General features: G+C 32.5%; 1 protein-coding gene and 1 long non-coding RNA gene across 6 annotated transcripts; one reads left to right on the top strand and one right to left on the bottom strand.

Moving 5' to 3' along the window:
• Positions 1 to 43434: 43434 nt before the first annotated feature.
• Positions 43435 to 103592, top strand: LOC143071392 (protein madd-4-like). Of its 5 annotated transcripts, none has more exons than XM_076245650.1 (18): positions 43435 to 43451; positions 66016 to 66291; positions 75817 to 75996; positions 79922 to 80155; positions 83411 to 83558; positions 86840 to 86969; positions 88229 to 88439; positions 89056 to 89206; positions 89989 to 90018; positions 92958 to 93069; positions 94337 to 94467; positions 94827 to 94931; positions 95875 to 96004; positions 98028 to 98238; positions 98732 to 99535; positions 100276 to 100464; positions 101031 to 101178; positions 102449 to 103592. In XM_076245650.1, exons 2-18 carry the CDS (start codon positions 66250 to 66252, stop codon positions 102547 to 102549), a joined length of 3057 nt encoding a protein of 1018 aa, XP_076101765.1. In that variant the 5' UTR covers positions 43435 to 43451; positions 66016 to 66249; the 3' UTR covers positions 102550 to 103592. The 5 variants fall into 5 exon arrangements, with proteins under 5 accessions (XP_076101765.1, XP_076101764.1, XP_076101767.1 ...); XM_076245649.1 differs by lacking the exon at positions 43435 to 43451 and adding an exon at positions 60510 to 60661; XM_076245651.1 differs by lacking the exon at positions 43435 to 43451 and adding an exon at positions 60598 to 60615.
• A 10265-nt stretch (positions 103593 to 113857) lies between these two features.
• LOC143071393 (uncharacterized) lies at positions 113858 to 120967 on the bottom strand. The gene is made up of 4 exons (XR_012976892.1): positions 120236 to 120967; positions 119500 to 119590; positions 118034 to 118057; positions 113858 to 115823 (listed from the first exon to the last, which is right to left on the bottom strand). It is a non-coding gene; the product is annotated as an uncharacterized LOC143071393 (long non-coding RNA).
• Between the last annotated feature and the right edge of the window lie 23212 nt (positions 120968 to 144179).

The raw sequence follows: 144179 nt of genomic DNA on the forward strand, positions 1-144179 counted from the left end.
CCTCCATTTATAAACCATGGTTATTAATGAAAAGTATCAATGTTTCTTATCAAAATATTATAACAAAATGTTTGGGAAATTGGGTTCTATGATGATTGCTATGGAAACAAAAATGTGTCAATTTTGCCATTTTACCTCTAAAATGTGGCCATGTTATTAAAATAATCCTCAAAAAGTAATAATTATTGAATGACTATGATGTGCAAGCTATTGGCAATTTAATAACCATAAATTTCTCCAAAGGTCAAAGGTAATTTGACCTTGTGTATATTAATTGAATTTTGAAATGAAATGTAATAAAAAGAGCCATACTAAAAATGGAGAAATGTTCAGGACGTTTTGAGCCACTTTTTATTAACATATGAAAAATAAAGAGTCAAGGTCATGTCAAAAGTGCTTAGCAACCACCCTTATTATACAAAAAAGTACCTAGCGACCATACATGCTTTCATTCTATATGACTATATGACAATATGAACTATTACATAGACCTAACCTTAAAGGTCTAGGGATGTCGTCATATTAGTTGTAAATAATCATTTATTTATAGTGTTGCCTAGCAACCATTTATTCATATTAGGAAAATGCCTAGTTACCATCTATTTATATTGAAAAAGTGCATAGCAACCATTCAATTATTTAGAAAAACTGCACAGCAACAGTATATTGTAAGTTTCATTGGGACAAAAATCAGAAAAAAATAATATTAAGAACACATGGCTATTCCAGAAAAGTAAATTATATAGCAAATTGAATTTCATAGTTTAAACATATTTTATTGTTCAAAACAAATGGATTAGACACAAGTTTTTCAACTTAGTTCCGTCTTCTTCATAATATACATGAATATACATTATATTTATATAGCACATTACATAAATTTTCTAATAAGCATGAAGGCATGAAAAAATAATTAAATAAATCACAACTATTGTTATTATAATATTTTTTTAATATTTGTTTATATTTAATTTCATGAGACTGATGACACATATATACACAAAGGAGAAGGTCCGGTAAGGACCGATTTTGGCCTCAAATTTCAGGTTCATCTGACGAAAGATTTTGACCACTTTTTAAACACTTAAGTGTCTATTTTATTTGAATTAATTAGTTTATGTGAAAGATTTTAACAGATTTAGTCATTAAAAACGATCCGATTCAAGCTCAAATATGAAAAATCTACCTAATATGCCGAAAAATGTCACTTTTCAGATGGTTTTTGGTAAAAATGAAAGTGGCCGCATCCGTATACATCCTCAACCTTTATATATGTTATGTATTATCATAAAATACAACTTACATTTCAATATTAAGGATGAACACGAATGCGGCCACTTTCGTTTTACACGAAAACCGTCTAAAATTTAACTAAAATGCTAGAATTATGAGGATTTCAGTAATTTAGCATGACTTAATGGTGCTAGTACCGGATATATGTTCATTGTATTGTCAAAAACAGCCAATAGTTATGTAGCAGAAGCATTGTACTGTCCAATAAATAACGAAAGGTTTACATTTTAACAATTTTGTAAAACTGCTATATTTTGGGGCCTAAAAGGGGTCTTACTGAACCTACTCCTTTAAAAGATGTCGGCTAATGAGACAACTGTCCAGAAATCAATCATATGTTATTTTAAGACATGTCTTTTGAACCTACAAGAAGAGAAAAAGAATATAACTGCTAAGAGATCGACCAGTTTAATTCTTTTGGTTGGGGTTGGCCTTTCGAGCAAAGTAATGCGACAAATATTAATTTTCACTCGTTATAAGACTTGATTATTTATTTCATATTTTTTCGTCGATTTATTTTTTCATTGCGTACACACCGTTTTTGTATTTAAAATAGTTTATGTATGATGTGTATTTAAATGTACAGAAATAGATGTGTATTTAAATGTACAGAAATATTTTTTTAGCAAGTTTTGGGCAATATTATTTATCTTCAGATCAAAACACTATCACATTCATTTCATTAAACATCCATTATCCCCAACACAAGATATAAAATGGTCTTTCCTAACTAATAGAACTACCCTGCATCTTCCCATTGCTATGTTTATATGTCAACAGTGGAAGATTAAAGCAAAAACATATTTTAAAAAATACGTATTGTGTTTAGCAAAAGTTATTTTAATAGAGTCTCAGAGCTAAATGAGATTTACTCATAACAATGGGCTAGTCGTCGTTAACTTACAAACAACCTCTCCTTTGAAATTAGTTATCGAACAGACTAGGCTAATCAGGACCCCTTTTTGGTCCCAAAATATATAACAAATATGTTTAAAAAGTTAACTCTAACGCTATTTATAAAAAAAGCAGAAAGCGTGTGTTAGATAAATATGAGTCGTCTTTGACAACACAGTGAAACACGCGTCAGGAAATTGAGTCATTATTTCATACAAAAATACTGAAATTTTAGCAATTGTGCTAATTGTAAGACTTTTTTTTTCTTCAATGGAAGTGGTAGCACTTACCTATAAAAAATATTGTACATGTGCATAAGTTTTCTGCAAAATCCCTGGAATTAAATTCTTGTGAGTCGTACTGCTAGTTAACACAGCTGAAAAGAGTCAACAATTTAACCCACGTGATATTTTCGGTATTGCTTTGAAAAGTTATCTGTTTCAACAGAAATATACCGCTGTTCAAAAGTCATGTATAAATTGATAGAAAAGGTAATTCGGGTAACATACTAAAATCGAGGTAAAAACATCAGCAATAAGAGGAACAACGAAACAACAGAACACTGAAGTACAACAACAAAAACACTACAAGACGGAGACGCCTTTCATCTTGCTGTTTTCACATTCTTGTAAATATAAGGATATATGAGGAATACACCAAAGGGATAGAAACCAATAAACACAAAAGATCAAAAGTCATCAACTGCATGTTAAGCTTTAAAACGTTCAGAATCTAAAATGTAATGAATAAATTACACACACACACACACAACACAAAATCAAAGATCTACCATTAACACCAAATTCTTTAGATAACAACCATAGGATATCATTTCTGTCAAAAACGTTATCCCTGTCAACAGATTCGATTAACAACTTCATTTGAACAAACAGGTGAAAAAGGGGCGGAATAAATAAAAATATCATTCAAAGCTCAAAAGGCGAAAGAATAACAAATAATCAGCAACACGAACCTCACCAAACAAACGGTATGACATTAGGTTATTCGGAAGGGTAAGTAAACAATCAAGTCAATTAATGGCATTTATCATGTTGTTCATGGTATGTACAAACTCGGTGGTAAACCCTCTAAGGTGATTTAACAATCGAGGAAAAGGAGGGCTGGATTATGATTTCGACAAATGGAACAAATCCGGGGAAATATACATACTATGGGAAAGAAAATGTCTCCTTTTTGAATAATTTAAACCAAAGAAAATATGTATCAACATTTTTAAGAGAGGGATGAACATAGGAATTAGTTGTTATTGGTAACGATAAAGTTATGTTGGGAAACAATATTGTCGAAAAAGAATAATTTGTGTATGATAGACTGAACACAATTGTTAATTTAACTTATTTTTATTTAAGTCGAAGTCTTGACACATAAACCATATCCAACCTGTCCCAGTAATTCTTCAGCATGATGGATAGAACCATCTGGATCCGGAAGTGTGTGTCCTGGATCAATATGTAATCCCTGGCATGTATAACCTACCATAACAAAACATGATTAATTTAAAAAAGTAGAAATAACATGAACGATACCAAATTTACCAAAACGGACTAAACGTAATTCGAATAACCAATAAGGACTCGCAGTTGTCCATGACTATATTCAGCAAATACAATTGATCTACTAATACAAGTTGGTTGACCACTAAACAATAAGCTGACAGTGATTTCAAACAGACTGGATCATTTTTTTAGCTGGAAGTCCTTGCGTCAAATCTGATGTTTGACAATATCGTTAAATAGCTAAAATAATGGTAGAAAACTATAAATATGGATGTTTATATAATTTGTACGTACCAGTTGAGCACCCACATTTATATAAATGCATAGTATGTCCTGCTAGATGACATGGTTGCGATTCGTTTTGGTAATGGAAACACGTGTCACCATGGAAATCAGTCACACAACAATGTGTATTTGGGCAATCGTTGTTTGTCTTGCAATCATGTTTCAAGTTGAGAAATACGGCCTGAAAAAGGTACTTTCAACTATACTTTACATGTTATGAATGGACGCAAATACAATAAGTTTAGATATGGAATTGACAGTTTTTGTTCAAATACATAAATGTCTATTATATTTCAAATATTGATGAAAAACGGAATGACAAAAATACAATGGCCATTTCTTGCCAAGCTGATAAGAAAAACCAATACACTGCAAGTACGAATTATAATTAAACTTTACAACTCTAACTAATTGTACAGAAAAACTTCAATAATACACATATCAGACCGTTTTTTGTCGGCGTCTTTTAAACGTATATCCCAACATTTAGTCACGTTATTCTTATGAATTGTACGGTTTTCGTTTTATCTCTTCCGTCTAATTGTTAAAACTCTGCTTACATAACTATAGCAGTGACTGGAGAAAAGAATCGAGGTTTCCTTGACTAACAAAAGGACATAATTATAAAAATGTACCTGACAAGCTACAAAGACTACCAACAAGACTATTGCTTCCCTCATTGTTATTCAGCTGATGGCAACTTCCGTATGTAGTTCTGTCCAACAATCTTTCACTGATATACATAAGACTTGGGTCAATTCCGTCATAGGTACAATATACAACGTACTGAGTTTGTCACCCATATATAATCATGTAAAGTAATAGAAAGATAAGAGCACTTAAATTGACCCCTTCCTATCTGACTGATAACACATCTTATACATTATAAATATGTGCAATAATAAACATACTTGTATGCCAGATATTACAATTCATGCATTTTTGTTATTTTACTTTTTGTAAGTCTGAAATCGGGAATAAGTTATAACTGAAGCAAATTTGTATGAAGTACGAAAATTTATTTGACACCGCCACGAATAGGAATTGAGACGTTTGGTGACTGTTAACAAGGTCGGTAATAATATCCCTCATTAATTGTTTCATTACGTAGGATACACGTTGGTAAACAGCTATAAAAGATACGTAATTTGTATCAAGGACATTATAAGAACAGTTTAACGTGAATAATTGTTTATGCTGTTCAATAATAGTGTTTTGTACAAATTGTAAATGAGGATAACGGTGTCTTTTCCGACAGGGCGTTTTGTAATCAATAGGATTTTAAACATTCTTATATTTCCCTGAAATATTTTTGCAAAATGTGGAACATTATCTAAAAAAAATCTTTTCTATATACATACAGTAAAATAAAATAAATATCAAAAATGTTTGTTGTTTTATTTATTCATAATTGAGTAATTGTATTATAAGGGCATGTGTAGTATACGTCTATGACACAGTTTTAACCAAGACATGTAACATAAAACAAATCTTCCATGAGATACGAAATAGTATGCATACAAACCTTCCATGAGGTACGAAATTGTATACTTCTAAATATTTCATGATGTACGAAATGGTATACATATAATTCTTCCATGAGGTACGAAATAGTATACATACAAACCTTCCATGAGGTACGAAATGGCATACATATAAATCTTCCATAAGATACAAATTGGCATACATATAAATCTTCCATGAGATACGAAATCGCACATCAATGAAACAGATATAAATTGCCTATGATGTACGAAATGGTATGTATATAAATTTTCCATGAGTTACGAAATGGCATACATGTAAATCTTCCATGAGGTACGAAATGGTCAAGATACGAAATGATCAGGGTACAAAATGGTTTTTGTGAGATTACGAAATCGGGATACGAAATGGTAAGGGTATGAATTGACTATAATTCCTTTGATATTGCCAAAGGATATCGCATTCTAGATGCAAATTTTAAATGTTGAAACATGACACCAAAAAAATACAGCATCTTCTACATATATTATCCCAAGATTACTTTATTTGGCCTTTGAAACGTTTTTGGATTTGAGCGTAACTGATGAGTCTTTTGTAAACGAAATGCGCGTCTGGCTTAAAAACCAAATTTTGTGTTGACATGAGTTAACATTGATATGATCAAATTAACTGTTTGCAATTTTTTTTTTACTTTTGAAATACTATGGCTTTTTCTACCCAAGGAATAGATTGCCTTAGTTGTATTTAGCAAAACTTTCAAAAATTTGGTCCTCGATGCTCTTCAACTTCATACTAAATTTGGCCTTTTTTTCAGTTATTTGGTTTCGAGCTACACTGATGTTTCTTTATTAGACGAAACGAGATCTGGCGCAAATATAAAATTTCAATCCTGGTATCTATGATGAGTTTATTAATCTCCTTATTTCTAAACATAGTAAACAGAAAAAAACAGTTCACCTACAAAGAGGACATGAACGAGGAAAGAAAGACGAAAAACAATGTAAACTGTGATCACTGCTACAGTTTAGTGGTCATCTATCTATATCTATACATATATTTCGTTACATAAGGTTTTGTAAATTCTGCTAACTAGTATCTCTGGTATAAATCATCACTTCTTCGAGACCTTTGGGAACATGATACCGACGCTGTGTATATTGAATTAATTGCAAACATAGAGAAACAAAACAACTAAAACATATACCAAGACTGTAACCATATTTACTATTTAATCCTCAGGTTATCTTTAATATGACCTACAGTGAAGATACGACTCTCTGTTACTGTTCAAAATCATAATTCGAGAGCTGCTCTGATAACGTCTTTAAGCTTGTGGCAGTTCTACCTTAGATCAATTTTAAACATTTTTACTCAAGAACTGATTCTTCCATTTCAACCTTTATAGCATCTTGCACAGTTTCGGAAAGTTCTACCTTAGGAATTCTTCTGACAGTTATGCTCGTAAAAAGTTCTATAAACAATTAAAGATCAATTAGACTGTTCAAATGGGAAGTTATAACTGATGTGCTCAATGGACAATTACAAAATGACCTTAAGGAGAATAGCAAACCCCACATTAGGTCAACTTATCAGTCGGAATCTTAGTTCTTATATGAACACATCAAATTTATCAAAAGAAAATTTAAGAAATATATGTTATAGATCTTGTTAGTGAAGAAATATGGAACGCCGGAACTGTCTTATAGTGTAAATATTTAATGTGTTCTGTCGCTTTGTCTTTACGTCCTGTCGTTTCTTCTTTATGTTATGTGCTAATGTCTGTATTTCATGACACGGCATCTCTGGGTTATGTCAAACTAGTTATTTGTTTGGTCAAACAGTAATATGATTTGTCATTGCTATAGTTTGTTGTGTACAATAGGCATTACATCATGCTTTAACTACTATATATTATGTGAATACTTCGGAACTTTATGATCAACCACCTTTACATTCTCTCATATTTTATCTATGTTGTGTCTAATCTTCTTTTACGTAAGTCAGTTAAAAATTGCGTCCTGTCTCAAATGTGATTGTTATACCGAATGTTCTTAAGGTTTTGTTTGATACACCTTTGTACTATGTAAACCTCATGATATTATAGTCTTTTGGCGTTATGTTGTGTTTATACATATGTATCTCAAGTGAAAAACACAACACATCATGGTATAGTTCCTATGCGTTTTGTCGAACAATTGATACTCTCTGTGAGCATTCATTACGTCATGTGCAAATGCCTTTTACATTATGTGGAAAACATTTATACGTTTTGTGCAAACCTCGTTTACCTTATGTGCAAACATCGTTCCCCCTATGTGCAAACATCGTTTACCCTATGTGCAAACATAGTTTACCTTATGTGCAAACACCTATTAAGTTATGTATAATAACTACATCATTATGTGCAAACACTATTACGTTATGTGCAAATACCACTTACATTATGTGCAAACACCGATAACGCTATGTGCAAATGCCTATTACATTATGTACACAAATCTATTACGTTAGGTGCAAACACCTATATTACGTTATGTCCAAACACCAATTACGTTATGTGCAAACACCTATTACGTTCTGGTAAACGCTTTTTTGACACAGATTAAAACAAAACGCATCTGTGATGTACACTTTGAAAATTAAGAAAATTATAAGTTTTAGCTTTCTAAAAAGCTCTGAACTACTTCGCTGTATTTTTTTTCAAGGTAATATCCATTGGATGCTGAATGTGAACTGAAGGTAATATATGTACATTGGGTTGTTGATATAGTATTGGAGATGTAGTATTTTTATATATTGATTGATATAAAAATTTAGTTTTTTGTTCTACTAAAGTACTTAAAGTGTGTGCCAATTATTGGTACCTGTAATTCAGTGGTTGTCGTTTGTTTTTGTGTAACATATTTGTTTTTCGTTCATTTTTTTTATTTAAATAAGGCCGTTTGCTTTCTCGTTTCAATTGTTTTACATTGTCATATCGGTGCCTTTTATAGCAGACTATGCGGTATGGGCTATGCTCATTGTTGAAGGCCGTACGGTGACCTATAGTTGTTAATGTCTGTGTCATTTTGGTCTCTTGTGGACAGTTGCTCCTTGGCAATCATACCACATCTTCTTTTTTGTATGTCAGATTTTTTAAGGTTCATGAATTTTTATTATTCATAATGGATCTTAGAGTAAGGACACGTCTTTACAATCAAGCAGCTCTTATTCAGAACAGACACTGCCCTTTAGTGGCATTTTGAAAAACAAACCAAAACCAGTTACACAGAAACATTTTCAATATTTATGCGATTTACATGTATTATTATTGTCGCCTTTAATTTTTCCGTATATCTTGTCCATCCGTTTTATCTGGTACGCTTCCGTTAGATGTCCGTTTTATACCGTACTCGTACGTTGGATGTACGTTCGACATCCGTTCTGTCAGGTACGTTTCCGTTTCTCGTACGTTGCATATCCGGTGTGTGTCCGTTATGCATTCGTTACGCGTCCGTTTTATTCGGTCAGTGCATCAACGGACTCCCAACCGATAACAATTTTGCCAACGGACAACTTTTATTTCCATACGTTAGGCGTCCGTGCTATCCGGTAAGGTGTGACCGAGGATTAACCTTCTTTTTGAGATTGTAACCGATCTATACACATGATAATAATAAATACGCAGACATTGTCGAGTGCAAAATTACATTCCTTATCACTTGTTCTTAATTCATTTCAAATGGATACTCCTAAAAATATATTTTTTTGAATTTGAATTAATAATATGAAAATGTCGTTAAACTCGTTAGAAACATAAATAAAGTTAAAAACTTTTATATATATGTTCCAGACCATATGAGTATTTGGACCGTACGCGTACGGTCCGACCATACGCGTACGGTCGGACCGTATGAGTATACGCGTATGGTCCAGTACGAGCTGACGACCATATATGTTTTTAGATCATATGGTTTAAATTTTAAAAAATTAACATTAATCACAATCTTTATTTTCAGATTTACTAATTTAATATTATTACAATTACACGGATAAAATGAACAAATGATCAATTGAAATTAAATATTTGTTTAATTGTATATCTTGATCCTAATTTTGGTACTCTCAACCAATGTTACACTTACTTCCACAAGTAACGTACTAATATTTTTTACATTTACATTTTTGCAGTTCGTGTATGTTCCTTAGCAAAAATATTTTTTGGTAAAGTTGCTAAATATTCTAAAACAATTGTCCTCCCACATTATATTTACTTCCGATATTTTCAATTTTAGTGATCATAATTCAATTATTTTTATTTACTGAGTGATCGACATGTTAAATACAAGAGATTAACAGATTCCATTAGCTTGAATTCTTTAAATCATTAAAATATGTAGTTGTTTTTTTCAATTACAATTAAACTTTTTTTATATCTATTTGAGAGTTAAGTTATATTGATCTGTTATATGGATCTCATTAACTTTGACAACTTCTTAATATTAGTCAGACCGTACGCGTACGGTCCGACCGTATGAGTATTTTGAAAAAGTACGCATACGGTCCAGACCGTACGCGTACGGTCCAAATACTCATACGGTCTGGAACATATATACACACGTACAGAAAAAGTGTGTTACCGCATGCGGAAGAATATCTCAAGAACGTTTGTGATCTACCATGCAGAGTAATCTGTCTTTGCTCCCTCTCTCTGCGTTGGATATTGAATGTTTTGCTGGAAAATATGAATGCCCACTCAAATTCAATCTATCAGAAAAATCGAATTATTACAGAAGAGTGTCCACCATACACTTGCACAGCACTATAATGAATATAGTGCAATAGAATGATACACAAATGGATAAAAATTATATATACATGTAACTGTAATTTACAAATATTAAAATAATGTATAACAAATAAAAAAGAGTTTTGTATCACTTCTACGATGAGGTTGAATTTATCATCCACGCACAGAAAGAATGCATATCTGTACTTTAACATCACTTTCAGGTGAAGAGATGGGATTTGGTTTTCTGAGACAAGTGCTTGTGACCGTCCACAAGAACTTGCGGTCATCCGATGTTCAGTACTTCAGTACTTTGATTAATATCTTTAACATAAAGATGTTCTCAAAAATTAATAAAACATAACAAGGGTTTATATTTTTTACAAATGTCTTATTATCCTTATTTTATCTTGATTCATTTTCAGAACTCAAATCGTATCAATGACATACTGCACATTTAAAGATTTTTGAAAACTGGGAGTTAGCGTATTATGACAGATATTTGACATATATTTTGGACATAGCTGACGTTACAAATATTAATTAAATTTTATTTAAATAAGAAAGGTAATTATTTTTTTAATCAATATGTAACTATACCGTTGGATAAGGCAAACAGTTCTCTGGTCATTTAAAGATTATGTATTATCACCAATGTCAAAGTGACCTCTCTATTATATATGGCACATTTACTTATGCAACATTTTGCCCTTATTTCGGACAGCAACCATAGAAGGTAATTTCTAATAAAATAGTGACAAAGAAAGCCACGTTGGCATAACATCAATTAAATGATTGCTATATAAGTAGAAATTCTGCTTTGAGACGTCAAAGTTTGAATTTTGAAACTAATAGGTGTCAGTCGATCCCGGCCTGCCTCTACATCGGCAACTACGCCCGGCCTGCCTTTACAGCGGCATCAATGCCATACCATCCTAGGCATTGTTCCCAGTTAGTTCCCCCACCAAGATGTTCACAGTTAGTTCCCCACAACATGTAAAGATTCCAAGACCAACTCTCACAGAGTCATTCTTCTGTTGAGAGTTTGGGTCATTAAAGAACAACTAACTATGCAGACCAAAATACTACAACATAACATCTACAATACAAATATCAACAAATAATTGTATAATAGTTAGTTGGCATTTGTTTCATGGTGCTTTTAACGGATGAACAAGAGTGTTCCTAAATTCCAACAATACAAAACATGACAAGTCAACTTTCTTAATTTGTAATCAGTAGCAGGAAAATTACAGAAGAATTTAAGCCTACCCTTTCGTGTTAAAGTCTGTCACAGATTTCTTTTCGTTATATTGATTATTTTTTAAAGAATTTTGACTAAATATGTTACGTCGATTTCAAGGCGAACAAGATTGCATCAATTCAAGATTGTTTCCGCACTATGAGGATAATTTGGATTGCATCATATGAACTTCATGCCTCGTTAGCTATCAATAAAAAAAAACCTCTCGCTTTAACAGTAGCCGAGAAAAGGGGACCGATATAGCTAAAATGGCAATATTTAACGGAAACTGTCAAAATATATTTTAGGATGATAACATTTAGTAGAATATATTTGTATGAAATTTTATATTTTTTAAAATAAGATTTCTCAGAATAATGATGTGCAGCCAATCCCTTTTATGAACATTTGGCTTAATTGTGTATTTAGCTATATTTATCGAACCATACGCGTTCATAACTAAACGCATCGAAGCTTACCGTTTATACCGTACATTGTATATCCCGCAATAATTAGGTCTTTCCACCTTTCCGTGGAAAGACCTATTGATTTTGTTCTGATTATTAGGTCTTTCCACCTTTCCGTGGAAAGACCTATAGGTTTTGTTCTGATTATTAGGTCTTTCCACCTTTCCGTGGAAAGACCTATTGATTTTGTTCTGATTATTATTAGGTCGTTCCACCTTTTCGTGGAAAGACCTATAGGTTTTGTTCTGATTATTAGGTCTTTCCACCTTTCCGTGGAAAGACCTATAGGTTTTGTTCTGATTATTATTAGGTCTTTCCACCTTTCCGTGGAAAGACCTATAGGTTTTGTTCTGATTATTATTATTAGGTCTTTCCACTTTTCCGTGGAAAGACCTATAGGTTTTGTTCTGATTATTAGGTCTTTCCACTTTTCTGTGGAAAGACCTATTGTTTTTCTTCTGATTATTTTTTTTTTCTTCCGCCAAATTTTGTTCTTGCGATAAACATTTGTTTCGCAATATGTCGCTTAGATATTTGGTATATGATATCGAACAGTTTATGCGCTTTTGAAATTTACCCTGCGTAACCGAATACTTTTCTTTGTAGGAGTAATCCCCCAAACACTGTTTTCCTTGTGTCCACAACTCCTTCGCAACTGTAAAAGATTACGACAAATTTATTTTATAAAATTGCTCGTTATATCCTTCGCATGATTTGTCCAATTTCAACCGAAGCAATATGAACGCTCCATATGAGAGTTATTTCCCTTTTTGTATTTGAAATTTTAGAATGTATTTTAAACTGGAACACCATAAGTGATAGAGACCTAGGATCTTTTGATTTGAGGTCCTTGGTCCAAAAAAATGAAAATTAGGTCAAGGTCAAAGGTCAAGGTCATATTCTAATTTTTGAATTTGTCTTATTTTCACTCATTTTCATTAACCTTATAAGATATCGACAAATTATTTTGTATAAATTGTTAGTTGCGACATGATGTAACTAAATAATTTTAGTTGAAAGGGTGCGTAAACAATGAATGGTAGTTTTAGCCTCTATCATATCTTAAATTATGTTTAAAGTGATATAACTTATTAACCATACATATTAGAGACTAGGGTCTTTTGATTTAAAATCCTCAGTTTGTGACCTTGAAATTGAGGTCAAGGTCATAGGTTAATTTGACGTTCTAGATTTTGGCCTTTGCTTTAAATTCATATCTATACATCATAAAGCCATATGAACTGACATTTTAGACTGATTTTTTATATCTTAATATCAAAATAGATATGAACTGGTGGAAAGACCTTCAATTGTTCTCTGAACAATTGGTTTTTAATTATTATTTTTCTTCTTCCGCCGAAAATTTTTTCTTGCGTAGTTTTGTTGTTTCAAAAGATGTCGCTTAGATATTTGGAATATGATATCGTATAGTTTATACGCTTTAAAAAATGACAACCGCGAAACAAAATACTTAACCTTGTAAGAGTTATCTCCCCAAACACTGTTTTTCTTGTGGCCACTACTCCTTCGCAACCGTAAAAGATTACGACAAATTTATTTTACCAAATTGCTCGTTACTTCTTCAGGATTAGGAGTTTAGTTTTGACCGGAGCTATCGGGAGACTTCATATGAGAGTTATTCCCCCTTATGTATTTTATATAAGTGATTTGCATTTCTAACTGGTAATCCATAAGTGGTAGTTGTTGTTTCAAAAGATGTCGCTTAGATATTTTGAATATGATATCGTTTAGTTTATACGCTTTAGAACTGACAACCGCGTAACTAAATACTTTGCGTTGTAAGAGTTATCTCTCCAAACACTGTTTTTCTTGTGGCCACTACTTCTTTGCAACCGTAAAAGTTTACGACAAATTTATTTTACCAAATTGCTCGTTACATCTTCAGGATTCGGAGTTTAGTTTTGACCAAAGCTATCCGGAGACTCCATATGAGAGTTATTCCCCCTTATGTATTTGATATAAGTGATTTGCATTTCTAACTGGTAAACCATAAGTGATAGAGACCTAGGGTCTTTTAATTTGAGATCCTAGGTCCAAAAAAAAAATAAAATTAGGTCAAGGTCAAAGGTCAAAGTCATATTCTAAATTTTTATTTTGGCTTATTTTTACTGATTTTCAAAACCTTATAACATATCAACATCTTATTTTCACTAAATTGTTAGTTGCGACATGCTGTTACTTATAAATTTTGGGTTGAAAGGGTGCGTAAACAATAAATAGGAGTTTTCGCCCATCTTATATTTAGAATTATGAGTAAAGTGATATAACTCATTAACCATACATAATAAAGACCTAGGGTCTTTTGATTTGAGATTCTTGGTTTATGACCTTGAAATTAAGGTCAAGATCAGAGGTAATTTGCACGTTCTAGATTTTGGCCTTTGCTTTAAATTCATATTTATACATTATAAAGCCATAGGAACTGACATTTTAGATTGATTTTAATATTTTGATAATAAAATAGATCTTTACTTGTGGAAAGACCTTCTTGGTTTTTAATATTCATTGAATCTATGACTCTCCTTTCGGAAAATAGGTTGATGTTTCTAATTAATTTATACGACGATATTCGTTGAAATATTGAACCAGAGATAAATTCATATCAACAACTATGGAATAATGTATTGATTATAAATGTACTTATTTAAACGTGTCGGTAAACGTGAAAGGAGTAGGTCCAGTAAGACCCCTTTTTGGCCCCAAAATATAGCAGTTTTACAAAATTGTTCAAATGTAATTTTATAGTTATTTATTGGACAGGAGAATGCTTCTGCTACATAAATATGGGCTGTTTTTTACAATACAATGAAAATATATCGGGTACTAGCACCACAAAGTCATGCTAATTTACTGAAATCTTCACATTTCTAGCATTTTAGTTGAATTTTAGACGGTTTTCATGTAAAACGAAAGTGGCCGCATTCGTGTTCATCCTTAATATTAAAATGTAAGTTGTATTTTATGATAATACATAACATATATAAAGGTTGAGGATGAACACGGATGCGGCCACTTTCATTTTTGACAAAAACCATCTGAAAAGTGACATTTTTCGGCATATTTGGTAGATTTTTCATATTTCAGCTTGAATCGGTGCGTTTTTTATGATTAAATCAGTTAAAATCTTTCACAAAAACTAATTGATTCAAATAAAATAGACACTCAAGTGTTTAAAAAGTGGTCAAAATCTTTCGTCAGATGAACCTGAAATTTGAGGCCAAAATCGGTCCTTACCGGACCTTCTCCTTTATTTGTACGAGCTTTAGAAACAGGACGAAAAGCGAGGCTTGCCAAATTTTCTCCTGTTTCGCAGCCAGAACTAATACATTTTATATTTCTGACAATGTAAATATATTGTTTACAATTTACACCTGGTATTTGAGCATAAGTTGTTTAAATCTTAACCGCTGTCTCTGAATTTTACAATTATTGAAACGCGGACTCGAAGAAAACCCAAAAAAGAAATATCCATATTACCGATTGATCAACATGGAAGCGGGTAACAGGAAAATTATTTGTACATGTGCAAACAAAGCAAAAAAAAATGTTGTTTACCTGTTATTTGTATACAATAACTATCTTATTGCAGGATAAAAGCGAATTACTTAACTGTAACCATTTTTTTTAAACTAGTGAAAATTTAATTGGGTTAAAAAAATAAATAGATTAGTTGACTATGCAGTATAGGTTTTTTGTTAAAGGCCATAAGAAGATCTATTGTTATTTATTTCTTTGTCATGTGGTCTCTCGTGGAGAATTGTCTCATTGGCATTTATACCACATCTTTTTTTTATAGATAGTCAGTTTTTTTCTGAAATTCAAAGGGAAATTATGTTATAATGACCATTTTAGCAACGAAATTAGTTATTTATTCTTATAGACAACAAAAGAAACCATATGCACATCACTTATAAAAAAAATAATAGAAGAAAACAATTACAATTTACTAGAATATGTATTTTTTGTATCGTTCTTGATGACACGGTTCGAAAAGTTACCGGACCAAATACGGATAAATGAAAGTCATTACCTGGAGTTTCAAGATGCGGGATTTAATTTCTAGTATGGCCAGTGAAGGTGAAACAAGGCTGATAACCCTCAGAAAAAAATGTGTGTATGCGTCATTTTTGTGGATTACAGGATAAGGCAGTTTTTAATATGAAAAAAATAGTTTTTTTGGAGAAATTGCAGCTTTTTGTTACACCCTTCTACCTGTCTGATTTAAAATCGGATCAGACTTTTCCAACATCCCTGTTAGTTTTAAAAACAATTGTCAGATAAGAGGAGCGGGTCACCTGACCACCCCTTTTCAGGACACCCATCCGTCTCAACGCGCCTTGTCAGGGGCGGAGGAAATAATAAGTCTTAGGAAGGTTATTCATAATAATATTCACAACTGTTAAAGGAAATGAACGAAAATAAAATCTTAAACATTTTGTAGGATTCCTTAGCTGCTACATGAATCGTGGGAGACGTCATTACATTTGTAGCATTAATCTAGTACACGTTTCTCGCTAGATGAAAACCCTACTGGGAGGATAATAAAAAAATCATCCTGGTCTCTTGTGAAGAGTTGTCACATTGGCATTCGTACCACATCTTCCTTTTTATATCGTATTGTTCCTTTCGGTTGCACATCTTGAAAACTAGTGTCGTGTCTGTTTATTTTTTACAATTTTCAACAAGTAAAGTGAACAAATGTTCAAAGCATGGATGCATAACGCACACTCTTAAAGTAGAGCAAAATAATTTCCCATAAAACTAGATACATTGTATGTATATACCATTTTTACACCAATCAATATTATTAATATAAAAATCCACAGTTTGATAGAAAGGTCAAACTTTTAATTTTCTTCATTTTCAAAATGCATATCATTGATGCGTTTTGTTTTCATCTGTGTCAAAAAAGCGTTTATCAGAACGTAATAGTGTTTGCACATAATGATGTAGTTGTATACATAACTTAATAGGTATTTGCACATAACGTAATAGGTGTTTGCACATAAGGTAAACGATGTTTGCACACAGGGTGAACGATGTTTGCACATAAGGTAAACGAGGTTTGCACAAAACGTATTAGTTGTTTGCACATAATGTAAAAGGCATTTGCACTTGACGTAATGAATGCTCACAGAGAGTATCAATTGTTCGGCAAAACGCTTATGAATTATACCATGATGTATTGTGTTTTTCACTAGAGATACATATGTATGAACACAACATAACGCCAAAAAACTATAATATCATGAGATTTACATAGAACAAAGGTGTATCAAAACAAAACCTTTAGAACATTTGACATAACAATAACACTTGAGACAAGACGCAATTATTAACTGACTTACGTAAAAGAGGAATAGACACAACATAGATAAAATATGAGAGAATATAAAGGTGGTTGATCATAAAGTTTCGAAGTATTCACAGAATATATAGTAGTTACAGCATAATGTAATGCATATTTTACACAACAAAGTCTAGCAATGATATATCATACAATTGTTTGACCAAACAAATTACTAATTTTACATAATACAGAGATGCCGTGTCAGGAAATAAAGGCATCTGCACATAACATAAAGAAGAAATGACAGGACGTAAAGGCAAATCGAAAAACACATTAAATATTTACACTATAAGACAGTCCCGGCGTTCCATAAAGAAATACTGACTGCTGAGATGATGGTACTCCTAACTCATGGTCAATCAACTTTTTTAGGTTTAATCCAACATTTTCTACATGAGAAAATACCTGTACCAAGTCAGGAATATGACTGTTGCTCTCCATTCGTTTGATGTGATTGAGTTTTTGATTTGCCGTTTGATTAGAGACCCTCCTTTTTTAATTTTCCTCGGAGTTCAGTATTTTTGTGATATTACTTTTTACACGAAACAGTTGAAAGTCAACCAATTTATAAAGTAAATTAATTGGCTTTCAAAACTGTATAAAGCTCATTTCTGAACACTGGAACTTAGAGATTTCCACCTTTTAAATGTGTAGAGATCCAGTCGATACACTATTTCCAAAACTTTTTTATCTGATTTTAAACTGTCGTCATTACATTACGAAATATTTCAGTTATATTTAAGTCCTAAATGTATTGCTGACATTAGAAAACAAATATTATTTTATAAAATATTTATCGTTTTTATCCAGGTTTGTCAAATATCACATAACTGTTGGATATGTCACATCGTGTCTCTCAGTCCAACAGTTGAACGAATTTCATTTAAGTCATGGCAAACATGTTCTTAGTCTTTCTCTTTGTCAGTTTGTTTTGTGTATCTAAATTTGGAACCACATGTGCTGTATATATAGAGCAGAACACTACATACAAAAATAACCGGACACCAACATACAGGAATGACTTTGGTGTATCTTCAGACAGGACCATAAACAACAGGGATGACTATGGCGTATCTTTAGAGCAGAAAACGTCATACATAGATGATGATGTATCTTCAGACCGGACACCAACATACAGGATTGGCTATGGTATATCTTCAGACCGGACCACTACATACAGGAATGACTATGGTGTTTCTTCAGACAGGACCATAAAATACAGAAATGACTATGGCGTATCTTCAGAACAGACCACGGCATACATAGATGATGATGATGATGATGTATCTTCAGACCGGACACCAACATACAGGAATAACTATGGTGTATCTTTAGACAGGACCATAAAATACAGGAATGACTATGGCGTATCTTCAGAGCAGACCACGGCACACATAGATGATGATAATGTATCTTCAGAGCAGACCACAGACCATATATATAACTATGGTATATCATTAGCAACAACTGTAGAAATTAATTCTTCGGAAAAAATTAGTAAGTATTAATGCCAACTTATTGAGCATTTTTTGTTTTATATGTTCACTTAATCTTTTTTACACTGTTTTCTGATGCTTTTGAATAAAGTGGAGTGACTTTTTTCTATTTTATTGTATTTTAAAAGCTAAAGTTGAAAACACTCTAAGCATATGTCATTCAGATAGTTCAAGAGATTAAACTTCTAAACAAATTTAACATGTTTAAAAAGCAGCAGCATTATATTAAGTTCGTTTGCGTCCTGCATGAGACAACCAAGTGTTTTTAAACGATGGTTTCTTATTTCAATGTTGCCTAAAGCAAAGTCATGTCAGACTTCGAAAAAACCCTATAGTTTTACCCAAATTAGCAACTTTAAATACTCCTTCCTTTATTACGGAAAATCATTATCCTCCCTTATACTGACAATTAGTGATGTGGTTTCTTAAAAGATACTGATGATAAAATTGAGAATGGAAATGGGGAATGTATCAAAGAGACAACAACCCGACCATAGAAAAAACAACAGCAGAAGGTCACCAACAGGTCTTCAATGTAACGAGAAATTCCCGCACCCGGAGGCGTCCTTCAGCTGGCCCCTAAACAAATATTTACTTGTTCAGTGATACTGAACGCCATACTAATTTCCAAATTGTACACAAAAAACTAAAATTAAAATAATACAAGACTAACAAAGACCAGAGGCTCCTGACTTGGGACAGGCGCAAAAATTCGGCGGGGTTTAACATGTTTATGAGATCTCAACCCTCAGTCTTTTTTAGACGAAACACACGTCTGGCGTAAATATAAAATTTCAATCCTGGTAACTATGGTAACTTTGATAAGTTTAATCATTGTCACTGTGTCAGTGTTTATGGACTTCCCCTTTAGGAATTTACCTTGGCGTTTGGTATTTTTTTTTTTTTTTATTCTACCTGTTTTAGATTTTGACCTTTGCTGTTTATTCATATTTACACATGATAAAGCCTTGGGAGTCTTGCATTATGTTAATAGACATATGACCTTGAAATGTTCAATCAGAAGTGACCGCTTGTAAAAGGAAATAGCCAATTATAGAAGGGAGTTTCTTAATATTCAATCTGCATTTTTGTATGTTGAACGGGGTCCGGTCGTCGAGTTTCTAATCATGAAACATCTATTCCTCAGTATATCCGATTATGAATGCTGCATGTCAGTTAACTGCTAGTAGTCTGTTGTTATTTATGTATTTTTGTCATTTTGTTTATTTTCTTTGGTTACATCTTCTGACATCAGACTTGGACTTCTCTTGAACTGAATTTTAATGTGCGTATTGTTATGCGTTTACTTTTCTACATTGGCTAGAGGTATAGGGGGAGGTTGAGATCTCACAAACATGTTTAACCCCGCCGCATTTCTGCGCCTGTCCGATGTCAGGAGCCTCTTGCCTTTGTTAGTCTTGTATTATTTTAATTTTAAATTTTGTGTACAATTTGGAAATTAGTATGGCGATCATTACCACTGAAGTAGTATATATTTGTTTAGGGGCCAGTTGAAGGACGCCTCCGGGTGCGGGAATTTCTCGCTACATTGAAGACCTGTTGGTGACCTTCTGCTGTTGGTTTTTTTCTATGGTCGGGTTGTTGTCTCTTTGGCACATTCCCCATTTCCATTCTCAATTTTATTGATTATTCGGGGAGGGGGATTTCATTTTATAAAACCGTAACATATAAAATACATCTATGATTACCTTCATTTAACTGATACAGGTTAGTACTTTTGGTTATAATATTGCCTTTATCTTTAGTCTCTTCAACCAAATTCAACGCTTGACTCAAAATGTCGCCTGTCGTATACCCAATGCATCCATATTGACAACTGCAAACAAAAAGCATGATGTATTTATTCGTAATAAGAATGAACGAAATTGTCAACATTGACCTGTTTCTCAATATTAGCACATGGATTTAATGTGAATACGCAAGACATCAACTTTGGCATCTGTAAAATCTTGTCATAGTTTGAACGACGATTTTAGCCAAAGTAAGGTTACTAGTGGGGTTTCATGGAACAAAAACAGAAATTATTGTCATTAAATATTTTATTCGTTCTTTTTCATTTTATAATGAATTTTAACAAATATATGGTATATCATCGGGTGTAAGCTTGTTATACACTACAAGATACGGCGCATAACTATAATGCAAAGCTCCGATTCCTTGCCTGGCCTAGGCTATACTACTTGGTCCTTTTTTGTTAATAGCTCTTCATATTTTGCTTTGGATTTTCAAATATGTTGTCCTCCATAGAGCATCACCGACGAGACATTGATTGTCGAAATGCGCATCTGGTGCAGAAAATTTGGAACCGTTTATGTTATTATAACATATATTTCTACCTTTAAATGTCGTTCATAAAAGGCAATAGTTTTGAAATTAAGGTTCTTACTCCACAGGTAAAGTTGGCTGAAGGTTAGTTGGGCTATTAGTTTTAGGTCTATTTTTGTCATATACATATAGTTCTTATGTTTTTTTCTAGGAATTTTAACATCCCTGGCTTTCCCTGGCTTGAGTGTTTCTTATAAAAAGCAAGTCGTTAAAACATTTTTTGGACTTGAGCAAACAATATGTGAGCATATACATATGATACTTGCGATTGCAGATTATTTACATATGTGGCAGTCGGACTTGTTATTGAGGTTATTGAAATTGAGTGATCAATACACAACAGTTAATCTTTGGATAGTAATCTCCAATAATGCTAATGAAGACAAATGATAAGATAAATATCGAAAAATGAAATAATAAACAAATAAGAATAATCATATGGTGGTGTAAGATAGTCTAAACTAAATGTAATTCAACATTATATAACCTGTCGTCTACGAGAGCTGTATCATGACCTTTATCTCGGACCTGGGATTTTGTTCTTCTTTCGATAAATATGATTGTGAGTTGTTCGTGTGCAACAAATTATTGACTGTTTGTGTTTTGTGTTTTTTCTGGAAGTGGTAAAAATACAGTTACAACTGTGTTGTTTTCATTTTTTAACATAGTGTTTCCCTTTATCCCGACTTATGAGTTTTGAATGGCTCCGTGGTATCTTCCACATGTTATATTTTTACAACACTCAACTATTTGTTCATGTTTTTGTATCGTTCAAATCTAATAACTTTACTTTTTTGGTGTTAAAAAATGCATTACGTGAACATTTACATGTACATTTCTTCATGCGCTTTTGTTTTACTTATTGTTGAATGCCGTTTGGTGACATATAGTTGTTCCTTTCTGCTTTATTTGGTCTCTTGTGAAGAGTTGTCACATTGGCAATCATACCACATCTTCTTTTTATAAATGACGAAAGAGAGAGAACCAGAATTAGTAACAGTCGCTTGATAGATATTTGTTTATTTTATTTACCGTGTTTTGTGTTTTGTTGCCTTGTATTTGTTTTACATATTTTGAATGTTATCTAAAACGTTGTTTTTTTTAATAAATTTTTAGAATATGGGAACCAGATCAAATGCGAAATTATGGATTGGACAGAAATTGTATTGCCGTCTGCTTTGGGAAGGGCATATTTTGTCCACAAATCAGGTCAGTCGCTTCTATTATGGTTTGATGACTTCAACTTTATTTCAGTGACCATTAGCAAGAACTGTGTTCGCCTCGCACTACATATGTTTCTCAATGGTTTTATAGACACAGCATATTTACAAGACTTTTTTACATACTGTCCGAATGGAACATTTATTCAAAACATATTTTGTGACTCTTCCCTTGCCTACAATATTACTTACATCAAAGACGTTTTTCCACACTTTTCCAATGTACGGATATATTTTACCGATACATTTGGCCACTGTACAGAACATTTCAATGTATTTTTGAAATCAGAAAACTATTTATTAACAAATGCAGACATCTACCATTTCCTAACGAATGAGACAATCTGCTGGAAATATGTTTATTTCACTAATCTATTAAATATTCAATTTTCGTTGAAAGAAATACGCGATAAGAACAACTTTAAAGCAGGTCTTTTATCAAAGCACACATCATATGCAGCGGTGTATATCATACTGAAACACCAAGTATGCAAAGAACAATTTCTTCGTTACATCTATTGGAATGGTTTGCCTGTGAAAGAAAACGACACGTACCTCTTGAGTATTGATAATATCATCACGTTTAATGGGAAAAACAATTGTATTCATGTTTCATGTCCAGCTACATACCGCCAGGTTCGTTTACAATTATCATCTTCAACAGTAGCTTATTTAGAATCCGCAATAGCAGTAGGAGTGACAATTGTAAACGGTTTCATGTTATATGTATTTCTGCAAAAGGAGAATCGAACACCATCCATTTTACTCCTTTCAGCTCTGGCTATATCTGATACGATTACTGCAATCCTGATGACAATTCCAAAATGTATCGCCTATCAGATATATGGTAACGATATTGATTACAGAGAAATGATGCCTCACTGGTACATTTTTGACTTTCCACAATGTTTCATTTATGGCTTACTTTATGACTTGAAGTATACCTTCCATTTTGTATCAGTTCTTTTAACAACACTTTTATGTCTACAGAAAACTGCGGTTCTTCTCTTTCCAATGTGGAGCAAACGGCATTTGAATAATTCTGTGAGCGTAATTTGTTCAGTTTGTATAGTTATCTTTTGTTTTTGTATTTATTCCCCTATTCTGTATTTTACTATGCTAATGGAAGAGATTCAAGGCAGTTGCTGTGTTAAAAAGTCTGAAATTTACATTTACCTTTATACAATAGTTAACGGGTGTTCCATTCTAGCATGTTTAATTGTAGTCGTCTTTACAGTTTACATTATATGCAAGTTAACAATTTTAAGAAGAAATCTTCCATGGACTGATAGCTTGGCTGTTCAGAAAAGAAACCGTACATCAGCATTAACAGTAGTACTCATTTGTATAATATTTGTTTTATCAGAGTCAGTGTTTAATGTTACAGTTTTACTTTTTATACTGGGCCATTTTAACATAGTCAGTGAATGGTCATTATTTTACAAATTCATGCAATATACAGACCTCAGTCTTATTACCGGATTTTCTTTGAACTTTATAATTTATATTGTAATGAGTAGACAACTTCGAAATAAATGGTGGACTACCGTTACAAAAATTGTAAGATGTTGCAAATGTTGGTAACATAGATATATTTAAGATTGTGCGTCAATTTCTTCCTGTAATTCTTGTCTGCTTAAAACTCACAGAGAGAGAGAGAGAGAGAGAGAGAGAGAGAGAGAGAGATTATTGACCTGGAGGGATTTTCGCTTATGTTTACAACTTACATTAGATATCAATTTGTATTATTGTTTCTTTCATTTCATTATATATGACATATTAATGCTCGATAGACGTTAAAAAATTCTTTGGTTTTTAAAAAGTTGAAATTGAAAGTTTTTATTATAGCATTTGCATTATTCACGTGTTTGCTTGTGTATCGACGTATACAATATCACGTATATGTGGAAAAGGTAAATTAAGCCATGTTGGTCACAAGGCTTCTTATTGACGCTCAGATCAAAATATTGAGAAAGCCAAACAAGTACAAAGTTGTCAATGCATAGCACTGAGGACCCAAAACTCCAAAAAGTTGTAAAAAAGTTGAACCCGATACGGCTAAGGTAATGTATGCCTGGGATAAGAAAGTCCTTATTTTTTAAAAATAATTCATACTTTTGCAAACAGTAAATTTATAAAAATGACCATATCATTGATACTCATGTCAACACCGAAGTGCTGACTACTATGCTACTTTCAGCAGTGGCATCGACACAGTGGTGTAATTAGTTATCAAAGGTACCAGGATTGTAATCCAATACGACAGACGCACATTTCGTCTACATAAGACTTATCAGTGACGCTCAGATAAAAAATAGTTAGAAAGCCAAAACAAGTACAAAGTTGAAGAGCATCGTGGACCATGGGATAAGAAAATCCTTTCTTTTTCGATTAATTCATACTTTTGCAAACAGTTAAATACATATTACGACCACAAGCCCACCAAGGTAGGAGTAGGACTTGAACTCGATAATGAAGATGTACATTTTAATGTTACTTATTGAAATTTGAACATAATTCGCGAAAAATTAGTTTGTGTAAACATCACAATTTTTGAAAAACCAACTTTTTCAGCAAGGATGTCAAACGAAAAATTTTACCAGGAAGAGTTCAATATGCTTTTCCATGTGTTACAAATCATCCGCCAACTTTCAATTTGAAAATGCCAAAATTCCATAAAAAATAAAAGTAATTTGATTTTTACTAATTGACGAATTGCGCTTCTGGTGCAGAGTTTTTCATGTTTACAGTTTTTCTTTGTCTAATTTCAAAACAAAACTACGTTAGTTTTTGTCAAAAAAGCAATAATTATGGATTTTGAAGTCTGCAAAATATTTTTTTCTTTACAGAAATAAAATTTGGTAGATCTTAACAAACTGATTATATCGCTGTTTTTGAATTATACACTTAAGTTCTATTCATAAACTAAATGCCTCTTTGATGTGTGTGACTAAATTTGGTTTCAAGTAGTTTCAGATGAGATTATTTTTTATAAAAATGTACGGACGCATGCCAAGATTGACGATGACCCTAGGGACCTTTCCTGGTAATTTTATTTGTTTGCTGTCAGAATTTATTCGTACGGCGCTATTTAAAAAATGGCCACTAAAAACGCAAGCATTCAAAGTGCAAGAAATTCAACCAAATTTAATATCTGTTTTGAAAATTTAATATGTGTAAATTGTTACATGTGACGACTACACAACCTTCTCATTCGCCAACGTTGTATGAATTTATTCCAAATATGTAACTGACTAATTGTGGAGGAACTTGTCTTTATGAATATCATTTACTGTTGATTAAGCATCGTTAGTTCGTATGATTTTAAACTCATTAAATACAGATTACAACATTGTGATTTTATTGAAAATATGTATTTTAATTGGCACTTTAAAGTTTCGTTTGTAACACATCATGTTTGTATCAATATTTATTATTTAGTATATATAGTTAAGATTTCAAATTACCATTGCATAACAGTTGTAGTTCTGTGCTTAATATGACCTTATTGTATTGTTCTCTGTGTTATGTATGGTCGGAGTATATGTTTCTGTGTGTCAGAGAGAGTTGTTCCCCTTTTGCAAGTAATTTGTATTTTTGTTTGTGACGTCATCTTTGTCTAATTAAAATATAGAAAATGGAAGCAGATGTGTTTTTATCTGTCCGTATACATCCATCCTTGCTACCAGAGCTGTTTCCCAATTCTGTAACATCTGCATGCTTTTTGTCGTTATTGTCATTATATTTTATGTAGTTTTGCTAAAGCATTATGTTTGCTTCTGCAATGAAATATACATTCATTTGTGTCTGTGCCACACACTGGCGAATAATTAATTTGCAAACGAGAGACGAAAGATACATAATGGACATTCAAACTCATATGTCGAAACAAACTGACAATACTATGGCCAAAAAAAAAGGAGCAGACAAACAGAAAAACAAAAGAACACAAAATACAACACAGAAAAGACTGAGCAATACGAACCCAACCAAAACCTAGGGGTTATGACATATGTTCCGGAAGGGTAAGCAGAACCTGCGCCACGTGTGGCTTTTGTTAGTACTAATCCGGTAGTAAGTCTTATTTGGTAGGTCACACTTTCGAAAAAATGTCAGTTGTCATCTGTGAAACGGATATTCCATAACGGTGAACCAAATCGTGATGTCGTTCATATAATTTAAGAAGGAGTGATTTCAACTCCACCGTTTGGAACACTTAGTAAAATGGCTTTCTTGTGAGCATCAAACCTCTTTCAAGGAAATCATATGAAATACAAGCCCTGAAATATCAACTTGAAGATGTATACTAGAACTATGTATGCAGGCGCTGCTAGACTGTTGCTTCGTAGAACTGGAAATTTCACAATTGGGAAGCTGAAACAATCCCGTTTGTCGTTAATGTTTTCTTAAACCTACCCTGATTGTGAATTTCTAGAAGTAAGTCAAGATATGAGGCAGGCTCATTGTTGAAGGCCGTATGGTGACATTTAGTTGTTAATGTCATTTTGGTCTCTTGTGGACAGTTGTCTCATTGGCAATCATACAACATCTGGTGTATCCTTTAATTCAAGTTCGATGGGATAGACGCATTTACCATAGTCACCAAATTTTGGATTATTTGGTAAGGGGAAATTATCTACATAGCGGAAAGTAATTTTAAATGATACTGCTAACGTTTTATCCTTCTTCATAATAATTGCTTGTATGAAGCCAGCTTCATGTGAATAGAGGAACAAGACAGAAGAGAATCACAGTTAGTTCCAATTTGAATACCTATTGTTTGTTGAAAAACACGCTCTCCAAAAGGAACAAATATGTTGTCAATCAAAAATTCAAGCATATTGATAATGTCATTTTCAGAAAATTTTCTTTCTAAGAAAAAAGTAATTGATAATTTGACCTCACTGAATCCGTATTCATGTGACCTTCATTTTACCCCATTATCTAGAGATTAGTTACGCACGCACTATTCGTGTTCAGTCGTTAAAAGAAAGTCCACATTGAAAGTGAAACATACGTGATCCGTTTCGTCCACAGATTCGATCTACAAAAAAATAATTCTTATACAGGTTAATTAACCTAGACCAAGAAATCAAACAGACTTAGAAAAGTCCAATTGCACGAGGTGTTCATTTCAGACTTATTGTAATTTAGATATACGTTTTAGTATGTTGTTACAGTATATCAAATATGAGAATTTAAGTCAAATCAGTGAACATGAATTTGAAAGTCAAAACCCCTTTAAACTATTTATTCATTATCACGTGATTGTTAAACGGTAACAAAGGGACATAACCGTTAAAAAAAGGAAAACTAACAATGGTAAAAGATAAATCGTTCCTTTTGTTGTAAACGTTTTAGTTTAGTTTCTCAGGTGAAAACTGAATATCTGAATCTAGGAAAAAGACAGTCATTGTTGTTACAATTTGATATATTTGTAGTAAATATGAAAAAAGAAGATGTGGTATGATTACAAATGAGACAACTCTACACAAAAGACCGAATGCCACAGAAATTAACAACCATGGGTCACCTTACGGCCTCCAACAATGAGAAAATCCCATACCACATCGTCTGCTATAAAAAGGCCCCGAAATTACAAATATCAAAACAATTCAAACGATAAAACTAACGCCCTAATTTATCTTCAATAACATGAACGAAAAAACAAACATGTAACACAACAACGAACGACAACCCCTGGATTACAGGCTACTGACTTGTGACAGGCACACACATACAAAATGTGGCGGGGTTAAACGTGTTAGTGGAATCCCAACCTTCCCTAACCCTGGACAGTGGTGTAACAGTACGACATAAGAACGAACTATTGAAATCAATAGAATTGAAAAAGGCTTAACTCATCAGAAAGTGAAAATAGAAATATATCTAATAAAAAAACAGAGTGCACGTAGCCGGGTACATCCTTACAATAAAAAACAATAGTACAGATCTGTGAGAACTCTCAGTTACTGACAGCTAGTTCAAAGCCAATGACAACTAATAACAAAAATCATGTATCTACGACTAAATTATCAATCTTTACACATCCAACATATAATGGACTTAGTGTAAAGAAGCCATAAACAGTCAGAGAAAAACATTGTGCAATGCCAAGATACAGGTATAGACAGGTAATAGATTGCATTTAAGTATTATCTTGACAACGATTATAAAGAATGAAATTGTGTTTTCCTAAATTGTATAATGTGAAAGTATAACGTGTATTACCGTCATTATCCAAGTAATACAAGCATGCAGCAATTGTGATTTTTATCTTTGGGGATGGTAAAATTAAAAAAAATAATACCTACATAATTAACAAAGTAGGTTCAAAACTAAATATACAGAACACTGTTGAAGAATCGGTTCCAATGTGTTGGAAATGTCGTTTTTAAAACTACATAATTGTATGCAGAGAAAGCCATTTTTTTTTGTTTTAACAGTGCACAAAAATCACTCGGTTAAAAATTAGAACAGCAGGTACACAACTTCATTCGTATTAGGAGACTTTAAACAGCGCAGTGGGACTCTGTCAAGACGTTCTAAGTTGTTCGTGCGATAAACAAAGTAAAGCAGATGAGAACGACACAAGTGACCCCTATTCAGTGGTGGATCCAAGGGCCCCCTATTAGGACGATTCATATTTTAGAATGGGGACATGGTTGGAAATTTGCTGGGTCCTCCCACCTCTAGATATTTGTCATAATAGATGAGTTTATAATTATCAATACAGAAAATATGATTATATAGAGATATATATTCAGATTCTTTCACGGATAAATTGAAACTTTTAATGGCTATTATTCAAAATTAAAACAAAATTAATTTAAAATGTATGTTTAATGCACGTTCGGCTTATCCTTCTGTTGCTATAGCCCCTCCTGATGAAATTGTTTTGTTTCCAGTCTCACAATATCCAACACCAGGCCGTGTTTCAATAGCAATTTGAGACCCCTCGACATGATCTTTGCAAACTAAACCTACAAGAGAATAAAAAAGATTAAAACATATACACTATTACGTGTTTGTTTGAAGTCCTTTGTAACTAACCGACCTCCATCTAGTAGATATTTTTTCACTTAACAATTTTAAAAGTTAATTTCTTTAAATTACATTACATAAGATGAGAGTCTCAAAATGCGAGTCATGCCTTTATAGTATGGCATTGACTCGGAATGACCTATTTCCACTGATTACATCTTCTAAGATATCTGGATAACGGTTTCTGTGCGGTTTTCATAAATACACAATATCTTATTCATTATATATTATTAGCTGCGCTATCGGCTCATATGTAATTAAATGATACGTATCAGGTCACTTACATACCATGTAACTAATAATATATGCATGTTATTTATGAAACAATTGATAAAATTTGTATACCTGGTCCACAACCACAGGTTGTGTATTCTTTGTTACTAAGATGACATTGCGCATGAAGAGCTAAAAAATGATGATTGCAACGATGGCCAAAAGTAGCTGATACACAACATCCATTGGTACAGTCAGCATCTGTTGTGCAGGAATCAAAAAGGAAACCCTAAAAATCAAATCAAAATAAAATGTCTATTCTACCTACCATAATTAATTGTATAACATATCAACTACTATATTAGATAGAATTACAGCATTGCCTTGTAGCAGCATTAGCCTGCTCTTTTTCGAAATCTACAAGGGTGTCTTTAACGTGCAAGAGATATGGCTCTCTCTCCTAATACGGGCCAGCCATTTATCGTCCCCTTCCGACGGACTTTCATCGTTTCTACAAGACCATACTAGTAAATGGTGTCAAGGGAGAGCCTAAATATTCAGTCCCTGAAATGTTCATCCCGGAACGGGAATCGAACCAGGAACCTTTGTTTTAGTAGTCCGATGCACTAACCACTACTAAAAAATTATTCCAATTAATTTAAAAGTACAGTATGCACACACATTAGTGTTTGATTGTTTTGAGCAAATGTTTTCTCTACGATACTCTTCTAAAGGATAGATCATTATTCCAAATTAAATAAGATGGCCGAAACACAGTTACGAAAAATATTGCACGTGTCAGTAAGTCTGACTTGAGAATAAGATTAAAATGAACACACAACTATACTTAAGTTGAATGTCAATTAGGCAAAATTCGACCAAAGATGAAATAACGTAGATATAAGCAATTACAGATGAGCGTAATACTTCATCAAGGAGCAAAACCCATACCATATCATATAGTAAGCAATAAGATGCACGGGCACGATAAAATATAGAAAAATTCGAAAGAATGAAGAAAAAATCTAGAGGACTATTTCAACCAAGTTTAACGACAACTAGCACACATCAACCTACAAAACCACTAAATTATATACATTGATCATTAATTTGGAACAGATGCGTACACATGTATGAGTAAATACTAGTTTGGTTGTCAACGAGTCGGACTATAGCCTCCTGTCATGCGCAAATAAAGGACAGCTGCCGGTGGACTGTAAAAGTGGAGCGAAAGATACCAGATGGACAGTCAAACGCATTGATCGAAAATAAACTGACAACGCCATGGCTAAAAATGAAAAAGATAAACAGACAAATAATAGTACACAAGACAAAACATCCAAAACTAAAGACTAAGCAACACGAATCCCATAAAAAAAACTGGGAATGATCTCAGGTGCTCCGGAAGGGTAAGCAGATCCTGCTCCACATAAGTCCCGCGATGATTCGGCAATCGCCAGCCCAGTAAACAGAATGACGATAAGACTGTACTGGCTTATCAATAGAGATATATTGTTCTATATATATTTTATGTCATAGAATTTCGAAATCCTCTTTTTTTTATTATTACGAATTGAATCCTTCGTGAATCCTTCGTGCATAGCTCTGATTCCTAGTTCAGGTTTGGAACAATCGCTAATAAGAAAGATCAACAAATATCTTATTATGTTGGCAAAATTGAAAATTACAGATTCTGTACGTTTCAGACCAAAACAAAATATCTATGTATGAACGTTTGTTAGGAATAGTTTTTCTGCAATTATATGTATCTGTGGAGAACTCCAAAATAACAATCTAGAAAATGCATTTCGTCACACCAGATGTCTTAAGCCATTTTGTAGCTTCAGAGTTGTGGCTCATAAATATAAATCTCTGTAAATTGAGCCGAACATAATATAGAACTGACAGAATAATTATATTCCATTTCTAAACTGATCGGAGCATGCAGCTTTGAAACTCGTTAGAGTAAACGTGTTCACTGGTAAGAAGCACTTATTTGTATTGTCATTGATACAATAGAGAAATCGTATATATGCCTCCGTAATGTAAGTTGTCTTCCTCAACACATTGTTTAAAATACATGTACTAGTTCATAAGTACTGTGCATTTATTTAATACTATACTATACTATTTTTATCTTCTGAATTCAATCAAGTATTCCATAAAGTGGGTCAGTATTGATAAGACAGTCCAAATTTATTATAGCAAATATGATTCCGTTTTAGGGCTGCGTGCATATATAGTAAAATCGGATTGACCGATTACATAATGCAGCAACGGAGTCATTCTTATGACTGCAGTATTTATAATCGACGTAAATTTCTCTAATAATTATCAAAGGAGCTTTTAATTGAAAAAGTATAAAATTCAGTTACTTGCACTGTGTTGATTTTAGATTAGATAAATAATTAGTTTGGTCATATTTAATGAATATTTCGAGCCCGAGGCGTAGCCGAGGTTTTTAAATGTTCATAAAACATGACCAAATATTGTCTGATCAATTTAGAACATATCTATACTTTCGTGTTGCGTAACTGAATTAGCCGCTTATAGTATTAACTTTGATAAAGGCTCAATTTAAGTGTAAAATAAAGCAAAATAAAAGTAAACCATTTAACGGCCATTTCAACAGATGGAATGAGAGATTAATGACATAGTTTACTGATACCAGAAAAGGACACATCATTATTATTAAAAATGGAGATTTTTTTCTGCTGCAGATACAATTTTATCTTGTATATTTAAAATTTTCTCATTTAGCAAACTGACAATGTTATATAGATAAGCTTTCCTGTTTAATGACAAAACTTCATCAATAAATTTTACTTATTTACAATGTTTTCAAGATCAGATGCATTGATTTCAAGTTCTCGTATAGAAATAAGTTTAAATATTACATGCTTTTATCGACACGCCTGTCCCCTTTTTAGTTCTTATTTTAGGGATGAGGGGGTATATGAATGTACCATTAAATAACATTTACAATGTTGAAATCTCAATTAAAGAACATTTTAAAGTTATATTCTCCTGATTTCATTTTTAGTAATAAGACAAAAAACTGCAGTACTCCTGGGTTTTTTTTTTCTTTTGCTCATTTACCTACGAAATTGTTTTGGAGGATTATATACTTCGTTAGTGCAGTTTTTTAAGAGTTTACTTTTATAATTGATTTACAATGAAAATTCATTCATTTTTCATGTTTAGCATTTTCAAATAGTACATGGTTAGTACATGGAAACCATGTACTAGGAAAAATAGAACGAAACATACTGATTTTTCATTAGACGAGAACGGGTGAAAAAGTATCATACTGAGCTTTCAAATGTGCAGGATTTTCATTTTATTAAGAATTTTCTTTATTTTATAATTTGAGTTACATTTTTATGTCTGTATTGTTATATTTCTACAAATGTTCTTTTTGTTGTTGTTGTTGTTTTGTAGAAAGCAATATTATAATAATCGTGTCAACGTACTGGACATGATCTTATCTCTCACATGCAAAGTTCATTCATCTCACAATTTTTCAACTATATTCTAAAGATTACTATGGGTAGAAGTAAACTGGTTCACAAAATCAGGAATATGGCAGTTGTTAACTTATAGTTCGTTTCTGTGAATGTTGCATTGTTGAATTGTTGTTTGTTTTTTGTTGCACTTCTGTGTTCTGTTATTTCGTTGTTTTCCCCTTATAGTGATGTGTTTCCCTCGGTTTTAGCTTCTAACCCAGATTTGTTTTCTCTCGATGATTTATGACTTAACAGCGGTATACTAGGTCGTGTTCAATATCGTAGAGGCTACGTAGCTGCTATCAATATCTATATAGCATCTATGCTAAATATAGTTACGTTCAATAGTCATAAATCTACGTTGTACTACGTAGCCTCTACGATATTGAACGCAGCCTTGATGTTGCCTTTTATTTACATCATCATCACATCGATTCAGGTTTAGTTTCATTATAGTAAAGTTCTGAAAGAAACATAGTCTCATGACGATAATCTACATATTTGATTTCTGAACGGTTCCTTCAAACCTAATGTTGCAAATAAAATAAGTTTTTTTCTGTCGAAATATATACATGTACACGTATTTTCATTGTTTGGCTTATGAAATCGTCTTACCTTGCAAAGAACAATACAAACAGTTATAAATACAATACAGATCTTCATCTTGTTGCTATTTTAAAGTATGTGACAACTCAAAGTTCTTGTACTCTGTCCTATCGCCTTTTATCTATTGTGAGAAAACACCATTTGGAAAACTTCACTATATAGAACAACCTTTACGTCATAATTGTGAAATAGTATTACGGTCAAGAACACATTTATGTTTTAGTGAATCTATACTATTAAACGAGAAGACCTCATTTTGTGTGTCGCTTCTCTTCTTTCCACAATAGAATAATCAACACACCTCTGTGTCCTATATGTACAGTTCATAGTCGCATTTGTCATCCATTCATATGATTATTGAGATTGAGTTATTTTGGGAGAAAAACGAGAAAAAAAGGCATCCGGATATTGTCCCGTCATTGGACGAAATTTTAAGTCAGATTATACTTTCGGTTTGCGTTTTTCTGTACACTTTGAACATACATATATAAAAAATAAAGTGTATTTTCACAATTCTATCTGCTACGTTTCAAGTTTACTATCCACGGCGGTCACAGAGTTTATTAAATAGAGAGGGTCTGTATATTATATCAATGACCACAATGGATCGATTAGTAAACTTAGAATTGAAAGTAAATACACTGACGTTACGCTCGGTGTTGGTGACGTTTTCTGATTTCATGTACCTCTGACCAATAATCGGCTTAAAATAAGAAAAATACCGAGAAGATCAAATGTTTTTTTGTGTTAAAATCTTCGGAGCACTTAAAACATTATTTTTACGGTGGTTTATTAGTTTTTATTCACTTTTGTCAATAAGCTTTTCAAAAACAAACGAGACAAATCATATGTTTTTGCGTGTAGACGGGTAACATACTAGTATTGTTTTTGAGAGTTCCTCCTAATTTCGGATACCCATAAGTAAATAAAATATAAAAATTGTATACCATTTGGAAGAGGAACGTTAGGGCTTTGTGATGACATATTTGCATGACGTAATCGACACCATTTTCGAATCGAGTAGACCTTGGAAGAATCCATTTCAGCTTGTAGACACTAAAGGAAAAATATAAGCCCTTTGTGGCATAACAGATGAGAATCCATCGATAGCGAGATTGTTTGTCATTAAAGTCTTTATATCAATTATCATTATATAAAACGAACTTGGAAAATGCTTTAAAAACATTGATTCCCGATTTAAAAGAACGAATTCGATGAGAACTTCGACATCATAATCAAAATCAAAGCCCCGAAAAACACTGTCACAACAACGTTAAAAAAAACATGCTCTACTTGAAATTATCAATACCGAGTAAAAATATGTAAAGCATGTTATCTAGTCAGAAAATACTACATGTCCGTTAAACTGGAACATCTGAACTGCATTTATTCATATCGCAGTCTCTTTTTTAGCATTACATAAAATCTAAGTATGTATATGAGTCCCCACAGGGCTCCCGTCACAAAACTTTTAACTAACGTTTAACGTTAGTTATTTCTATGGTTTTTAAAGAAAACGAAGAAAAAAAAGTGATTGTGCATTTCGGAACGGAGAAATGAAGCCACTATGATAAATTCCTAATAAAAAGAAACGGTAGTATGTATTCGTTTAAATTTTTGTCAATTTATTTCGATTACTGATGCGTTGAAAGGGTGTCTACCAAAATGTCACAAAAATGGCATCTTCATTTTTTTCTAAAATACTAAAAAACAAGTTGTTACAAATCTTTAGAAATAAGTGAAAACTGTATAATTAATAAGAAAATTTAAGCGATAATCGGAAATTCTCAAACCGAAGGAGCATTTCAATATAAATAGGATAAAGATTAATGTACAAATTATCAAAATACATTGGTCACATGGTGGTCTACCAAAATGTCACAGCGTCGCTTATTTGACGTTTTTGACGTTCACCGTTTTTTTGCGTTATGACGGTTTTTGAAACGTATTTATTTATATATATATACGAATACACATATTGATGTGTAAACAATCAAATACGGAGATATGTTATACGTACAGCTAATTGGATATTAATATTTCCAAACATAGGTTGAAATTTTTCCGTTTTATGATTAATATTTTAAAAGTATGTATGTATCAAATAAAAATCATCGATACTTTATGTTGCCTTACATAGATATTGATGAAGAAAGTTTGGGACATTAAATCAACAAGTTGGATATTCAGGTTGGCATGTCAAATATTCAACTCAACATGTCTGATATTTTCAAGTTGACTTGTTAGATAATTATACTGACTTGACAGATTTTTAGGTCGACGTATTAGATATTGAAGTCGATATAGTAGATAATTGTGTCACCATACCAAATAATGTGACTTAAATACAACAAAAACCGCAACCCAAGCTTTTTAACGCCATATACTAAATAGTAGAACAAAAAAATACTACTAGAAATAATCTGTATAGTGTCAAAATATATAAATAAGGAGAGGTGGTGTGGTTGTCAATGAGACATATATCCACTAGTAAGACTTAAGTTCTACTGACAAAGACAAATGCAATTATAGGTCACTGCATTGGTACCCAAGTAGAATCTGTAGCCGAATTTGGATATAAACAAATAACAAGTGTAACTGTGAGCTACTGCTCACTGATGATACCCCCGCCGCAAGTGGATAATGTTAATAGTGTAAAAATATGTAAGTGTTCGGTAAACAGAAAGTTGCCGAGTGATGAATCTGAAAACGCATCACACAGTATATCAAGCCTGAAACCAAATTTCAGAAATCCTGGTAGTGTAGTTCCTGAGAAAAATGTGACGAAAAATATTCATGGGACGGACGGACTGACTGACAGACTGACGGACTGACGGACTGGTGGACTGACGGACTGACGGAAGGACAGACAAAGGTAAAACAGTATACCCCTTTTTTTTCAAAGCGGGGGTATAATTAGGAACCATTTTAAAAGTTGTCATAGAAAGGTCCACAGTATGCCGCTGGTGGACTTTTGAAAAATCAAGCAGATATTGCCGTTATACGCGGACAATTTCGGATACGTCCGGCTGTAGAATTGTTAACGATTAACAACACCACGGTCATATGCGTGTAATCGAAGAATTTTTAAATATGTAGAAGAAATTTCTAGAAATAGAAAATCGTTTAAACAAATAAAGGGAATACGGACTATACATCGAGTAGAAACAAAAAATCTACAAACGGTACTAGTTCGAACCGTGTCATACTATTGTTGCGGGTGCTTTGAGCGTGACCATTGTCTGTTTACTGATCTAGTTGGCATTTCGTTGGAAGTCAAAGTAGAGCGAGAGCTAGGATTCCAATTCAGAGGACAAAACATTAGAAGATGACAGTTATGAGACATTCGTTGATATGATAAATACCGGTCAAATTTTTTTCAATTTCTGTGATGATGAGGAAAATTGTCTCTTCCTCCTTAAAGCTACATCGGGGAGTCATAATTATGTTAACAGCAGAAGAAACTGAAGATTAGGGGTCGACTTTCCCTGATGGAACATCTGTAATTAATGGACATTATTTCATACAGAAAAAAACATCACGTTTTACAGTACAGTCTTTTGAAAAATTAAAAAAACAATTGTCTCAAGCGCTTCCGTGTTGTATGTATGTCAAGACAATGTTTTGAAAAGAAATAAGCTCATTTTAGGTTGCACTTTGTAAATACAGCTGTTTCTCAAACCACGCCTCTCAATATTGTATTAATATTGTCCGAAGCAATTATATCTATTACTTTGAAGATTGTTTTTATTATTTTTTTATTTCTCCAATTGATATTAAAAGAAGTGATTTAGAAATGTATGACGCGTTATTTATCTTTTCTCTCACGTTTGATAGCTCTTGCATTAAACAATGAGTATTTTGTTTGTGATATTTTAGAGAAATGCAAAATTAAAAAAAATTACTCTGGAGAAAATCACATACAACTTTACTTAAATTGTATTCTAAGGGACAGAAAATCAAGAATGTGCCATATAAGAACAATTAAATAAGATACCATCAACGACAAAAACAGGTAAATGAGAGAGAGAGAGAAAAAAATCCAGAACAAAGTAAAACATAAAATATAAAATTGAGAATGGAAACGCGGAATATGTCAAAGAGACAAAAACCCGACCAAATTAAAGAGAAGACGGCAGCCAAAGGCCACCAATGCAGCGAGAATATCCTGCACCCGGAGGCGCGCCTTTTATAACCATCCCATTCCCCTAAAAATCAAACTTGACAATCAAATATTGTTATCGTAGAATTTTGACAGACTTTAAAATCTTACAATCATTGAAAATACGCAGAAGTTAATTTGTTAAAGGTTGATATAAAAAGATTATACTCCCTACAGCCATATTTAAAGTTAAAAACAAAAAGAACAAGTATTAAAAAAATCTAAAAATTGTAAGGGTTTCTCCTCTTCAGTGCGATTTTCATAATAAGAAAAATCTTGTTTTTTCGACCGGTAAACATTATTTTAAAACAAATTGTGCATGAATGCATACGCGTGGACTTGAATGTAGCGTAAATCCCACAATTTCTGTTTTTACACCATACGTATTCCTTATATATATTTCCATTTGTCTAGAGGTCCCCTTGCATACACCCGTATCTCCTTTTATTAACAGAAAACCAAGTGTTAAACTTGTGGTTAAGTTGTAAAAATATAAATGGACGTCAATATTACAAAACGTCAATCATATAACATGATTTTGACGTTAACATACGACGTTACCAAAAGTGACACCAACATTGAGCGTAACGTCACTATATTTATATATACTTAATGAATGTTCATAATATACAGATAAGCGCTAAAAATATTCATGTGAACTTTTGATACCTTTTCTGAAATTCTCCAGTCATTAAATCTTTTACAAAATTCATTGATTACAAAAAAAAGAAGATGTGGTATGATTGCCATGTTGAGACAACTCTCCACAAGAGACCAATATGACACAGAAATTAACAACTATATGTCACCGTGCGACCTTCAACAACGAGCAATGCCCATACCGCATACTCAGCTTTAAAAGGCCCCGAACTGACAATGTAAAACAATTCAAACCAGAAAACTAGCGGCCTTATTTATGTACAAAAAATGAACGAAAAACAAATATGTAACACATAAATAAACTACAACCACTGAATTACAGGCTCCTTACTTAAATGTTCATAACATACTAAATGTATGTTCATATTGAAATTGATAGAAAACCAAAAATTGGGAATTTTGGAAATAAAGGACTGGAGGAGGGATAAAAAAAAACCATTTTCCTGTCCACAATAACCTATGACTTATGATACTTTTGCTGAAATTCTCTAGTCATTCAATATTTTACAAAATTCTTCCAACAACACTTTACATTCTTTAAACTACGCTCTAAATGCCCGCGATTTCGCGGGTTTGTTCTAGTACCGTTGAAAGCTGTGTGGCGCTCATACGCTTCCATAGAAAGCAGCAAGAATTGAGAACTTCTTTTTGTAAATTTATTGAGGTGTTAAAGCATTGACCGAAGTACATTTTGTATTCATTCTAAAACTATGCGCACGGTCAATGGTTTTACAACCCTATGAACTTATTTAAAGAAGCTTCAACACTTATAAATACATTTTTTGTTAGGATCTTGAAAACACGATTTCTATCAGGTTTTACTTTTTTTCACTGTGCACTTTACTGTGGAAGCTCATGTCATTTTCAGAATGACGCGAAATTACTAATAGCCAATCAATAGAACATCTTAAAAAGAAACATAAATGTTATGTTATTATTTTGATATGTTTCACTAAGATATGAGTTTGTCCCAGGCCTAAGTTAGATGTGTTTCCTAACGAATAGGGCATCTTGTTTTTCGTATGCGACGTCTCGAACAAACAGATGGAAAATTGGTCCTAGTTAATACCACTCACAGGGGCGCGTATCATAGATGTTTTGGGGCGGGAAAATATGCCAGTCAACTGGTATGCGTTAAACATTGTGTTAATTCAACTCGAAAAAAGTCATTATATAACGCTCACTATCGATCACTGCATTAACCTCGAAAGGCGGAGAGAATCGGAGACGGTAAGGGCTTGAATTATTCGAGTTCGTGTTAATAGCGCTATTAACACAATTATAGAGGCGGATTTAGAGGGGGGCCCCCCCTTTTTGGGAAAAAATTTGGTTGCTTATATAGGGAATCATTGAAGCGTGACTGGAGCGGGCCCCCTCTTAGGTCAGTCAGTGGGCCCCCACTTATGAACATTTCTGGATCCGCCACTGCAATATATACAGCATACCAGTCGACCGGTATATATTTCCGCCGTAAAACATCTATAATACGCCCCTGTGTACCACTCAGATAAAATCAACGATTCCCTTAAGCTGGGGTCAAACATTTACGATTTTTACTGCCATCCTAGTTAGGAGCATTCCCGTTAATTATGTGTTAAAATCTTGTAAATTGTAGGTTGGAAATTAAAACTTTTTTTAAATCTGTGAAAACATTTATTTAATCAGATTTTGTTCAGGAAGCATCCAAATTCAGCCGTTTCCATCCGAACTTGTCCAGGTTATCCCGTTCTCAATCCGTTTCTAATCCGATTTGCATCTTTCCCATGGTTATAAACGACCGAATCTATCCCGACAACGTCCCGATTCTGCAGAATGCGATCCGACAGACACCAGACGGTGACCAGACAGTGAACCGACGCTGACGGAAGATATTCGTAATGCCCGTGTCACACTGTCCCGATTTTTACGCCGATGGCAACACGATTATAGAAATTTTCAAAATCGGGACTGATCGTATCCAGATCGGGCTATTCGTAGTGCCATCTTTAACCATCATAGAACCATCGTCCACTTTTTCTAGCCTTCGGGGACAACTTCGGGATGGGTTCTAAATTTTTTAACATGTTAAAAAATCCCCGAAGTTGCGTCCGATGTTGAGGGTTCGTATCGAGTTCGTACCACCATCCTCACCATCGTAATGTCACCGGGAATGCATCTTTGAACATCGTATTGCATTCGTGTTTCCATCGTTTCCATCGGGCAGTTTTGACATTACGATGTCTACACGAATGAATCACGAAGCTACCCGAAGGTCTTACGATGACAACACGACTTCGTGAAGACCTCGTAATCCCGTCGTGTTGCCATCGAATAAAAGTACGAAGGCGACAAGATGGAACTACGACGGCAATAAATCCAGCTAAATGTAAGTTAATTTTCGCGCTAAAATACATTTAAAGTGCCTTGCGCGATATGCACTGGTCAGTCTAATACGACAGTTAAGAAAGACGTTCACAAAACATGGAGCTCATATCATATGATTCTATGAGAACAAGAAAGGCGACAGTGTTGTTTCTATCAATTCAAATGGAACAAAAAGAGCAGCTATTACAGGCTTAGGATTTACTTTTACAAGTAGAATATTATTTTTTGTCAATTTTTCATATCAAGTAACATAATAAAAATCATAAACGCGCCTCGTACACCAACACTGCAGGTACACGTATATAGGGAAACCAACTTTTTCTTCATTATTCTGATTTTTTATGTATTGTCTGAGTTGTTGACACATGACTGTTTACTCTATAACCATTTTGTTTTCTATATATCATATTTTGCCGCATTTGTTGCTTTTCCCACATCCTTCTTTTTGTCTATATTATTATGATATTCTCCTGGAAAGAGCTCTTTTTGATTAAAAGGGATCAACGAACCCATTACCTTACCTTTAAGATAGATCAGTAAACATGGGCATAATTATGGGTGATTATTCAGACTAGTGCACACATTTTACATTTCAAACAAGGCAATGCCGAGCGTGGCATCTCCTCGTATGTAACATATTGGGGACAAATATGGACACGATATTTGTATATGACACATGCAGAAAATGGTAAATTAAATATGCATATTTGATACATAAACTAGTTTTTTAGAAATCAACCAAATCATTCAGTAACTGAAATATAATTTAAATTCATCGTAAGCTGCACACGACGTCTTTAAGACATCGTATGGCCATTGCGCCATCATCGTAATCCATCGTGTAGCCTTCATAATCCATCGTGTAGCCTTCGTGATCCATCGTGTAGGCTTCGGCTGCTGAGATATGAAGCTTAAATACCCGTCTTCGGTTAACCTTCGTATGTCCATCTTTTGCTATCGTATATAATTTCGGCACCATCGTATAGACTTCGTTATTCATCGTACTTGCTTCGGTCCCTTTTTGGTATTTTAACGAGATCTGGACCAACTTCGTACGAACTTACAATTTTCGCCTTCTGGTGTCCATCGTATATGAAAATCGGGACAGTGTGACGCGGGCATTAGAAAACTGTCGCCATATTTGGAATGATCAGGTACTGTCGGAAGGTAAACGGACAGAAAGTCACAGGACTAAAAGTCACAGGACATAAAGTCACAAATTTGGTAGGACAAAAAGTCACAAATGATATGTTGACAATTGTTTGAATAATAAGAGATATATCTTGAAATATTTACTTTTTAATACATATATTCATATTAAAGTTTAGGAAATGTGTCATTATACTTGAAAAATGAAGATTTATTTATTTTTAATCATGCAAAAGAAAGATTTCTTGGCACCATGAAGCCATTTAAGTGCCAAGCCACTTTGACATCTTGTTTTTTTTAACAATTATTTCATTTACTTTGATATTTTTTTGAGAAATTTTGTTTTCAAAGTAAGTTTTTATACAATAGTTCAAGAGAAATACAAAAATATGTTTGTAGAAATAAGCTTTTTTATTGACAGAAAATGGTCAGAAAAAATGAACTGTGACTTTTTGTCCTGTGATTTTCTGTCCTACATTCCTGTCGGAAAGCAATCCTATGACAGTCTGCTGCACCGCATTGCACACGGCTTTGTCTGGACTCATTTGTATCGTGTACTGTAATTGTCGGGACTCAGACGAGCGGAGGGTATTATTGCCGAATTTCGTATAAATAACGGGACTGTTCCGAAACGGTTTCGTCAGAGACGGTTCTCATTCGGGATGCAATCTGGACAAAAAAACAGCAATGACAAATCTCTCCAGATCACGCCCGTTCCACAGGACACCGTCCAGAAAACACAGAACATTGTTATGATTTTGATCCGATACAGCAGAATCTGTCACGACATAATCACGATTGTAATCCGACTAGAAAAATCGGTAGAGTTTTCCCGAATGTTACGTCTGATCTCAAACGGGAGCAATAATCGGCACTGTGTGAACGCCGCATTAACTCGAATAATTCAGTCGTTATATTCCACTTATCTACGATGGCTACTCGCATGGAAGGAAACTTATGTTTTTTTCCCTAAAAAATATTCTGGTCTCAGATTTGATGAAAAAAAGTTCTGTTCAAGCAGATGACAAAAACAATATTCTGAATCCATATTTTTCCTATACCTTATCATCTTAAATATTGAGAAAAAAAAATTGCTTGATAGCGATGAAAATCTTAATAACTTTAACGCGCTTTGCTCGAGAAAAAAAAACCTGACTTAAACAAAAAAAAACTTACCCCTCCACTGAAAGTTAAATGGTTCATCCCTATGTGTGTAGGCATAACGACGCCCAGCGGCTCAAATACAAGGTGAAATAAACACACCGATCTAGATATACTCTTTAGTATTCACTGTACAGTTAAATATAAATTCTACTGTTATTGCAAGAATGCAAGTAAAAGAATTGTGATACATGACAGTTGGTAAGTAATTTCTGATATTATCTTTATAAATTTTGCCTGGGATGTAACTTAAAGGTTTTCATCCGGTATCATCCCCCGCCGATGCAGATAATGTTTTTATAAACTATTTAAAACCTACTTATTCAGAACACTTTATAAAATTAAAAAAAAAATCTGTATCATATACCCAAGCGCCTGTGATTCAGAACAATTATTGTTTTGGTCTCTTTTGTCTAGCAATACAATAATTCTTCAAAAATTGTGAATTTTTATTGATTGATTTTTGGTGTTTGACCCAACTTTCAATACTATTGGCTATATCGTGGCGGTCAGGTTTTAATATATCATTTCCATTTAAATCGGGAAAAATATTTAGGTTATTATTTTATGCCTAGATGTCATAGTGCTGAATGTACAGTTCATTGGAACTTGGTATCGCCGGGGTTATTTCCTTGAAAGAAAGACACTATCGTTCTGAAAGGATACACGATTCACGAGGGTCACTCATATTATCACTTTTGCAACAATTCTGAGTTATCTCCCATTGGTTATAAAACGGATATTTCATGTGCATATATATGCGATATCCGTATCAATATAGATCAAATATAGATAGCTATGTATTAATGACAATAAATTTTATGAGAATATATATCATTATTAATTTAGATAATTTGGCAAATTGTGTCACAGTTCTTATACTGGATCTTTCCTTGTTTTCTCTAATATAACGAAGGGCCAATAGTAAGACGAAATTATTGCATTTTTTTCATTTAATATATTTGTGACGATACCACTGCTGGTGAACTGTTAATCACAATGGTATCATCAGCTCAGTAGTTAGTGCTTCGGTATTGCTGCTTGTGGACTGTTAGTTCCAATGGTATCGTCAGCTCAGTAGTTAGTGCTTCGGTATTGCTGCTTGTGGACTGTTAGTTTCAATGGTATCATAAGCTCAGTAGTTAGTGCTTCGGTATTGCTGCTTGTGGACTGTTAGTTCCAATGGTATCGTCAGCTCAGTAGTTAGTGCTTCGGTATTGCTGCTTGTGGACTGTTAGTTTCAATGGTATCATAAGCTCAGTAGTTATTACTTCGGTATTGCTGCGTGTGGACTGTTAGTTCCAATGGTATCATCAGCTCAGTAGTTAGTGCTTCGGTATTGCTGCTTGTGGACTGTTAGTTTCAATGGTATCATCAGCTCAGTAGTTATTGCTTCGGTATTGCTGCTTGTGGACTGTTAGTTTCAATGCTGCTTGTGGACTGTTAGTTTCGATGGTTTCATCAGCTCAGTAGTTAGTGCTGCGGTATTGCTGCTTGTGGACTGTTAGTTTCAATGGTATCATCAGCTCAGTAGTTAGTGCTTCGGTATTGCTGCTTGTGGACTGTTAGTTTCAATGGTATCATCAGCTCAGTAGTTAGTGCTTCGGTACTGCTGCTTGTGGACTGTTAGTTTCAATGGTATCATCAGCTCAGTAGTTAGTGCTGCGGTACTGCTGCTTGTGGACTGTTAGTTTCAATGGTATCATCAGCTCAGTAGTTAGTGCTGCGGTATTGCTGCTTGTGGACTGTTAGTTTCAATGGTATCATCAGCTCAGTAGTTAGTGCTGCGGTATTGCTGCTTGTGGACTGTTAGTTTCAATGGTATCATCAATATAATGAATGGCCAATAATAAGACGACATTATTGTATTTTTTTTCATTTACTATTATTGTGACGATACCACTGCTGGTGAATTGTTAGTCACAATGGTATCATCAGCTCAGTAGTTAGTGCTTCGGTATTGCTGCTTGTGGACTGTTAGTTTCAATGGTATTATCAGCTTAGTAATTACGTGTAGTGCTTCATTATTTACATTAATTATAACAAACTTTTCGTAAATTAATTAAAAAATCATTAAAAAACTGAGGTACCAACTCCATCAGTCAAAATTAACATTATATAATTTGGCTATTTTGGTCCCTTTTAATCGTGTGACTCTTTATGTATGTTGGTCTCATATACATCCTAGGCTTTTAAATGTTGTTGTGTATGCATTCCCGATTAAATTAATCAAGGAAAGCGCATCAGATGCAATTTTAATAAAGTGAATCTAATTTCATTTACACATCTGTTCACGTATACTAGCTCAATATCAAGAAATCGGTATCAATCCTTTCAACTGCTGCCTCCCGTCCATTGTTCATTTTCAGCTGACAGGCTAATGTCCAGTTCTGGTAGTTTCTAAATTTCTAGATGATTGAGTAGGACAAAGGAGAGTAATATCTCAACCCATTACGTACATTTTCCCACGGTGGCGTGCTCAGCTTTGAATGCGATAGACCGTTGGTTTGATGTCAAAATCTTTTACTGCTCCTACGTCATAGTAATTGATACTGGTCGGCTCTTTATAGAATAATGTGTCCGGATGAGGTGGCATGCCTTCCTGCAGACTGTTATCTTTTGAACTAGCACCTTAAAAATCAGCTCAGCGTGTCGGTCAAATAAAAAGCAGGACTTATATATTATAATCACATCAACATATTAACTTCCTGATGTTTATGCGATAATTGCCATTTGCATTCAACACGTATCAATCCGTTTAACGCATTATGTAATATTCAAAATATTGATGTTTGCTCGGCTTTAAAATTTATACCCAAGAGGTCACACAGGACAAGTAATGTTAATCATATTTTATCTCCGACCCACGTGCATCTCTCGTATATTTTAATTTATATTGGATAAACAGTAATTGTAATGATAAAGGTTATCTTATTCCAACTGACGACTATTTAACGAATCTTAATGCTATAATTAAATGATGAAGAAAATTGGCAGCGAAAATGGTCTTGTTCGTTATATTTACTGTCAAGATAAATACAGGATTTGTTTGTGGGCACGTGCACTAAATTATAAAAACGCATTACAATGTATGAGCGATCGATGGTCACACGTGTTCTTTCGATCTCACTTTTCAAAATTTAACACGAAAAGAAATAATATTACATAATATTAAAGAAAAGAAAACAACACAATATTTTCATTTGAGTTTCTCGACTGCGAATGATGTGAAAAAGCAAGAATGGATGTTTCTCGACAGCGAATGGTGTTAAAAAACAAGCATGAATGTAGTTAATTAGACGGAAGACTATTATTTCAATGAAATCTTCCCATCTACTCTCAGTTTTCTTTACATTCCCATTCTTCCTAATTGATATAAAAGATGTTTACAATTTTGTCTGCATTTTGATTTAATTAAAGTTTATATCAAGGCAGAACGAGAAGTAAATGATCCAACTGAGCATATGTAAACAAGAAAAGAAAACTGTCACCAAGTACATACTATATACAGCCTTACTCACTGTCAAGTATCAAGTGTAAATTGATATCCACAATTTGTAAAAAATGAAAAAAACAACATTTAAAATTTAATTATCAAAAGCAGCCAACTGGAAAACAGCAAATTCATTTGAAATCGTATCAATAACTTTTAAACATGATATATATACTACAAGTAAGTTAATATAATTCAATTGAAAAGTGAACTAGGTATAGTTTTCCATTAAAAGTAAAAGAAAATTCTATATATCTGGAAGTAAGTAATACGTTACGGTACTTAAAGCTTAAGGTACCTATATTACATGCAACTTTTTATAAAAACTTATTAAATATGTACACCTGTATTGTAACATTTATTATTGATTGATCGACTTCTATAAACGTCAGAACACTGTATTTTTAGTAGTTTGGTATTTGGCACTTACTCTTCATAGTGGGATGTACAGCTGTGATTAGACAAACATAACACATTTTCCAGTTATAAAGTTATATTGTCAGTACTATATCTGTATCCCGTTACTCATTATAAAATTATGCACATTAGACTTTGGTCACTGCCAAATTTATGGACAAAATAGAACATGCACATTTCAGCATATGCTTTCTCGCATTCTTTCTAATTTATATAATTATGTTGCAATTCTCGCCTTTCTAAATGTTGTCACTATAAATAAATAAATAATTGATATCTTTGCTTGTATCAATCTAAGAAGGAACTGTTATGACACCTCTGGTACCTCCAAATTCAAAATGTGCACACTGTTATACAAACAAATGACGATACATGTATAACCATGTATTTTAAATTTTCATGCTAATTCGATTATAATATGTTTTTTTTTTGTTGAGCCTGCGACTTTTGTCGCAGAAAGCTCGACATAGGGATAGTTATCCGGCGGCTACGGCGGCGACGTTAGCTAACTTCTTAAAAGCTTAATATTTTAGAAGGTGGAAGACCTGGATGCTTCATACTTTGTATGTAGATGCCTCATGTTACGAAGTTTCCGTCAGTCACATGCCCAATGTCCTTGATCTCATTTTCATGGTTCAGTGACTACTTGAAAAAAAAGTTAAAGATTTTTTGTAATGTTAAATTCTCTCTTATTATAAGTAATAGGACAACTATATTTGGTATGTGCGTACCTTGCAAGGTGTTTCATCCCCGTCAGACAGTTTACACTTGACCTCGACCTCATTTTATGGATCAGAGAACAAGGTTAAGTTTTGATGGTCAAGTCCATATCTCAGATACTATAAGCAATAGGGCTAGTATATTTGGTGTATGGAAGGACTGTAAGGTGTACATGTCCAACTGGCAGGTGTCATCTGACCTTGACCTCATTTTCATGGTTCAGTGGTCAAAGTTAAGTTTTTGAGTTCTGGTCTTTTTTTCTAATACTACATGTATATGCAATAGGTCAACTATATTTGGTGCATGGAAATATTTTATGATCTGTATGTCAGTCGTGCAGATTTTGATTAACCTTGACCTCATTTTCACGGTTCATTGCTCAGTGTTAAGTTTTTGTGTTTTGGTCTGTTTTTCTTAAACTATAAGCAATAGGTCAACTATAGTTGTTGTATGGAAGAATTGTTAGCTGTACATGTCTGCCTGGCATGGTTCATCTGACCTTGACCTAATTTTCATGGTTCATTGGCCAATGTTTAGTTTTCTTGATTAATGTTAAGCGTATGTGACAGTTGTTATAAAGCTTTATATTTAAGAATATCAACACAATATCAATGATCAGTAAAGAAGGCGAGACATTTCAGCGTGTGCACTCTTGTCTTCCAAAGGTCTGTCGATTTTGAATACTTCAGCCGGCTACCAACAAGTACTGACGATTTCAATTATTGACTTCATAAAAAGCTGCTAGAGGCATACCTTTTCGTACGTTACCTGAAAAAAAATGCCTTATAGGCTATCAGACAAATCTCCGGCTTATTTTTATGTAGAGGTATCTAAGTGAGACTTTTGGGCTATGGTTTGTGATTTGTTGATGATAAAATCCGGCCAGTGTGCGTCGGAACACAAATGTAGCAGTATCAACGTTTAAGTAAGTCAAGAATTCCACTCTCGATGTGACTTTAAGATCAAAAACAGGAATATGTATAGGCATTTTGTGTCGTGATGTAAATCCACGAAACCCCTAATTTTCCATTTAACTAAAAATTCGATGTATGAAGAAACTCGAACAAAACATTTGATGAGATGCAAAGGTTGTCTGTTTTAACTTATTTTACCTTACCCTCATCTCATGAAGTCATCATTGTCAAAACTTCAACCCTTTCATCCCATCCCCACCCAATTGAAATATTGATTCAGCTATTTCTTGCCCCAAACTGCAAACATGTATGATACACTTCCATGTATGCATTTAGTAAATAAATTAATCTCAGCCAACCCCTATCAATATGAAACCCTACGAAACGTTTTAAATGATACGCGTTATTATGCCTAAGCACGACTTTACTTCAGTAAACAAACTGTAACTGAAGACGGCTATAAATATTTTGATAAGCAAACTAGCAGATACCAGATCATTCATAAAATTTCTACTGCATCTTGTGTTTCTGATATTTATCTCATTACATTTGTTGTAAACAATCTTTAAACTTGTCAAATCTGTAGAAATTTATAATGTTAGCCTTGTTATTCTTTACACTGAATTTCAATATTTCAAATTATTCACAGACGGTTAATTTTGCAATTTGTCCGGAGTTTTCAATTATCTGAAAGGTTTATGGTTGGTCCACTTAATAAAAAATTAATTTGTTTAACAAACATTCGACAGAAGTCCTATTTTATTAAGTTTCCATGAACAAAAATGCGTGTCATTATTTTATTTTCTTCAACACCTAATAAAATTGCACTGTATAGAAATTATTATTTGATACTACAAAGTCACAAAGAATGCCATTTGGTTCGTCCCCTAAGGAGCTATGATTATAATATAGTTCAATTTATGCATCAGTTGTACATTATCATGTTTAATTACAAATATGGGGAGTTTTTATTGATAGAGTGTTCGTTTATTGTGTTTAATGACATTTTCCAATAACAAGTCATGTGTGAAAATCTTTTAATCATTGTTAAAGAAACAGTTACATCTTACTGCCGTATTTCAAATTTGCTATGCTTTGTTGCTTTGTCAAATTTCAATTAGAAAATCTCGTTATTTAAATTTACAGTATGGCAAGGGCTTCTAAGCAACATTTGTATTTTATCTTTTATTACAATTTCCATTTCCCTTTTACTGTTCAAAATACTATAAGTTTGTCTATGTATCGTCGCAACTAATTCCTTATTGCTGAGGAAACTATTCTATTTGATAACCACATGATCATAAGTACATCTCCCGTAGCTACTTAACCATGTTGGTAAATAAACACTTATCCTACTACGGTCCACGTGCCGGAAAAATGTCAAGTATATTTAAAACATTTATCTTATTGAAACAAAAAGATTATCTTGTACACATATGAATGAACCTGGTCTCATTGTGGGGTCTTGTGGTGTTATACAGGGGTTGTCTTTAATATGAGTTTATTGTATCTCCGTGTTCTTTTTGTCTGTTTCTTGCATCATATCTAATTGTTGTTTAACTTGTTTGTATTTTCTTTTCATTTGCCATAATGGCGATGAAAGAGATCTTATTTCTTTTTATGTTTGTTTGTAATTTGAAGAAATAATTATTTTATGTTCTTTTTTGCACTAAGTCTTTACAGATACATGTTGTATGACGTAAACTAGACTAAGGATTACACATGTTCTAATTACATAAAGTCTAATGGTCCTTGTTAATTATTATTATTTTTTTTTTTTTTTTTTTTGCAATTTACGTTCTTTTTAATATCCATCTAGGAAAGGGGGTTCAACTTGCTTTGCTTATTATGGAAACGACGAGTTTCGAAACCATGTCCCTTGTTTTAAAATGCTTCATAATCATGATAATACATTAAAAATACGTCGGAGGTAAATGCTGTATATGTGTTTACAACGGCGATTCCAAATGCTAACAACAAAAGTTAAGCATGATATTTATAAAATTATATTTCTATACTCCAGTGTAAGCTAGCATCTCCCTATGCAGCTTATATCAAGTACGCTACTTTATAAACGAGACCCTCTTGTCATCAGTTCAAGTACATTGTCGAAGTTGTATTTTTCTTCTTTTCATGCGGAAATTTCAGTATTAAATATATTAGATTTTAATATGCACAGAAATCTGCTGGGGGCAAATATCTATGTAACCAGCTATTTTAACTGATAAATTGACTCTTACCTTTCAAATAAAAAATCAATTTTAAACCATGAATGAATAATATTTATTTGGTACGGACCAAAATGATTATTTAACCACCTTAGGAATTGAGTAACATTTGATCCAGGTGACAGATATATACAGCTCTTGTAAAATATACAAGATGTTTGAATGATTTTGTATCCGTTAGGGCGTAAGCGGCAAAATACTATTGCAGATGTTTGCTTACCTACACAGCTGTATGTAGCTGAAAAACAGAACCACGTTTACTTTTCAAAGATGTTTAAACTTTATATATTTCGTTTTCATCGTACATAGTCTTGATAATATGAGCTTTTCATCAAGAACCTATAACCATTTTGATTATAAAATTCCTTTGCTTTTGAATCATTCATCATTTCAGTCTCATATAGTCTATGGTAACATTTGTAAACCTTCAACGTTTGAGGGGATTCAGTCTTCTCTTATCTTGTAGTAAGGTTAACTATAAGATAAACATAAGAAATGCACAATGCAAAAGGGGGGAAATGTTTCAGTAGCGCCCTGTACATGTATGACTTTCGAAAAAAACATTGACAATCAAAAAATAATTTCGGATATAAAGTTGAAAGGGGATATGGGTTGGAGGGTTTAAGGCCACTGTCTGCCTGTCTGTCTGTCCGAGAGGTTAACAACCCCTCTATATAGGGTGTTCGTTTTTTTGGTGCGGGATATATATATATATATATATATATATATATATATATATATGTACGCTTCACTGTCTAGTCCTCATTGGTACCCCAAATTCTATGGCTCGTGTAGATAAAAGAGTGTCATGCTCTGAAGCAAATACCCTGTGTGCTCACTCTTTAATGGTTCGGTGTTCCAGAAGAAGCCGAAATACCAACCCTTTAACCTGCCGACTTACTCTAAAACAAAAATCTGATTGTATTTATTGTCAAATTGCTCCCGTTCAAAATAGACATCAAGTATTTTACGACGTAAGGCAAACAATCAAATCAAACGCAAGGAAGGACATGACTCAAGTAATCTACGCGAGTACACTACGCGAGTTATATGTACTATACAGTTTTGGTTGTGTTCATTATTGTTGGTCTAACTTCTATGTATGATCAGAACAACTTTACAACAAAATCTCGTACTAATATGAAGTTCTACACAGTTTATTGACTGGGGCGAAAGGCGTGAAAAGAACGAATTTGGGGGTTATTTGGTTATGTAAATTCAACAAAACTAAAAAAAAAAAAACGTTTATGATGAATAAACCATTAGGCAATACATATATTATTTTTAAACTTAAGATTCAACAGTCTTTCAAAAAATGTTTATAGTAGTCAAGACTTGACGTCATTCAAGTAATATTAGGTAATCTGGTACCTAACACTACAGGGGGATAACTCTGTAAAATCAGCTAAACGTTTTAATTACGTCGTGTTGTTAAGGGAATATTAAGCTTCTCAATGATCAAAATAAGTGTTTGTCAAACTGCTATATAACCAGTGTAATTTTTCTGATAAAACGGTTGGTTCAAATTTTTTGAAATTTTTGTATTTTTGTAAAAGGGTCAAAGTAAATACTTTGTCAAAATTTTAAAAAAATTAAACGAGCCAAATTAATTTTAGTTAAAGTGTTGGGTACCACCTTAACAGCCAAATTATGCTACTTTTAGGACATTTTATCTTTATTAAAATGGGGTAATTGCAATCTGCACAAAATAATTTTAATAAAAACGAAATACACTTCCAGTAAGAATATAAGTCGTTACGACAGTTGTGTTCTATAGCAATTTTAAATATGTGCAAGCTAGAAATTCGACTATGCATGATATAAAAGGAAGATCAGTTTTGCTTGCATCAACGTATACATGCAGACCTTTCAAAGCGTTGCAATGGTTCCTAACTCTATAGAAAACGTGAGGCTCATTCATCTGGGTATTGCTTTCAACGTCTCCATTCCTTATATATATACATGTACGTTGATGTGTGTTTGTGTTATATTTTTTATTGCGCAAATATAACATATGCATACATCCCTCTCAGTTATGCGATTGGCCTTCTCTACCATATGGGGTCGACTGCCGACATTGAGTCGAGAGAACCCCAGTTGATTGCAATAAGAAGAGAATCGACAAGCAGAAAACTTAAATAAATCCGTCTTATACATGTTATAGCTCTTAATAGTTTAAATTGAAAATAGCGAATAAAAAACATTTGTTTCAACTGACGAAGAATAATAAAGAGTTGTTCATCACTTAGAATTGCATGTCAAAATAAATAGAGACGTATCTTTGGTATAACTGGTGAAGTAAAAAAACAGCTAACAGCTTAATTTATAGTGGTGCTAATAAAATTACTGTTAAAGTAAAATTATATAAGCAACGTAAGATGTCAACATGTACGTATACATGATTAACGATGATTTATAGTCAACTTAATCCTTGTAAACGATACAAATGTAGCACACTAACAATGGTAACATAGAAAGCTTGTTGTTACGTTATCGCCATCAAAAACTTCTTCTGAAGTCATATAAGGTATCAAAATCATTGATCAATGTAGTGATTTCCGTAGTTAAAATTAATTAAAAATTAACTCATGAGTGATCTAATTCAATTAACTTTAAAATCCGTTTACGGTATTTTAAGCAGCATGTAAACGTGAAGATATCTTATATTTTGATTGTTCACGCCATTAACGTTGTACCGTCGACATGTCTAGCAGTTGCAGAGTTTCATTTACTTATCATGTTAAGTTGTATGTAGTTTATACAAGAATTATGGTGACCTACGATCTCTTATGTAAGGTTTATTTTCGGAATCTGTCACGATGAGATGACTTGAAAAATATATGTAAAGTAATCCTCACATGTAGTCTTATACAAATTATTTAAACAGTCTAAAATAGTAAGTATTTATATATATTAGAAATATAAGCCATTTTTTCACTGGGGAATAACTTTCAAGATAATACACCTGTGAGAGGAATTGCAAGGTATTTTGAACTAAGGCCAGCTATCTCTTGTAATATTGTTCGGTATGAGTTTTATATTATAGTGGGAATGTATACTATAATAGATCTTTTATATGCCAAACTTGATATATACGTAGATTATATTAATTAAAGACCTGTAAATAGCGCAATAAACCACTTGATAATTCTCAGTTTAACGAATAATATGGCTATAGTTTTTACACAATATAAGATTTAAGTAATAGATTGAAGGGTGTGATCAAGTACACAAAACGTTTGAATATGATAAACCGACTATAGTCCATGGAGTTTTAGTTTCATTTTATAATGCAACTAAAATGTTACAGCTTCAACCTTTTGTTCTTGCGAGCTCGAGTAAACGACGAAGGTACATGTAACATCAACAACAATTGACATGAACAGCTTCAACATTTGTTGTTGCGAGCTCGAGTAAACGACGAAGATTCATGTAAAATCAACAACAGTCGACATAAAACATCGAATTAAGGTAGTAACATACATTTTTACGTTGGATATCACCCTAGTTATGAATTTTATTTGTTGAAATTTGTTTTGATTCGAATCCCGTTAGCGTCGTGTCCGATTTTTTGACTGCTTTATCGCGAGCTAAGCCGTTAAAATCGGATACTAAAAATAGTATTTGGAATAATATCCAATGGTTTAAGCTGTTTAGTCATATGTCGATTGTTTTTCAAGTGTAATATGTTTATAAAATTTAATTTTCACAAAAAGCTATATTAATAACATTAAAAAAACATCCAAAAAAAACAAATTAGTTTGCAAATGTTATCTTTGGAAAATATTTTTAAATACATTGTGGACCATCATATCTGGGAGTCGTTAGATCCCCTGTTTTATATCAATTACCAGTAGGTATATCATTGAGGTTACTAGTATTTTCATAAGCATTCGTTTCTTTAATTAAATAATCAGTACGCACAACGTTGAACAACCATGCGTTCAAAGTAACAAAAGAGAATGTCTTCAAATCTTTGTTAAGACATACCGTTCTTCGTGATTAAACAATGTCATTAACTAAGAAATGAAAACATAAATGTCTGGCGACTGCAAATATAATACCAATAATATTTACGCAAGCAGTTCCGTTGACAGAGGGGTTATATGAATATAAGTATAATTAGATTGTTGAAAACTTTGTAGGGTAAATATATTATGGATTGATTCACGGTTGCGTCACATCCAGTGTCAGATATTTTATGCATATTTCAGATCATAAAAATAGCAAGTGTCTTTGGGTTTTTCGTCGTTGTTGGGTTGTTGGGTTGTTGTTGGATTGACGTATATCACACATGATTTATACTTTATATCAAACCTAAAAGAAATGTTACATGAATCAATAACAAAAGGTGGTAACATTGGACTGCCACTTGCATGGGAATAGCAGTCATTGTGCTGTAAAAAGTTGTATGTGAATGAAAACCACCTCTTTAAAATAACAACCTGTTGTGGGTCTCTTTGAAATGAAGGCAGCATAGCACTCCCAACACGAGGCTTCAGCTGGATGATTTATACATTTTTTTAACAGGAAAACACTTTTTTCATCAAACAGAACTTTTAAACATGGGTTTTATCTCAGGAAAGAAGAAGTTCCAGATTTTTAATGGACAATAAGTGTGGACACAGATCAGTGTCGATAGTATGTTTTTATGTTTCTCTGGTACTATCGTACGGTGTTTATACACACCAACTTGTTCGTTATGTCCGTGTCTGTAGTGACGTTTTGAATTTCAGTGAGCGTAACCTATATGTATTACTGGCAAATTATAAAGTCACTGATTTCGTTACAACAAATTATACCAAAACTGTACTTCTGATAATCATCCATAGTTTTAATTTTGGGTAGCAACATGTATGCACTAGTACTGTTACGGTGTATTTGTGTTCGTTTGTGTCATTTCTAACTTGGTTTAGTAGACAATTATATGCCGTACGGTGTCATATAGTTGGTAATTTATGTATCATTTGGTTTTTTGTGGAGAGTTGTCTCATTGGCAATCATACCACATCTTCTTTTTTATAATTATAGCTATAGACTTTCATGGTTCTGTTTATATCTTCTTGCTAGTACAGTTACATATTACATTGACGAACATATTAGTGGTTCAACAGAGGCATGTTATTGTTTTCAGGCACATTACAAGCAAGCCAGTATATTTTTATTCCAGTGATATCTTTCAACATGTTATATGTATGTTAGTTCTGATACATACTGTAAAACAACGTGACATATTGGTAAACTCCCATAACTCATACACAGTGGACACATATACATGTAACTCAAATCTAATTTTAATCAACGACGAGTACGTCTACACTACCAAGAATTTACACACGTTTTTTCGTACATTTCTACCCTCTACTGTTTGGGAAGACTAAAAACTTATTATGTTTTACTTTCTATTAATTCATTACTGTTCAATATTAATAAACAATAACTGTACAGCTACTATAATTTTATGAATTTAGCATTGATATTTTAAAAATTTGATAATTTGTTTTCTAAAATTGAAAATGTAGTCAAGGACTAAACGAACGTTGTTGAAATATCATTTTGCTGAGGTAATTTCTCTGCTAAAAAACAACTTGTTACTTAAAATTTGTCATTTTGTCATATATAAACAATGTAGGTTGAATATTTTCTTGTCATAAATCTGTCTAACAAACCTGGGAAAATGTTTACATTTCCATTTGACATAATTAAGTAAAAAAACAAGACAATTTATTAAGATATCAATCGGCAATAATCGGTTGAATCCGTTACTCTCCGTCTATCCAGATGAAGGTACGGAATCGGCCGAGTCGTGACGAATAATTAAGATATCAATCGGCAATCATCGGTTGAATCCGCTACTCTCCGTCTATCCAGATGAAGGTACGGAATCGGCCGAGTTGTGACGAATAATTAAGATATCTACATTTAATCTCTTTACAAAAGTTGTCTTCTGTCACCTTAATCTCGTGAAAACGACATTGAATGTAAAATTGTAAAAAGATTGTTTTAAAAGCTTGCAGTCCGATGTAGTATAGTCTAATGTATCGATTGTTCTTGAGGAGAAAAGGCTAGTTGCTTTCTTAAAGTCCATAGAAATAAGGAGATGTTATATGTTTGCTGATATGACAACTATCCACCAATTTTCAAATATAGTGGATTTAAACAAATATTTTAGGCCACCGTACGGCTTTCTATCAATATTCAATACAAGAACAATTTTACACAGGGTTCCAATTAAATATCAAATAACATATCTTCCAATCAGACCTTGCAGCTAGTCAAATTTGCTATAAGAATTATAGAATTGTTTTGTTTTGAGCGCAATTGACCTCTTGACAGTTAGCTCCAACTAGGATCTAAATCATATGTCCAGTAGTCTTTACTCTTGTACTGGTCGCAGTTGAACTCATATAGTTTAAAAAATTATCGGTGGCAATTGAAAAATAACTTGCAGAACTTTGGGACAATTTATGCTTATTTTTAAAGGATTTTTTTTAAATAGCTCACGATTTTATTGATACGCGCCATTCCAATGATTGCACAATAACAATTGAGACCACATATTCAGCTTCTGTATTTTGACCTAATATGGTTTACTTTTATAAATTGTGACTTGGATGGAGAGTTGTCTCATTGGCACTCATATCATATCTTCTTATATCTATCTATTATAAAGCTAACATAATTCTGTTATGTGATACATTGTACGAATCCCTTTTAATATGAACACAATTTGATTAACTTTACCAGTGAAAGTATCATAGTAATAGTTAAATAAAGTTCCTTTTCGTGTATCTTTATCATCCTCCACCCAAGCAGTAAAATATTGCATCTTCTTTTAAAATCACTTTGTTGATAATATTTATTGTTGTAAACTTAGCTACATGTACAGATGTGGATAATGTATCTCCACAGTTTCATCGATTCTAGCTGTTTGACGCTTTAATAAAGTGAATATTACATGTAAGAATAGAAAGATTGCTGTATATTGAAGATAATTGATTACATTAATGGATATCGGAAATTGTTTGACATACAAATTCCATTTTCTTGCACTTGACCTCTTTTGATCAAAGTCATATTGACATGATTAGAGTTTGGTTTCCTTATACAGGTCCCTCCATGGTGTAATTTTCTTAGTTTTACATCAATATACATTTATGCGTTTCTGTGATATTCATTGAATAGATATTTGAAACCGTTGCAACAAGATAATATCAAGAAAATTCTTCTTCTAGTCAACCGCTTTACTGTTCCTTCAAATTATTGTGTTCTTATATAGTATAAGTGGAAAGATGTCTAATATTTGGCTTTTCCCGCTTAAAATTTTGTCTAAGACCTTTCTGAACACCGGTTACAATAATTAAAAATTGGCTTAAATATTCAAGTTTTTTTATGCCCCACCTACGATAGTAGAGGGGCATTATGTTTTCTGGTCTGTGCGTCCGTTCGTCCGTCTGTCCGTCCGTCCGTCCGTTCGTTCGTTCGTCCGTCTGTCCCGCTTCAAGTTAAAGTTTTTGGTCAAGGTAGTTTTTGATGAAGTTGAAGTCCAATCAACTTGAAACTTAGTATACATGTTCCCTTTGATAAGATCATTCTAATTTTAATGCCAAATTAGAGAATTTATTCCAATTTCACGGTCCACTAAACATAGAAAATGATAGTGCGAGTGGGGCATCCGTGTACTGTGGACACATTCTTGTTTTTGAATGCATCCTAACTATGTTTCCCATTATTTATTGTATTTTAATATGATATAGACTCTGTATACAATTTTACATGTCCTCTTATAATCAATATGTTTTAAAACATACGGAAACACTCCCAAGCCCTTGTGTAGTCGAATTCATTCTTCAATTTATTTATATTATGTGCTGCTGTGGAGCCTCTGCTAGCCTGCTACTATATATAAATGCTTCACAAACTGAAATTTATTCACGATTCCTTTAGCTACACGGAATTTCCCGAAATGCTTGGAAATTATTATTATTATTTTTCAATTTATTTATTTAATTATCATTATTATGACTATTATTAATTTTTCAAATAAGATCAACTATACATGTACTAATAAAAACATGTCTTTTCCACGTTAGGAATATATAATTGATTAAGTCAAAATATATCACGAATGTTACTTGCTCAATGTCCAGGAGATAATATTTAAACTATAGAAGGTAATTAACTATCAAATATTCATGAATACTCATAACTAAAACAAATTAGGCATTACATGCGCACAGCTTGGCGGTCATTCTTGCTTAAAGCAGGAAATTTGGGCTTTGAAAAGGTGATACAAATACGTTTCTTTAAAGAGCAAATATCAACATGTACACTAAACAAATAAAACAAGACTAAATACCGATTTCGATTGTGAACACGTAAGCAGACGTCTGGTCCATCAGATTGACGCAATCTACGTTCTAACAAGGACAAGAGACGTTAATTAAGGTTGCCATGTACATGTATCTATATTTTTTTTTCAGAACAGATATCCGGTATTTCAATATTTCTACTATGATTGAAATTAGAGCTAATAGTAAGGAATTAAAAGATACAATATATATTCAAAATAGAAAACCTTGCAAAGTGAATTTTACCCCAAAAAAAACTACTACTACGTGTAATACAATATAAATACTAAATAGGTGTTTTTGATCTCGACACATTTGAAGATGCAGATCTGGTCAGATTATGGAAGTTAAATAAGCATGAGACTCTGTTTATGGATTTTACTTGCTATACACGGTATGTAATGAAAATGAATAAATGAAATCTGAAGGGCCTGTTGCATTAGTTTTTCCTGTGCAAGGCCAACTTTTATACTTTGTCCGACAGGTCCTCATTGTCAGTTTAAGTATCAGCGTTTTAGAAAAAAATCCGGTTAACTTTATTATTTATGATTTTTGTAAATACGTAGAACCCTGGATATGCAAAGAATATACGACACTGCGAATAAGAACCAGTCAATGAATCTTCTTGAACGATTAAGCTGTGCTAGTTGTTGATTCAGTTTGCTTTAGTACCTAGCTCTCTTTTGTATACGTACATTGTTGTATAATATACTAGACAATATATTGTCTACCAGAAGCCAACATACAGACAATTAATTTTCTTATACTATGCCAATTGGGATTCTCAAATTTTATAATAACAAACTAACTAAAATAAATAAATACAAAGCATATTGTATAAGACTCATATTATTAAGAAATGTTTACGATGCCGTACAACTACAATGTATTTGACAAAGGCTTTTATATTTGGCCTTTTCTCAGATATGATAGTTTTAGATGCCGAGTTTATTTATTATCTGTTGATTACAATAAACATTGCATGCGTAACAAAAGCAATTTTTATCTACAAACATCTAAAGATTAATTATTTAAGAAATTATCATAACCATCTGAAAAATTTGTAGCTATGCCAAAATGGTTAAGCACTATAAGATAATTAAACCTTATTTTTTGCGGACGTTAATCTAAGGGTAGCCGGTATACACCCTCTCTTATCGTATACTATCATACCATCTGTAACGACTTCTTCACTATAAGATATACATACCTTCTTGGAGCTATCTCTTACCTGTGGCTCAGGTAATAATTTACTGTGGATTAAAGCGTGAATTCTTTAATAAGTTATGTGAGTACTTTTTTTTTTTAATTTTAATTGTTATTTTACAGCTAAATCAACATGACGAATATAAATAAAAATAAAAATAAATATTTTTGAATAAAATTTCAATATCGAAATGAATAAAAATTTACTATAAAAAGTATATAAAGTTTAAGTAAAAGCGTAAAAATATAATAAAATATTAAATCTGTATCTTGTTTATTATTTTAATTATGAGAAAAAGAAATTCAAATTCACATATTTCCCTTAAGAATTACAATTAGAAAATTGAAAATAGAAAACAAAATTATTTTGAAAATTTGAAGAAAAAAAATCATTTAAAAATGGTCTTTTTTAAACTGGACAAAAATAATTGGTCATTTATTCGCTTTAGAATGAAGGGTCATTCTTGTATTATTCTATTGTCATAATGACCCTATTGTGATGACCGCCTGTAGATTTGTGTGAAAACACTTTAGTACTCGAGATATTTGTTAAAGGGGTTCATCATTAGATGTTAGAATGATATCTATTATACATAGCTACTTGAGACAAATTTGAACCATTAAACATAACAGTTACATTTGTCAGAACATACCATCCATCACTTTGACAATGACGCTACATCATTAAATTAAGTTGAATTAAATTGTTAATTTATCCATTTTTCATACTACATTTTATATCGCCTTTAACCTAATACTTTTTATTAGATATACGTTACAATAGTACCTGCAGTGCACTTCCGGCATAATGCATTATGCATGTGTTGCATTATACTGCTCTAGTGTCACTCTCGAGTTCAATCTCATAATTTCTTACCGTTCCCATACATATAAGATAACATTAATAATGTATGAATTTGTCTCTTAAATTGTAATACTGTTAACTGATACTATGTAGGTATTTGTGTTTTGTGAAATTTGGTCTTGTAGTCTGACGGTACCTGTCTGAAAGCACGTATAGGGGACAACATACGACTAACTCGGGCTATGATATATGAACTAGTCCATAACTCCGAACCAGATATCCCCACCGTTAGAGTTCAGATTCCTGCGGTTGATTTATGGACAAATTATGCATGAATATGTAAATTTGTATGCCCAAATATATATCAAATTTGATCCTATATCCCACACTAATCAATCACGACGAACAGATAATTTACATAGATGGAAAAAATAGCACTTAATAAATTTATTTCGTCCGAAGCGCTTTTCTGGAGTTGCCTTCACCAGGAAGGCTCATTGTAAAAACATTAATATCAGGGATAAATAACGTACTAAAATCGCAAAGAGCTATATTCTCTAAAGAAGATAAGCTAATCCTTCTACTGGGGGAAACTTAGCATTTGAATTTAAGAAATAGTATCATATTTTTATGACTATATAAACTTTGTGCGAATTTTTTAATAGTTAAAAGTTACGGCGGACCGCCGGTACATGTTTATACAGTATTATACATGGAAATAGAAAAAAGGCTATCTTTAATAAAAGTAAAATAATGGCATTTCTTACACTGATAGTATACACACATTTCTATTCAAATCAACTTCCACCAACGAAATAAATGAAAAATTATCTGCCCATGTATACATGCGTTTTGTCAAACAAATTATTTCTTAAGCTATATCACAATTTTGATTACACTACCGTTTCTACTTGAAGAACATTGACGTTTTGAACTTGTTTGATCATTTAGTAATTAAAACATTGCAGTAATTTAAAATTGATGCATTTCCTGGTAATTATTGGTTCTGACGGAAATTAGAACAGGATGTTTAACTGTTAAAGAGGATTGTTTGTGATATAATTGTGTTGCATATTTAAGTGGAAGCTGTCTTAATTCGTCATACAGCTGCATTAACAATGAGAATCACTTTAAAAAAGTCAGTTGGAAGAAAAAGCTGTAAAAGATCTTAAAATGATTCAACATTTATAGTCATTGGTTATTGCGTGTTTCAGCCAGTGACAAGTATTTCATGTATATGCAGGTTGACAATATGATAGACATAATATCTTTCCAGAAGTTGGTCGAGGGTTTGAGATTAATGGAGGCGTGACCCTCATGAGTTCATAGTGAGCGGAAAAGGGTCTTTTAGTTTTAAGAAATTTTGTTTTTATAAGGCACAATATAAGCTTAAGGTGGGTTTAGATCAATTTTAAACATGACTTTTGTATCCATTTATACAATCATAAGAGTAAAATTGACGCATTTTAAAGAAATTCTATCGAACAGCAAAAGTAAAATAACATACGCTGTAAATTTAAATGTATCAAATCAGACAGGGAGAAAAAAAAAACAGAAGTAAAAAATACAGTTACCATTGCGTCAAACAGAAGTCATTTTAAAGTAGACTACTATTGTGCCAAACAGAAGTCATTTTAAAGTAGACTACTATTGTGCCAATTCAGTATGAATGAAAGAAATTGTTGGATTGGAATAATGAAACAGTAGCTCAGCAACAAAACTTAACATAACTTCGTGTTAAATTTGGTTACTATTTCAATTGTCTAATGTAGACTAGTATTGCATGTAGTCTAAACTGGCACCCATGCAGCTTAAAATCAATAGGAAAAATCTTTCTGCCTGTACGTAGTGACTTAGTACGAAAACACTGGCAAAAAATTGTCGTTGATTTAAAATAAGACACCTGCAAATACTATAATCGCTATGAAGTTAATAAACTAAATAAAATCTAAAAAGGATATAAAAGATAAACATTTCTCACGATCAGTAAGCTGTTTTTATACTAAAAGTTCTATTTATTATTTCAACGTCGGAATCTTAACACTATTCTGACTTTTTTTAGTGTTAAGTCAACTTTGCCACTGCTGTAATAAATCCAATAGAATATCTCGTCAAATATACTTTTTTCGTTCGCGTTTAGCAGCTTATTTCATCGGCAACGGAGCTGTAAATTATAGCGCCAAATTCAGTGGCCATTGTATGAATATTTATAATCTAAGCAGTTTTATGTTCTGTGAATAACAGTTATTTTATCCGCAAAGGTGCAAAATCTTCAAACGCTCGTTAACCTCTAAAGATGTAAACTACAATTTGTTAACTGAAATAAAAATAATATCTTTTATCACGCGTGATACAGTTAAACTGATTTAAAGTATAACAAAACTCGTTAGCTAAAATCCTTAAAACGTAACATTGTCATATTTTAAAAACTTGCGTTAATTCAGTATGGTTGCAATTCCACGCATAAATTCAAAATATCAAACGGACATGCGAGGCTGGTACAATTTGTACACAGTTACCATCCGTAACCCTTAAAAATGACTGTTGGTCTGTATATCACACAATTTAGTGCCGTATGCATCCATTTAATCTGATTGTTAATACATGTAAAACAAATAAGTTGAAAACAAATAGTTGCTTTAGTCTTAGCTTTGTGCGCCATGTTGTATGTTTGTATCAATTATAGAATTGTTGCTTTACTTTTTTTCATTAATCCGACTATTGTCACTGATCTCCCGCGCTCATGGAACTATCATCTTCTCTTCTGCATACATGCCGTTTTCATTAACTCTGTGAAGCAGCATGCTTGTAATTATTTACTCCACCCAAGTTCATGTTTCCTTACTTTTAATACTCATCTTAAGTTCATATCGTCTGAGTATTATGACTTATGTAAGACTTGTGAGTGCTGAATCACACGTGGCATGGAATCTATTGTTATGTCAAAGGATATGTGCAGATGTAAAATTCCTTTGATTTTAATTGAAACAACATCAAAGATATATACAACTTACTATAACTGATGGCGTGTACCAGGTTTTGGTGTTATATATTTTGTTAGCTTTGCAAGATTTTTTTCTCGTTTACAGTTTTCAATGATCATATGAGAATCACAATGCCAACCTTTCTGCCTTTATAGAGTGGTTCTTGTTGTCAACTTGTGTTTTAAAAAGCTGTATATTTTATATTTAACAAGTGGTGAGACTTTAATAAAGTATTTGTCTTGTCTTGTCTTGTCTTGCCAGATAGAAATTATCAATGGCAAAGGCATGAAATTGCCACCATTGAAACCCTTTTTCTCGCTGTCGATTGATTACTATAAAATCAATATACACGATAAAGTATTTTGTGTTTTCGTAAAGATAATTCAACAGCTTCTAGTTTCATAAATCGTTTAATGTATAAATTAAATTACGTAAAATAAAGACCAAAAAAAATCTTCTAAAAAAAAAAAATCAATGTTTTATAAGCATAAAATTATATTTGTTTGAAATGCGCGGCGATGAGCTTGGCTTAAAAATAGAAAGTTCGGTTTAAGATCTATGGTTCCACCAGTAATATTAGAACATATACATATATTGTCGCTTTAAATACAGTAGTTTTATAAGTAAAATATGCATGGGTCAGCTCTCTGTGAGGTAACTATTCTGAAGGACTTTATCTGGATGTGCAATATTTGACACCGTTACTTGATTATGCTATCATTTTTTAAGGTGGCTATGCAGATAGGTATAAATATTTCGTTTGAATTCCTATCGTTCCCGAAGACAATCAAGATGTTACATTTCAATATAACATTTAACACATAACAAAAACCATTCGTTTGACTTTAGTGGCCTTTATTTTTTTCACAGTAAATATTTGAAATGGGTGTAACTAGAGGTATCATGTTTCAATTAAGACAATATTATTTGTTTCTGAGTGGTGATACGAGAAACATATAGGGTTGATTTTAATATCAAAATGATCATTTGTCGATTTAAGATCGTTTTTTAAACTAGTCTACAGAGTGAATTTTTTCACTCTTGAGACTATTAAATATTGACATATCGGATATTATTTTAAGCGATTTTGAATTTGATTTTGAGGTTTCATATTTTGATGATTTGACTTTTCTTAATAGAATGACAAACAATTTTATTGAATGCTTTTTAATAGCTCCTAGATCCTGTTACAAGGTTGTCTCTATAAACATGAGTGTTGATTTCAAAACTTGTTGAAATATCACTTACTGGATGAAAGTTTGGAAAAATTGTGATGGATTACAAAGTCAATTGTTCAAACTTAACCTCTGGCCATCGAACCCAACTAGGGGAATGATAACAACAACACTAATCGCTCTCAAAGGCTAGTCCTGCTGTTAGTCAACATTCCAAGTTTGAGATGCATCTAAAACGAGGTTAAAAATTTAACGATATCTTAAAAAGGCAGTTAGCGGATTTATCTCCCCGATAATCACAAACCGTCAAACTTAATGAGGATAGTAATTGATGATTGAAAAATAAGGCTGAATATTTACATCGATATCTACCTTCGCGTTAAATCACGTAACAAAATAATTAACCAAAGGTGCGAAGAGTCATTTATTCCTTTTCAACAACAAACTAACACTATTTTCTTTATATCTTTAGATGGATGATATCCCATTATCTTCACCATTGGGGTTCTCGTCATACTCATAAAAATAACAATGGACCCGCTCCAATGAGCCTGTGGACCAACTCAACTGGAAAAGCAGTCGCTTAAATCAGATTGTTCATAAACTCTGAGACTGACAGTCGTGAAAAGTGCTTGGATAATGTGAACGCTAGGAATTTAGTGATTTTTTTTTCAGTTCAGAGAAATGTGATCCATGGGAGACTGTCATGTATTGGACTAATGTGTTGACTTTAACTACGCTATTCAATGTAAGTAGAAGTCATTAAATTTGACACCTTTTTAAAAATTAATAATAAAGTTTGCATGTGCATTTTTTTTAAATAAATAACTGCATAAATAAGAAATAAGGTAAATATTTGAAGACGTGTTTTAAATTTTATATTAAACTATGCAAAAATGTTTATAAAAAATAATGACATATATTACCCACAAAAAAAATGTGGACTATGAAAGTGTCATGACGTCTGGTAATAGGAATGAGACGACAATAAAACTACTACAAATTGAAAAATAAAATTTTTACAATTGATAATAAAACAGCAATGTTTACTGTACTCGATAGAATTTAATTTTAAATTTAGTGTGAAATGATTTTAAATAAGTATTTGGTATTCTATTAAGTCATTCTATATAAAGAAAAACTGACATGAATACACAAATATTGAATTGTATGCAGTCTACTACTTAAGCCAAAATAAATAAATTTATTGAGATTAAAAGTTTGTTAGATAAGAAATGCCTCCATCTCCCCTGCGTTTTTCTTCTAAATAGGATTAAATCGTCCATTTAAAATTAACCAGTTCTATTTGCACTGCCTAAACGGCGTTATTGAAAATTTTCAAATCGTATCAAGGGTTGAATTTCAATCATTTTAGATGAATATGATTTTGAGTTCAAAATGTCAAAAAGTTGAATTGTTAATCGGACCAAATGTTTTCCATTTCATACTCTATCGTGTATATATGGGTAGATTAGTAACGTAAGAATAAACATTTGAGATTAAATAAATTTTCCAAATTCCAATGTTTATTCATTTTATCAATTTTATCAATTTTATTGGTTTATTTTTATGAAACTGTGAAATAGACACCAGCCTTCTAAACTTCAAATTTAAGTGTACATTTATCAATCCCTAAGATATATTGAACGTTAAGAGATTTGAAAAGTACATTAACTTAATTGAATTTGATATTGGTATTACAAACTATTTATCTTTTTTATTGACAAACGGCATCTTTATTTGTTGTTCAAATATATTTTAAAATTACTTTAAAATGCGTTTTAAGTTTTATTCCTTTTGAATATTTAGTCTTGTTTTTCTTTGTGCTGAGCATATCAGATCAACCAATGAGATTAAACTGCCATAAATTAAAACTGATTACTTTCACTTTTAAATTCTAAGGCTGTCAAATTGCATATTTGTATATTTTTCTTATTTAATGTTTTGTAAAGGTACTGCAGTATCACAGGGAGTTTCTTATTTATTTTTAATTGGTATTTTAACTTTATTTTTATGTTGGTGTAGAATTTCATACGTAAAGATATGATCTGTACATTATTCAAATTAATTGAAGATTCACATAAAATGACCCAAATTATACGATATAAGCCCCCAAATTCGACACTGAATATACATTTAGTTCTCCATTTTTCATGATACTTTAGTCTCCATGATTTATGAGCTATTATGTATTTGTTATGGTTTGCCATAATGCAAATATTTATTTTTCTATCCATCAACATAGTCTTGTGAAATAAAAATAAGCTTATGAGTTCGAAATAAATACGTTTGTGGACTAGTCCCTTCTTTCAAAAATAAAAGCTGTCATTTTCCGATAGTAAACTGATGCTTTACCCTCAGCAGTTTGATCGATGTTATATATTTTGTTCTTAGGGCGCGGTAAAAACCATTGTTCGATCAAAATAACTTGTCTTTTTATAAGAGCAATGTACATGTATGGTGTATTAATTGAGAAAATAAAAAAAAATTATGCGAGCTATAAATACTCAAACGGAAATACAACGCATTTATTGCTGTTCTTCATTCTAAGTTCCGGCAAAAAACTTTTACTAAGAGCGATAGTTTGAAAAAGTAACATTATAATATCTAAGAGCAACCATTATAGAATTATATTTTAAACTTCACATTTGTATTTTTAAAAATAAGGGGACTGTTAAAGGAGCATTTATTTAGTTACGAGATGTATTTTTTATTATTATTATTATTCAATCACCAATGAAATAGTGAAATAATAATTCGCTTTTAACAGTCAGTTTGATTCAATTTTCATTTCAAAATGAGAAAAGAAAACATCGCTGAAGTATTATTCGCTTGCAAGTGAATAATTCGACCTCATTACATCCACTTTCATGTAACATTCGATTCAACACATTAGCTAGCGACAATTTACGCATGAAGTATGCGTGTTCAGTTATTAAAAGGAAAATAATTAAACATTGAAAGTGAAACGAGAGTAAACCATTTGACTGACTGATTCGATCCAAAAAAACTCATTTTTATACAGGTAAAAACAACGATTAACATAATTTATATTTACAACCTTTTCTTAATATGAAATCAAGCAGACCTAGACAAATCCAATTGCACGAGTTCGCTATCTATTTATATCTTTATGTATTTTGTATCGTGTTATATGACTGTCAGCAGTCTTCGGAGGTCAAAGAGACGTTATCTCAACCTCACAAAAATAAAATAAGGCACCTATACGAATAACGTTGAATGCCAATCAAAATGATATGATTTTTATTTATAGAAAGCCAACAAAAATAATTTGGAATAGTAGTTTGGCGTGCGATACTGTTGTTTAATGAACATTGATGCATATTATCGTCATATTAGACTATTTTGAAACTAATGAAGTGGTTTTTTTTAGAAAAAAAGCATCATAAATTTTGATAAACATGTGTGGTTGATTTCAAATTCATCCATATTATCGCAACAATATGTATCATGAATAATTAAACATATTATATGGATAGGAAAAATATGTTCGAGTTTTATCTTATACTATTAAAACGTATATAACATATTTCAACAATTAAATTGTTTCAATTTAAGTAGGAAAGCAAACAATCCCCTTTCCTCGATGCATTTTAGAAAATAGATCAATTAACTTTGTTTACGTTTTCACTAAAACCGAAGCACATGGTTAATTTCGGACACCTGCAGCCATGTGCAAATGGTGTAGCATGTATTGTCTTAATTCCTGCAAATATAGGGAATGTAATTTAATCTCACAAGCAGAAATGAGCACAGACTTTGCCCAATTAAAGATCATAACGATGTACCAAATTAGAATCACTCTTGTGATTTTTACCGTAATAAATTTTTTTTTTTGTCTAGTTGTAAATTATGTTTTAGGTCATTTTATGGTTTTCGTGCAATTTCCAGCAGCACGTTTTGCATGCTTATTTTGATTAAGCAGATGGTGTTTTAGTGTTTGCTTGTGACAACTTGAACATTTTGTTAGGGTGTTAATAAAACTACAAAAAAGTCACGAAATCCATTACACTTATCAAAATGGACATAGAAAACATCTAACCCTATGCACCAATTAACGTGGGATAGTTTGGTTGTTAGATTATATCTAATAACTTTATGTCAAATAAAACATGGGTCAAACAAGAATATAATTAAAAACATATCTGTAAAACACGGAATACGTCTTAGTCAAGCTTGTTGAGAGTAGATTTTCACCTGACAGCTCATACAGAGATTAGTCCCCTGTCTAAGGTGGCAAATACGGGTGATTAATGAACTCTAGAGATGAGAAAATAATACCAAGTTTGGTCATGCTGTTTTACCGATTTGTCTTAATTTGTTCTCATGTTATTCACACCAGAAATCGGGCTGTGATAACCTTTGAGTATACTTCTAAACAATGCACAGTTTGTGTTTGTATTTAATGAACTTGTTTTCAAACAATAAAGCTTCTTTGCACTCTATACATTTATTTTAAACACAAATATTATCATACAGATTCAGGAATGTTAATTTAATTGGTAGATTGTAAGTTAGATATATAGTATAGACCAATGACTTGATAATAAATCTCCAAACATAACGAAAACCAACATCATCGCACAAGTAAAGAAGTTGTTCTGACGAGTTAAGGGAATGTCCCACATACAAAAGATATGTTCCCCTAGAAGATTTTTTTCTGGGCAATTGACAATGACATGGAAGGAACATATGTGAATCCCTCATTGAGCATACCAAAGTGAAAATGTGTTTGCATGTTTTAATTTGAAATTTATCTTCTTCTTAATCAATACAACATTCATTTTGTACCAGGGTTTATACATGTAGCTATCCGTATCAGCTTCTCGATACAATGTGAAGCTTTTGAGTTCGTTCGCTGCTCCCCGTTGTTGAAAAGGTTCACATTCTTTCTCGTGACTGATTTTCATAGATAATCACTGATTTTCTCGCTTGAGCCGGTACGGCGAAAATGAGAAAAGCAACCGAGTTGAGACGGACAATGATAATCTGTGTATCGCTTTTTCACCTATGAGTCTATGATGACGTTGTTTTTTCCTTGACAACGGGCATGTGCGCCTTTAGTTTCTAGCGATAATGCTTCATATAACTTTATTGTGTTGGGAAAGGAAACTCTCAGTCAGTACAAGATGAAAGGAAAATTTCGTTAAATAGCGATATTTACGATTATCAACGTTTAGAAAGCCCGATAATCTAAATATCCTAAAGAATTCCATGCATGTTTAAAAAAGAAAAAAAAATTAGAACACAGATAAACAAATTAGCACACATCTGTGAGACATGCACATGTAACACCAGTGCATGAAAGTTTATACTTGCATTGAAACTCATTAATATATTTATCTCAGTAGCATTTCGTCTCGAAAAACAATTTTGGTAAAGTGACTGTAGTTGACAAGATGTATAGTGGGTATATTTTTGTCGATTTATTTATTAGTCCCTGTGACACCATATTCAATGAAATTGAATCAGCACCAAATAGATTTAGTCAAAAATTGTTCTTCACCAAATTTGGTAAAAGATCCTATTTAGGTTCTTTTTCGTGTGTTTTAGTTTTTGTTTATTTGTTGTCGTATTTTTAAGTTTTGCCAAAAGTATATTGTTTAGGTAAAACATGTTAACTGTCGACCTTACTGTGATGCAATACCCATTTTTGTAATGAGGTTAATATTTTATTATATCAAATCAAATGAATTAAAAGTTTGGGTACACAAATTTAGTTTCCTGAATTTCTCCTGTGTGGCAGTAGAACCAATATGTTAAAACTTACTAAAAATATCAGGCTTATTATTTAGGAAAGATAAACAGCGTACACATACAGTTTTGTATTTGGTCAAAACCAGTCAGAAAGAAAAACGACTATTTGTGTTGTGAGAGTGTATAACGCTATCCCGATTAAGTTCACAAAAAACCTTTGTTTCAACTATTTGAGACCTGTTTCAACGAAAAAACTTTACCACTAGCAAACATTTATTTTTCGTACACTATCTTCCAGTGACTGTCCAAAATTCTTTCTCCTGGGATGGACCCACGTTACGAGTCCTTTCTATTGGGTTATTTGTTAACTTGTCTCCTCCAGATCATGCATGAAATATTAACTTCAAGATATTGACTTCGTATCAATCAATCAAGTATTTGCTACCACACTGATTGAAAATGGGAATGTATTTCATAATTTTTATGCCCCACCTACGATAGTAGAGGGGCATTATGTTTTCTGGTATGTACCTCCGTCCGTCCGTTCGTCCTCCGTGCGTCCGTTCGCTTCAGGTTAAAGTTTTTGGTCAAGGTAGATTTTGATGAAGTTGAAGTCCAATCAACTTATAACTTAGTTCACATGTTTCCCCATGATATGATCTTTCTAATTTTAATGCTAAATTATAGTTTTGACCCCAATTTCATGGTCCACTGAACATAGAAAATGATAGTGCGAAGTTCAGGTTAAAGTTTTTGGTCAAGGTAGTTTTTGATGAAGTTAAAGTTACATCAACTTGAAACTTAGTACACATGTTCCCTATGATATGATCTTTCTAATTTTAATTCCAAATTAAAGTTTTGACCCCTAATTTCACGGTCCACAGAACATAGAAAATGATAGTGCGAGTGGGGCATCCGTGTACTATGGACACATTCTTGTTGTATATGATATTATAACTTTAAAGTCGTAATATCATATACCTTTTACTTTACGTCCTTTGTATATCCTTTTATTTCATGGGATGTTAAGTCTCCACCCCACATATGCTTTCTTTTTGTTATACAATAGGTTTCTGGCCGGAAAATATCAGATAAGAGTACACCATGAGAATAAAGTTATTACAAAGAACATACAGTTTGATTAAATAATAGTTTAAGTGTGGATAATGGGATAAAACCTTACAGTTCGTTCCTCCCTCAAACCACTAGGCTTGTCAATAGAAAGAAAATTTATTAAACCAACTTACAATGCAACACTGACGTACTTACGAAACACGGTAAAATTGGAAAGTAAAAGGCTTTAAATTTTTATATCAAAAGAAAATAGAATAAAGATAGTCATAGAACTTTTTACAGATTAATGAAGCAAAAGAAAGCGTAATTGTTGCTTAAGGAACATTAAGGAAAGTTAATGTTTCGGCCAGTAATAATAATTTACTTTGATTTAAACATGTTTAGTTAAGGGTTTGATGAATCTAGACTGTTTGGCTACTGTAGGATTATACTGGACAATAAAACCTGTTACTGTATACTATAGGATTCATATCCTATTGTATTGTATCAAGCTGTGCAATATACTGTTTTAAATAATATTCATAATAATGGTTATGTATACGTTTAGTCATACTTCCATCGTCCGCCTATGTGAACTACATTTACAATTACTCTAAACATACTTATCGGAAAATAGTCTGAAGGGTGAAGAAAATATGACGGAGAGAAATAAACGTGCTCTTCATTTCTAGCATTCTATCAAAAGCTTTTTAAGCATTTGACGAAAAAAAAAAACTGGCGCTAAAAACAAATGTGTTCTAGATCAGTGAAAATTGACGCAATACTAAACTACTAAACATATATAGATGAATTAACATTGGAAAAAAACACACAAGACTCACAAAGCCCAGAGGTTCCTGACTTAGTCTGTTTTTTGGTAATACAGTTCTGACACTGACGTTGAGTGCTTTATTTATTTTGAGAATAAGTGTGGTATAAAATTATAATCTATAGATTCAAAAGTACTGAATATCTTTTATCTCTTTGTTTATTTTTCCGAGTGTAGAAACCATTAGCATTAATGTAACGCATTTTTATACTTATCTGAGTCTAATGGTCCTAAAAGGTACATACATATAGAAATGACATCGAGTAAGCATAAGTATGTTGATTTAGTTACTTTTTAATTTTTTAAAAGTCATATTGTGTTTATTTGTTGATACGAAGAACGATTTTGATACGATGTCGTGTTAAGATATTTCAACCAGATGTCCTATGGGTTAAAGTATAATAGCTAATTTACCTCGGTATATTTAATACGATTGATATACACAGTAAATAGGTAAAGATTAATGAAATTGCAAAATTAAATGAGGCAAGAAAATAATTTATTATGTATAAGATATTATTATATTTTATATGCTTATGAAGTTTAAAGCAATAAATTTATCACATTAGAAAGTGTCCTGATTTATAAAACAGCAAATACAATATGAAAATACGATATGTTTGACTACGATTACCTTATTGAATGACATCGCAAAAAATGTTGATGAACAATTATATATTAAAAGTAAAATATGTATAAACTAGAACGCTTTCTCCTAAATATATATCTATTTTGTACTCATATTCTAATATTTTATAAGAAAAAGTTTTTTAATACTTTATCCTAGTTTCGTGTATATTTGAATAATACATATAAAGATGTGCTATGATTGCCAATGAGGCAAATATCCAATCAATTCCAAAATGACATGGATTACCCTAGCAGGAGGGTTAACTTAGATTATATAGACAATCGTAGTTAGATATAGCCAGTCTATATTTAGTAAGTTGTCAAAATTAAGGAGTAGACATATTATAAGCACAGCAAAGAATTACATCAACGACTCTATCCTTTGTATAAAAATGTATTTTGCAGTTGTGGTCTTTCCGCCTACAGTTTTATTAGCTAATTTTATTGTGCAACATTTCATATCCTGAATATACATGAACTTTTTATTGTTGGATGTTGAACACTCAACAATTAATCGCGTAGATGTCATACTAAATATCCTCACAAGGAATGAAGCCTTTATTGTATCAATCCATCCTCCCTTTCTTACTGATGGCATACTATTTAATGTGAACGCACGTGTTCACTGATCCTTCCTCTCTGTTGTAGAGGTTATCACAGATCTTTTATATTTGATGTACATAATGTTGTTATGGTTGTGACTCGAGGTTTATATTACCATTATGTATATGTTGTAATTCGGTTGCATATATCTATGTTGGGCAATCGTGTGTTTATTGTATCCTCTTGCTATATTTGGAATTTTCTAGTTTATTCAACCGACACATCTGTTTCACTTTTTAAAAGTCTACATCTGTATAAAGTTGATTCTTTCAATATGTGTCAGTTGTTATTCGTATGACTATCAATAGTAGAAGTATAAATTGAAGGCTACACTAAAGTAAAACAGAGATTCACAATGTTTGTCCGCTCTGATTTCAACCTGTCTGAGATTAAACGAATATTACAAATAATTAATTTAGAATTCTGTTCTTAAAACAGTAGTAGAGAGGAAAACTAATTTAAACCTTGTTACTCTGCCTAATGTCCAAACAAGTCGCCAGCGAAATATTATTTATCATATGACTTAAGAAGAGAACATGCTAAAATATATATCTTTGAAGACAACCTGACCAATAGTCGGTTTAATTTCATTCAAATATTGAACGCCGACATTACTGATATTACTATAGGAGAAGAAAGTAGAAAGCAAATGCAAAACAATAATTTCAAGCAGAAAGCAATACAGACGACTGAGCTGTATATGTAAAATTGAGAATGGAAATTGGGAATGTGTCAAAGAGACAACAACCCGACGATAGAGCAGACAACAGCCGAAGGCCACCAAAGGTCTTCAATGCATCGAGAAACTCCTACAACCGGGGGCGTCCTTCAGCTGGCCCCATAACAAATATGTATACTAGTTCAGTGATAATGGACGTCATACTAAACTCCGAATTATACACAAGAAAATTAAAAAATGATACAAGACTAACAAAGACCAGAGGCTCCGTACATTGGACAGCCGCAAAAAAGCGACGGGTTTAAACATGTTTTTTTTTATATTTCAACCCTCCCCTATACCTCTAGCCAATGTAGAAAAAGTATGTTTGTACTGCGGTCTTTTAAAATCATATTTTACAGTACCGATGACCTCGTCGGTCCACTTAATGGTACCGTTTTCTTAAAATAGAAATGAATTAATGTTCCCCTTAAAGTTATCTTAATAATTACATGTACCGACTGAATGGGGTTACCAGACGGTCATTTCAAATTATAAAGAAATTCATCTTTTTTTAGGCGTAAGTGATGAAGGTTAATTAACACAGGCATTTCGACTGCACTATATGCAGTACGGGTTTCTTTCATTTAAATATGATAGATGCCATATACATTTGCATGCCAAGTGATTAATTCAAAATCCTAGAACTTCCTGCTATTTTAAAATTTTCAACAAAGAAATATTTTTACATGAATTTTAATGAAATCTTTTCATACTTTTAGTTGGTGGTCACAACAACAGCTGGATACTGGTCAGATTGGAGCGAGTGGAGTGTTTGTTCAAGATCTTGTGGTGGCGGAGTAACGTATCGTCTACGACAGTGTCTCTATAGAAACGAATTCAGTTCAACAAGAAAAACCTGTTCTGGAAAGACTATAAAGTACAAAACCTGCAACAACAAGGTAGGCGAGAGACGTAATATTCATTCATTATAGTGTGTTGATAAGTTAATCCCTGGAAGGGAAAGTACAAAAACAAATTCAGTTGTATAAAACAAAATAAAGATAAGAAAACAAGGCTTCTCCTGTTACGAATATTTTGTTTAATGTACATGTAAGTACAAGTGACGCTTAGAATTATATAGATACAATTTCATATTGCAATAAGTTTACACTTCTGCAACGTCTTACCAATTACTAAGTCTAGTAAAAAAATTTTAGGAAACACGATTAACCATGCATATTTTTACTGAAACAACATTTTAACAGAGTAGTAATGTGTTTTACAGAGTGAATAAGTTTAAAACATGTATTTTTGATCATTCAATCTAATCAAACTTAATGAATTTTTTAAAGGATTAGTTAGCGCATAGAACATCGTGTTGTTTAGATCACATGTTTCGTCGATTTGCCTTTAACTCGAGGGAACGTGAATAAGTTTTGTGTCGGTATCTTGAGAATCTCAGAATAAGAGGTTCTTGGACTAACATATGTGTAGGAAGACATGTGTAAATGGCGTTTTTGAAGTACAGATATACATGTATATAACTATAAAAGCTGGAAATGATTATTCGTCGTTTTTATATTTGGCTATGATGTTGTCTTATTTATTGGACTTATGACTTTAATCCCCCCTCCGCTACCAATTTCTCCAAAAAGCTTAAACGAACGAGAAAGAAAAAAAAACACAACGACAATGACAAGAGGAACTACTTTAGTTAAAGTCAAATATCTGTAGAAGTCAACTTCTTTTTCTAATTGCTTACTAGAGTGACTTCATCATTGTGTCATCTAAATCATGTCAAGTGTCAAATCAATTTGAGGTAAAATAACTTAAGAAAAACAAGTACCAATGATCTAACCTAATTGGGCAGTTATAAGGACAAAGAAATAGAAAAAAAGTAGAAAATTGCATCATTTGTCTTCGTGTATGAAATCTTGTGAAGACAATAAAGAGAATGATGGTGTACATCACAATATCTTGTTCATATTTTAGTCCGCTCCTGGGAGGTCCATTTATAACTAAATAAATAAAAACAAATTCTCATAATGGTGCAGTCAAATATTAGTTGTAATATTTTATTCTTGTAATTTTTCACTTAATTTAATAAATACTGTTTAAACTAAATATTTGATTCACGCTTATTATATAACAAAAAAAATAATAAGCATACATGTACGTTATACATTATGGTAACAGGATAGATATATACATGTATTGAATCCAATTTAACAAAGTAATCGGACGTTAAAATCATTCGCAAATGTTATAATCATTTATTTAGATTAAAGTATCAATGTAATAAGAAAATGCATAAAAGAACATCTCGATTGAATAATAGAAATGATGTTTTTTTTTCTTTGGTATTTTAAAGCTTGTGATTTCTGTGTCCCTTTTAAAAAAATTTAAATTTTAACTGGAAGCACAAAAATCACAATATTACACTGGCAGATTCCTGTGCAAATCTGGAGGTTTTGTCAACATCATATCATATTTCAGATCAGTCATTCAAATCATACTGAAATGCTTGAAAAGGGCCCACGACTGCAGTTTAAAAGATTTGACTAACGTATGACATTCTAAACCAAAACCAACATATTTATTTAAAGCATGGTTTTCAAATTCTCTTCCGAAAACAATTAGATTCATTTTGATTTGGAAATCATTCAGTACAAAATCGGGTAACACTTTTATTTTAAAATAAGCAGTTTTTAAGGATTTATAGCATCATAAGTTTTAATAACATCTGTAAATATGTTGACAAATTTTTGGAAAAAATGTATAAAAGCATGTCAGCATTTGCAATTTCTATTTAGTGAAACAAACAGTGTACTAATGTTTAGTAATACTATCTTCATTTTATTAATATTCGTAAAAATGTTAAAGAACTCTTTTTAAAGTTTATATTTGTTGAGCGTCTTAACCATTCTAATTTCATAATGTTTCATCGACTTATCATCGAAAATAGCTTTTGGAATTAGAGTCAGAGGGGTGGCAGGTCGTGTCTCTAAACATGATACATTTACGAGGGTCAAATTCGCAGTCAAACTAGCTTTCATTCATAGTTTTAAAAGTATCATTTCTAACTATTTAACGTTTCGTGCAATATGATAATTCAGCTTTAAAATAATGTATGAACAACATTGTAATGGCGTTGGTCGTCAGCTCTATTTTAATATAATTAATGTTGTTCGTATGATAAGTTATGTTAATTGTTATGTTATACACCATCATAAAGTGTCCGCGTGAAAAATAGTCGATGTTTCGCGAAACACGAAAGTTGTCGTTTATCTTGTGTAAATGTTCGTTTTGACATCAAACGATTTGTATTTATAACCATGATAACAGTCTGTTGTAATTTATTAGTAGAAGCAATGTATAAACCGAAGCACAACATATATCTAAATAAATCTTCATAATTATAATTCCAAAGGAACTTGGCCAGCCAAAAGATCAGTTTCTTTGAGTATAAATACTTAATATTATCTTTTCATATGATTTCTTTTGAAATATCGGATATATTTAAGTATACCATTCGGTCTTATGGCATTATTTACAGAACATCAAACAAGCAAATATTGGCTGCTTACGATTAACAAAGATGTTTCTTATAATTTGTGTTGCTATAAATTGTTTAATAACAATCTTGATTTAATGATCTGCAATTCAGATTTCGTTTTCAAGATCAATGATAATAAATTTTCGAATTTTGAGTGCACATTCCATTTATCAAATAAGCTTAATATCCGCCATACATTTCTTACATTCTTATTTTGAACTTTCTGCTAAAGAGACAATATCACTCATGAAGAATTTTGAGATTATACATGTTTTTACATACATTGAGTTCACTGAAGTACTATAAGCCTTCTATATGTCTTCAGATTAACAACAGGAATTTAACGCCCGTGTAAATAAGCGAATCCTTTTTATCATCATACTTGAAGAACTTGTGTAAACTTATAACTGTGATATGTGAAACGTTAGCGATTATATATGAATACGATGTAAATGCATTTGAAATCGGAAGTTTCTCGCACCACAAAACCTGACTAACTAACTGGTTGCAATGTCTGCATCAAATTAGGTAATACGATAGTCAACGTTTATCATTGAACTTAAAGTTACGGCAGTAACATGACGGGTGCAATAAGTGGAGCAGGATCTGCGTACCTTCCCGAATCACATGATATCACCCCTCTGTTTTATGTTGATATTAGTGTTACTAAGTTCTCTTGATTTTCATAAGTAAGTTGTGTTTTGCATCTTGTTATTTACTTTTTGGTTATTTTCGTTTATTGTCATGTAATGTCAGTTTGTTATCTGTTCACTAATGTGTTATTCATTCTTCTGGTTTATTTTTGTATACATTGTACTTAAAATGAGATTTGTTTCTCTCATCATGGAAGTATTATATTAGTATTATATTAATATAATACTTCAATGCTCTCATATCATATATGATCATGCCATACGAAGTAATTATTTTGAATTTCAACAGGAATCTAATTTTATCTTTTGCGTTCCTTTTAGTACTGGCTTCTTCCTTCTCGTCTTCATAAAAAATACTACATACTTTTTCAAAAGCAATCCCGTATTTATTATTGTATCCTCGAATCTGACATTTACAATTGACGGTTTAAATTAAGCTATTATGTTTAGGTATTTTGTGGTCGTATAGCTACATATGTTGCAATGTACTTACGCATCCTTGGCATTCAAGCGTTAATGCTTTTTCTATTTAATTTCTTGTTAGAAATTTTGAAAAATTGTAAAAGACAGCTTCTTTGTCACTCCCAGAAGATATTCTTTTGGTTAATGAAGTAACAATAATAATAATATCATAGTAACAATACCACTACGAAGTCATTTATTTGTTTATTACAGCCATGTGAAAGAGGTGCTATAAGTTTAAGAAGTTTACAGTGCAGTTCCCATAACGACGAGGCTCTGTACGGTAGAAAGCTGACATGGATTCCTCACCATGACCCTCTCCGACCATGTTCCTTGTACTGCAAGGCTAATGGCACCGATATCGTCCACTTGTTTTCTCCAAAAGTCCTTGATGGTACTCGATGTCGCCCGACCGGGCTCGACATGTGTATCAACGGAGCATGCTGGGTAAATTTGTAATGTAGTAACTACTATAATATGATGCTGCTAGTTTGTAATTACTAAGTATTCTGTGTTAAGATGATCTCATTAATAAACATTTATCACTACATCATTCATGTAATTAATTTGACGTTATTCGCCAGAGAAAACATATACGAACGTTATAAGTTGTGGTTTTTTGTATCAAGATATCTAATAATGTTGAAGAGTTATATATATAATAGGTTTATCATTCAGTTGGAGACTTAAACACGGGGGTGGAATAGAACATAATTAATTAAGTAATATTTTCTGGGGGTAAACACAATATAGTCATCCACCAGTTAACAAATCCTATATTGTGTCAAAGAATCCGGTGCCCTCTGTGTGTTATTGAACTCTTGAAACAACTCTTTTAAGGGTTCATAGTTGACTTGTCGCAAGGTACAAATTCGAAGAGCCCTTATTGACAGTACACATTTTATGTTATTCATTTCAACTGTGACATAACAATGAGAATGGAAATGGGGAATACGTCAAAGAGACAACAATCCGACCAAAGAGCAGATAACAGCCGAAGGCCACCAATGGGTCCTCAATGCAGCGAAAAAATGCCTCCACCAGAGGCGTGCTTCAGCTAGCCCCTAAAATTTGTTTTATACTAGTAGCCCATTTACTGTAACTTGACCTCAAGCAAACAATAATCAGTGAGCCATAATTTAGAATTGATACGACATCAAGTTCTGTCAACCTTTGGGATTCCATATATTCACTTTTTTTAACTTCTAACGTTTCCCGCGTTTGTCTTATTGAGTATTTATGAAGGATGTGTTGAATTTACTTTATATTGCGTTTCCATATCCACAAATTTTTAACAATTCATTTAAAATTTCTGGACTGGCGAATTTTGGTGCATTTGTCATTAAGTTACATGTATAACAAATATCTAAATTGATAAATACAAATATACGATCAGAACTCTCAATTTGAGCGTCATGTATCAGTTTGTAAAATTGCTTCGTATTGTCTTTTTTCATTGTTCAAGATACACATAAATTATGTTTATGTTTCAGACCTAGATATCTTAATTTCTACAAATTCAAATCACGGCTAGAAACCACAGACTCAACATTATTATGTGTATTACAGCAAAATGTGATATCTGGTTTTTGGTTGCATCTCACGAACAAATTGTCTAATTAAGTAACAAATTAGCTTCAACTTTTCACCCTTTATTGTTAATACCAGTTTAATCAAACAAACTGATGGAAATTAAAATTTAGGATAGACGGTAATAATTTCAGTAAGGTATTAAACTTACACAAGTTTGAAATAAATGATATCAAATAGTCATAAAAGTATGTAAATTAACATAAATAAATTATATTCAGATCAAAGATAAACAGACACACAAGAAAATTATATAAAAAATATCCTTGATCGAGATAGATTTCATAAAAAAAAACCTATAGTACGCACCCAAACTAGAAAAAAAAATGTCTATTTACGATGTTATGAAAAATAAATTCCAACATATCGTAGTATACATGTACGTGATCGTACGTTAATCTCCGTCTCTTTTAATTTGCATTAGAAGATTTGACAAGACTGCCAATTAGACAACTATCAAACAGGGTCCAAATGAAATGGATTTAAGCAAATATAGGACACTGAACAACCTTCAACATTGAGCAAAACCAATACCGAATTGTCAACTATGAAAGGCTTCGACATTATAAAATTTGAAATAATTCAAACGAGAAGATAAAAGGACTGATTTATTACAAACGAAAAAAACCCAACTGAATCGCAAGCTCGTGATACTGGACACAGGACAGGCATACTCATAAAATGGCGGGGTCACTTGCTTACATCCCTTTTTTGATTCATTGAATATGTCAACTTAATGGTTAAATCTATTTTAATGTATGTTTTTTCTATACATTGTGGTCATGATGACACGGCATATATGTCCAAGTATTTATACAATGCTAATAAAATGTAGATCCGAATACTATAACATTAGTCATATATATTACATGATGCAGGTGCTTCATAGTTCGCTTTACGTCAACCGACTACTAATATTGCATCATTTATAACGTTGAAAAGTTCAAGGTTAATTGAAAATGAGAGAAATGATTCTGCACATTTTTCTGTAATAAAATTATACGAAAGCAAGTAAAATATACAAACTTATAGTAGTATGGAAGACAATAATTCATTAATTCATAAACGTTTCTGTAGTAAAATAGCTATAGTAATGGTAATTATATGAAGGGTATATAATTATTTAGATAATACTTGGCCACTTGGCAGTTAAATACTATGGAGCTCATCACAAAACCAGAGCCATTCTACTAAAATTCCTGTAAACAAGTGTGTTGAGAACGTAATCAATGTACTATCTATAACGGTATCATCGTAAGAAAAAAACCTGTTTGTTTACGAAATTTCTTTGATATATATTAAAAACTTTTGATACAATATAGAATATGATAGTTTGTTATATCTAAACAGTTTTTTTTATAAAAAGAAATAGTCTTATAGATTGTATTTGATATATAGAAAAGGCGAGAATGTGGTCCGATTTCCAGTAGATAATCATTCAACAAGTCACCAAAGGACGATAGTGTTATCAACTTGAGTTCAACGTACGGCCTTCACTGGTCAGGTGTTTAAGTTTAATCTTTTTAAAATGAATGTTTTAACAGTGTAGTGAAGTGCTTTACTATGTTAAAATATTTATTATTTCAATGTAATAACGAATCTCATCTTAGTATATTTTGCCGAGCAACTTTACATACATTTCATATTTTTGACTGTATACATTACATGATACAAAAAACTACAAGGGTAAATATTTTCGGAATATCTTTTGACATCACGTCAAATATAAATAGTCTGTTAATCTTTATAACAAAAAAATCACAGTAGCATAGATTCGTGGATTTAGACCTGATATACCGAGTTCTTTCAATATTATGGCGTATTTGTAAATATTCACAATGATAGCTTAAAATGATTTGAAAACTTTTGGCAAGTTTTGAGCGTAGTTCCGATAAAAAGAACATTCTTAACTTTAACATAAACTAAATTGGAATTGACTATGTATTGTTTTTCAAAGTTGATACAAATAAGTTGATTTTTTAATTAAAAACGTTCTAAAGGTCCAAATTTAAAACCAAAATGATGATATGAAATTAATACAGAAACATACATTTTAATCATTCGATTGAATAATATATTTTTTTTTAATTTGCATGATTGTAATATTTTCAGACTGTTGGATGTGACCGTGTTCTCAATTCTACTAAGGTTAAAGACAAGTGTGGTGTATGTGAAGGAGATGGGATATGTAGGAGGCGTAGTCGACGATTTGATTGGTTGTCCACAGGCTTTGGTAGATGTTCATCTTCCTGTGGTGTAGGTAATTTTCCTTTTTATTCCTTATCTATGAAATATTTGGAGTTCTGGGGATTTGTGGGATGCGTGTTGTTCAATCTAATCTTTATTGTTTTGGGTATAGTACATTGTTATGTTTGTTGTCTTTGTTGTTCTGGGTATAGTACAATGTTATGTTTGTTGTCTTTTACTCGAATATTGTTTTGATCGAAGTGGTTTTTTCCCCCTCTTGCTCTTTTAAGCTATAAAGATATGTCATATTTGTATTAATTAGTCGTTTATATGTATTTATACTTACATGTAGTGTGAAAGTGAACAACACACAATGCGGATGTGTATCTCAAACTTTTGAAATTAAGGTCAATAGACGCATTAAAACCCAGCATTGCTATATATTCTGCCTTCCGTATGAACGTTTTTGATACCTTTCTCATGAAATGAAAGATTTTTGTCAAACCTTTTAACAGTTGCGTAAGAATATTTAAGACTTAGATACCAACTATTTTACCACTACGCATTTTGTGTTTGAAAAGGAACATTTTGTTGAATTGTTTTGATATTCGAAATCTGTAAAATTAGTAGATTAATTAATAAGTTATAAATAAGAATACTTTATTCTGATCATAGAGATAAATTGGACAAAAGTTTATAAATCAACCATTCTAAATCCCTCAGATAAAAATAAAAAAATATATATAAAAGATAAGGAAAGACATTTTGGTTCATTAAAGCTTCTTTTTTTCAATTTAAATAATTTAACATGATACGATTATGTATTGGTATGCCACGTGTATCTCGTTGGCATCTGATATGCCATATATTATAATATAACCGGTGACTTTCTAATAAAAATTCACAAAACTGCTAACGAGAAAAAATAAACATTTTACAATACACGAAAACGAGTTCAGTAGTACTTATGTGTTTATAATTAATTCAGATTTTTTTTTAAATTATATGATAACAGTTATGCAAGTATTCATCCCATAAAGTTATGTAACAGTATTTGAGTTTCATAATAAAATTCAGTTAATGTATTCGTCTATTTTTAACCATTTTTTTAAAAGATTTTTTTATATGTGCATATATTTGTCTGTCTGTCCATCCGTTTTTCCTTTTTCTTTTCATATCTTAAGTGATATCACGAAAGGAAAGATTCTATCGTTATGAATTTTAAAGTTTCAGGATTAACCTCGTAATTTCTTGCAACTAGCCGAAGTTTTATGACATCTATGACATATTTGTCTATGTAGATGTGCTGAAAAAAAAGGATATGAAAAAATATACATTGGTACATTTGTTTAAAAGAAGTGTCTCCCTTATCTCTCACTCTGTAATTCTTGTCGGGGCAACTCCCTTTTGTGATAGAAGAATTGGTTTATTAAGTAAACTTTTGACGTTCATGATAAAAATATCTTATAACATTAATATTTTTCATAACTATTATCTGACGGTTGTTAGTTTTGAGTTATGCAATTTGGATTTGTTATTTCGTTCTATTTGTCTTTATTTCGTTGAATTAGTCTTTACCTCTTAAAAACATTTATTGTAGGGGATCATGCAGTTATATAGATTTGCACTGCTAATTTTGTGTAGGTCAGTGATTTGTTTATCTGAAAAGTACAAGTTTAAATCCTTTGAGAGAAGAATCATCAACCAAAATCATACGCTCAATAAAGGTCCTTGCAACAGTGTACTCGACATACTCACTAGTCAACAGTCAATTTTAAATCATTGCCAAGCTGATTAAACCTTTTTTCAAAGTAACCATGCAATTTTAATTCAATTCAATGTTTTATTAAAGTCTCATCTCTGAACAAGTACAATCAATCTTTATACATTGTAAAATAACACTAAATAAAATGAGAGCCATTCTATACAGAATAATAAGAGACTATTAAAATGCATAGATATAATACACAATATAAAATGAAATACTATTTACAATATATAAAATTTCTGCGCCTTTTTAAAATCAAATGACAGGTTTTGGCACACACAAGTATCATATTTACATCTGAGAATAAAAACACAAACTTTTGGTAATCATCTAAAGTATTAAAATTATCATTAAAAGTTTCAGCAACATAATATAAATGGTTACTAAAATCGTCATAAAGAGGACATCTTAATAAAACATACGCTTCATCTTCAATAAAAACGTCACATGTATGGCACACTCTGTTTTCTAAAACAAGATTTTCATATCTCCCTGTTTCAAACCTTAGGGGGAGCAACACCACATCTAAATTTGGCGAAACCACTTCTGTGACTGAAGGGTAAAGCTATTTTGCAGTATTCCTCCGGTTCAAAATGTTTTTTGAATGATAATCTTCTTAATGTTATTATACTTAAAAGTAATTGGGCTTAGCGATAACATTAAGTCGAAAAGGTAGACGCAATGCCACATAACAACTTACTGGAACACGGTTTTCTCTAGTAAAAGCTTATAAAAAAAAAGTAAGATCACAAAAATACTGAACTCCGAGGAAAATTCGAAAAGGAAAGTCCCTAATCAAATGGCAAAATCAAAAAGCTCAAACACATCAAACGAATGGATAATATGTAACCGTAGTTTCCGTAGCGCCCATTTGAAAGACATAGATGTATAAATACCTGAAAACGTTAGGGGCTGATTACCAAAACATTAATCAGAAGTGCCAAAACCTGTGAAACTAAAACATACAAATAAAACAACAAACTTTGCTAAATGATAAACTGAAATATAACAGTTCACTTGTTCTTAACTGTGTATATGTAAAACAAAATGGGGGTTATTAGAATAGTTTATTTTTTTCGATGTTTTTTTTTTTTTTTTTTTTTACATTTCTGCCAGCAGCACTCTTTCCATTGACAAATTGATTGATGAACTGTAATAGAAAGAGAGAGAGAAAAGGGTACAGAAAAATAATAAATATAAACATCGGATGTCACAAAAGGAACGAGTATTAATCAGATGAACTTAAAATCAGATATTGATAATCTGAAATAGAAAAAAATAAAAAATAATAGAAGGAAAGCCAAAATACACATCGTACTGAAATGAGCTACCATGATATCATCTGTTATGTGAATTTGACATTTTCATTTTACCACGTTCAAGCCTCAGGCAACACAAATTATTCTAATCTTTTAAATCTGCACTTATCAGATCATATACATAATAAAATTAAAATCAATAAAAATATGAATACATTAAAATACCTTAGCTATAATAATTGTATAGTTGCACATATAAAGATATAAATGAAAATATTTTATAAGTATAATTTGCATACCATCATGATTTGCTAAATGCATTTGCAGGTGTGAAACAAACCCATTTTGTTTGCCGTAACAAGAGAAATAAGAGGGTTGTGTCAAACAAATGGTGCACAAAGAATAAAAGGCCTATACCACAACGAGAAGAATGTTACTTACAGCCCTGCCCACCAAGGTAATTGATAATTTGATTTCTAGGTTTGAAAAAGAGCATGCGTTATTATCAAACTTATCAAAAGCTAACAAAGGTCATTTAGACTGAATAAAAGTTCAACAGCACTTCCAATATAAGTTTATTGGATTGTTGATGCAATACAGTTTTCTATTGTGATTTAAATACTGCTTCCATGGCCTTTCAATACGCGGGAATGAGAAAAATTCGGTGTTCTTGATCACAAAAGGTGATCATAATCAAACTTTTAATGTGTTCTCCTTCATTTTATATGTAACATCATTGAACGTCATCAATGAAAGAATTTAAAAAAAAAAACCAAGAAGTTGTGGTATGATTGCCAATGAGACAACTATCCATCCGAGACCGAATGACTTCGAAGTTAAAATTAGTTTATTTTGTTTATAAAGATAAAAAACCAAGCAAGTTCTAGCATATTAAGTATCACTACCATATACACATGAGTAAGTGTCATATTTTTTACTTAAATTGCTCTTCATGATATTTTTTCAAATTTTATCGTCTAAAATCTATTCTCATATTATAATAATGCCTTTGGGTTTTTCGTATGTTATATCATACGCACTTTTAGAAAATAACTGTAGACTTCCGTCAGTCTGAATCATCAAATGCGTTGTCTCTATGCTCGTAATACACGTATGATCAAAAACACACTGTCATTATACATTTGTACTGATTTTATTGTTTTAATTTCATGTAAAACTGTTTATGAAATACTTCTGTGAAAAAATATATATTACATTTGATTTTTGTAAACATTTGATACCACAAGCTACAAATAATCCCCGTTTATAGGAACCGCGTTCATCAGAAAAATGGGCAACGTATTTAAATTGCCAGATACTAGTTTGCAGGGAGTGTCAATACTCAGATTGAAGCGATCGTCTGGCTTTGAAAAAGGCTTTTCTACCTCAGGAATAGATTACCTTAGCTGTATGTGGCAAAACGTTTAGGAATTTTTGGTCCTCAATGCTCTTCAACTTTATACTCTATTTGGACTTTAAAACATTTCTTGATTCGAGCGTCACTGATGAGTCTTTTTTAGATGAAACGCGCGTCTGGCGTAAATATAAAAATTTAATCCTGGTATCTATAATGAGTTTACCTTCAATATAAGCAACACAGCACCAAGTATTTGCTGGAGGGGCACCAGCATGAACTTTATCAGACAATGCTGTATTTTAATTGAAAATCCGTAGAATAAATATTTCAATATTCAATTCCGTTTGATTTGATTGTAGCATTTTCAATTGGCGTGTTGGCCCTTGGAGTGATTGTTCTACTTCGTGCAGTGGCGGATATTCATGGCGGGCTGTGATATGTATAGAAATGTTTGCTAATGCCACCGAGATAGAAGTTGAGGGAACAATGTGTGGACACCCGAAGCCATCCAACAGAAAGTCATGTAATACCCAAGTCTGTCCAACCTGGTATGCTGGGGAATGGTCATCTGTAAGTCATTAGACACAGGATATAAAATTCAAAGTATCATTAGAATTACAAAAACATGTATTATGTACTGAGGTGATTTTTCAAACGTTCAAGGTGTTTGCCACATTAGATAAGCCATTCTTACAAGAATTTTTTTTTTAAGTATGTTAATATAATAGTCACATGCAGGTGAGAGAAGTCAATATATTCATTCAAAATAGAATTTATAACAGTTTTAAAATGTCAGAGCAGTATGATTTGAATAGTGATTCTGTCTAAAATATATCAACCAAATAAGTGTCTTTTGTTATACAAGTGCTTATCTTAGACAAACCGCATTTAGTCTGATCATTCACATTTTTCATGATAGTTTTGTCACCCCACTCATGTAGTCTGTGCTATACTATATTCGCCCCGTCCATCATTTCGTGGAAATGTTCGTAAACACAGTATATGTTTTGTTCTAACCGTAACTGTCCGTTCTTATGTTATTTTTTGTAATTTTGTTATAGCGATTGTTTTCATGCGGTTAGATACTATCTGATAGTTTATAATTAGGTATTGTTTTGGTTGTTACAACACAATTTTATTGCAAAGCTATTTCTAAAGTATGTTAACAAATACCCTTGACTTTCAGTGTAGTGGAAGTTGTGGGATTGGGTACCAGAGAAGAGAGGTACAATGTCGACATACAGGGGAACAATTCTGTGATTTTTCTTTAGCCCCTTTGGCTTATCGAAACTGTTCAACAAGTATCCCATGTAGACCAAATGCCGGTAACCAAAATGGTGAGAGATTTATCTTAATTTAGAGTGTTCTTTTAATATCTATGAAGAAGATAAAAAAAACAACAGTTTTATGCTTATTTTGGCATGTTTTCTTTGTATCAACTTTATTCTGTATAACAAGTTATATTTTGATTGTATAATCTTTGCTAAATAAATGTAGATTAAAATAAACTTTACGTTATTTTGTGGAACGTTTTCAAATATAGTCACATATACTCCAAGGAATTTTAGAGATAAATCAAACTATGTGATCATTTTTTTGAGAAATTCTGAGGTAATGACAAGGTCTTCAAAAGTTATTGGATTAATTGGTATAGTTTTAACGCCACTTTCAACCTCAAAACCTTTGGTGTTCGTAGGCGAATGATATATTCGTACGGCTACTTAGACCTATACTCCCTTATCACACAATTTTCTTTTTGACATTTATCGGTTTACTATCAATGCTTCATTGGCTCATTTCGTTATGCTATATATATATAGCTAGCAACTGCAAAATTCGTACAAATAATTCTAAACAAAATTCGCTAATTGACTTTTTTCAAACAATAAAACTTGAAGATTAAATTCCTGTATTACACAATAACTGGATATGGTACATTCTTCATTATAAGTATAAAATTGAAAATTGCAAGTGTGTATAGACACAGCTCCACATACAAGTTAGTACTTAATAAGCATTATAATTGCTTTTAGATCATGATATTTGCTATATATTGTTTGTATGCGGATTGTTTTATGAATGCTGTTTGAATATATGCTTTATGATTTTCCTTTTTAAGATGGCTACATGGCAGCTATTCAAGGACCAGGTACGTCTACTGCACACTCGAGATATATATATAACAAACGTACCAAGCAGTTTGCAATGCCCACAAAAAGTTATCAAATGTACCAGGCTTAAAATTTTAATACGCCAGACGCGCGTTTTGTCTACATAAGACTCATCAGTGACGCTCAGATCAAAATGTTAAAAAGCCAAACCTTTTACAACATATAAGCTTTTAAAGGGTTTTTAGTACATATTGCTTGTGGTATATGATTAAATAAACTTGATAAAGGCCCGTCAAATTAAAATTGCATAGTAATGTTATCTTAGTTTTCTTTTGGTTAGGGAAAAAGTAATACTAAGACGTGTATATATGATAAATTATAATAGACGGCGATAAAAAGAAAGTTACCTCAATTATTGCAACATAATGCATCACTTGTAATAGATTTAATCAGCAGTACATCAATGGACCTCTATAATAAGAATGCCTTTATGTTGCCCCTGACAATACAAATTAACATAAAATTACACTAGTGTAGGTAGTCTCGTGCTCATAATCCCATTAAAATAATAGATTAGAAACAGGTACATCACAGAGACCACAGATGTTTATGGCACTCTCTTAAAAGTTCGGATACATTAAATCAGGATGTCTTCTTTCTGTACGGATAATAAAAAACGTCATTTAGTTTGTATCGTCAATTGAAATATGTAATATTTATGAATTGGTATGTTCTGTACATAAGGACTGCTCTATTTTCCCCTAATTCGTTTTATTTCGGTTCCTTTATATTTGTTTCAAATAATCATTATATGTTTCTTTCCGTATTAATCAGACTCAAATAAACTGCATGTTTAATTTTGAAAAAAGTTAAATAACAAAAATACCGAACTTACTTGAAAAATCAAAACGAAAAGTACATAATCTAATGGCAAAGTCAAAAGGTCAAACACATCAAATATAATAAAGTACATAATCTAATGGCAAAGTCAAAACCTAAAACACAAAGTACATAATCTAATGGCAAAGTCAAAACCTAAAACACAAAGTACATAATCTAATGGCAAAGTCAAAACCTAAAACACAAAGTACATAATCTAATGGCAAAGTCAAAACCTAAAACACAAAGTACATAATCTAATGGCAAAGTCAAAACCTAAAACACAAAGTACATAATCTAATGGCAAAGTCAAAACCTAAAACACAAAGTACATAATCTAATGGCAAAGTCAAAAGCTCAAACACATCAAATATAATAAAGTACATAATCTAATGGCAAAGTCAAAACCTAAAACACAAAGTACATAATCTAATGGCAAAGTCAAAAGCTCAAACACATCAAATATAATAAAGTACATAATCTAATGGCAAAGTCAAAACCTAAAACACAAAGTACATAATCTAATGGCAAAGTCAAAACCTAAAACACAAAGTACATAATCTAATGGCAAAGTCAAAACCTAAAACACAAAGTACATAATATAATGGCAAAGTCAAAACCTAAAACACAAAGTACATAATCTAATGGCAAAGTCAAAACCTCAAACACAAAGTACATAATCTAATGGCAAAGTCAAAACCTCAAACACAAAGTACATAATCTAATGGCAAAGTCAAAACCTCAAACACAAAGTACATATTCTAATGGCAAAGTCAAAACCTCAAACACAAAGTACATATTCTAATGGCAAAGTCAAAAGCTCAAACACATCAAATATAATTTTGTCTTTGGTATGTAAGAGTACGTCCATACAATGTGTCTGTAGATCATGTACATATTCATTTCGTTAATGTTTCCATTACGTTTTGTTATTACTGAATGCGGCTGGATTCACATAAAACATGAGATATCGTCAGGAATTTGTTTAGGATATTCTTGAAATAATTGTACTATATGAATCCAGTAAATAAAACCGAACTCAGTCACTTATAAGAGTTCATGTTTTGGTCTAGTATGATGGAGTAATTCACAAGGGTGGTTCATTCTCGAACAATTTACAATCAAGACCGCTTTCGTTACTCTATACGAAATTTTCCTTTCTATGATGACGATTTGCTGTTAAGCATCTTTAATGGGCCTTTGCTACCAGTATATTCGCTTTCCACAAGTTTTTAGTAGAATCTTATCGTACATGCTTTATTGGAGAACTTGAGTATTATTAATTCCAAACTTGATACGTGTGTGCTTTCTTACACTTTTAGTTCCATACTATATATTTTTTTAAATGTATGTTGAAGTACAACTGTTGATGTTGAGTTGATGGTAACACACTTTTAAAATAGTTGTATGATGTACAAACCAGTACTTTTGTATTTCATGGATTTGTTTTATACCAATTTAATATATATACAGTTAAGTCCTATAATCAAATCAATCCCTTCCTGTATGTATGCTAGGTCAATTCCTGATATGTTGTAACAGTTCATGTAACTGTCTCTATATAGTGGTGTCCATTTTCAGAATAGGGGTTGATTTGGCTATCTATTCATCCGCAAATACAAACACCGAAATACTGTTCAGTTGAGGCTTGTATAAAAGACGCTTCAAGATCTCATAGAGATCTGCATACGTTTTGATAAAATGATATATGGTCAATGGAGTGCTGCAAAATTGCTCTATAATAGTGTTTTTCTGACACCAAAACTGAAGGCTTAACTCAGAAATCTTATTGCTTCCCCAATGAAATAATAAAACAAGACATTAATTTTTGTTTATACGTTTTGCATAAAATGTGTGCAAGTTTTAACATTTTAAATGTATTAATGTCTTGAATATAGTTTGTAATCATTTTTCCATCATTAATTCAATAAAAGATCAAGGAATGGTTAATCCGTCCTCAAGATAATCGTCACTGACACATTCGACTGAAACATTGCATGCTATTTCTTTTAAGCTCTCGTAATATTTTACAATAACAACTCATAACGATAAAATGTGTACCATATAATTGTGAATTAATGATTTCTGTTTGTTGTAGATATCAAGTCTGACAAGTCTTTAATAACTGTTAACCAGAATGAGGTTCTATCAGGAGTTAATCTGGCATTAAAAAAGACAAATAATAGCAATGATCAACTAAAGACTCCAAAGTGAGTTGAACATATGCTATGATATTGCAAAAGAAATAGGTCACTAGGGCCAACAGGAACGGGTGCCATAAAACGCAAAACTCAAATGGTTAAGGTCCGTCGGTCAATCATTTTGGAAAACAAAATAAATGAGCTAAACCGTACTTGAAAATGATCATAAGAGTTGGTAAAACGTGTTTTCTAGCTCAAAGATTGGTGGTATTGAAAACTTTTACTGACCCTAGCTCTGTTGTTGTTTGGTTAGCACAAATATAATAGTACAAATGTCATGTAACATGGGGGAAAAATTAATTTGAAAGCTTTAAATATGTTTGTGTAAATTCGTTTTAAAAGCAAAATTGATTTCAGTATTATAATAATTTGTAAAGAAAGATTTAGCGTTGGGATAGAAAACGTAAAAACAGCTATCAAAACATTAAATAGATTAAAATAGAGAATGGAAATGGGGAAATTATCAAAGAAACAACAACCCGACCACAGAGTGAAAAACAGCCGATGACCACAAATTGGACTACAACACATTTATAATATTCCCTAACCAGAGTCGGACTTCAGCTAAACACTCTTAACAAAAGTTAGTTCAAGGAAAATGGACCTCAAACCAAACTCGTAAACATATAAATAAACTAGAATTATAAATAATACAAGACTTGCAAATGAATTTTAGAAGATAGTGTAGAAATCTGCAACATGATGCCGTTCTCAAATGAATCATATTCTAACTCAACTAACCACGTGCCAATGATTTAATCATTGATTTGTGAATGAAAGAATACATTCTGTCGAAAACATTCTATGCAGAAATATAAACACTTTTTGCTTCATTCATAAGCGCTTTATAAGATGGAAGATTGATTTGCTACGTCTTATTACGAACTGGCAGTCTATATAATAAATATTTGTGTTAAATTAAACATGAGGTTTGCTAGATCAGTATATAACATGATAAAACATATAGGTTCATTCTAACGATGTGATTGCTTTACTATTTGATATGTTTCGAGTCGCAAATTGAAAAAAAAGAATGAATAACTACATGTTTACATTGCTATTTGTAATTTTTGTAATTCAAAAATTTAAAATTGATTTCATAAACATTCGACCACTGTACGTAAATAGCTTTATGAAACCTGACCACAATACGTGTCTGCGAACGGTAATAAAATAAAATGATTTTGTTTGTCTTTTAGCTATTTCACATCTAGATGATGCATGGACATCATATTACTTAGTACTAAGGTTTTTAGCCATATTTATCTACTTATAGATTTGTAGTAACGGAATGGAGCCCATGCAGTGCTACATGTGAAAGTGGCAGTCGATGGAGACATGTTCGTTGCAAAGTGTATTTACCATTTCTTAAAAGTACAGTTGACCTCCCTGATAGTGATTGCTCTGGTATGTTGTACTACGAGTTTTTAATTGAAGAAGATGTGCTATGACTCAACAATTTGTACTTCCAGTATTTTACCAGTTGAAAATTTTAATACAATGAGTAATACACACATGAATTTTTCTTCATCAATCATATACTTTTCAAACACAAGTGTTTATATTAGCCACTTTACTAACAGTAGATATTAGACGATGTCAGATAAGTTAATTAATACGTCAAGTTAGCAAAAGGAACACACATTAATAAAATGTTACTGTAATGACAAGTTTTTTGTATGTTTGCTCGTATAGCATAATTACATCAATTACAAAACTGGTTTATTGTTTATGACTTCCTACTAAAATTATTCTTTTGTCTAAAGGTGAAAAACCAATTGCTACCGAAATTTGTTTCACAAAGCCCTGTTATGAGGACTACGAGTACAGGGCTCTTGGTATGACAGATTGCAGCAGAAGTTGTCTTGGAGGTAAACTATAGTGTGTGAAAGCCTTATTTTATTTTGCAATAATCATTTCACTTGCGTTCTGTTTTCCACCATTTACTCCAAAACACTGATATAATGAATTACATATCAACGCCATCTATATTTAACTGTAACACCTATGGATTGAGTACTTGATTCTTTTTATATTCGTTTCAATCAAATTCAGAAAGATTGGATGTTTTCTGCATAGTTTGAAGATAAGTATTATTGATACAGCTTTGTATTTGTTTCAATATTCAAATATAAAGGAAAAGAGTATTGGCGATTTGATAAAGATAATAGTAGTATACCGCTGTTTATAATCACAAATGAATTATTCGAAAACGAATTCGGGCTACAAACTAAAACCGACGAAACGCATAAACTATGAGAGGAAAACAATGGAACAACAGACACACTGGACTGCAAAAAAAAAAAAAAACAAACGCCAACATACACACAAACCGACTATATAATACAAGCAAATTCCTGACATTTAAGGAAGAATCAAAAAGTGTGTTGAACCTGGTTTTATGTTGAAATTACCGCTAACATACAACAATACGTGACAGGAATACAGTACAAACTCAATAGACGCAAAAACGCTCAGGACAAAGAGTACATACATACATGTAAATAATATCAAAATACAGTACAACATGTAAACCGTAGAAAAACAACGGACAAATTCCACGAATTAACGACAGCACACCTGGACACCACAAACCAAGTATAAACTGCGTATTACTTAAATGAAGCAACGCCACAAAAAGTGACATATTTGTTGTGAACTTTATATAATTAAAGTTAAATTTCTAAAAAATGAAATAGATTGGCTTTATTGATTGAGTTTGTAACGGTGTTATTTTATATTTTTTTAATCATCTAAAATGGAATTGTGTTTGTTTGTAAAAGTGCCGTTAGTAGGGTGCAATTTATATTCAAGGTGTCCAAGAGACAATAGTGAAATGTGTGCATAAACAAACAGGCAAAGTCGTTTCAAGTAAGAAATGTTTAGAAGCCCCTTCCATTCCAAGTGAAAGAAAAGTATGCAATGATAAAAATTGCCCACAGAGGTAAGAAATACATCGGTCATTCACCAGAAGTTTTTATTCATATAACAGTTCGTTTGTTTTTTGTTTTGTCACCTTTCACATTTTCAATTATATTCAAAATAAGCATGAGGTTACGATTTAAAAGAAAAACGTACTGTTGTTCAAACAGACGCCATTGTATAAGATATTGAAAACAACACGCTTAATAATTTGATGCGTCCGAAGCGCTTTTCTGGATATACCTTCATCAGGAACGCTCAAAGCCAAACATTTGAAATCTGAGGGACGTATAAGTACCGAAACGGTTGAAGAGCTATATATGATAAAAATTCCTAAAACAAATAGCCAAATTCAGCTAAGGTCAACTTTGCCTGAGGGAATTGAAACCTTAGTTTTGTTATATATTCAAAATTTATTATAAACGGACAAGTTTATAAAAATTTGTTATAAATCATGTCAGTACCGAAGAACTGACTACTGAGCTGATGATACCCTCGGGGACCGATAGTCCACCTGCAGAGGTATCGACCCAGTGATGTAAAAAATTGAAAACAACACGCTAAATAATTTAATGCGTCCGAATCGTTTTTCTAGATTTACCTTCATCAGGAAGAATATTGAATTGTGTACAATAACACGGGTTAAGTTTTATCTGATATGTATGCATAATACATCATAAAGCACTCGATACTATTGTACAATGCGATTATTATATAATTCTTCTAAAAATATAGTTGTTTGTATGGAAACTATAGCGTTGCCTTTGAAATATTTTTGGGGAAATTTAATTGACATTCCCTGTACTTTGAAAGAAAATTAAAAATGTAAAGAAAACTTCTATTCTAAGCAGTTATATATTGTACACATAACAGAAATATCGAATTCAAGAAAAACTCAAAATTAAGCACTAATAATCATATCCGTGAAAGGAAAATAACATATTTGTGAGACAATATCCTTTTTAAATGACTACAAAATTATTTCCTGTGTCAACAACATTTTTTCAACACATGCAGTTCAAAAATTACTTTTGACTTATCCCCCTTTTCTCATAAAAATGTATATAAATAAAGGCAACAGCAGTATAGGGAAAACGGTACTATTTATTCTGCCAAAGGCGACAATATTAACATTTTCTAAATTTACCACTTTTTAAGATAAAAACCTTGATAAAACACTTACATGTTGTGTTAGTACTTTATTATTCTGTTTTAAAAATTAAAGCCAAATATTATCATGACCAACTTCCAACGGAGCTTGTTTATGTTATCCATGCCCACCGTCATTTTTCACCAAATTTATGAAATTTTGGAAGTCTTTTCGAATAATTCTCGAGAAAATATTTCATTAGATTTCAAAATTTATATTGTAAATATGCACACAGTAGTTATTCATAGATAGATAAAAAAATATATTGTACCCTTACATCCAATCACAGCGCTTCTAATTTGACTTCCTTCACCTGCCTTGGGTACACAAAAGGCCAACCTAATGCTGGGAAAATTTAATACTACCGTTTTCCCTATACAGCTGTTCAAAAGTCATAAATCGATTGACAGAAAACAAATCCGGGTTACATACTAAAACCGAGGGAAACACATCAACTATAAGCAGTAAACAACAGGAACAACAGGGACACCGAAATGCAACCAAAAAAAAACGACAATGCAACATATATATAAACGATCTATTAGATAACAACTTCCACGTTCATGACTTGGTACGGGACCTTTGAAGAAACAAATGGTGGGTTGAACCTGGTTTTGTGGCTAGCCAAACGATATAAGTCGTCTAAGAAATAAATTCTTTATACAAAACTCATCAGAATTACACGCGAAAGTTACAACCTTGCTGTAATATCAATTACTTTTTATGAAACTACATTTCTGGAACAAATTTAAATTCATAATTGAGTTTTGACCAATAACTAACGGAAACAAACAAACCACACAGTAATTTTATTAAACAAAATTATTTACTGATAAGGGAAGGAATACAGTGTTGTGTAAAATTAGAGAATTATTTGATATGCATTTAATTAAAGGTGGAGAACAGGTGAATTTAATAAGTGCTCAGAATCATGTGGTGGTGGCTTAATGACGAGACCAGTGGATTGTATTCAGGAATTTGCAACCGGTCCCGATAGTATCTTACGTTTGCCTGATTTTATGTGTTCTGATGGTAAACCACAGACTGAGAGACGTTGCAATGTAATAGAATGTCCACCAATTTGGGGAATAGGAAACTGGTCAAAGGTATGAAATGTTGTATTGGTTTATACATGAATACTTTTATTAAGTTTAAAATACAAAAATACAACAGTCTAAAGAAAACAAGAAACGTGCAAACTATCTGACCGTTCAAATTGCTGATGCTTCACAGACATAAAAAATAAACAACAGTCTAAAGATTCCTGCAAAGATCTGGATGAAAGTTACATAAAAGAAATCGTATTAAAAATTAAAAAGACAAATATATTTTAGCATATCAAATGCTCATCTACAGTACGGTTGATATCCATTTTGTTTGATTCTTTAGTAAACTACCATTTATAAAATTATTACTTTTTATTTATCGACAGCACCATACAATCTCGGCTGTCTGGAATGGAGATTATCTTAAATGTTTTTTTTTTCCCACAGATATGCATTATAACTGTAAAACGAATAATTTTTATTTCAAATGTTCTGCAGAGTTATTGATATTATATACTTGTCGTTGACAAACGAAGTTTTATATTTTGTATAGTGTTCTGTTTCATGTGGAAGTGGATCTCGAACAAGAAATGTGTATTGTTCAAAGACTCTGGCTACAGGCCAGTTTATAAACACTACTGATTATTTTTGTAATGGATTACCTAAGCCAGACAATTATCTTGAATGCAAATTACCAGCTTGTCCTAAACCAATCATCAAGAAAACAGAGGCACATTTTTTCCAACTAAATAAATTACGAAAGGTGAAATTAAAAATAGGAATGCAAGGATCGCTTTTACCTGGAACAAGCCTCATAATTCATTGTCCTACAAAAGGTATGGATAAACGATCTATTACGTGGTATAAAGATGGAATGCCTCTTCCTATTGGTCGACGTGTCAGATTATCGAAGAAACGTTCTATCAAAATTAAAAAATCAAAAGGAGACTTAGATAATGGTCTTTATACTTGTAAAGCAGGTTCTTTACAAGCAAATTCATTTATTAAATTTATAACTGTATACGATATCTTCAAGGCAACAGTATTTAGAGAGAAATTTTTATCTCATTTATCTGAATCACGTCTGAGAGAAAATGCGTCTGCAATCGTATATAAGGACCCAATTGATAGAACTCATAAACTTTTACGTCTTGTGTATAGTAAATGGCAGAGTTGTTCGGTTTCCTGCGGCGGAGGCCTGCAGGCTAGAAATGTCAGTTGTGAGATTATAACTAAAGACTATTATGAAGAGTTTCCCATGAAGTCTTGTATTAAAGCAGGACACACACAACCTTCAGTTATTAGGAGCTGTAACATACAGCCATGTGTAGAATGGAAGACTGCTGAATGGGGTGAGGTATGTGATGGTTAAACTGTAAAGGTTTTTTTTTCAGTTTTCAATTCCTATTGATAAGATATATAGTATTGTTTGCAGAATGATTAAATAAGTTTGATATAGTATCGGTAGTTATCAATTGATGATAGCTTTAGGTAGGATTTGTGCATTATTTGTGAAGATCGCATACCAAGAGTCCTTGCTGCACTAATGACAAAGTATTCTCATCTTATATACATATTATCAAGCGTTTATTAATGATCATAATATTTCCCAACGTTATAGATGATTAGTGTATTAAAACACATTTTTAGACGTTGCTTAAGTTTTTGGTTTTTTTTTTGTGTATATTCGTATAACAGTATAACACACTCGTAATAGATTTGTTTTGGTAATTCCTTATAAGAAGACAATAACCCTCTCATTTGAAAATATGAAATTATAGTATTTAGCATATGTGTAAATTGTTAGTAGAGAAGTTTACAGTAGTAGACCGCTGTTCGAAACTCGTAAATCGATAGAAAAAAACCAAATCCGGGTTACAAACTAAAACTGAGGGAAACGCATTAAATATAAGAAAACAACGACACAACATTAAAATGTAACACACACAGAAACGAACTAAGCATTAGACAAATCCGATGAGAATAACAAATATAATATTAAAACTAAATACATGAATTTGGAATAGAAAAGTACCGTGACACGTCTTATAGTAATGTGAATTCACACTTATATACCGAGACGTTTTCTGTTTTCAGTGTTCAGACAGGCATTGTTTACGTAAGCACACCTCTGTACAGACCCGTAAAATACACTGTACTAATCCAATGGACGGATCTCATGTTAACGATAGTTTATGCAAAGAACTGTCAAAGAATCCAGTCGTGAAACAAGAATGTGTAAATGAGAATTGTACAACACGGTGGAATGTTTCTTCGTGGTCCGAGGTAATATAGTTACTAAAATATTAAGTAACATGATTTTGTATTCTGAAACATTATCCTGCAAGGAATTATGTATTGTTTGTTTTGAATTTTGATTGTTATATGCTCGTTTATTTATAAATTGTTTTCTTTGTATTATTTTAAATTGAATATAATGAATATAGATTTCCGGGCTAATCTGTGAAGGATAAAAGGTATAGCACAAACATGTAATATAGTGCTTGCTAGTGTTTTCTAATATACATGATGCCACGTTCGTCTCTACTGTTCTTTTAAAAAGCTAATCCTAATGTAGAGAGGATAAAACTTACATGCTTTGTAAGCGTTCTCGGAAAGATAAAAAAAAAAAAAAAACGCTTTTGAAATTCTAAATGAAGGATATTTACCAGTCCTCATAAAAAGTCGTGACAATCCTTCCGATTCCCGTTTATGACGGAATAACCATAGTGATTATATATTTAAAACTTCAGATAAAATAGTACTGAAGTGTGTGAAATAAATGCATTACACAATCAATTGTATTGTGTTTAGATTGTATTCCAGTTTATCATATTTATGTGTATTTTCAGTGTATGGGCGAATGCGAGAAGAAAGGTTCTGTTGTCCGTATGATAACCTGTATATGGACGAATTCTGGGTTGCCAGCTGGGCAATTTTGCAATCATCTACCTCAACCTAACACACGAAAGCCCTGTCAAATGCCAAAATGTAAACCGAGTAAGTACACCCGTACACTTTTAACCAATGGAAACGTTGCTACAGTAAATACGTCAAAATATAAAATACGTCGTACACTTTACTTCTTAATCAAAGTAAATGTAAACACCTTCTCCAAGACCTTTTAATGTTCAACAAATGTCAATGCACACATTTATTTTAAAGTTTGCAGCATCCTTAAAGAGACGTGGACATTACTGTTCGCACGAACAAGGCATATGTTGTACCTTGATTCCAAAAATACATGTACAAGTGTAGCAAAATTGACCTTTGGTTATCTTTGAAGCTATGATATAGTAATTATTTTGCAAAATGTACTGAAACTTTGGTAAATCAATGGAACTTTGTTTTACCAAATCATACGAACTACAAATACAAAACTGCTTATTTTGAGTATCTATCTTTTCCCCCTCGAATTTCTTAAAGGATATTATTTCCAATATAGACCTTACGTATATGAAATATAAAATATAGATACATTTATCGATCTTAGATGACTTTTATCTATCTTTGAAAATCAATAACTTATCCTTTCATTGTGTTTTTATTAACATAGATGAGTTTTCAAGGATAACAATGTTGATACTGTTGCGAGTTGACAAATCAAACTCAAAATTAAAAACTCACCAAAGATACCAAGTTTTATGATTTAGTACGTCAAAAGCGTGTTTCAATTTCATTAGACAAATCAATGGCGCTCGGAAATTCTAATTGTCGTAACCGCAATATCATTTATACTTACTTCTGAAACACAATAGGTGCTATATGTAGAGAAAAAAGCTTTCTTAGATACCAGGCTTGTATATTTGTACACCAGACGCGCACGTCTTTCAGGCACAAAAAAAACTTATAGTTTTCCAATAATTCAACCTTTAAAAAAACTATATTATTTGTCAACACCTATGAATACGCCATACGATGTGTAGAACATAAGTCAGACACAGAACAATTAGTATTTTAATTTGATCCATGACTTTATGACCGAATACAACACATTACAATTATTAAAGAATTTATGACGTAGTTATAGTTCGACAAGAACAGTTCTTCATCTGCCTTGTAGTGTATATGAGAATAGTTTTACATCCAATTAGTGGAACTCGGAACTTGTTTCGGAAAATGTCATAATTTTATGTAAATGGTAATTATATTTAAATGACTTAAATGATTACATTGAATAGGGGCGAAAGATACCAAAGGGACAGTCAAACTCATAGATCGAAATTAAACTGACAATGTCATAACTGTGTTCATCATTTTTCTTTTACAGAATGTACCGATTACTCGACGTATTGTAGTATGGCCAAATTAATGAATCTGTGCAGATACAAAAGTTTCAAGAGAAAGTGTTGCTTAACTTGTGTTGCATAACCATAATATTGTACATAAAATGTTATAAACTTTAATTGTTTCTGTACTTTTTGTGTATTTTTTACATATACTTATGTAAACGTTCATGAATGTAAATATTGAAAAGATGAAATACGAACTGTATATTTCCATTGAGATTATGTATATGTATTTTTATACTTGTCAATTAGTTGGGTTCAAAAAGGGAAGCAGTAAATGTCTAATAGAATCACATTAGTTCATCACCAGTTTTTCTTGTTGTTCATTCGTACATTGTGTTGTAGATTGTTAATTTCCCCTCTTGATATCTTACTCATCTTCTAAAACACGGACACAAAAAAAGGTAATTAAAATGTAAAGTCACAAAAATACTGAATTCTGAGGAAAATTGAAAAAGGAAAAGTTCCTAACCAATGGCAATATAAAAAAGCTCTAATACATCAAACGAATGGATAACAACTGTCCTATCCCTTGCTTGGTACAGACATTTTCATTTGTAGAAAATGGTGGATTAAACCTGGTTTTAAAGCTCACACCCATGTGTTTTTCAATTCGTTTTTCAGTAGGGAAAATACATGATTAGGAATTTATTTGTTCGGCTTATTTTGATTGATGCTCAGTTCAATTCTTCATAATATTTTTCTGGTAAATTGGTTTTCGAGGTGAGGATTGTTAACTTAATTAAACTGGTTATCATCTGAAAGTAATTGAATTTTATTGAACAAACCAATTTTTAATTGCGTTTTTATATTCTATATATTCCTTTATATTAAGAGTCAAAAGGATTTTATCTAAAGAAGAGATGGCTGGTGTAATTGGTATGGGGTCACCCTTAGGGTTATGTAGAACAGGACTTTAATTTGTATCTTTTGTTGCTTATCTATCCTACTGTTACTTACATGTACTAAACACAGTTTGCTTATACTGAAATAAATGCAAATTTATTCCCATAGAAAAGAACATGTTGTATGAGAAAAGAAATGTCCAAAGTGTATGCACAACAGGTGCAGAAAAGACAGCTTGTCATTGGTGTATTGTGATAAAATAATAATTCAACAAACGTTTCCCTGATGTGTTTATAGTCATTAAAAGTACGAAGATGCAGATACTTCCGAATCTGTAGTCGTTGTATAAAAAATAAAATTGTTGGGACTTTGTTTGCAGTTTTCTTAAAACCATGAATATTAAATAGACATTATTTTTATTTTTTTTTGCTGTTTTTCTTATTTACGAAAGAGATATATTTTATTTCTAAATTGACGATTCAAATATTGCAATTCTATATAGTAAAATTCAAGCATCGCCTGCATATGGAGGACATATCTCCCGCTTGATACGGTATTCCAGGGCTTTCCTTGAAGGAGGGAAGCTGCTCACAAGGAAGCTTTGAACCCTAGTATTCCAAGTGACGAAGATGAAATCGTAACTTTACGGATGCCATTACGAGTGCGTTGACTGTTTCTCAGATGATGCTTTCATCGCCGTAAAACCAATGCCGTCCTCCTTTTCTCCCGAATGTGATCTACCGAATAAGACTTATCACAAGGGTGTGTACTTACATTAGCAACACGACGGTAAATTTAATTGAACTCAATTACTTCAGGTTTTTGGTGGGGTTCTTCTTGCTCAGTTGTTAGTTTTCTCTATTGTGTTTTGAATACTTATGTTTGTTGTTTTGGTCTTTTTGCCATGGTGTTGTCAGTTAATTTTCGACTTAGAAAAAAGTTTTAATAACAAAAATACCGAACTCAGGGGGGGGAATTTAAAATTGAAAGTCCCTAAACAAATGAAAAATCAAAAGCTCAAACACATTTAACAATTGGATAGCAACTGTCATATTCCTGACTTCGTACAGCCCTTTACTCATGGAAACAATTGTGGATTGAACCTGGTTTTATAGCTATATACATCTCTAATTTGTACAATTATGAATGTCCTTGTGGTATCGTAAGGTTTTGCCTCTATTTTTCAAGATGTTCGATTCGATATTTGTGATACATTTAATCCGTTACCCATATGCTCAGATGACAGGAAAAATACATCAAATCTTTAAAAAAGCATTCTCACTTAAATTCATCTTGGCGGTCAATCTGATTGACGATATCTTTTATTAAATTATAACCTAGTAAATAACTATTAGCATGTCGTAATGTTCCATGTTATTCCTCATTTGTGTATTTCTCTGTCCAAAATGTTCTTCCATTTATTTGTATTATAGTCCTGTTATAATATGTATAAAGCGTACTGGGGTATATCAAAATCGGCCTGTTAATCGCTTTGATGATATGCAACATCTTTAGTTTAATTGAGGCAAATCCCAAACGTCTATGTTGCTTACTATTTGAATGTTGTTTCTGAAATATGATGTAAAAACGAAATTGACGCTAATTTGGGTTACATTGTTTGTAACAAGATAATAGTTAGTTATAATAAAATAAAAATCAATAGTTGAATGATGTAATTTTACTATCATTGCATTCCTTACCATTTAATGAAGTAAGCTGAAATAAACACTGTATATTTCGGTATATCGGAGCGTATTGTTTTGATTTTTAATCCTTATTTCTGAACGCGTTTCAAAATCATAAAATGTATGAAGAGGTGAACACAATAAATACATATGACTACTGGGAACTCAATAAATAGCCAACGAAGACAACTTTGACTGAGGGGTTCAGGACCTTAGTTTCTTAATGATTCCTTGATTCATCAACAGAGAATATAATATCAATGAATGAATATTCTTTAATATAAATAATATGAAATGGCGTTAACTATAATAAAGATCATAAACTGGAACGAAACATTAAGAGAGCAAATCAAAATAACCGTTTGTAATTCTGTAGTTTGAAAATAATTCTTTGGAACTACAATTTTCAACGTTTTTAAAACCATAAAATGTAAAGCTACTAGGATGAATAAATAGGTGAACACGTAAAGAGCACGGTCGAGACATAAATATATATCAGGAAAAGACAATTGAGTGTTGAGTGTTGATCGTTAGTTTCTTGATAATGTCTTAATTTGTCAACAGAAAATTTAATAGAAAACGAATATTATAAATAACAGTAATAATAAATATTTTTTCAATGACGCACCAAACTCCAAAACATATAAATGGACTAAAATTTAAAAAAAACAATCAAGACTAACAAAGGCCATAAGCTCCTGACTTGGGACAGGCGCCAAAATGCGGCGGGGTAAAAGATGTCCGAGGCCGATTTCAGAATAGGTAACAAAACAAAACTAAGCAAAATGATAATGAGGCATAAATTAACAAGGTACTACTACTACTACCAGTTACTGACATGCCAGCTACATTTTACGGATGCCATCACGAGTTGGTTTACCGTTATGGAATAACCGTTTCACAGATGATATTGGATATGTTTCTTACGTCGGGACTACAATCCTGTTCCCTTTGTACGAATATGACCTACCGAACTAGACTATTTACCGGGTTTGTTATAACATGAGCAACACGACGGGTGCCACATTTGAGCAGGATCTGCTTACCACCCTTCAAGAGCACCTGATGTCACCCCAGTTTTTAGTGGGATGCATGTTGCTTCGTCTTTAGGTTTCTATGTTGTGTCTTGTTTACTATGATTTGTCTGTTTGACTTTTTCCTTTTTAGCCATGGCTATGTCACTTTATTTTCGATCTATGATTAGGAATGTCCTTCTGGTATCTTTCGCCCCTTTTCTACAGACCTCAATTAAACTGATTGAAAAATTATGTCTTTATCATATGCTGAATCAAGGACAATCCCACCCGTATCATGCCATGAACAGGTTTTACAACACATGTGTTTATTTCAGATGCAAAGATCTTATGAGTGAATCAATATTAATTCCGAAATATGCCAAATTTAATGATCGGACAACAGTATCGGAACGATATACCTTCTGCATAATCAGATAAAAGAAGATTTGGTATGAGTGCCAAAAGCAAATCTCCATCCATGTCACAATTTGCAAAGTAAACCTTAATAATGTTTAAAGATTTAGTTACCTTTTGAGGTGAATGTAGGTGTTTGTGCTTTATTTACGAATTATGTCTTTGTATCTTTGATAAAATTTAATTGATGTTTTGTCAAGTTTGTGATATCGAAAACCCTTGTAATGATATTTCAGTAATACGGATATTTCTTTCTTTAAAATTACGTTGTTACAAACACAAACGCTTTGAAAAGGTTTAGATATATAGACACCATACGATGCGGTCAAAGTGAAGACTCCATCTAAAAACTGATAAATAACTCTAGGGCCACACCAATTTAATTTCTTGTTCTACGGAATTTTGGACTCGAAAAATTGGGGCGAGCGAGCGATTTGAAAATTTTAATAAAAAAAAATATCTAATTTGCAATTTTTTTAGTCGAAGCTTGAAAAGTAAAGGCGAGCGATTTTAATTTTTTTTGTAAACATAAAATAGTAGGTTATGACAATATTAAAACTTGATTTATCACTTGTATACTTTGACATTTCTTTAATCTATGAAGGTTTTTTTCCCTGATCACCAAGAAATAATTGAATAATTAAATTTGGTCTATTAGGTGCATGTATGTGTGATTGAAAATGAGACAATTCTCCATCCAAGTCATAATAAGGTTGGGAACAACTTCCGAATGTTATAAATATCCCTTTTATGGGGGATCAATATAAGTTATAATAATTTTTTTTATAAAAAAAACACTTTTTAGTACAAAAAGGCTCATATTTTCCCAAAGTACTATATATCTATCTGGTATTAAACGGTTAAAACATGTCCAAGAATTTTTTAATATTCCTGGACTTTAACCATGTTAACACATTTACTTTAACAGTTTAATATTATTCAAAATAAGTCGACCCCTCTTTTAGAAAAGTTGTTTAAAATATGATGTATTTCCCCTCTTTTTGAGTAAACAAATTCTAAGTTTTCAAAGGTTTTGTATAGTAGCACAATACAAATCCTTGGTTTTTCTATTATATTTTCTACAACAGTAAAATGAACCCTTGTCTGAGGGAGGGTTGTTCCCACCCAGATAATAACAAACACTGGTCAAAGTACGGCCTTTTACACAGGGCTTTGATCCAGACCAAACAGCAAGCTATGAGAGACCCTAAAATTGTTAGTGTACACAATTCGAACAGGAAAACCAACGATCTAATTTATATATACAAACGGATAAATATCAATGAACCACATCAACAAACGATAACTGATGAACGATAGGCCCCTGCATCAATCAGGACAGGTGCATAAACATGCAGCGGCTATGAATAGTTTTGTTTCGCCATCATACAATATAATTACAGTTGAAGTTCTTTGTACTTTATTCTAACAACGAACATTTTTTGATAGGGAATATAAATGTAACCGGAGGTGTTTTTACGTTGTGTATTTTCTGTGTCAACTTTTGACATATTTTACCCCAGACCGTGTAAAAAGTACGTATCGGAATCCTGATTCTCTGATCCTTCATATTTGGCTTTGCAAAACTTAACACTAGCAAGTTTTCATAGTTTATTAGAAAATTACATAATTCAACAAATATCAACAATTTGTAAAGATAAAAACACGAAACATGAATAGGAAAAGCAAGTTAAAATTCACCTAAATGTGACATAGCTTAATTTGTCATTTTAACCTTTGTCTAGATGCATTATAATTTTAGACACAATAGCGACATTGTGTCTAGATGCATTGAAATGCATAACACCTTTCGTGTAGACAACACCTTTTGTGTACACAGTGAGCAAGGCCTGTGCAAGACCAGTTAGTCAGCGAAGTCTGTGCTAGACCTTTCGTGAAGACTGTGACTGAGGTCTGTGGTAGACCTTTCGTGTAGACGGTGACTGAGGTCTGTGCAAGACCAGTAAGCTCTTAAATAAAAGCTAAAATGAGAGGTCTCATTCAAGGGTTGTGCAGCTTACTATGTGTTGTGGCAGTGAATTCCAGATTCTGATGGTATCTGGGAAAAACGAGTGACGATATACTTGAGTCCTGGCATAAGGAACGAGGAATCGTTCATTGTGTCCTCTTACTGTAATTTATGTTGTTGGTACTGCAATCAGTTCATGTACTACTCTGTAGAACATGATGACCTTACATTGAGCTCTTCTTTCCTGTATTGTCTTCCAGTTTAGTGCCTGTAGCATTGATGTTGCGCTACTTGTTCTTCTGTAGTCATTAAGAACAAATCGTGCGCATCGGCGTTGTATAGCTTCTAATTTGTTTATGTTGTCCTTATATATAATAAGTAGATGGATCACAGATGGTGCTAGAGTATTCCATGAGTGGTCTTACAAGCGTTTGATAACATAATGCTTTTGTTTTACTAGGACAGCATTTGATGTTCCTTTGAAGAAGAGCTCGGTTGGAGTTAGCTTTCTTTGCGATGTTGTCAATGTGTTTGTTCCAAATCAATGTTTTGTGTATAGAGGCGCCAAGATATTTCGCAGAGTCAACCTGGCCTTGGATGTTATAATTTGCCTTTACTATTTTCTGCTTTGTTGTTACTCTGAGGAGTTGGCATTTTTGGGGGTGGAATTCCATCTGCCAGTCTGCCTCCCATTGTTGAAGTCTATCCAGGTCGTTTTGGAGGGTGTTCACATCCGTTTCGGTTCTTATCTGTCGGTAGAGAACGCAGTCGTCCGCGAAAAGTCTAACATTTGAAGATGACACATACTCTGGGAGGTCATTTATAAAGATAAGAAACATAAGCGGACCAAGCACACTACCTTGTGGGACTCCAGACTGCACTGGTAAGGTTTCTGACGATTCTCCTTCCAGGAGTACACATTGCTGTCTGTCCTCGAGAAAGTTTCTCAGCCATTTTAATGTTGTTCCTCTAATACCATAATGGTCGATCTTGTATAGTAGTCGTTCATGTGGGACTCTGTCAAAGGCCTTTGAAAAGTCTAAGAGAATTAGATCTACTTGCTCTTTATTGTCGATGTTTTTTGCTATGTTTTGCATCGTGAGGATGAGTTGGGATTCACACGACCGTTCTTTTCTAAAACCATGTTGAGCATCGGTCAGGATGGAGTGGTTTTCAAGGTGTTTGATGATATTGGTACATATGATATGCTCCAATAGTTTACATAGTATTGCAGTTAGCGAGACAGATCGGTAGTATGATGCTTGGCTACGGTCCCCTTTCTTAAATATTGGTACTACATTTGCATTTTTCCAGTCAGATGGTAATGTGCCTTGGTCTACTGAAGCTTGGAAAAAGGTGGTAAGTATTTGCGATATTTCAGGAGCTATTGATTTCAATAATCTTGTAGAAATTTCATCTGGCCCTGATGCTTTCTGTATGTTGAGATTTGATAGTAGTTTATGTATTCCGTTTTCTCCAATAGTGATGTTTTCCGTGTGTGGGTACGGGTTCGTTTTCATTTTCTCCATGGTTGTCTTGTTTTCATTGCTGTTAAATACTGAAGAGAACTGATTGTTGAGTATATTTGCCTTCATTTTGTTATCCGAATATGTGAGGCCATCTGTGTTTCGAAGTGGTCCAACTCCTCCATTTTCGCATCTTTAATTCTTGATGAAACTCCAGAACTTCTTAGGATTGGATTTCTGCTCTGGGCTTATGATGTCATGGATGTATGTAGAATATGCTTTCTTACATTCTTATTTACAGTGTGGTGGGGTGCTATAGGTTTAAAATCGTTATATACAGGTTCGACTGTGATTTTAAAAACAAATGTTGATATTTTTTATAATATTTAAAAAAAAACGGTGCGGGAATGGACATGCTTACATTTCCGGATGCGGGAAGAGGGAATATAAAAAAAAATAAAAAATCGGTTTTGAAAGAAATAGGTGCGGGCGGATCCGTCGAACAAGGAATTAAATTGCTGTGGCCAAGGAAACGAAATCTGTGGTACACTAGTTCGAGAACTTAGACCACTCGGTCACAAAACCAAAAGAGGGAAGAAAACAAAAAATCTTAGAAATTATTAAAAGTGGAAGAAACACAAACAAAATCCACGGTATACAGATGACTGAAAACCAGCGACGTACAGCTGTTTAAAATTCATGACATGAAAAATACCTAAGATTTAACCCACCTTTAACTGAAAATGTCTAAAGTTTGCTCCTCAGACGACTTAGGTCATCCACGCCTAGGGCAGGAAACCCTTAATAAAGAGGGACGAAAGCTACCAGAAGGACAGTTAAACTCATAGATCGAAAATAAACTGACAACGACATGACTAAAAAAGAAAACGACAAACAGTCAAATAATAGAACACAATACACACCAAAGAAAACAAAACACAAAGCAGCATGAAACCCCCAAAAAACTTTGGGTGATCTCAGATCCTGCTCCACATCTGACACCCGTCATGTTGCTCAAGTTATGACAAAACCGGTAAATTTGGTAGTTCATATCAGTAATTTTTTCGTCGTTTATGATTGAATTGTCTTTTAATCTATCCACCTCGTTAACAATCAATTATATATCGCTGCAAATAATAACAACAAAAACAATTTCAAATCGCTACCTATTTTTTTGTCAGATATCATGACACAATATATCATGCGGTTTTATTGTTTCCACATATTTGAAAGGAATAACACGTGTCTCTTATATTTCATCAGACCTACCACCTACCAATGTGTATGTTTTGGGAGGGGTTTGTTGTATTCAATGTTCCCTGTGCAGTATTTTGTAAACTATTGTTCATCGGCTCGTTTTGTTTTCAAAGTTTTTTCTTATTTCGACTTGTGGTGTTTGATTTCCCCTTTTGAATTCACTCTCCGCGTTTATGAATAAAAGAAAGGATAAATGTTATGGAAAAATCCAGTCAAACCACTAATTTTGAGAAATCATGATTTGTTGATCAGTTGTCGTAAGCTTTAAACTATTAGATTAGTATTTGCTGCATCTTTTCTTTCTACCAGTCTTTTATAGTGTGTTTCGTACAAAACTCATGCATCAACCCATTTCCAACTGATATTACAGTTTACATATACGCACTTATCAAAGTGATCATTTCTGTGATCTTACCTTTACGATATATATCTAGCTCATCTGTAAACAATTCCATCTTCATGCCTTATATATATCATGTACTGTGTTACAACTCTAGATTCTACAGACTTGAGAAATAAGTAAAGCAATCGAAAGCTGATTTGGCAGAGATTTGTCTCATCGGCCATCATGCCACGTCTTTTTATTTTTTTTAAACTGTTTTTTTTTTATCTTCCATGTCTGTTTGTTTTTCATTCACACATTGTTGTCATTATATGTTTTGAACTTTTGAGTTTGCCATTTGATTTTGGACTTTCAGTATTGAATATTTCTCGGAGTTCGGTATTTCTGTTATTTTCCTTGGTGTAACAGGTCCATATATGAATGTATTAATTATCATTAGGCGTTATACACCCATCTATAATTCATTTTGATGAAAATAATAAAAGATGTTATTTGTTGGTCTTGAAAGAGAGTAAGCATTCTTTTCAAACACTGTAGATCATTAAATTGGTAAACTAAGTATGAGTGAAAATTCCAATAACTGAGTACTAGCTTAGTTTGTTTTATGGAATGTATAAACAAATAGGTACAGACATGCTGTTCATGGTAAGTACCAATCCGGTGATAAATTTCATTTAGTAACTATAATGTCACAATCGAGAAAAAAAAAGAAATGACATTGAGGTAAATATAATTGGAACATATGCGTGATCATAAGAGAGTTGGAAATACCATCATGGTCAACAAACTCTCTTTGGCAATCGTAAAAGGTTGCGTTTTAATTCGCAGGCAGTTAAAGGGTTTTTTTACATTTTTACTTATAATGTCCTTTTTATTTGTTCACACATGCGACCACCATTTTCAACATAAGTAAATGCATGTACTAAGCCAGGTATATCACAGTTGTGATTCGTCCGTTTGATGTTTTTGAGCTTTTGATTTCGTCATTTGATAAGGGACCTTCCGTTGTGTAATATCTTCGGAGTCGGTAATTTTTTTATCTTACTTTTTGCTAGCGACATCCTACGCTTCACTGATATATGTAGTAGTGGAAGTAAACTAAGGTCCTGTTTGAAAAAAAAGTGATTTTTCATTCTAGGAAATTGTTTAACTATTTTCCGTAAAAATTAAAAGATATTTTTCAGATTATTTTTGCAATTACCATTTGTTTACCTTCTTGAAATAAACATTGCAACCGTTTTAAATTAATCACTTAATTTGTATTTAAAATTATATGTATTAACAAAAGCAAAATGTAAAGTAATCCACAAACTGGTGATCATGTGACTTACAGGCAACTGCAAGAAAGTCAAAACACGTATTATTTCGTCCTTGTAAACTACAAGAAAGTCAAAACACGTATTATTTCGTCTTTGTTAATTACAAGAAAGTCATAACATGTATATAATTATGTCCTCATGGAAACTTAATAACTATTCAGAGTCAGAACTCGTCATATGGTACTCTTCACCATCAACAATGTAACCCGATTTAAAAAGCATTTCTTGCAGGCGCCTAAAATTACCCCGCATAATATCTCGATATGTAAAACGATGCACTCGGAAACGGGTTACCTCAATTGTCCATAAGATCTGTAATTTTTTCAGAAATGAATATAGACGTTTATATTTTTTTGGAAAACCAAACTCAGCGTAAACATCGGAAGGTTTGTAAAATATACCATAATCTTTATTTTTCCTTTCCTCAATTTGATGATTGCTCAGATATTCTGTTGTCCATGTTGAGCATCCTTGTTCAGTAGTAATGTCTTTAACCACTTCACTTATTTCGCTGTGGGTATCATGATTTCTTTCTTTTGTATTATGTTCTTCTTCTTTAGTCAATTTATCTTCTTCGTCCAAATTGAATTTTCTTTCAATGGTAGTCATGTTGTCTAAACTGATTGACGTATTGCTGCTATCAATACTTTTATTTCTTTCCATACTTGTGCACACGTGTCCTAAAATGTCTGATGACACTTCCTCAACATCAATGTAACGTTCCCAATCATCATCACTATCATCATCACTATCATCATCTAATACATAGTCGCCTTCTTCATTATCTTCCAGTGGGGAATTAAAGTTTATAACCCTTGTTTCATAAATTACAAATCTATCGAATATTGTTTTGAGAAAGCTTTGGTTTTTTGTCTGTACTCCATATTTAAATACATATTCTGCAATATCTTTTATATACTCTTTTTTGTAGTAACTTTTATCTAGGTAAATAACATACGCACCATTATTCCTAAAAGTTTCACCAGGAATAATCAACTCGGGGTATTCGTAAATATCGGATGGTTCAAATTGTGCAGCTAACTTGCTAGCCAGCAATATGTCGTCAATTTTGATGAAATTATTACTTTCTTCAGGATGAGTACAAGGTCGGCAAAGATTCAAAACAACTGGAATACTAGCAAAAGGAAATACCATTATTTTCGAAAAGGCTTGGTAAAACTTAACAAAGTCCACTCGCCTTCCACTATCTGTAAGACCGTCAAAAAAATGTTTTACTATACAAGGATGTATGGTACATTGCTTTGCAACCAAATCAAACAAAAGCATTTCAGAAACCTTCTTCCCACCGTCTATGAAAAGCAACTGATACACAAAATTTCCAATTTTCTGAACATCATAAAAAAAGTCATTCCGCTTATTGCTATAAAGCTCCATGCAATGATTAAATTCTACATCTTCTTTTAAATAGTTCAGCCCTTCTCTTTCGGACCCAGTCTCGTATTCGTGAAATGTTTCCCCAATGAGCATATAATACAATCGTGTATGTAATGTACGATCTTTAACCTGTACAAAACCATCATTACTTAATGGACATTCCATTGGTTTACAGAAAGAGCATACAACATCGGCGCTTCCGTACAAAACTATACGTTTACTAATATCAGGATGAAATAGAATAAAGTCGTTTTCAGATCCGAAGTCTGTCAGTCCGTCTAAAATAAATGCGTACTGCTTTATTCTTATTTTTTCTTTTGCTTCTTCAAAGAAATGGTTAATCATTGTATCGTTTCTATTCTTTAACCCAGTTATTTTCAGATATTTACCGATGGAAAAGCATGCACGATTTCCAGAAGCTAAAGAGAGTAGTTTCTTTACAAGTGGTTTACAATCCGTAAAAATGAATGTCATGTCTTCACTTTTCTGATCTCTAAAACCCTTAGGCCGAACATAATCGTATATGAATTCTGCATCACAGTGCGAAAAACCTACAAAATCGGCATACGATATCAAAATAGCTTCCTTAACAGTAGAGTGCTGTAGCATATAAGTATCCGACAACTTCGAACGTTTCCAATTAAGATGTAACATCGAATACTGCTCAATCATATATGTTGCCTTGAGATGTGAAAATGCTTCTTTTATCAAGACTGTCTTAATATGCATTTGCTTTTCAAAATGACCCAAGATCGACTCCAAAAGTTGTTGATCTATGTTATCTACATTGAGTTTATCTTTGAGGGCCGTATACACTAGAAGTGAATACTTATACATGTAAAGATTGTTATCAAATCCCTTGATTCTCAACTGATTGATTTCCTCGACTAATGCTTGAGACGCACGCGAAAAATATCGTATACCTTGTCTAGTAAAGTTCCTATTACTGCAAAATAAGTGACAAGCTAGTGGAAACCCAGTCTCGGATTTAAAACGGCTAGTGTAAATTGCTTCTACTGATGCACTGCATATCTGCAAGGATGTATCAATATTTTCTACGATCTCCGAGATACATTGTGTAAATCTTTCATGGAATGTTCCGCATGACTTGATATTGTGTTTTGACATATGCTTTAACAATATCGCTTTCTTAAAATACCAATTTACTTCATGTGGATTCAAGTCCAACTCCAAAATAACCTCTTTTTTAAACAGCTTGTGTTTTTCTAATATTTTTCTGTTTGTTTGCTGATTGCCTTTCATAGTAATGATAAATTTTGATTTACAAGACGGTTGACTGATACAACTGTACAAAATATCAAAAATTCCTCTGTGGGTATCCTCATCAAAAGATAAAGTTGTTCTGCCAAACAAATCTTCTAATATGAATAAGGACTGTTCATTAAAGTTTAAAAGGTCTCTATATCTTACAATATCATCGGAAAAAAATATCATAGGCTGATAAAAATGCCTTTCCTTGTAAATAGTAGCTATTTGGAGACTTGTTTTTGATTTCCCACCTCCTTGATTTGACATGATAATTACGATGTTATTTTTTTCCATCACTTCACATGCAGTTGTCACACCCAATGTTGGACAATATGTTTCATCTTCTTCATGTTGTGCAATGCAAGCCTTGGTTTGGTCTAAAAGTAGATTAAATTATACATGTTATATGAAATTTGCAGCATAAAAATGATTTCAAATAAAGTCATTAAGGAAGCTCGCTTGTCATGTTTTGGAATTTTTGTCAGTTTTTCGAAATCCTCTGGTTTTATCCATTTAAATACATTTTAAAAAAATCCCCCATTAATCCCCATTCTTGTATTTATTAATCTTTTACGTGTATGATTATAAGCCATCTGTAAAGTCTTATAAAATCTATGTTTTCTTTTAATAGTTTACGAGAACTTAAACTTGTCAATAATAAAGCTATAAAAAAAATTCAGAGAGAGCATTTTTTACCAAAATTTTAATTGCTACTATCTCAAAAATAAGCACTTTGACCTATTTTTTTTTTTGCACTTTTGATACCTTTATCATTCCCCTATTAATATATACCAGTGTTATAAAAAGCTAGTAATTTTGAAAATAAGTAGCGAACTTCCTTAAAGATACCGGGATTGAATTTTTATATTTGCGAGAGACGAGCGTATCGTCTACATAAGAGTCATCAGTGACGTTCGAATCAATAAGTGTAAAAAAGGCCAAATAATATAAATTGAAGAGCTTGATGATATAACATGATTCAGTCTTACACGTGACCGTGATCATTTTCCTGGTGAAAGCCACTCTGACGAAATAATTTAGTAGATATCAAGTGGCGCAATACAGTTTGGGTCCATTCTAACTTAATTAGTGCTGTAAGATTATCTGCAATAGAACATATCTACTCTAGAACAGTTATTGTGTATATCAGTAAGAATGGTTTTTATGATAGGACTGTTCAAAACTTGTCAACACGAATTAGATTTCTGTTTCTGACTGTTATTTATAAAAGATGTAGTTAGTTGGATAATCAATAGAATTCATATTTCTAATGAACATTGAATCTTTGATAATTGTTGAAGCTTTTTTTTCCATTTTATAATTGAGACAATACTGCAGGTTAATCATCTCTTCTGTTTAATCAAATACAGTATTTTTAATATACAGTGACCATATAATTTTTCACAGTGTGATCTGATACCGGGAGTTTACCAGATATGATTCAATCATGTGTGAATTGAACCCAATTATATGGTGGACATTATTAATTAAGTATTTTGTTTTCATCAAAATATAGGTACTTTTTTAACTGCCAAGGTTAGTAGAAATATCAGCTATTAACCAAAGGTATATCTAAAGTACTGTCACGGTAATGCTCCGCAATATTATTTTGATATTTATCATTCACATTTTCACATGCACTAATGTAAAGGTATCCATATTGCACCTATATTGACAGTTTTTTTCCATCCTAGTGTATCAAGACAAATATCTCAAAACTCTGTATATTTTGAAGTTTTACCCTTTTTTCAATAAAGTTCCAACAATTTAATTTTTTAACCAAATTTGAATCATAGAAAAATGGGTTTGATCGAACTTCCAAACTTTAATCCATGATTCTGTTATGAGGAATTCCCAAATTGTATTTATCCTAAAAAAAAATTACAGATCTTTTGTTATATTTCTTCAAATATTTAACACAATTTGACACTAGTCCATGGCAGCTACATGTATTTTTTAAAATACATGTATGCTCGTTAAATATTTTATTTACTTATTTTTATAAGAAGACTTTTCAGGACGACAAATTCGACGTTTTTGAATATTTTACTTTTTACAGTGATTACTTAATCTGTTAATATATACTGTCAACGTTTTGTAAATATTTAGATATGTTTTACCTATTTGAAACACGATCATAATGTCAAATAATAAAAAATACAAATTCTTTAGAAAACTTGTAAGATTTCTGCTGCAATTTTTTTTGCTAAATATGTGTAATGAGTGTAGTCGGTGAAATTTGGGCACTTTAACCTTAAGGCCTTAACAAAGAAAAACGTGTTTGATCGAATATATCTTCTATTAAGATGTCATAGAAGGATACACTTTTCAAATAGTGCTTTTCTCAAAACTAAGGTTGCCAAATTAGTATGGTCAGTATATTCCGAGCAAAACTAGAAGATGTCAATTTAGATAAAAGAGTAACATCCAAATAGCATACATTCTGCACATTTAAATGCTCAGCTTTTATTATTCTTTTAATTAATCAACAAAATTTCCAGTTTTGAGCCTTTGGGGTATGTTAATGCCCTTACATCCTTATGATTGATGTAATTATGAATGTGAAACGATGCATACTCATACTTACCTATTATATTCTGTTTTCTGTTATCTTGGAATATGTAATGAAATGAAATTTAAATATATTAAATCTTTTGTAAACATTTGTTACTATCTTAGAAATTAGTTGTAAACATATGAATTGTGATTTTTTTTTATAATATATACTTATACTACCATGCAATATCAAAATGTTATTCAGTAAGGAGTGTGTGATCTTTTTAAATCAAATAAACCAAAAACAAACATATGTTTTAAGTGTTATTATTTGATATCAATGTGCATCAGCCATTCGTCAACCTAAAGTTTTGAGTTGACTTTAGAAATAAGGTATCCCGACTTCTATTATCCGGCAGCCAAACCCCTCAAAAAGGGGCGACTGTATAAGTACATTACCAAGTACCTCGAAACTGTGAGTTTAATTCGATTTTTTTTATCACTAACACGAGAATGTTATCTAGCAAATAAAGACTCTAATACAAAAAAAATTTTTTTATTTGTACTGTGCTTTGAATAGCATCAGCCCTGCCTATATTCTTGAACAAGTCAACGTACACGTCCTACATCGATCTTTCAGTTCAAGCTATACGCAACTACTTACAGTTCAAAATGCGAACAACAACGAACTGCGAGAGAAAATTTGACAGGCCAGCTGCATTTCTTTGAAACAATCTCTGGAACAGTTTGAAACAATACAAGTCACTATAGTGCTTTAAATCTCAGCTAAAAACTCTTTTTTATCGAATTGCGTTTTTTATTTAGATTTTTCTTTTTTCTTGTTTTGTGTCTACTTTTAATCAAGATTGTGTATACCTTTTTAGGGCATATGCCTATTTCGCGTGATTTTTTAGACAAGGCTGTTCAATATTGTATTTCAGTATACATTTTTGTATTGGCTTTTTGTTGAATTTTCTTCCAGTATTTGTCTCTCATATACTGTATGTTTTGTGTCTTTCTCTTTGATTCTGTACGTATAACGCCTAAGAGTAATTTTTATTTATGAGTTCGGCGCTTTGTATATATTTTCATAGACTCATTAAAATATACGTGGCTTATTTAAAAGGCAAAGTTTCGTTATGAATTTTTATAGTGTAAGTATAAATGTGGCCACTTGTCAATCTGATTGAACCACTTACGGAACTGCTATCGTATTGTTTAGTGTGTAAAAGTGCGTGTTTTCAAAAAATGATTGTTGACCTCTGTTTGTATGTTGTGTCTTTGGATTTCGTTTTTGACGAACACATCTACATATGTTTCTTTGATAAATTAGTAATTTATTCATTGATATCAATAAGCATATTATTATATATGCGACCATTGCATAATTCATTGTAAACCGAGACTAGCCGCAATGAACAATGGATACAGTATAACATGAAAATAATAATTAACCACAAGAAAAACAAGCATTCTGGAAAAAAAATAATATTAGACTGGTAATTTGTCGGTTGGGGACTAATAAAAAATGTAGTACGTGCAACAAAAGATATTTACCCATTTTGGTGATTCTGTCATCAATTTTTGCCAATTCACTATGTACTATGCTGCTATTTGTTGATATTTGTTGTTGTATCTCTTCCAATTTCTAGAATAGATAAAGACACCTAACGATAAGGTAATAATATATGGAAGATATCAATTGTTACGATTGTTACGATTGTTATCTTTCCCCGTATTTCTTAGAAACTTTAAGAGCTTTTATTTTTTAGATTTGATTGAAAAACACAAATATAGACTTCTGTAAAATTAATTAATGAAGTAACAAATTAATACGTGCTAAAGACCTTACTTTGAACTATATTGGTCAACTTTTACAAACTGTGACTTGGACAGAGAGTAGTCTCATTGGCACTCATACCACATCTTCTTATATCTATATACTAGTATACTGTAAATTAAAATAAACATACTTTCGTGCGAATTTATATTTAATACATCTGTAAACACGAAACAGCACTTCCTGCGATTGTAAATAAATTGTTCAAATCAGAAATACTGGTTTGAAGTCACAATTCATTCGATTATTTTTTATACTTTCTTTTTTTTTTATTTGAAGAACAAATATTTGAATAATCTTTTTAATATACTTCGGTTGTGATTGGCGGAATTACATTTTGCTAGTGTGTATTTTGGTAAAAATTTATCGTCAAACATACAACACGATAGATGTATGTTCAGTATTATTATATAAAGCCAGTGTTGTTCATGCAGATTTGTTTGATATACTAACGTTTTCAGTGTCGCTTTGTTGTTTTAATTCTTGCAAAAGAAAATTTTGATACTGTAGCAGTATTGTGGAATCAAGAGGTCTTTGTTCAGCGTCCAGAAGATTCTGTTTCATTCTATCTTCAAACTTACAGAATCGTGCAATGGTTAAAAGTATATGCTCAAGAGCTGTTTTATACTTTTGGTAGTCTGCGTCAGTTATTTTTGCTTCTTTGGCATGACCATATATCTTATTTCTATATTCTATGAGATTTTCTATTGTTTGTTTTAAATGGGGAGTCGTTCGGCAATTAACAGCAAAGTTGAGTAGCAAGCATCTGGTAAGAGTTATATCAAGACACGCAGACGACAGGTTGGGTTTGGCTAAACAACAACAAAACGTTGATCTCGTTTGAGGGTTGTGATTGGGGAGTCTTGGTCCACTTTTGTCTAGTAATACATCCAGTTGATTTTCATGAAGGATTCTAGAACTTGGAGTACCTAGTGGTATTCTATTATTTATACATTGACAACATGGTCGTCTGTTATAACATAAATGGTAAAGTTCATGTTGATTTTGATTGATAAAATCTACAAATGTTAAATTTCTTTTAGACAAGTCATCATCCAGGACAGCAGTCATGGCCTCCTTTCCGTGATCAACAATCACTGTAGCACTTCTGTAGAAATTTTCCCGCGCTTTGTTCGTCATGTTTGACGTAAAACCCAACTATGTCACATATTTATAAAAAACCAAATCCCTGGAAGAGAATGAATATGATATAAATGTAATTATCAGCAAAGCCGTAAATAAACAAAAAAAATGAAATACACCCTGGTATATCATATTCCTTTGTTACTGCATTAGTAACTTACTAGAATGGTCAACATTTTCACCTTTACACTTGAATATTGATAATCAAAACTGACATTTAGAAAACAAAGAGGCTAGAAATACAGACCCAGATAGAAGATAGGATTTTTTTAAACTGTCGTTTGAAAAAAGAAGGTGTTAAGGACAGATATTCGAAAAGGTTACATACACACCCATTTATGAGTACTGTTATTTTATGTTCCTTTAATCGTTAAATGAACGTGCAACGATTTAAAAATTTTGCAAAAACAAGAAAACTTATTTTATTTGACGGCATTTTGTCCAAGGTTAACTTATTGATGTCTTTCTGATATTTGGTTTTTTTTTTACATCTAATCCCCTTGTTTTATTACTTTTGTTTTTATATTGTCTCATAGATCAAACCCATTATTATTAAAGTGTATGTTCGCTTGTTTTAGTTGATATATCTTTTAATTTGATTGAGCTAGGCCATTTCAGTTGATGTCTTGTTGTGTTGAAACGTTACACTATTGTTCACTTTAAGATGAAATTAACGCCTGTTAAAACGTTTAAACCCGCTGCATTTGTTTGCAACTATCGTAAGTCAAGAACCTGAGGTTCGGTTATTGTTGTTTGTTGATGTGGTTCATAAGTGTTTCTCGTTTTTATGTATACATTAGACTGTTGTTTTTTCTGTTTGAATAGTTTTATAGTTGTGATTTTTGTGGGCCCTTTATAGCTTTCTGTTCGATGGGAGACAATTGCAAGGCTTCGTGTTGAGGACGTATTTTAACCTGCAATGGTTTACAAATTGTGGTTTTGATGGAGAGTGTATCATTGGCACTCATACCACATCTTCTATTGTTATAGTCTATGTATAATTGCTCTTAGTAACAGTTACATACTAAATTATAGATGATATTGTGCAATTTGATATTCTGCATGTAAACACTATGCTGTGTTTTAGTAACATTTATTTTGACTTGGTTCCTCTTTTTCCTCATTTACCGCGTAATATTCTAATCCGGAGAGTTTATCTGCGGACCCGTATGTATACCTCTTAGAGAATTCCACGCTCCATCGTACGTAAAAACCTTTTTACTTTAACCTCTGTACAAATCACACCTGTGTCCCGTAATCTTAACATTTTACAAGCCCCGTTTTAACTTGAAGACCGACCAGAAAAGTGCTTCTAACAAGTTTCATATAATATAATATATTCAATTCATTCTATTTAATTAAGTTCTGTGTTCACCTTACCACTTTTTATTTCTGTATTTATCAAAAGGAAACATTGCACTAATATCACACCATGGGATCGTGATCAAATCATACTATCTATCCTGTGTGTACATACCTATTCAGTAATGTGTAGATAAAATATTTTGTACTTTTCCAGTGTCACTTATAAATAATAATATGCATGCAAAGCCGCATATTTAAATGTACAGCTTAGACATTATTTGAGAGGTATCAGTCAACGTACAGGCATCAGCATATATGTACCTGTTGACTAGTATACCGGAAAGACACCATTGTTCCGGAAATCATTATCTAAAGTGAAACTAGAAGAATTTTTAGATAACATTGATATTTTTTTAAGTAGATCTGATCTATATTGAACGCAGTGGCGGATCCAGAGGGGGGGGGGGTTCCGGGGGTACGCACCCCCCCCTTTATTTTGGCCGATCAATGCATTTGAATCGGGACAATCGGGACATATGTTTTGCACCCCCCCTTTGCCCTGGGCTAGCACCCCCCCTTTCGAAAATTCCTGCATCCGCCACTGGAACGTGTGAACAAATAAAATAATAAACCGTTACGTTTTTCATTATAAAAGCTTATTCAGTTTATATATAAATACGTAATACATTGTTATGTCGCAACCTCTTCATTGATTATTAAACAAATGAATTAATTTGTTTCTCTCTTTTCAGTCCGTTTAAATTTAATAGCAACGAGTCTTTGGAAGAAAGTATTAAAAAGCCATATTTTTTTATTCCCATTGTTTATTGTGTAATTATGCATCTTTTTTGTATGGTATATATAACGGAATTTGATGAGACTGTTGTACACAGTGAGAGCGCTAAAAAACCAGGTTTAATCCACCATTTGCTACATTTGAAAATGCCTGTACCAAGTCAGGAGTATGACAGTTCTTGTCCATTCGTTTTTTATGTGTATTTTTGTGATTTTACTTTATACATTGATATAACATGCATATACAAGAAGCTGTGGTATGGGTGCCAATGAGACAACTCACCATCTGGGTCACCATTTATAAAAGTAAACATCACTGGTCTTCATCAAGGCCGGAGCCTATGTCAACAAAGGAAAACAAGATGACAGATATACACTTGTATTATGCACAACACAAATTATAATGGATAGATCAATGACGAAAAATTATGAATTGTAAAAATAGTATTTGATATTCAAAAGTACATATCTTAAAAATGAAGTAATCAAATAATCATGCAACATTTGGTGTGGTAATCAAATAATCACAACTAATATGGTTAAGTTAAACCAAAAACCCAATGAGGTGACTTATTTAAGGTTCGTGAGCACCCTATGACTAAATTGACCGTATTTTCACCTCAAAATTTACTCTGAGTACAGACAAACCTGTGCATCTGGAAAAGTTTTAAGGCATAGCTTAACTTAAATTCATAACTTAACTAGATTTTGCCATGCACTTTTGTCGTCCCTGCAGAAGATGATAGAATTCACAAGCAGTTGAGGTTCCCTTGATTTGGTCCACTCAGGTACACAGTTTAAATCACCAATTATTGTCAGGTATGTATAAGATAAAATACAAAGGTAACAAAGAAACAGGCCGGAAACAACCGTTGCCGGATAGTTTTTCTGCACGAGTAGTCAGGTCAAGGTCCGAGGCGAAAGACCTGACTACAAGTGCAGAAAAACTATTCGGCTGGTTGTTACCGGCCTGTTTCTTTTGTTACTTTTGTTTTTTATCTGACTTGTACGACGTTTCAAGAAAGTAATTATATATTTTGCTAGCCATAAAGCAGTAAATGTAAGTTATAGTATAAACACATTTTTTTTATTTCCCTTCAATCGAGATTGTTTTTCAAGAAAAAAAATCAGGAATCTAATTATTTGATAAAAAAAAGAACCATTTCAAGTAAAAGATGAATGTTGTACACATTTAAGACTTTTTAGAATGCAACTTCGTAAAAAAGTAGTATATTAAAGAAATATCTTAGTGTTAAGTAGGATTATGTTTGATATTTATGGATGCAACGTAAAGCGGGGATGGTGGTGGTGGGGGGGGGGGGGGGGGGCTAATTCATTTTAAAATAAACAGGCTGTGATTTTTATTTTTGATGAAAAAATGCAGGATGTACCATTCCACCCCCCCCCCCCCCCCCCCCCCCCCCACCCCCATCCCCCCTTTAAAAAATCGTAAAAATCGCGCGTTGTTGCCAAATACATGAATTTAATATTCAGTGGTGGGGGGTCCCGGGGGTTGAAACCCCTTTTTTTGATGATCATTGCATTTAAATGGGGAAATAAAGTTGGACCCCCCCCCCCCCTGTTTTGTCCTGGATTTGGACCTGGATCCGCTACTGATATAAACTCGATAACAATATAAATGTATCAAAAGAATGAATTTCCTACTTCATTAGTGAATGAAATGTTTATGAAAAAATGGATTTTGTCTTAATATTTTATTCATTCAGACATATACTTTGATTTTTTTTTTAAATTCATGCTCGTCTCTAGATCTGCAAGTGTTGATCGGGATTAAACACGTGTTACATTATGATCCAATCGCAGCTTACCGCCCAAAATTGATGACATAAGTTGAATGATTTTCTTCTAGATTTGCTGCTTATTTGGACGTGTATTACATGAACACTTTTCTTTTATAGGACCAATCGTGCATCTTATTTTTATTGAAATATACACGTCAGTATCAGCATTTCTTTACTTTCAGCGTTGTCCAAAATACTATTCATGTCCATATATTGAAGAAAACATTTATTGACCGAATATTTTGCTTACTATTAACGGTATTTGGAAAATCAGGAATCATGCAAAACATTAATTTGTCATCTGCTTGACCATAATAATTTTTGTCTCATAAAATTTGGGATCAAAATATCTATTTTAGGAGAAAACCATACCCCCCCCCCCTCCTTGAAGTTAAATGTCTAATCCCTTAGTGTACTGATATGAATAGTATTTAACTGGAAATGTTTGAAAAATAGATATTGATGCTAACGTAAATATTTTGTTCAATAAAAAGACAGGAAATATTAAAGTCAGTGAACCAAAAAGTTCAAATCTAATTGAAAGTTAAAGTGCCCATGAACTCACTTATCATGCACGAGTGATTCTATTCATAAAAAGTGTCCGTGTAACAACTAAAAAGAGTCCGTGTATCGTCTAAAAAGAGTTCGTGTAACACCCGTTAATGTACTGTTTTTCTATAGCTCTGCGGGGGGCAAAGTCGTACAACGGGTGCTACACGGACTCTTTTTAGACGATACACGGACTCTTTTTAGTTGTTACACGGACACTTTTTATGAATAGAATCACTCGTGCATGATCATTGAGTTCATGGGCACTTTAACTTTCAATTAGATTTGAACTTTTTGGTTCACCGACTTATTTCCTGTCTTTTTATTGAACAAAATATTAACGTTAGCATCAATATCTTTTTTCAAACATTTCCAGTTACAAATGTACTATTCGTATCAGTGTACTAAGGGATTATACAATTACTTCAAAAGGGGGGGGGGGGGGGGGTCATGGTTTTCTCCTAAAATAGATATTTTGATCCCAAAATTTATTAGAAAAAAAATATTATGGTCAAGCAGATGACAAATACATGTTTTGCATGATTCCTGATTTTCCGAATACCGTTAATGCTAATTTAAACAAAAACATTTGGGTGATGGCGTTGAAAAGTAAATAGTTAATATATTAAAAAAGAACATACCGCCCCCTTTATGAAGTAAAATATTCGGTCAATAAATCACGGTGGGTATGGTTGTCCTGCGAGAGAACGTTCTGTGCTGGTGATTTGGTCCTGTCAGGTGCTGGTGGGTCCTGATTCTGTGCTGGTGGGTTTGTTTACATTGTATCAGAACGGCAATAAAACGACTGTTTTGTTGCTTAATTTTTCTCTGATGCGTCGTTAGTACCATGCAAAGTATATTACAACAATATTACATTGCAAAAGTCGTGCAAGTTCGTTAAACGGAAGTGTCCTGACGCGGTGCTGGTGATAAGAAAAACGGTCCTGGTTCTGTGCTCCTATGTCCTGGTTCTGTGCTCCTATGTCCTGGTTCTGTGCCTTTATATTTTAGTTAAAAGTGGCATATATTCAAGATCATTGATGCTGTACTGTTATTGACTAATTAACTGTTGTCTGCTTTCTTGAAATTGACATTGTTGTGAATCTATTTACTGTTATTATGAGAGAAAAAATACCCCTATTTTTTTTTTTAAATTAACTGTAATCTTATTTATTGGCCTGTTAATGGAACCCTTCTTGCCCCCTTTTAACTTAAGATAAGAAAATATGTTTACGATTTTCGGGATTACGATCATTTTGCATGATCAACAAAATACGTTGTAATTTTTACAATAATTAGGCCATAAAAAAGAATAGGTTTGTTTGCCCAAACGCTACCTACCCAGAAAAAAGCTGCCTACTCAAATTCTTTTATTGTCCTGATTTGAAGAAGTTTTTTTTTTAATCAGATAGGCATGAAGACTAATAAACACTTGATACTTCAATTTCTCTTTTTCAAAAAAAAGAAAAGAAAATGCCTACCTACCTACCCACTGTCTCAACCTCTGGATAGGGTTTGGGCAAACCAAAATATTTTTAATTGTGGCCTTATATAAAGTAGATGATGTGTATGTTTGTTGTCAATGGACAAATTTCCATAAGAAACCAAAGGAAGTATGTGTTAACAACCATACGTCATCGTACGACCTTCAACAATAACCCATAAAATAAAAATGTAAAAGGTTTTGCATAAAAATGGAGAGCAAAAACATATAGAATGTTGTTTTTTTTTTTTACATAAATAAGGCCGTTAGTTTTCTCGTTTGAATTGTTTTACAGGGTCTTATCGGGGCCTTTTATAGCTGACTATGCGGTATGGGCTTTGCTCATTGTTGAAGGCCGTACGGTGACCTATAGTTGTTAATGTCTGTGTCATTATGGTCTTTTGTGGATAGTTGTCTCATTTGCAATCATACCGCATCTTCTTTTTTATAAAACAATACAAATCTACACACACAAAAAACTGGCTTAATTTCAACTGGTTATCAACCCGAATCGCTATAAGATCATACATAAGTTCACATGTGTCGAGGGGTTGTGTGAGGTTCATGTATTGTCTTGGCGTCCGCAATTACAAAAAGATCTTTTCTGAAATTACTTGACCAAATGTTACCAAATGATTTTTCAAGAGTGAATCTAGGAAAACATTATTCATCAACAAAAATGACCACTGTCTGTTAAAATGTATTCGAGTTTTTAGTTACAGCCGATTCCATTGAGTATGTAGGCAAAGGTAATATCTTTGGTTCGCTTGCTTGTTAGCTAAACCGTGACTTTTCTGTTCAGAAAGCAAGATAACCAAAGATATTCCCTTTGTCTACACACTCATTGAAATCGGCTTTAATATTGCAATAGTTCAAGCAATTAGGGCAAAACTTACCGAGTAAAAAAAATCAAAAGGCTAATGTCTATCTACCTTGCACATTTCAGAAAATTCAGATCAGATAACGAAACTGGGTCCAGCAACATTTATAAGCAATTTAAGATTTTGACACCACAGTTTCCATTCAATACAAATATTCTCGTTACAACGAATCATTTTAAATCCAAAAATACCAGTTGCAGCCTTTTGTTTATCTATTAATATATGTATACGGATAAAGTTATGAAAGACAGCATGGTCACCAGGGTGAGGAGTCCATGTCATCTGAAATAAATGCTAAGCATAGATCTAGAAAGCGACAGATAATCATGACATTAAAAAAACTCTCTTCTTTTCGACTTTTTTCGAACAAATTGACACATAAAATGAATTATATAGCATTGTGGAATTTTTAACTTGTGTTCAATTCATTGGTTACATTTTTTACTAGGATAACAATCCTGTCAAGTATGAGCTGGGTAAAATATTTCAGAAAAGAAGATGAAAATGTGAAAGTTTCCGTGCGTCAGGTGCAACAGCATACGAACAGCTAACATGCCTCGTCAGGGTGGAAGCTAAAAAGTCCACGAAAATTTGATTTAAAACCTTTATTCGTTCCAACAAAGTTATTGAGATTTTGTTGAGGATTTAACCATCTACGACAACAAGATTTTTTTTTTAGAATTTACAGCTCTTCTATAAATATATGCAAAGCAAACTATTGATCAAATTGCTTGCTATGATTGTTTGGATGTTTTTAAACGACAGGTAAGTAGTCTGTTTACTATATACTAGAATTTGTTTGGACAATAAACATTAACTTCAATTCCTGTCAGTTTATATTTGTCAAATCAAATCCCAGTATGAATTGAAACTCCGCCTACCTATTGTTTGAAAACATCCAAGCAAACATAGCAAGCAAGTCAATCAAAGTTTTTTTTTGCATGCTTTTATAGACGAGCTGTACTATATAATGCAAAGAAGCGTTTAAGTCTTTCGCCAAAAAATAATATCAATTTCTTTTTGTCCTATGTAAACTTCCGTACCATTCATGATCATTAAATTGAACTGTAAAATATTTCTTGGTACCTTCTTAATTCCTTTATAAGTCTTATGTAAATATAATTATGAAAATAACTGTTGTGAGCACAAGATTCACTGCACACTTTTAAAGTTCTGCTTCATCAAACATTAAAATGTGAACTTAAGTTTTGAGACTTTTTTAATCGACACGATTGGGATTTTTGTATATGAGAACATGCATGGTTTATCTATTAGTTGAAAATGCGGCTTTGAACTAGCTTTCAGTACCTGCGAGCATTCGTTGTTCAATAATTTGTGTCTTTGTGTTATTATTTTATGTGATAAATTGTTGTGTTGGTACACCACTGTAACAATGAAGGAGGAAATGAGGAGGGTTGGTTGGGTGGAAATGGGGAGGGGTATGCGGAGCGCTTACAAACATGTCTATGCGGCATGGGCTTTGATCATTGTTGAAGCATCAATGTAAGGGGTATTTAATATCTTAATAACACTATTCTTATTTTAGATACAATATATTGTTATCTTATATTGACGAAAGATGTTGCCCTTTTATGTAATTATGTAATACAAGTTACGATCATAACACATATTAAACAGCCAAAGGGATGCACAAGAGCTAAAATAGGAGTCATAGATCCTATTGACAACAATTATCTGCCCAATTTTATTGATTTTGTAACATTTGTTTCAAATATGACCAACTTCTTATCCTCTATACCTTTGTAATTTGGTTTGTGAGAAAAAAAAAAAAAAAAATAAAGATATATATATATATATATATATCCAAAATCACCAGCACCGTATCAGGACCCACCAGCACAATGACAGGACCCACCAGCACAGTATCAGGACATGAATAAATTGAGAAAATGCTAAATTTTAATAAATTGCAATGTTTTTTCACAAAATAGTTTTGTCGTGTGGATTGCGGTATAGAAAGCGGACTCTATGAGCATTTTTGTTTTATTTTTTCAGTTCTAGATTTTCTGAAAATGAGCATTTTTGTGTTACGCTTACTGAAACAGTGTAGATGGTCAACTTTTTAATGGTTTATATATGAACCCATAAGAAACAAAATTGAAAAATCTCAACTGTTTTTTCTCCCATTTTTTATGAGTGAAAATGTAAAAAATCATCATTTTCGTCTTTGTTTACATTTTTTCATTGATCACCAGCACCCGTCAGGACCGAATCACCAGCACAGAACGTTCTCTCGCAGGACAACCATACCCACCGTGATAAATGTTTTCTTCAATATAAGGACATGAATAGTATTTTGGACAACGCTGAAAGTAAAGAAATGCTGATACTGACGTGTATATTTCAATAAAAATAAGATGCACGATTGGTCCTATAAAAGAAAAGTGTTCATGTAATACACGTCCAAATAAGCAGCAAATCTAGAAGAAAATCAATCAACTTATGTCATCAATTTTCGGCGGTAAGCTGCGATTGGATCATAATTTAACGCGTGTTTAATCCCGATCACCACGAGATCTAGAGACGAGCATGAATTAAAAAAAAATCAAAATATTTGCCTGAATATATATAATATTAAGACAAAATCCATTTTTTTCATAAACATTTCATTCATTTTTGAAGTAGGAAATTCATTCTTTTGATACATTTATATTGTTATCGAATTTATATCAGTGGCGGATCCAGGTCCAAATCCAGGACAAAACAGGGGGGGGGGGTCCAACTTTATGTCGCCATTTAAATGCATTGATCGTCCAACAAAAGGGTTGTTCCAACCCCTGCGACTCCACCACTGAATATTGAATTCATGTATTTTGCAACAAACGCGCGATTTTCTCCGCTTTCCGTTTCATTGATAAAAATCAAACGTTTAACTTATCTTACTTACCACTAAAATATTTCTTAAATACATTACCTTTTTACGAAGTTGCATTTTAAAAAGTCTAAAATGCGTACAACATTCATCTTTTACTTGAAATGGTTCATTTTTTTTTTTTTTAAATTATTAGATTCCGGAATTTTTTTTTCCGGTTGAAGGGAATTGAAAAAAAAATGAAGTTTCTGAAATGTTTAGTCTTGCTAAAAGTATTATTACTTTCTTGAAACGTCGTACAAGTCAGATAAAAACAAAAGTAACAAAAGAAACAGGCCGGTTACAACGGTTGTTACCGGCCTGTTTCTTTGTTACCTTTATATTTTATCTAATACTTAATGTACTGTTTTTCTATAGGTCTGCGGGGGGGGCAAAGTCGTACAAATATTGTCCATCTATTGTCCATATCAATCAATATCGTTCACTTCAATTATTACCTGTGGGGAAGTTCTTAAACCTGTTTCCCAATTTAGTTTATTTTGTCACCTTCTCGAGGAATGAAAAAAAGTGCACTGCAATATCCCGTTAAGTTTTTATTTTTCTAAAACATAAAACACATTTGAAATTTATTTATTTATTTATCTAGGGCATGCTATGCCTTAAAATTGTTAGAGTTTCGCAGGTTTGTCTGTACTCAGAGTCAATTTTGAGGTGAAAATACGGCCATTTTAGCCAAAGAGTCCGCATGAACCTTAATTCCCATGAGAACTTGCGCAAAAAATCAAGAAAGGTTGAAAGTGTTCCCCATTATTATACCTGTGCTATGTCAGCAATCTGGTGTATAGTAATTGTCGTTTGTTGATGTGATAAAATTGGGAATGATATGGGAAATTTGTCAAGGAGACAACAACCCGACCATAGAGCAGACAACAGCCGAAGGTCACTAATGGGTCTTCGATGCAGCGAGATTCATAAGTGTTTCTCGTTTCACGTTTTATTTTTACAGATAAGATCGTTGGTTTTCCTGTTTGAATGGTTTTACACTAGTAATTGTTGGGGGCCCTTTATAGCTTGCTGTTTAGTGTGAGCCAAGGCTCCGTGTTGACCTATAATGGTTTACTTTTACACATTTTACCAAGCTTTTGGTAAATAGTCAGCCAGATATGGGTTGTAAGCCAGGTAAGGCAACCTGTCTAGAAGAGAGAAGTTTAAACAAACTGGATAGATCACCACTCATCAGTCCAGCAAGGCAATTGGTCTACAGGACGGGAACCTCAACGACAAAACCCCAGGTTGGGGGGTTAAGCTTTAGGTTAATAGCCCCATCTTATAAAACAACAACTTCATACAGAAATCAACACAGGAAATCGGCAAACAGCAGGTACCCATAGGATGACGAGCTGCACAGGCAGCAATATGATTGTACTAGGAGAGAGCACAACTCGAGAGACCTTAGACACGAACCAGAATCTCATGAATCCAAGACCATTAAAAAAGAGGGACGAAAGACACCAAAGGGACAGTCAAACTCATAAATCTAAAACAAACTGACAACGCCATGGCTAAAAGTGAAAAATACAAACAGACAAACAATAGTACACATGACACAACATAGAAAACTAAAGAATAAACAACACGAACCCCACCAAAAACTAGGAGTGATCTCAGGTGCTCCGGAAGGGTAAGCAGATCCTGCTCCACATGTGGTACCCGTCGTGTTGCTTATGAGATAACTAATTCGGTAAATAGTCTAATTCGGTAGGTCAAATTTATGAAAGGGAAGGGGACTGTAGTTACGAAGTAAGGAACATATCCGATATCATTTGTGAAACGGTTATTCCATAACGGTCAACCAACTCGTGATGGCGTCCGTAAAGTTTACGAAGAGATGATTTCAACTTCACCATTTGGAACTCTTGATTTAATAGCTTTCTTGTGAGCAACAACCCTCTATCAGGAAAATCATGATAGGAAATGCAAGCACAGGAATATCGTATCAATTTGGAAATATAAACACCGTATGCAGGTGCTGCTGGAATGTTGCTACTTAGAAATGGAAAATTCACAATTGGAAAGCTGAAATCATCTCTTTTGTCGTAAAGTTTTGTTTTCAATCGACCCTTATTGGCAATTTCTAGATGTAAGTCTAGATATGAGGCCGACTTAACTGTATCTGTTGTATCCTTTATCCCTAGTTCAATGGGATAGATGCATTCGACATAGTCACCAAATTTTGAATTATTTAGTGAAAGAACATCATCTATATAGCGGAAAGTAGAGTTAAAGGATATTGCTAACTTCGTATCTTTCTTCCTAAGAAGTTCCTGTATGTAGTCAGCTTCATAATAATAAAGAAACAAGTCGGCAAGAAGAGGGACACAATTCGTTCCCATTGTAATGCCGATAAACTGTTGAAAAACACGTCCTCCGAACGTAACAAATATGTTGTCAATCAAGAAATCAAGCATCTTGATAATGTCAGTTTCAGAGAATTTTTTGTTTGAATCAGAGTGATTCTTGAAAAAAGTAGGATTTATCCCTTCCTAAGACAAGATACTTGTATCTTCGTTGGCCATTCTTTTTTATGAAACAAAGCAATACCAATTCTTTCAATTTGTCTTTTAGTTTGGAATGTGGAATACTTGTATAAAGTGAAGAAAAGTCAAATGTTTTAATACTATTACAAGATGAAAGAGAGTTAGATTGTATGTACTCTAAAAGATCTTTGGAATTTTTAAGTATCCACATCTGATTCAAACCACCTCTAGAATAGGCAGTTTCACAATAACTTTGAAGCCCGTCTTTGATTGCTGATAAAATAGATGTTAATAATTTAGAAAGAGGACAGGGCTGACTCATCTCACCCATTATATTCTCGGTTGCCATTGACTGGGTGATGCGGAAGACCGCCATTTATAACTTAATTAGATGTTACTTTATCATAAGGTTCAAAAATTTAAAAAAAACAATTCGTTTCGGCCCCAGATGACTTTTAAAATTTTAATATCATTTAAAAAGCTTCAAATTATCTCCCTTTCTTGCAAAAATGCCCTTTTTTTTTTGCATTAAAATTGAAATATCTTTTTTAGCTCATCGGTGATCTACATGTTTTATTATTATTTTCAAATAAGCTGTACTTAAACTAAACTATTGTAAAATTTGAGCGATTTCTGTAATTAAGCTCTTTTTTTATTTCGATATTACCTCTAGTTCTTCTATTAGTTCAACAGAAAAAAAGTACCTTTACAAAAACGTATGCTTCTTTCGAAGGCAGATTGTGAGCGTAAATGGCTGTGACCCCATTTTTTTATTTTATTTTTCTATTAAGTATAAGATAAAGTTCATTTATAGAAAAATATAGCGAAATCCTTTATGAAGAAAAAAAATATTTAGACCCGCGAGCTGCCTAAAGAACATCATTGAGCAGTGTATAGAGTGGAAGACATGCAGCTCTGTATATCAACTTTATCGATTTCAAGAAGGCATTCGACAGTTTACACAGAGAGATTCTTTGGACAATCCTTATATCATACGGAGTACCACCCAAAGAGCGTGACAATGATAAAATGCTTGTATAACAACTTTCGATGTGCTGTGATATCAACAACAAGTAATATCTGGAGTAGGACAGGGCTGACTTATCTCACCCATTATATTCCCGGTTGCCATTGATTGGGTGATGCGGAAGACCGCCATTGACAAGAAAAGAGGCATCACATGGTACACATTAACAACCCTAGAGGACCTCGACTTTGCATTATATATCACTCCTGTCATCAAAATCAGACAATATGCAGGAAAAGACAAATCAGCTCAAACTATTCTGCAAGCCAAATTGGACTAGAATTGAACGCAAAAAAAGACTAAAAGAAATGCGACTAAGCACAACATCAAACTTAAGACTAAAAGCTGAGGGCACAGAAATTCAACAAGTAGATAAATTTACCTATCTAGTAAATGTTGGTACTACAGAAGATCCAACGCAAAAAAGAAATTAGCCAATGCAAGATCTGCATTTCAAAGACTACGACCCATCTGAAAGTCCAACCCGGCAATACAACAGACAAAGAAAGACCAGGCTATATAACAGCAATGTTAAATCTGTCCTTCTGTATGGATGTAAGTACTGGATAATATTAAAAACAGATGTGAAATCGCTCTCAAGTTTTTGTCTAAGGCGAATTTGTAAAATGTTTGGCCAAACCGTATCTCAAATGAACATCTCATTGAAATGACCAAGTCCACGTGTATGCTCAAATAAATACAACGGAGGCGTTTCAGATGGCTGGAGCATATTCACAGTATGCCTGTATCCAATATAATCAGGACAGCTCTTAGATGAACACCCCAGGGAAAGTGACCAAGAGGAAGACCTAAAACAATCTGGCGTCGATTAATTGAAGCAGAACTAAAGGAGCTTGACTTGACCTGGGGAGAAGCCGAAACAACAGCTTAAGATCGAGCTGGATGGAGAATTCTTGTGACGATCTTATGCTCCACTAGGATCGAAGAGGACAGTCTGTTTTACACATGGTGACTAGGATTGAGATATGTCTCATTGACACGTATACCACATCTTATTATATCTATACACGTAACGATTAAGATAAAGAAGATGAACAAACAGTGTCATACAGACAACTCTTTAATCCAGTCATGTCATCTCGTCAGATATATGATAGTGAGTTTTGTTTATGTTGTAATGTTACACAACTGTTTCATTATAGAGTAAGGGTTGTCGCCTGTTTTAAAGTTTAACCATGCTGCGTCCGTGTTGAAGGCCGTACTGACCTATTGTTTACCTTTTATGTAATACATTGTGCCTTGACTGGAGAGTTTAGACTCATGTCACATATTCTTATTTATATCTTAACAATTTCATGGTCCTTTGATTAACGAACACTGAGGGATTTTTATGTACTTAAGATTGCTATTTACATACGAATAAAATTGCGATCGACGAACCTTTAAAAAACCGAGAAATCAACTTGTAATATATAAAATGTGCCTTGCAACAACTTAAAATTCTAGCTAAAAATGATGTTTCTCAAATTTGTGTTACAGAAACTGTTTTCCTTTTTTTTTTAACAAAAATGATCATCATTAGCACGACGTCCAGAGTCGCTTTTTAGTTCTACTTGTAGTTTAAGAGGTTTCGTTATCTTCAAAAATGTTTTTTTTACAAATTCTTATCTTTCACCCAAAAACTGATTCATTGTCTAATTAATTTACAAATATTCTTTCCATACGGACATTTTTAGCATATACCAAGTCAGGAATATGACAGTTGTTGTCCATTCGTTTGATGTGTTTTATCATTTGATTTTGCCATTTGATTCTGGACTTTCCGTTTTGAATTTTCCTCGGAATTCAGTATTTTTGTGATTTGCTTTTTTTATATGTTGTTTAAATTCAACTTCATCGTAAATCGAGAATCGTAAATCCATAAAGACACGCACGAAAACTCGCTATATCAAATTCACTTGAAAAGAATACCAGTTAAATAATAAAGTTGTCTCGCTGAAATTCAGTCAACTGTTTTGGTTTTTTTTTAGAAAAAATCCAACCAGCACACTACCTACCAACATTTGCAACATTTTACAATATTTGTTAATGCTATCCCTAATTTATTTCGAATTTGTCTACCCATTACAATATAAACTATGAAATTTAAACAAAATCCAATTATTAGACTGAGGCATGTATATGGTTTGAGTGTGTCATACAATATCCATGATTTGATTATCTTAAAACGGGTCAGTGTAAAAAGTAAAACGGTGACAACAAACATTGACTCGGATAAAATAAATATCACACAAATAAGTAGTACTGTTATTGCTGAAATTCGGTTTTTTTTCTGCACCTCTGGGCTGTCAGTCCATGGTAAGTTTCGTCTTCGGATTGTTAACTTACATATTATATAAACTGTACAAAAAACTACAACTAAACACGCTAAAATGGAACACCCATTAACTAAAGTGTAAAAATACAGGTATACATGACGTAAACTAATTGATTGAGTATCACAACTTCCATTTACCTTCTCAATTAAAGACGAATGATAAAGAATTGGGATAAAAATACAAGTGCAAAAGATAAATGTAGATACAGAGAATATTACGCTAACATGATTAGTCAGATGACGCTTACTCCAAATTGGCCAAAGAAGAGCTGCAGTTTTTTGTAGACAAATAAGAGTTGTTAGAAGAACTGATACAAAGTGGAAGGTATATTTTAACTCATTAAGTAAACTGTATATTAAACATTGTGGAAAGTCACACATATACAACGCAGGCATTATGTAACTGTAATCGATTTGGTTATCATATATTTGATAGGCGATGAATATTGGAATTGTCATCAGGATTGCAGCAGTAGTATCAGATATAGCAAGAACTGAAAGAAGAATAGTGACTGGTGTTCGATTCCCTTTTTGCTGAAATATATATAAGACAAAACTGTTGGCAAATTTTATTTGCACCACTATTGCCAACTCGAAATAAACTGTTTTTAAGTGTTCCAATGGCAATACCACTTGGTAGTATCCTAGTCCGGTAGGGCACTTCGAGTAGATTTTTAAACAATGATCTGAAAAATCAAAAATAAAATGCATGCAAATATTGTATTTCTAAATGTATTGGCAAAAAGACAGCAGAAAAAAACCATATTGATTGCGAGCCCTCTGTTGCCTTTTTTTATCCAAATATTTCACATCAATAATGTGAATTACAAATAAAATAACATATTTTATTCCATGATTATTGATCTATAATTTTGGCAGCCCTTTAACTTTCGTTTTTTATTCCCAAAGTTTACCGATTATGACATGGATAAACAAGCAACACAGATTCGTGATGCCGGTGAACAATACGTTAAACGATGAACATTTATTGTTAGATGATTTATTTTTGTATGTTACACTTGTTAATTAAACCTTGTCATAATATCTATCAAAGGTACCAGGATTATAATTTAATACAGACTCATCAGTGACGTTCAGATCAAAATAATTAAAAGCCAATCAATTATAAAGTTGAAGAGGATTGAGGACCCAATGTGTTAAATGATTCTGTACATTAGAATATTTTAGAATCTATCCATAATACAATGTATTTACTTTTAACCTTATAAGTTTTTTTACCTTCTCTTTCATCACTGTTATTTCCTCGCACTGTGCTGGCATTTGTCGAAACTATAAAAAGAGGTCTCATGGTTAAGGTATTTCCATACCGAAAACCTGTCGGAAACATAAAATACGGGAAGGTCATTATTATATATAAATATAGTATTGTTAGTCTTGTATAATTCATTATCTTAGTTTCTTGTGTATATTTTTAAGTTTAGTATTACGTCCATTATCACTAAACTAGTACACATTTTTGTTAAGGGCCAGCTTAAACACGGGTGCGGGAGTTTCTCGCTACATTGAAAACCCATTGGTGGCCTTCGGCTGTTGTTTGCTCTTTGGTCGTGTTTTTGTCTCTTTGACACATTCCCCATTTCGATACTCAATTTTAATCTTACGATTTAGACACAACACGGGATTTTATTTTAAACGAAAGTCTTGCGTGTATATGTAGGAATCTGAACCGCAATGGTACTTCAAACCGCGATGGTACTCCGAACCGTGATGGTACTCCAAACTGCGATGGTTATGCTGAAGTGCGATAGTGACATTGTGGCGCTAAATTGTTGTTAGATACGCTGAAGTGCGTAGGTGGGTACGCTGAAGTGCGAATGTCTAACTGTGAGGTTGTGTATAATAGCTAAATGTGACGGTCTGAAGTTAAAACCCTATATAATGTGGCGATGTAGTGGTTAGTGTGCTATCCTCGCATTTGGAAGATCGGGTTTTATTTCTATTCAGAAAAGGAAAGTCCTAATCAAATGGCAAAATCAAATGCGCAAACATATCAAACAAATCGACATCAACTGTCATATTCCTGACTTGGTACTGGAATTTTCTTATATAGAAAATGGGGGATTAAACCTGGTTGTATAGCTAGCTTAACTTCTGACAAGTATGAAAGTCGCACAAAATTCTATTTTATTGACGATGTGTGAACAAAACAAACAGACATAAAAAAAAAAGTTTTGAAAAATGTCAAAAACGATTCTCGTTGTGAACTGACTCCAAATATGTCAAAATACAACGATAAATAATTGTACATTGACACAGGATATTTGATTAAAAAAAAAAGCTGCATTCAAAAGCATTACTCAGATATCAATGAAGTTGATTTAATAAGTACAAAATAGCAGATCGTTTATTGAATTCAAACTGTTGAAAACAAAATTATTGAATATTGATAATCTTGTCATGTTTATTTTTTCATCATTTATTTATTTATCAAGTTATAGTGACCATTATTATCATAATGGACATTATACAAATGTATACCATGTTTATCTTTGTATTAATGAAGGCCTCGTGAAAGATAGATTATACAGCTGACTGTGTAACCCTCTTACAATAAAGTATTGTTGTATTGTTACCAATATTCAAAACCATACTGGAGCGTTAACAAAACAACAACATCTATAACTGAAACTGCAGTTTGTAGCGTAACAACATCGCAAAAACAAACGTAAGGACAGATTAAGGTGACGTATGAAATGAAATATTTTTAAACTCTTTGCTTTTACACTTACTTGTTTCCAACATTGGTGCAGACGATAAACTGTAGTCATACATATTGTGTGTGGTCAAGTATGAAGACACACCATATCCATTGGTGTATTTTATGATGATTTTCGGAGATACATCATAGTCACTCATATATGTGGTTGCTCGCTCAAAATATATAACATAGTCGTCCCTGAATGTGGTTGTCCGTTCTAAAGATACACCATCGCCATACTTGGTAGTCAGGTTCTGCTGCGGGTAAACTTCATCTTTAATTGTATTCCCAAAATGAGAAAAACTGCATATAACAGAAATAACAGAGACCAAGTATACTTTGGTCATGGTTAACAATTTAATTCGTTCGACTAGTTAACTGTTGAACATCAGACACGAAGTGTGATAAAGCCAACAGTTGTGTGACATATAACACACCTTGATTTAATGGAAATATGTCATCAAATAGCATTTTTGCGAAATATCACCACTTCAAATATGCTTTAATGTCAGAAAAATTTCATAATGGTATTAAAGAGATCAAAATGCAGATAAATTTTTTGAAACTTTATTTTTCTACCCAATTAACATGTTGCCCTTTTTTACAACAGGAACAATACATAGTCACCAAAATCAATATCATAAATTACTTTAATGTTATCGTAATTTAGCATTTGCAATGATATTTTACGACCAAAGTCAAATAACAAACGAACCGAATTCCACCGCAAATGTAAAACGCAAATCTTCTTGTCAAAAGGCAAAATCTAAGGCTAAAACATACAAAACCAAAAGTGTGATACTTTTTTTTTTTGTATTTCGTTTGTTTTACAAGTCCGTTTTTGTGCAAAGTCAATAAACAGTATACATCCTGTTGAATATATGAAAACTGTTGAGCTGAACAAAAAACAAATTATAAATACATTATTCTAAACCTATCTTCTATTTTTTTATTATATAATTTACAGTGAATTTGTAGGATAAGAGATTATGTATAATTCGTGAAGCATTCGGGTATTCTGTAAAGTCACTTGTAACTTTGGTCAGTACATATAATTAAAAATATTTCAAGAATGATGCATAATGTCAGGGGTTATTCATTATAACTAGAATGAAGAGACACTGAATAAAGTAAAATAATGTATTCTATAAAATCATATTCAAAAATCTTTCGAAACATTAATTGCAGAATCAAAAGCACAAAGTAAAATCACAAAAATACTGAACTCCAAGGAAAGTTCAAAAAGTAAAGTCCCTGCTCAAATGGGAAAATCAAGCGCTCCATCACATCACACGAATGGATAACAACTGTAATATTCCTGACTTGGTACAATACTCTACAACAAATCATTTTTTTGCAAATCAACATTGTAAATTTGGAGGATTCTACATAATCCCTGATTATACAAATTTACTGTAACATCAGCACGCATTGTTTGTTTTGTTTAAGTGAAAGTCTATTGACAACTTCTTAATTTTGTTGTATAATTAGTTTAGTAATCACATAGTTGTGACTATGTAAAATAGTTAAACGTATGCATATTAAGTTACCACTTTCATTGCTATAGTCTTAATCAGAGATAAAAAAAAATCACAGAAAAACACAAACATTTAATTAAGAGAGTCAAAAACAAACAGAACAAATCGGCTGCCGTCAACTTTACGTGACTATTACGTAGGGGTCGGTAGAAAAGAAAACTTTACGCCATAATTGATGATTTCAGCTTCCTAATTGTGAACATTCCATTTCAATGTACCAACATTCCACCAACGCCCGCATGTGGAGTATTTATATATAGTTCCTACAATATTCCAGAGGTTCCGTTTCCTGTCATAATTATCTTGATAGAGGGTCCGTACTTACAAGGAAGCCATCGAACCAAGAACTACAAGTGGATGATATGAAGTCATCCGTTCGAAATTTCTACGAACGACATCACATGTTGGTTGACCGTTATGAAACATCTATTCTAACTGTACCTTTATGTGACATACCGAATTAAGATTTATCCTCGAGTTGGCACTTAAGTGAGCAGCACCACGGGGGCCACCATTGATATACATTACTGTGCTCGTTTAAGTTCAAGGGACCTCGGTCGCCAATTGGTCTAGGTAGTTTATCTACATTGCACTACGCTATAATGAATGTAGTTCGAATCTCGTTCAAGGCAAGGTGTATTTGACTTCGATAATAATTGACAAGGATTGCCACTTTTACTGAAATTGATCCGTAGTATTGTTTGAGTACACAAATTTCTCAACCAATAGAAATTAACGGGCCTCCATAATTTAGCAAATTGGAAGTGATGTTGAACACATACAAACAAAACAAACATTTTGTCACGGTTTTGAATATTGTTCAAAGTAATAAAGAATTGAATTGAAATATTTGTTTGATTAATTTAAAGTTTGAATAATAAAAATGATGGTAATTGTTATGTTCTATGACGAATGAAGACATGTTACTTAATTTGATAATATTGTTTTTATTGATAAATAAAAGTAAGGACATTTCATTTCAATATGATAAACGTCTTTATTTCACCACAGTATTAATCGGTGATCAATTTACAGAATTTGTTCAAGACTATTTAAAGATACTGAGTTTTGATTGACAATTTGTTCTTTTGTTAACTCTTTGTTATCTTATTTAACCTTTCGTATTTGTCTACATTCGACCTAAACACAGTGTGGGAACGGAACTGTACGGTTTTCTAATAATTTGGTCATTCGGGAGACTGTCAAGCGGTGCTCCAACATTTGCCAAATAACATTTTGCTTGATGAAAACTTTGACGAACTCTTATGTTCCTATATAACGTTTCTGCTTCAAGTTTTGATAGCTAAAACATTCTTTATGTAACAATGAACCAATAAAATAATAAGAAAGATATATGCATGCTAACGTTTTCCTTAGAATGGTGGAGCTCCGTGTAAAATGATCAAAATTGTCACACAACAGCGATCAGAAATGTCAAATAAACATCGAAAAATCAATGTTTGCTACCTTTTATGATATATAGTCATACCTGTCTGAAAGTTTCAAAGCCATTGTCTCAGTAGAAATCTAAATATATTCATTTTCTCCATGTCGGGTATTTTTATTGACTGTACAATCGCTTGCAAGTTTAATGTAATATCACTCGGAGCCTTCCTGTACACTCGCTTGGAGCTTTTCTTTTCATCGTTTGGCCAACAAGACTACTCCAAAAGGAAGGTAACCTACTTTACCTTGTTATGACTTCACGGTCCAGCTAGCAAGCAAGCTAGTCAAAGGTATTACTTTTTCCTACACACTCATTGCACTTTGCTGTAATAGTTTTAGTGGCATATGACTAATTATAACTCTTAAGTAGATAATTCTTACTACTATCTCTTCTGACACATTCATGATCAGTTTATGTTTTCCATGATACTTTTGTCATATAAATATTTATTAAAACTACTGCAATCCAATACAATATATGTCTGGCATGATTTTTCTCTCCTTTTTCTGTTACGATTTAACAGTTACTTATTCGGTATGCGGGGAGAGGGAGTGGTTGAAACCCCATTTTTCCGATTATGCTTTTTATTTTGTGGACGTTTCAGTCACGGTGTTCCGTGGTTTGGATCCCCCTTTTGCAGAAAGGAAGGATCCGCACCTGGTCTGATATCGTCAACTGATCCGATCATTCATCTGATTTTTTATATTTTGGTCTTATGCTGTGCTAGTTTTGGGGAGAAATGAGCGCACACAGACATTTTTAACCCTGCCAAATTCTTTATGTACCTGTTTCAAGTCAAGAGCTCGTAGTTCATTGGTTGTCGTTGGTTCATGTCTGTTATATATATTTTTCGTAAATTGTTTTAATATGAATTAGGCCGTCAGTTAAATTTGAAAGGTATTGATTCTTATTTTTTCATGTCGGAACCTTTTATAGCCGACTACAATAATTGCTTAAATCAATTTATTTTTTGAACTTTGACAATCATATCACATCTCCTTATGTTTATATTGAAGATATAAATGTGGTTTGATAAAAATGATGTTCTTACCTGAGACTACTATAACACATATGTGTTATAGTAGTCTCAGATTTTATCAAGGATGGGAGAGGACTTGTTATCTGAAAGACAGAGAAAACACAAAATCCTTCAACATGATTTTTTTTATATATCAATGTCACGATTCAGCATCTTTTCAATATTCCCCACTATAGCATCCGACAAACGAACGAAACAGTTGTTTTTTTTTAGTAAGAACACCATTTTTATCAAACCACATTTATATCTTCAAAACTAGAATAAAAGCATTTTTCTTACCTTTAATATTTGCCAGTTAAACGCATTTTACGTCTCCAGTAGATTTTGCCATAGTCTGCTTTTCTCTAAATTGCACGTTTATAATGTTTCCAAATGTAAAATCTTTTTATGAACTGAGTTGACCATCCGTATGATTTCAATAGTTTTTACATTTATAGTTAGTAATAAACTATACTACATTCTACAAGGATTGAATAATTCTATTGTAAAGACCAAAAACAATGCTTTTTTCGTGTATTTTTGGGATGTATAGGCATGTATGATATATTTCATAATGTTTAATTGCTTATGAAGAAATGAAAAAGAAATATTGTTAACATGCCTTTCCTATTTAAATTCAAGGTTTCTGATGTTAAATAACTGTTTTTGCATTTTAATAACCATATGATAATATAATACAATACCCTTATATGATAAATTTGAATGTATTCCAGTATTAATTTTGTTTAACTAAATTAGTCCTTTGAACAATCTTGCTCGTGTAAACTAAAGATAAAAGTACAAATATCATATATTGATATCATATACTTCTAAATTGAAAGCCTTTGAATGATTGTTAATGTGTTATTTCTTCATGTTATCACTTGGTTTTGAAATATTTCTTGTTACCCTTTGTCAAGACATGTTACTTAATTATGATCACTCCATCGACAAATGTAAAGATTAAGGTTGTCTATGTTTA

Source organism: Mytilus galloprovincialis, chromosome 4 (genome assembly GCF_965363235.1).
Source record: "Mytilus galloprovincialis chromosome 4, xbMytGall1.hap1.1, whole genome shotgun sequence".
Taxonomy (NCBI): Eukaryota; Metazoa; Mollusca; class Bivalvia; order Mytilida; family Mytilidae; genus Mytilus; species Mytilus galloprovincialis.

What these genes read in the sequence shown, in the direction of transcription:
- LOC143071392 (XM_076245650.1), top strand. Translation starts at nt 66,250, where the DNA reads ATGTATTGGACTAATGTGTTGACTTTAACTACGCTATTCAAT. An exon ending in CTTTAACTACGCTATTCAAT is followed by an intron (nt 66,292 to 75,816) that starts GTAAGTAGAAGT and finishes TCATACTTTTAG; the next exon opens with TTGGTGGTCACAACAACAGC. An exon ending in ACAAAACCTGCAACAACAAG is followed by an intron (nt 75,997 to 79,921) that starts GTAGGCGAGAGA and finishes TGTTTATTACAG; the next exon opens with CCATGTGAAAGAGGTGCTAT.